The sequence below is a fragment of the Peromyscus maniculatus genome, chromosome 11, assembly GCF_049852395.1.
Source record: "Peromyscus maniculatus bairdii isolate BWxNUB_F1_BW_parent chromosome 11, HU_Pman_BW_mat_3.1, whole genome shotgun sequence".
NCBI classification, from domain to species: domain Eukaryota; kingdom Metazoa; phylum Chordata; class Mammalia; order Rodentia; family Cricetidae; genus Peromyscus; species Peromyscus maniculatus.
The window spans coordinates 75,910,058-76,039,437 of record NC_134862.1 but is presented as its reverse complement, the minus strand read 5'-3'; the positions used below and the strand labels follow the sequence as shown (position 1 = coordinate 76,039,437).

General features: G+C 46.8%; 1 protein-coding gene and 1 long non-coding RNA gene across 3 annotated transcripts; one reads left to right on the top strand and one right to left on the bottom strand.

Annotated features, from left to right (window-relative positions):
• Positions 1–12,260: 12,260 nt before the first annotated feature.
• On the bottom strand, positions 12,261–91,297 carry Fam78b (family with sequence similarity 78 member B). Its single transcript, XM_006983239.4, has 2 exons — positions 90,984–91,297; positions 12,261–13,013 (listed from the first exon to the last, which is right to left on the bottom strand). Exons 1-2 carry the CDS (start codon positions 91,244–91,246, stop codon positions 12,491–12,493), a joined length of 786 nt encoding a protein of 261 aa, XP_006983301.1. The 5' UTR covers positions 91,247–91,297; the 3' UTR covers positions 12,261–12,490.
• An 825-nt stretch (positions 91,298–92,122) lies between these two features.
• LOC121821341 (uncharacterized) lies at positions 92,123–121,877 on the top strand. Of its 2 annotated transcripts, XR_006062095.2 has the most exons (5): positions 92,123–101,402; positions 105,512–105,631; positions 116,586–116,666; positions 116,837–117,116; positions 121,461–121,877. It is a non-coding gene; the product is annotated as an uncharacterized LOC121821341 (long non-coding RNA). The 2 variants fall into 2 exon arrangements; XR_013043383.1 differs by lacking the exon at positions 92,123–101,402 and having other exon boundaries at positions 105,023–105,631.
• Positions 121,878–129,380: the final 7,503 nt, after the last annotated feature.

Below are 129,380 nucleotides of genomic sequence, written 5' to 3'. Positions count from 1 at the left end.
AACATCCAAAGACTGACAACTCAGAATTTCCTAATTAAAGTCATTTTTTAAGGCACTCTGCAGAGCCAGCTTTCATCTCTTCCTTTGTGGCATTATTCTTCAAACTGTAGCAGAATACCTGGCTTCTCTGTCTTCGGTGACACACATACATGCTCATGCTCTTAGCCTCCACTTCTGTCCTTGACAACACCAAAAACAACACGATTTTAAGGGAGGAAGAATACATTTGGGGGGAAGCAAGGAGAGAGCAAAGAGGACATGTACACATAAATTAACTGATAGGCCAGTAGCTGAAAAGAGGAGCAGAAAGGAAATGGAACAGGGTGGGGTAGACCAGATGGCTGGTGGCCGGTGAAAAAATAGGCTGCATTTCCCAATGAGGTTTAAATTAATTTAGCTGGTTCCTTTTTAATTTTTTTTTATTTTTAAAGATGGGGCCAATGCAAGGGAGGTATTTCAAAATTATGGGATGTGGATGTGGGTAAGTGTGCTTGCTCATGCTCATGTACTTATGAGCTGACTTCAGAGATACGTATGGGGGAGGGGAGGCTCTAAAAATGCCCTCCTGAGAAAAAAATAATCTCTCTTACTGGCCCACTTCTGCACCTGAAATTCCCAGCATTCAAGCTATTCCTTCAGATTAAGGCATCGTCTATAGCCCCAATTAAAAGGTAAATGTCACCTAAGAAGTGTAACACTCAACACTTTAGCACCCACTGACTGAACTGTTGCCTATCAGAGAGCAGGACCCTGAGAGATGGGACGTGGTGCAGGACAGTCTGATTAAATGGGGCAAGAAGGCATGGTGCTATGAATGCAGGAGAAGTCTACTTGCTCTGGGAATCTGCTTAGATGCTGGAGGGGGGTGGGTAGGAAAATGAACTCTTACTATGCTGGGGTACTGTATTGTGCATACAACATACACACTCTCTCTAACACATCCAGCAGTTCCTAGACATTACATCATTATGCAGGGAGCACTACTCTGGAGTTCACTTGGGCCCTAACGGAAAGGAGCACAGTGAGTCCACTGAGTGCAAGACAGCACAAGTTCTTGATCGTTTTCAGGTAAAGGTCTATACTGTAAAGTTGAAGTTCAGCATCTCCATAGATGCATGTTTAGATGAAGGCAGTACACACACACACACACACACACACACACACACACACACACACACCCCTTCACTTATATTCATTGTTTGAGATCTTGTTTGTCAACATGAGGGGTGAGAAGTCTCCTCTAGTCATCTGTGATCTGGATGCCAGAGTGGGGGTTGCTGTCAGGTCATTGGGTAAAGGACTGTTTGGGGGACAGTCCTTTCCTGTTATGGATGACCCTTTCCTGTTACCAGTGGGCCCTCAGGTAATTCACGTTGCGCTGCAGAAACAACAACCCTTGGGTTATAAAGACTGAAATGAGCTTTGCCTTAAAATTAGGATGCTGAGACGGGAATGGCCATGTAACCTTCAAACTCTTGGAGGGAGGCATGTGGGGGGGGGTGCAGATGGAGGGTGAACGTGGGCAAGGGACAAGCTTTTGCTTCTAGAGAGGCAAGTGCAGGCATCAGCTTCAGGAGTCACTCTTAGGACCGATCGCCTCTTTGGATCTGCTCAGGTTGATGGTGCCAATGGAGGAAGGTTTAGTGAGGAAAAGGGATTGGAGGAATGGGGATTCCAGAAGAAGCTTGTGAACCAAAGGAGGAAGGGATCTTGGAGGTGGATGGGGATGTAGAAGGTTTTTTTTTCCTTTTTTTTATCAACTGCATTTACAAGTTAGAATCATCTGGGTTACTAAAAAGACCTCCACTGCCAACCCTTTGGAGATTATGCTATGGATACACTGAGATGGAAACCAGGCATGTGGTTTCAAGCTCCTGACATTGATTCTAACGTGCATCTGGTGCCAAGCATTCTGCCCCAGAGCAGAATGAGAAGTCCAGTCTTAACAGTCGGGCTGGAGTCAGCTGGTCAGTCTTACACGAGTTTGTGAAGGTGTGGAAGAGAAAATGGTGCAAAAGCATGGGTTGGAAGACCCCAGGTTTCTGCCTGGGTACTGGGCCTGTGCTGATTTGTGTGGCTGGTAGCTTCTGATCCCATTTCTGGTTGAAAATCTGGCTGGGGTGGAAGTATTAGGGACTAGGGAGAAGAATTTCCCTCTTTTTTTTGTGGCTTCAAAGAGGAATCATTTACTGTGCTCTGTGGGGGCCAACAAGACAAATTTCGGGCTTATGATTGAAAGGTGGAAGTAGATTTTCTGATGTATAATAAATACAGATTCCATAAATAAATAAATAAATAAATAAATAAACAGACAAACAAATAAATAAATAATTGGTGAGTATGCCAATAAATAAAACAATCAATAAAACAACATATACACTTTTGCCCTGGTGGAGGAAGTTCTGCTCTCACTCCACTGATCCTGGTGATATAAATGCTGCTCTTGGTCATCTGAGGGCACCAAGCCTGTCCATGGTAGGGCAAACCGTTGTCTTCCAAAGACCTCAGAGAAACCTCAGGGGATGGTTGCCATTGGCTATCCACATAGAGAAGAGAGAGGAGAAGGGGAGATATATATTCTCCATTTCCCACCCGGAAGTGTGGGGTGAGGCAGGCTTGGGAGCCAGGGCTGGACCATGAGGGGGGTCTCTTCAGTCCAGGATGACCAGCCTTGTCCTTGGGAGGCTTCATGTGGAGGGAGGGGATGAGCTGGAGGTGTGGGTGAACTCAATCTTTCCACACACGGAAGGTGCTGCAGGCACAACGTTCGCTTCAACAAAGCTCCCCTGTGAGCCAACCAGCTGGCCTGGCTGGACACACGCGCGCATGCGCGGTGGTGCTAGGAGGTACATCACAGGATGGGAGGGTGGCGTGGAGACAGGCAAGATGGCACTCTTTTAAAATAGGAAATCAGCTGTCCAGGGCGTCAGCTCCTAGAGCCACCAGCCAGCGCTCATATCCTCCTCCTCAGTGTCTTGCCGTGCGGTTCTGCTTGCTGGGCTTGCTTTGTCCTACTAGGAGACCTGCATGTGGACACGGAAACACGCAAACAGTGTGCATTAAGACAGTGGCCACCGAAACACCGTTCCTTAAAAGCAGATGTTCACAATTCAAGCTTTGTAAGTAGATTTTCAAAGGGCTAATAGCTTAAATTTTGTGCAAAGGTTTGAGCATCTTGTACATTTCTTTACAAAGGAGGTTGGTAACTCTCATCTCTTTTTTTAAAAGATTAAAAACTAAAACAATATGAAGGGATTCCAAATCATTTGTGTTTGGTTCATTAGGAAAGCACAAAAGGATGCTACAGAAATGGGTGGAAATTCACACACTGCTCCTTAGTGTTCCTGGCACAGAGATTTGCAGGAATTGGACTTCCTGGAGGCTCTGATATAACCAGGATTTTTGTCATTGACCCATGCCAATATTGCCAAAGCATCCTTCTTTACTGTGTCTATATCATTCAACTTGAAGCTGTCAGTCAAATTTCCTTTAGGAAGAAAATACACAGCAGGATTTTTTTTTTGTGGGCACTTGTATATACTGCTTTATGTAACAGCTGAAGTCCTAAGGAAGTGGGTGAACCCAATTTTAAAAATAAAACAAAAAGCATTTTTGAATGCATGAAGGGAGTGATTCTGAGATAAAATTAAATGTTGTGAATCATTTTCTTTCCTGAATGTTTTGTTTGGTGTGTGTGTGTGTGTGTGTGTGTGTGTGTGTGTGTGTGTGTATACATGTACATGTGTGGGAGTGCATATGTTTATGTATGTGAGTATGTGTGTTGTATATGTGTGGATGCATGTGCATGTGTGTATGTGTATGCATGTTAAGTGTAGAGGCTGGAGGTCTATTTTGAGTGTCTTTCTCAGTAGTCCTACACCTTTTTTTTTCCTTTGGTTTTTCAAGACAGGGTTTATCCTTGTAACAGTCCTGGCTGTTCTGGATCTCGCTCTGTAGACCAGACTAGCCTTGAACTCACAGAGATCTGCCTGCCTCTGCCTCTTGGGTGCTGGGATTAAAGGTATGCACCACCATCGCCTGGCTTACATCTTATTTTTTTGAGACAGAATCTTTCTCTGAGCCTGGAGCTTACTAGTCTGACTAAACTAGTCAGCAAGCTAGTCAGTGATCTTCCTCTCTGCCATGCCCCTCCAACACTGGGGTGATAGATGCATGCTGTTATGTCTGGGTTTTAGGTGGGTGTTTGGGACCTGATATTAAGTCCTTATGCTTGTGCGGCAAGTGCAGTACCCAGTGGGCATCTCCCCAGCCACTCGTCTAGACTGTGTGCTGGACTTGCTTCCAGTATTGCTGTAGCAAAATGTCTTTATGGTTTCATATTAAGTAACATCAGTGCCTTTTCTGATTATATATATATATATATTACACACACACATACACACACACACACACACACACACACACACACACACACACACACACACACATGGCTTCAGTTTTAGGAGGAAAAATCCAAAACGTTTATGTAGATGGTTAAATAAACTTGTCTTGATGCTCTGAAATTAGAAAATAAACCCATTTCACATACAAGCAGGGACTTGGCCGATGATATGTTTTAGAAAACATCCCTCTGTCAACCCTGTTCACCAGAATAGCAGCCATACTCTTTGGCATCTGTAAATGCCAGTTCCCATTTCTGCAGGATTGTGATTAGTCAGAATGGGTCAGAGGTCCTGATTGTGTCAGGCTCTGCCAGCCCTTGATACCTGGCATGGCACAGAAGAACAAGTGTGGTGAGAGAGCAGAGGAAGCTGGGGACAAGGTCAGCATATGTGAACAGAGGCCTAGGCTGAACTCACAGTCTCCTTGATGTTCATTTCACAGAGCACATCACACAGATGCTCATGAACAAAAGTCACATCACTAAGAAGACTGTCTTATATTTTTGGTTGTGAGCCTAGCCTTTAACGGCTGAGCCATCTCTCTAGCCCCTAAGAAGACTGTCTTAATAATCATGTTCTATATTATTTATTGATATCAGTCCTTATATCATTAGTATATTAATTCTATTATATGTGTTATATAATAGCAATGCTTTAGACAACATAATTTTCATATAGAAAATATTTTCACTGTGTGGCTTACTTTTGTCTATTAGTTTTCCTAAGGCAAGACACAAGCAATCCAGAACTATCTATTAAGTGTGCTCTCATAAGCTTAAACACTTTATAGGGTGCATATGGCACTGAGAAGGGGGTTTCCTTTTTGTGTTACAGATAAATAAGTGAAGGTCAGTATGACATCAATACAAAATCAGGCCTCAGGAACTCAGTCCCCTGTATCAATGAATAACATGTTTGCTATAGAGAGAGTTGGGTAGAAATATCTACTTTACTAAAGGCAATAAGACAAGATCATTTTTTTCCTGTAGAAAGCTCATAATTAAACTGACTTTAAAGCTGTTTATTCTTTTGCACAAAATGTCCTGTTTCCCTTTTCATGAATGTACTCAGAGAAGGAATCCTTTGATTTTGTTAGTGGCTCTTGGGACTAGGAATTTTTTGACTGTTTAAGAAGATCCATGGAATTCTTTTTTATTTTATTTTCTTGAGACAGGGTTTGGTTTCTCTGTGTAGCTTTGAAGCCTGTCCTGGAACTCACTCTGTAGATCAGGAGGGCCTTGAGCTCAAGAGGTCCGCCTGCTTCTGGCCCCTGAGTGCTGGGATTAAAGGTGTGCACCACTACCACCTGGCAAGATCCATGGAATTCTTTAGGTGAGAAAGTCCTTAGTTTTCTGGTGTGTGTGCCTGTGTGCATGTACACTCATATATACAAGCATAAGGAGGTGGGTGTGGAAGTGTCTCTATCTCCATTCATCTGATATGCACATGCATAGCCTTTTTTCTCTAATTAATTAGAAGTAATAGCTTTCTAGAGTTTCTGGTATGTGAAGGAGTGAAGTGGGAAATAATTGAATTGGTTGTCTTGCTTCCAAAACCCGGTTTAATGAAATAGTTCTCAGCCTGAAGTGCACGTATTATCTTTCCTGCTATTTTTACAATTAACATTTCATTGGATCATGTCTGTGTGGAATGTTCTAATTGGTTTTTAGGGTGGGGGCAAAGGGGCTTTAGCAGATGGGGAGATAACTCAAGTGCTGGAGTGTGTACTGATGGGGCCACAGGGTATCTGTGCCTTTCTTTAAAACAGTGTGCTTGAGATGTCTTGTCCTGTCACTTTATCTACCCTTAGGGACTAGACAGGGGTCATACCAGTTCCTCTAAGGAGGTAGACTGGTTGATGCATCCATTGGGTAGAGAGATGACTCTTGAGACACTTTGCAAGGTCCTGGGCTACTTCACAATGTATGACCCAATGGGAAAACGAGTGCCTATGAACACTGTCCCACTGAGGGGAAGGATTCTGTTTTGCCCAGTAGGTAGGAGATACTTGTAGAAAGACTTGCTAGAAGAATGAGCATTTGGAGACCTCCTATGACACCTTCCCTGCTTTGCTCTTCTGTGTGGAGAGCAGAGAATTAGAGGTAGATGTGAATTGGGGCAGAGAGGAAGTGGGCCAGCCAGGCACCAAGGCAGACACCACGAAGGCTTGCTCTAACAGGGACATGCAAGTGCACGGGCCCACGAGTGAGCACCTTCTTAAATTCTAGATGTCCTAGTGCCTTGCTTAGCTCACCTTCACCCTGGGCCTGGCAACTAGCAAAACATCCTGCCCTCCTTTTTATCTCCTCCTTGCACCAGTAATGCTGGCCCTCAGCCAGCCCTCAGCTGGCCCCAGATTCAATGACACTACCATTTAAACATCTCACAGCATTGTCCGTATCCCTCACAATCCCGTGTGGCACCGGGCCCTGCTTGTGTCTTGGTTCTTTCTTCTGCACTGTGCAGTTGGTGACACATGTATCTTCCCTACCTGGGGATTTCTGAACCAGAACTCAGCTGTTTTAGAGATCAACCCACATTTTCTAGGTAAGCTGAAGACAAATGTGGGCCTGGAGGCCGAATAGGCTCCTTGCTTGGCCACGTATCCTGCTGCCTCGAGGCCTGGGTCCATATTTGTCTTGGAAAGAAGAGCTGGGTAGGTTCTCTCAAGGGAGCATCCTTCAGCCCAGCTGGGAGAAAGGAATGATTTGAGGCATGGGCCAGGGACTGAGGTGGCCTCAAAGAAAATTATGCAGCTGGTCCAAGAGAGACCATAGAGAAAGGGGTTACTATAGGCAGATGTAGAGAGAAGCCACAACCACTCATACTTTCACCACTGTGAGATAGCCTGGGGTTTGTTGTGTATGTATAGGATGAGGGGAAGTACCTCCACCATTGTGAGATAGCCTGGGGTTTGTTGGGTGTGTACAGGGAGAGGGGAAGTGCTTCCTCATTTTATCTGCTTTAAGATGACAGATCTTGCAAACTATAAGGTCTTAGCCAAAACTGTAGGGATAGACAGGCCAGTAGAGATCCACACAAAGATTTGAATATATATATATATATATATATATCCCCCTCTGTGTCTCCTACGTGAGCACAAAATGAGGAAAATGCAGCTGTTCTGGGATGCCTTTTGTGGCCATTTCAACCCAGCAAGTTGTGCTGGGATTTTCCATCTGGCCCTGTCCTGACGCGTAGCCACTTGTCCTCTCCTAAAGGCCTCTTGGAATTTTAGCTACCTACAGGATTGTGTGGCATTCTCCTGTTTTTCTTTTCTGCCTCTGCCTGGGTATAGGCCTCTCTCAGCCAAGTGGCTAATGCTGAAGAAAAGTGGAGAGATCCCCAACCTTCTCAGAGATCAGGCCTTACTTCATGGGGACTGAAAGAGGCTTTGGATTTCCTAGTTGGTGGATCCTGAAGGTCCACTAACCAGCTCCAGCCCAGTGTGTCTACTGATCCGACTATGTTTTATGTCAGGCAATGCTTAGTTGGGATATTCTGGAGTGTGTCAGAGATCATGCCAATGTCTACTAAGCTAGCGATTGGCTCTGTTATAGGAAAGCGTATGGTTGACCTGGGGATCCATGACACCACATCTCCCCACACCGTGTCTCTTCACGGGAATCTCTCTAGAAGTGCTTGGGAATAGTCAGATAACCTTGGCTGTCACTGAACTAACTGGCAGCTCTCTGGGAAGCCTTCCATAGGGAGATGTCCTACCAGGGAAATGGGGACCAGATGTACTCAAGATCTCAAAAGAAATTAATGGCAGTAAGACTCTGGGGTAAAAATATCTGTGTGCTTGCTCACTGAGCTTTTTCACTCAGCTCCTGTTCTATCTAAGGATCATTTGGGCTTAATTATAGAGTTCAGGCATTCATTGGGCTTTTTGATTAATTTTCTTTTCAGCCTGGAAAGTGTGTGAGTGTGGTAGGTCTTTGTCCGCGCGCGTGTGTGCATGCATGTATGTGTGCACGTGCGTGCGTTTCTATCTTTCTTTGCAACTCAGTTGGGAGCTGGCTCTAGCGATGTTTAATTGTGCCCTCTGCTCTTAACAAGAACGTTCCATGTGCCAAGAAGGCCTTGGAAAGCCATTGTTTCCACTGCCTCCGCCCCACGGGCTGCTCCTGCGCGTGCATTGAGGGACCGCGGGTGGCAGGGCAGTGCTCAGCTGGGACCTCAGCTGTAGGATGCTTGCTTCCTGCCTGTCTTTGTACTTGTGGTGTTTAAGGGATTCAGAGACCAGGGAAACAGCTTTCCTACTCCATTAATTACAAGTGACAGCCACCTCCCCCACACCACCATCCCTGACAGGCATTTTTCTGGGCCAACCTCCCTGGGGATTACAAGGCTCTTTGAGGAAGAAAACAGCTTTCATTCCCTCATTTTTAATGACTCCACTTGGTAGGTGGGGGGGACTATATGACTGTGTAGGTGACAGTGACCTGCCTTCTCCTTTCCTTTTTCTCCTTTGTGCTAAGGGGTAAACTAAGGGATAGCACCATGCAGAGGGAGAAAATGGGAGTTTGAGCCAAAAGACCCAGTTTGAATCCCGTCTCTTGTCATTTTTCCTGTCTGTGTGCCTGTGGGTACATCATTTAACCTCTTTGGTCTCCATCTGCTATTTGTAAAATGCGGACAATAACACCACCACCACCACCACCATCAAATGACACTTCTTAGAAGATGCACTGTGGACAAGAAAATGCAATGTGGAAACTTTTATAAAACCTTTAGAAATCAATGCTGCTTTATTTTACTATGCAGAGTTGTTTCTTAGGCCATGGGCCTTTGGCCTTTGAGGTATTCGTTGTGGGGAAGGGGGGAGGGAGAGAGATCCAAAATGATTCATTAGGAGGAAGGCAGAAAGGGGACCAGCCTGCAGCCTCCCATGTGTTGTGGACTACAGCAATGACCTGAGGATGTGGTAGGCATGTGGTAGAGAACAAAGATGAAGGGTTCAATATCAAAACAGCTGTCACAGAAAGCAATTTGGAATATTCATTTTTTGATATTATAATGAAAAGGGTTCTGGACCTAATTGTTTCTAATTTCTAGGCTAATTGATTTGAGGGTGAATGATTCTGGGACAATGACAGTGTTTCTGGCTGGAGACACGGGAAGACCCCAGGTCTCAGGTAATGTGCCTGTGTTGTAAGCTGAGGTCTGGGAGACTCAGGCCTGTGCTGATTAGGTTTGTGATCCTGAATAGATGACCTAATTTAAATGGGCCTCAATTTCCTTGGAGATCACAGACTAGAAGATCTCAAAGGTGACCTCATTTAAGGATTCAAGATCTGATGAAATGTTCTTTCAGATACAGGAGTTTAAAACTGTTGTGCCACTAAGAAACTATGAACCTATACAGAATCCAAATACAGTTTAGAGACCACCCAACTCACACCAAAGTCTCAGAATGAGCCCCTTTGAAACTGATGTTGTCTGGTGTCAGACCACCTACTCTCAAGGGAATGCAGGCTGATGGGGAGATGCACGTGACCCCAACAGAGAGGGTTGATTAATTCTCTTCTGTAAGAGAGCCATTTGCTTGGCAATATCCTGACTAAGCTAAAAGGCAATGATCCACAGATAGGGGGTCATATCCTTGTAAAACAATGATAACTTTGACATCATTGGCTATTGGGCAATTGCGTGTTCTGCCAGATTGACTTCAGAACCGAGAGAGAATTTACAGAAGTAACAAATGACAATGGTAATGCATATCTGCACAGTGCTTTTACCTTTTATAAGTCCTTTGCCATATATTTTTTTCTCAATTTTTATTACATCATTCCCCAGGAAACCGTCTGGGGGTAATTTATTTTAAAAATCTGAAGTGATTCTTTTTAAGGAGGAATAAGTCTAGGTAAGCATGCTGCACCTTGCTTTATAAGTCTAGACAGGTCTTTGAAAAGCTATATTTTATGTAAATATAATTGTGTGAGTCATATCTTAATGTGCTAGGGACATTTAAAGAGTGAAACCTGGCATAGGATTTTTAATATAAACTCTTTCTTATTCATCTGTTGTTATAATTTTAGATGTAAAAGAAAATCAGGTTTTCTTAAAGTGGGGCGGCAGCATGGCTTGGATTCAAGATCAGCATCCACTGCCCCATATCTCATAAAAGTGGCACCTAATTCAATGAGGTAGAGGTTGGGGCTTCTTATGTTAGCATGGAAAATAAGCAGCTTTACTGTTCAGCCTGTAGCTCTCCGAGGTCAGCTTTGCCATAAAAATGTAGGGAGGAATGAGAAACGGACAGAGAAATCCCAAAGTAACAGCTGAATCATTCCTAAATAGAGTCTTTGCAACTCACCGATGGGCATTCACGTGCTGTTATAAATTACTTGTCACCAACAACTAGTCTAGGAGAGAGAAGCTCATGGTTGGGATGCGAAGCTAGCGCTATATAATTCTGAGTAGCATCCTCTGGGACCAGAGCACCAAAGAAATGAGACTACAGTGCACTTTAAACAAAAGCAATGAACAAGCCCTCCTGATCCACAGTCTCTGTCCCCAAACTCTGGTAGGTTTGGAGTCAATGACAGGATCTGTATAATGTCTCTAGACTTAGGATCTCTTACCTCTGAAATTAGGGTTGCAGAATTGACTTATTCAATGTACAACACTGTGAGAATTCTGTAGTTTGTTCTCACGGGGAGTTTCTGAACTAAGAAGGCTCTGTCTCACAACCTGCACTATTGAGAATAACAAAGAAAGCTCTTTTTTGGGGGGTGGGGCCATGATTTAGGCTGAAAGGGTTGGAAATCTTACCACTGTAAATACTAGAAACTCTTTAGAAAGTTGTACACTGCTGGACTAAAGGAAATTTGGCTTCCCACCTTTACTGGCTGGATCTCAGCAACACAAGTTTGCTGAAGGAAAGTGCTCAGATTTTCACTAAAGAAGCACGAAACATTTCCTTCCTATAGCGGGACAAGCAGTTAAAGTTGAGTTTTTGTAAGTATAACTGAAGCTAACCTATGCGGACTTACAGTGTATGTACTATGTGTGTTTAAAGGCCATAGATAAATGTTCAGGCACTACTGGTGAGACTTGTTGTTATTATCTCTGAATACTGGCATGTGAGCATACATGTGCATGTACAGACATGTGCACATCCTGTGCCCAAACAACTCAGAGACTAAAACTTGAGGGTATTGTTCTCCTTTGTTGAGATGTTCCCCAAACCCTACATAAACGTGAGGCTATCCATCTTTGTAAATTGAGGGCTGGTGAGGAATCTGTAGCTGTAAACGAAGTCACAGATCGAGTCACTAAAAACTCAGGAGGGACGCAGTGCCATAGTTACTACAGAAAACAGGAACTACATATGCACCACTGTGACTAACAACACGTAGGATGAACCATCTCTTTGGACAGAGGTGAGTGGATGGAGGCAGCAGGTCTCCACTAGGGCGGCTGACATCAGCACTTTGGACAGCTCCCAGGGAGCGCTCACTTAAACAGTGCAAGGGGCACACACTACCATTTCAGTTTCTTAAGTGTTCCTCTCATTCGAGGGAATGTGTTGACAATCTGATCAACTGATATTTGATATTAATTTGTAGCAACTTCTTCTCCCCATCACCCAATCTTTCACCCAATTCCCCAACATCCTCCAGTCACACACAGGGGGCGCGCGCGGGGCGGGGGCTGTCTTACGAACACCTGGTGTGGATGTTTCCACTCGCGCTTCTAATTGGTTGGGAAGCAGCATCCGCCACAGGCACTGTTTAGTCTCATTTACATCCCCTGCATCTCACAGGAAAGAAATGGTCAATAGTTCAAATAAAAGAATCATCCCGGTCAGCTGCAAAATATGGCTACTTGCATGGGAATCACAGCAAGTCTGTCAAATCAGTGATTTCTTTATTCCTAAGAGGAAGGGGCTTTTTTCCTAGGGGTTATGGTTCTCCCACCCAAGGAGCAGCTGTACTCTTCACAAGTAGCTGCAGAGGCTGGCAAACCAAGAGGTCTGCTTTGGCTCAGAAACTCAGTTTGGCTCCTGCCCCCTCCCTGGCAACCCCACTGCGTGCCTCAGTGGCAACGTGTTCCACACACAGTTGGGCAGTCTGCTTCTATTTAGGAGGTATCACAACCAGCGGCGGCCCCCGCTTGGGCCTCCACATGAGGACCTGGGCATCGTTGGCATTGGGCTTCACTAGTGCGTTAGGGGGGATGGGTTCCATCCGGCTCAGAATCCGGGGCTGCTCCTGCTGAGTCCTGCCCACTAGCCGGGCTCGCTGACCCAACAGCTGAAGGGGGTCCACTTCAATGTCCACTCTCATCCTCCACTTGATGGTCTGCAGAATGATCTTCTCCTTCGTGGTGGCGTTCATGGCCACCAGCCAGGTGGTGAAACTCTGGTCCCTCTTGATTCTCGTGAGAAGCGGCACGTTGCTGTCGCTCACTGGCACCGCCCACGTCACGCTGGGGTAGAAGTTGTCATTCATGCTGACGGAGAACCTGGAGATCTTGTTGGTGGGGCCAACCAGGGTCACAGTCTCTGTGGTGTTCCCGTACCAGGGGTAGCTCACCCCATCCGAGTCACTGATGGCTTTCACTCTGCCTTCCCTCAAGTCAGGCAGTTCCCAGCTCGACCTGGCAAAGCAGAAGGGGTACACAAGAGGAGGCTGAATGAATTTTTTTTTTTTTAAATTGGACAGGTGCCTACCACTTACGAACACAGTCAGATTGGGAGAAGTAGGAAGTTGGGAGGGGGAATTTAGGTCAAAAAGTTCTATGCTGGGCTGTATCAGGATTAAATGAGAAGGAAAAAAAAAAACGATCAAAAGGAAGTAAAAACACAGGGCCAAAGCAAGTTAAATAAAAGCCTAGCTGATCTAATGGAAAACAACCCCAAAGAAATATCCATAAGACCACAAATAGCTGTCGACTCATCGGAACGATGGCGAGGAGCCGTTTAGAGGCAACCCATGACAGGATGCACCTTCCTGAGGAAGAATGTGTTTGAATAAGGTTTGGCCTCCGGAAGAGGTGATATGAAATTTAATGTATCTGAAAGGATGTAACAGGAAGAAAGGAAAGGAGGGGTAAGAGAGAGAGAGTTCAACATTATATTGAGTTCTTAGAAAAGCCACAGTAGGAGAATTTCTATTCAACACATCATCTTTAAATTCTACCATTAAACCAAAGCAGCATTCAGAAAAAAAAAAAAACAAAACCAAAACCAACCAACAAACAAACAGACCAAAGAAAAGCCGTGATGGAGTACTGGTCACTTTTCCACTAAAGCTAAAAGCTCTGTGGAAACTGTGCTGTAGGCTGGCTGGCTGGCACGCACGCACGTACGCACGCACGCACGCACGCACGCACGCTCCGTCACATGCTGCTCTCTCCTGGGCTTAGAGTCCTGGCTGGAATCCTCATTGCCTTATTTGTGACCTTGCCATTCTGAGCACCTTTCTACATTTCCCGTCCATCTCTCATCCTTGCCCAGAACAACAGAGAAGAACATGTGGCCATTCTTAGTCCATGAATCTCCTCCCAGGCAGAGGATGGTACCTATGATGACAGTCATAATAGTCATGACTGATAGTTATGGAGCACTTACCCCACCCCAACCACAGTGTTAAGTACTCTGTTATCACAGTTTATGTTCAAAAGATTCCACATTATAACTAGATTTTATTTCTATTTTTTTTCACACGGGAGGGTAGAGGCTTAAAAATGTTGGTATGTACCAAGTGTCCTACAGATTCTACAGGTTCTAAGAGGTTGGATGGTTTTACTCTGGAGTTAGTGATTTGGTCCACTGTATCATACTGCTTCCAAGTACCCACGGTAATGGAAGAAGCCAGAGGAAAGGGAATTTATGCTGTACAATGATCTAACTCATAGCCCTTAGCACAGCCATGGGGCATTTGACTGGACCCTAATAGGGGCATTCCACATATTTCCACCCATGGAACCAGGAATGATAGCAATGCTTGGTAATAATGCCTATAATTCAATAATCAAAGAATGGTAAATTTTCCATTTATTATCTAAGAGGGGGTGGCCTTGTTTGACATAAAGTTCTTTCCCCTTAGAGATGACAGAAGATCCTGCAGGGCTTATCCAAATGGTAGGAAAGGGAGTTCCATGCTCAAGCTGATACGGATAATATCTCAGCATTCCCTACTAGGGAACATGGAAACGACGAACTGCTGCTTCTGGCTACCCCCATGGTATTTTCCATGCCAGTCATCCCACCATCAGTGAAGGGAGGCCTGGACCGCCTGGGGAGGAGGGGAGCCCAACAGCTGCAAGAGGCTTTTCTCTTGTCTTCATGTCCTCGATGGCTGTTGAGAGTAATTGTAGTGTATTACGGCTGGCAGAAGCTAAGGACCAGAGACTGACCTGATGCAAAGTCAGAAAGTGCTCATCTCACACACAGGCTGGTGAGCTGTGTAAGCGGGGTTCCCAGATCATTCGTAGCTGCCATGTTTCCTTCCTTCCTTCCTTCCTTCCTTCCTTCCTTCCTTCCTTCCTTCCTTCCTTCCTTCCTTCCTTCCTTCCTTCCTTCCTCCCTCCCTCCCTCCCTCCCTCCCTCCCTCCCTCCCTCCCTTTCTTCTCTCCTTTTTGAGACAAGGTCTCTCTATATAGTCCCAAGTGGCTCGGAACTTGCTATGTAGACAAGATTGGCTTTGAACTCAGAGATCTGTGTGGTTTTTTTGCCTCCCAAGTGCTGGGATTAAAAGTGTTCACCACTATGCCTGGCACCTCTCTCTCTCTCTCTCTCTCTCTCTCTCTCTCTCTCTCTCTCTCTCTCTCTCTCTCTCTCCCTCCCTCTCTCTCTCTGCCACACACACAGAGATTATAATATAATTGCATTTTCATCTTTCCTCCCTCTAAATCCTCCCAAATATCTCTCCTGGCTCTCTTTGATATTCATGACCTCTTTTTAAAACCAACTGTTGCTACACACACATATATATATTCCTAAATACACACACATATACATATTGTATATATATGTGTGTATATATATGTATACATATAGCCACTTCTTACTGTACAGAAAGGAGTGTGTGTTGTTTGAGAGTAGTATAATTATGCATGAGTTAGCATGGTAGAGAATCAGTTGGCTAATTGGCTTGCTAGGCTCATGAAATGACAACATTGGAGTCACTGTGCCCCAACTAAGGGGCCAAGACAATGTCCATCACTGGACACTGTTTCCAAACCTCAGTTTTTATTTGGTTAGTGGCTAAGCACTCTGACACTTTCTGAGTGGCCAGAGGACAGGCATCCCCAGCAGTGTGAGATCAGGCTTGCTCCCCTGCCCTTCTCATGGCCAACTGTGCTGTGTCTGCAGTCTGGAGAATTCTGTTTCCTGTGTATGCACTCCTACTCCACTACAATGCTGACCTTTTCTGGACTGGGTATCTTGATGGTCAATCCAATCCCTCAGTCTATAGCTGAGTTACCATTCACATTTTGCCTTTATCTTCCAGCCCAGAGCCAAGGGCAAAGACTTGAGCCCATGCTTTAGAGGTCAGTCTGGTTGGAAGATAAAAAAAAAAACAACTTAGTTTGGTTCTAGGTTTTCTCACAAATGGAGAGGATATAATGAGAAGCCCAAGTGTACCTGTCTCAGAAAAGAAGGAAGAAATCTGTCTCATAGGATGCTGGGCAGTCTGGAATGCCTGACTGTCCTAAGCTTCTTAGGCACCACATCCCAGCAAGGACCTATCTGGCTGAGTGTAGTCTTAGGTTTGTGACCTTAGCAGGCTACACTTCTCATTGTGGCTTCTGTTTTAGAGGTGCTTGAGTTCTAAGTGGGATCTCTCCCATGGCCCCATGGAATAGCTATCTCTATTGACATCACGGAGGGGTGGCTCAATTTAGGAAATAAGCAAATTTATTATGACTAAAGTCTAGTGAAGGGGAGTAGCTTTCTGTCAGAACATTATTGTATTTTTATTTCTTCTATGAAAATTAAATATTTGTTCCCAGGCAGTGGCTCGAAAGAGCTTCGCCTATAAAATGCACAACTGGCAGAAGCTGAGACACTGGCTACGGTCCCTGGCGATGGTTTTCAGAGAGGTCTTTGCAAGGTTCTCAATGGCAGCCTGGAGTCCCTTGGCCATTAAGAAGACTTCTGTGACCAGGAGGCTGCAGGCACTTCAGGTTCCACATGGATCCAAAGAGAACTGCCCACTCTACCTTAGAGCTGAACCTTCCCGTCTCTGCTGCATCCAGCCTTTCCGGTCAGAAGTGAGGGCCATATTTGACTCTTCCCATCCTCACATAGATCACCATAGCCACCACAGAGCATCTTGTGACTTTTGCCCCACAAGTCCCGTGTGGATTTATTTTCTTTTCTCTATCCACCTCTCACTGCTTTCATTTAATCCAAGCCTTGAGCATCTCCTAAACGGTCTACTGTCGTGATCCACTAACGGGTCTCTGCATCCAGCGCTGAGGTCCCTCTACTTCATCTCGTAGGTTGCACAAGTTCTCAAACCTGTTTGCTCTGTATGTAAAATGCTTCTATGACTCCTCAAACCTGTTTGCTCTGTATGTAAAATGCTTCTATGACTCCTCAAACCTGTTTGCTCTGTATGTAAAATGCTTCTATGACTCTTTTACACGGAAATCACTGGGTCACTCATAGGATAAAACTTGAGTTCCTTCCCGGCGCAGACCTGGCTCACTGTGACCTGTCCCCTCTGACCCCCATGTGCTCTCCTTCACTCCTTAGCTCTTGTCACACCCTCTGCTCACACTGCCCTCCCTCCTAATAAAAGTCCACTCTATCTAACCACTCATCCTTTGAGAATCATCAGGAGCCACTCCCCCACAGGAAGATCAATATTTTCACCAACCCACGATTGTGTTCAGATCGACAGGTGCCAGATTGCATTTTAACTTTTAGATTTTATGGCTCTTTCTTCATGAGATGTCAATTTCCTTGGAATTGTGGCTTACTTTTGAATCAGTATGTAGTTCACAGCTGTCATATAGCTGAAACTTATTATTTCTTGGATGGATCCACATCCATGATTATATGAGTACCACAAACTGGATTCAGTCTGTTTTACACACACACACACACACACACACACACGCACACGCACACGCACACGCACACGCACACGCACACGCACACGCACACACAGACAATATGAAGTTAGGAGGAAGGATGGGGAGTGAGGGATGGGTCTGGGAGGAATTGGGTCCGGGGGCGGGGAGCAGAAAGGATGAATATAATCAAAACACATTGTATGCATCTCAAAGAATTAATAAAATATATTTTAAAACCTTAATATTTCTCAAAGGATTAAATATTGTATTTAAATCATTTTCATGCCTTTATGCATAGGGTTTTATAGAACTTGTGCACAACAGAATCTTTCATCACAGCTCTACACTTCATATATTTGCTCGCTTTTAAAAATCCTAACATCTATTATTCATCTAGGATCTATTATTAGGATAGCTGCACACCTTGCACTGAACATTATTTGTCTTCGGGGGGAGGCAAGCCACATTTAAAATGAGTGAATTAGTAAGCATGAATGTATTTCAGAGACTATTTTTGCCAGCACATAGCAAACATATGAAAATGAGTAGCATAAACTCCCAATGCTACTGGCTCCGGATGTGTGGAGATCCACAAAGGCAAGAGCTGGGGGGAAGCGTTGCAGATGAAGTGGGCTGTGGGAGCTAGAGACAAGCCTTCTCAGGGGGCGGTTTCATCACAGGCCAAAGTAACATTAAGCATGAGATGGCATGTCCAGGAAATAGGAGGGACGATTTGGGGACGTGGATGTATGAAAGTGGTTAGGGTGGTCTCAGCCTGATGGGTGAGAGGCAGTGGTTAGGGTGGTCTCAGCCTGATGAGTGAGAGGCAGTGGTTAGGGTGGTCTCAGCTTGACAGGTGAGGGGCAGTGGTTAGGGTGGTCTCAGCTTGACAGGTGAGGGGCAGTGGTTAGGGTGGTCTTAGCTTGATGGGTGTCTTGAATAATGGGCTTTGACATTCAGACTTGATCCTAGAGATGGAGGGACTTGCCCTGGAGGCTGCTGTGCCAGAAGAGTCAGGTTAAAAGGAGAATTTGCGTGTTGGAGGGAGAGATGGCAAGGATGAATAGGAGCATTTGCAATGCGGTAGGTAATAACTACTGATTATTTTTTTTAGTTGTTTTTGTTAGTTTGTTTTGAGACAGGGTCTCATGCAGTCCAGGCTAGATGAGAATGTGCTGTGTATGAGCTGAGGATAGCCCTAAACTGTGGGCCCTTCTGCTTCCACTCCTGTCCCAAGCGCTTGGATCACACATGCGTACCAGCATCACTGAGCCCGGCTCACAGAACCTTTAACGGGACCTTCACCTGGGCTGGCGGCTGAAGGTAAACAAGGGTCACATCAGAAAGCTACTACTCAGGTAGACTCTGAGCTCTGGGAGCCAATCACACAGTACAGACACAAGAAAGGATACAGGCAAAGTGTCGCTCCGAGGAGCGGAGCATGCCTATGTTTACAGTGTTCACGGAGGGAACACACTTGTGGTCTGTGTCTGACATCCTATCCTCGTCCTTGCGCTCACTCATAATGCGGTTTCAGGCTTTAAAGCTTCCGACTCCTCCGCGGAAGATTAAGACAGGGCCATGCTTGCTGTGTCCATTGCTCAGAGTACAGTTCCAGGGACCCGGTGTATCTGCGACACTCCTTGTTCCCTCCCTAGCTTACATCTCTTTCCCGGGGAGACAATCCTCTGCTGGTTTCGCCTCACCTTCCGACCGTTTAACTCTGGATGGCTCGATCTTTTGCTCTCTTTTCCTTTCTATCTCTTTACAGTTTCTTAAGATGTAGCTGACCTCAGGCAAATCATTCCGTCAGCCTCAGTCTCCTCATGTGTAAAATGGGAAGAAAAACAGCTCTGGGCATTCCCTTCATCTAAGAGTTATTGCAAAAATAAAACAAAGTGTTGGTGTATGAACAAACACTCGGTATGCCATTCTCTGCCAATATTAGTTATTATTTCACTCTTCGCTTTTTTCCACAACCTTTCTCTTCACTGTGATAAACAGTGTTTTCATTTTAAACCATCAGCCATTGACCCAAAGCTCACAGCTAATGCACCCGCCAATGGGCCTAATAATGAAAACATCGATTATTGCCACCTTCATGCTTTCTGCCTCTCTTTTAGAGGAAGTAAATCTCAACTCCACAGCTCATGCTAAACATCCCACTCGAACGAATAACTTTGAGTTAAGGTGCAGGTGCACTCTGACCTGGCCAGTGTCCCCAGTATGAACAAGGGGCTGGACAGAACAGCTTCTCTGGGAATGGCCACTCTACACTTCCTAATCCTGGGAAACCATTGAGGAGCTGGGGGCTGGGTGGCAGTGTCGGACAGGAAACTTGTTCCAAGTCATCCAGCTAGGGAGGGTCCGAACTGCCTGGTGAAACAGAATCTGAGTCTGTATCACCTGTTTCTCACAGTGCCTCCTTGGTGCAAAATGGCCCTGCACTCCTGAGAAATAAGAGCAGTAGTCATGGATGACATTGTCTGGTACACACTGCTATGGCCGTATTAGAATTAAAACATCGAGACATTCTGGTACAAGTACTAGCCAGTCTCCTCCTTCTCCTCACAGAACCTTCACCCCGGCAGGCCAGGTTTACCCAAGCCTCCTTCAAGGGCCAATGTTGGCAGAGCACAGAACCACCACTGTCCTGTTCTCCCTGTGGAGCTGATATCAGTTCTGAGGATGTCACCCCATCACAGCTGACTGTGACATCCTCACTACTGGTACTGTGCTGAGTCTTTGGTCTAACCGCTGCATGAGCCTGCTCTTTAAAGGGATACCAGCTGCTGAGGTAACTGTACTGAGCTTACATGGGCGAGGTGGGGGGTACGGGGAGGAAGGCCCAGGCCTTCACTCTTCATCTTCATTGGTAGAGCCTAAGGAATTGTCATTCTGTAGAAGAGAATGGCACCTACGCTGAGGATTCAAGCTTTCCTATGCCTAGTGCTGGAGAGAACGACTTCCTCCCGGAAGCCTCAGGCTCTCTATCACGTCAGGCTCTGTAGCACCTTTCCCTCCCAACTCCACCCTGACAGGATCTGGCCTGAGTCCTTGTCAGGTTGCTGAAGAAGAGGTGTGGAGCTGGTAAGGGCTTGGCTCAGGGCTGTGGCAGAGGGGGCTGTGGTGGTGGTGGTGGCCACGGCGGCGGCGGCGGCCCAGGCCAAGGCCCTGTGTGCTGCCTGATGAGTCACAAAGCCACTCCACTCAGCTTCTCAGCCACCAATCCCCAGCCCTGGCCCTGGCCCATGTCCCAGTTCTCGGATGGTTTGCACCATGATTGCAGAGTAAGTTTTAAAATTAGGATTTTCCTCATCCTGCATTGTTTATGTCAGACTTGGAGAAGCCTGTAAACACACACCAGCCACCCACCTCCTGTTCTGCCTTCTTCCTTTCTGACCACATCCGCTCCTCTCTGGCACACAGGCAGACATTTTTCCCCCTTCTACTGCAGAAAAGAAAATTTCCCATGTTTTCCAAGATTCCGCAGTCCTGGCAGGGGCCTCATGTTTAAGTGGAGGCTTCTCTCATTTGCCACCCTCATGCTTGGTTATATTGAGTTTCTCTAACGCCATGACACCTCGGGATGTGCTTATCCTTCAGCATGTGGAGGTCATCTATCCCACCTGGGACTCAGCAGCCTCTGCTGGCTTCTCTATTTGACAGCCCTGCGATCTCAGGTCCGTGGCCAGTTTTCTGGGTCACGTCTGAGGATGGTCTGCCTCTCACTCCAGCACCTTTTCCACCCATTGGCTGCACAAGCTGGCAGCCTTGCACACAGAAGGGTGCTTAGTCATGCCTGCAGGGCAAGTCTGCAGACCCCTCCTGTGTCTCTTACAAGGATCGTGCCCACAGGCCACATAACAAGCCCTTTTGGTCCCTTAACACCACAAAGCCTAGTGGCAGGCAGGGAGCAGTTTTTCCCCAATCCTCAAGGAACTCAGAGTCCATGGGATGATGATGATGATCCAGATGCTCTTTCAAAGAAGTAAAGTACTGTTCATGCACAGGTGCTGTGTGGACCAAGAGGAAGCAGTGGTTGGTGGTTAAAGGTACTTTACAAGTGGGTACTAATATGTATATTGCTCTTTTCAAACCAATGTTGACTAACTGGCCTGAGAGTCCTTGAAGGGAACTTTCTTCCCCTTATGCAGATGGGATTGGAGTGTTTCACTTTCATCCAGAGGAGGTGAAAGGACGGGAAACAGCCACACTTTATTTATTGTTCAGTGGGGATGCTGAAATAGAGAAATGACCCAGTCACGAAACACCACCAAGAAAGCACGTTTCCAAATTCTTTTCCCAAGGTTTTGTTGAGTACCGACATTTGTTCCAACATTATGTTCGACTTTGTGAGTGACACAGAAGGCGGAGAAAACACACACACACACACACACACACACACACACACACACACACACACCCCACAAACACTTCACAGAGGAAAGGTTACTATCCTAAAACTACCTGCTCGGAGGTTTTTGTTCATTTCCTTCTGAGAGACTCTTGAGTTCAGACTTCTTGGCAAGCTCTTTCACTCCCAATTGTCTTATACGTCCCACCAAGGGGGCAGAACACACACCTGAACAGACAAGTCTTGGGCTGGCACCTCTGGACTTTGACTCAAGACTTTGGTCTTGGTGCTGAGAGAGTTCGGTTCTGAGGACCACAGAGGGGAGAAGTTGCAGCTTCAAATAAACAGACATGCAGTGTCTGTTTCCAAGAGATAAGCCATTCATCTCATGAAACAAGAGTCCACAGAACTGGCCCTCCTGGGCTCTAGGGCTTCTGGGGCTCAGGGGTGCCTCCCTGGGCCCAGGTGTCTAGTCACTGTCCTCTCCAGGCTTCGGGTTCCTTCTGAGTTTCCTGGACTGTCTAGAGCTGAGAAAATGCTGTGGATCTGAACTCTGAGGGATTTCTCCAAGTGCCAGGTGGTGGATGGAGTTCTCACTCCTGCCTGCCCACTTCCTGCATCCATCCCCAAAGCCAAGGTTCTCCTAGAGTCCCTGCCGTAATCTAGGATAGCTCCTAACTGTGACACTCAACCTCTTTAAATCTCTCCCTCTCCCCACCTCTCTCTCTCTCTCTCTCTCTCTCTCTCTCTCTCTCTCTCTCTCTCTCAGTCCCTTGTCACCAACTGGAAGGAGATGTGGCTCATTTATTTGCTTTTACAGCATCCAAGTGGGATGCCTAGTATGAAATCTTCCAGGGGATCCTTAGAAGTGGACATGGTGGGGTCTCCCCATTTACTCCACTGTAGTTCCCTTACACAGTCTGGGCCTGCAATCTCGTTGCCAGCTTCAGCACGGAGCATCTGCTGTATAACTATTTATAAAGATATGGCTAGATTTTTTGTGGTTAAATGCTATGGTGCCAGTCATCTGTTGGTGACAATGAACAGTAAGAATGGTTAGATGAGGAGCCCAGCAGCCTTTGTGTGAAGGAGAACCACTCTGTCAAGCCTTGACATCTGGACCTAAACTTGTGTTAGCTTTAAAAGCTGAGGTCAGAACAGACTTCTTCAGATTAGTTGGACCAGCAGCCCTTGTGATTTTTCCCATCTGATTAAGGAGAACAAATCTTCAAGGCCAAGAACATATTGATGGAGACATGGTTGTCAAATCTCCAGGATGCAAAGGGAGTCATTAGATGTTTATCCACTGGATGAACACAGCACATCAGTTTCCTGGGCCAGGTGGTAGCAGGGAACAGAGGTACCACCAGGACAGTATTTCACCCTCGCCTGCTTCAAAGCGAGTCATTAGATGTTTATCCACCGAAAGAACACAGCAGAACAGTTTCCTGGGCCAGGTGGTAGCAGGGAACAGAGGCACCACCAGGACAGTGTTTCACCCTCTCCTGCTCCAGTGGCTACCGGAGCATCAGTGGTCCAGGGAGAAGTGACCATGACCAGGACACGTTCACTGTCACCATGTTTAACCCCGCTCCTCTGATCCTAGCTATGGCAGGCTCATGGATCCCCTAGCTGCTCCACAACATGGGGAAGGGAGGTGATGACCCCTGAACTCTTGCCAATCCCCCTGTGGAAAGGACAAGAGGGGCCAGGCTGCACCAAGAGACATTTGTTTCTGGGGCAAACAGAACGGGGAAAAGATGGTCCAAAAGGCTGGTGGGCCAGAATAGAGCCTGACAAACCCTAGCTCTGGGTCCCCAAGCCAAGGGTGGCCCTGAGGAGGGATAAGATCTGAGGACCTGGGGGGTTGAACTGTCCAGACTGAGGCTTCTTGGCCTCAGTGGTCTAGCAGACTTCCAAAGTCTGGAAGCCAAGAAATGAAATCAAAGTCAGAGAGCTATATAGCTGGGGTGACTAAGTTGAGATGATCAGGGCAGACAGAGGGCGGGACCCTCAACAGTCAGGCGTTATGATATTGTCACTACTGATACTTTCAGAAGGCTCCTGTGTGCCAAGCATCCTACCCAACGGTCCACACAGCAACCTTACAGCAGGCACCTTGTTTTGTTGTCTTTCACAAGGTAGCTGAAGCTCAGGAAAATCGCTCAATCATGTCACAAAGCAAGGAGGTTGCAGAGCTGGGAGGGACCCGGCACTGACTCCACAGTGCACACTCTTCAGTCAGTATCAAAGGCTGCACAGGCCTGGGTCCCCTAACCTCATCCTCTCCCCACCATCCCCAAAGCACTGGTTCTCTTCAGAGGTAACAAAATTGAGAGCTGAGGCATGTTCCCCGGGGAGGCCAGGGTGCCAGAGGAGCAGGGCTCAGCCAGTGCTCCTGGGAGCATTGACTTGTTTCCCTGGTACCAAAGGTGGGAAGATGGCCAAAGGGCACCCAGGAGGGAAGGAAGGGTGTGGGGAGGGGCCAGGTTCATGGATGCGAAACAGAGGAGGGAGGGAGAGAGGCAGGCAGGGGAAACCAGGAGGATGGAGGCGGGGGTGGTCTAGCGGCAGAGATTTCAAAAGCAGGCTTTATTGTTTTCATTAACTTTCCACGCAGGGTTCTCAGCAGGCAGCATTTCACCGCCTGCTGGGCAGGGCCCCAGATGTGAGGGGTTAGCAGCTGCAGCTCAGCCTGGGCAGGAACTACTAGGGTGCTCACAGCTGTGCGTGCCCATGATGACAGGACTGTGGAAAGATCCTCCCGGCACACAGAGCGGGTACCTGTCTACAGTGGGCAGAGGAGGGGGACGCACTGGCATCCATGCAGGGACAGAGGCATTCACAAGGCAAGCTCTAAACTGTGAGGGGGCAAGAGAGGCTGCAGGCTTTCTCGGGGTGCTTAACTGGCACCACATGGTAGCATTTTAGACGGGAGGCCCGGCAGCCTCCTGCACTGTGGATGCGAACGGTTCACCTACTTGCTTTCCATTAATCCACAGCGACACCCTATGTGGCTACTCTAGCACCATTCCCATTTTGCAGAGGAGGAAACTGGACCTTAGAGAGCGTGCATGACGTCCGGGATGACAGCCGGAGTGGAGTTACTCGGAGTATCCTCATTCATGCAACTGCAAAGCCCCCAGGGAGGGCAAGGAACATCCCCTTCAGCCCCACCATCCTTCACCCACTGCACCGTGGTGGGTGCTTAACGTGGTGCTCCCCAGTGCTGGTGGAGGAGGAGGCACCGCTAGCCTTGTCCTGCAAAGGCTGTAGCTAGGAGGGAGGGGCGTCAAGTAACTTCGGTCCACTGGCTCAGCTGTGCCGGGGGCTGAGACTTAAGATCCGCGAGGGAGACTCCCACATGACCGACTCAGCTTTCAGTTTGTACAAGTCGCGTTTTTGATCTGCGTCCTCCCATCCGCTGTGCTTGTGGATCGACGGGCTCACCCCCTTAACAAGCCATTATTTAAGCCCTGTGTGTCTAAGGCAGTGTGTGGGGAGGGACACAAAGGTGACTGTGACCTGAGTCCTGGCAGGCACAGGTCCTATAGCGGTGACCACGGAGGATGGATGGAGGAATGAGTGCTAGGAAGGCCGGCGGAGGTTCTGGGGTGCCAGCAGAGTAGTCTTCCTCCCTGGGCAGCCGTTCAGAAGCAGGCATCTCTTAGTAAGAGCCAGCCTGCGGGTTCTGGGAGTCCCTTCTGCTCAGGCTGTTGTTCCTCTCCTTCAAAGGCTCAGGGGCGCTGGCTTTTGTCCTTGGAGGGTTCCTCTCTGCTCTGGTGATTCTGATGCCAGCGTGAAAGCCAGCAGGGGAGACAGCATGCAACACAGGCCTCAGGAACCTCACACTCTTTAGATGTTCAATTGAAATCAGGAAGCTCCTTCAGTGTGTGTGTGTGTGTGTGTGTGTGTGTGTGTGTGTGTGTGTGTGTGTGTGTGTGCCTTCAAGCTGCTGAGGTAATTTGAGGAACACCATCACACCTGCAAGGTGCTTTTCTCTACTTGGGTCTTCCCTGGGGACTGCGTGCAGAGCCTGCTGGGTGGGGCAGACATAACGCTGGCCTCGGAATCAGTTTTGGGTCTGTGTTCTGGCCTGTTACTCAGCTGTACAACTTCATCGCCGAGGCCCTACCAGGCTTCAGTGTCCTAAGCTGAAACACAAGATACTGCTGTCCTCTTCCAGGGCACCCTGCGACACATCTGAGTATTAGATTATGCTTATAATTCTCGGGCTTTATCAAGCAGTGTCCAGCTGTGGACAGACCATTCCCACCGCTTGATTCTTTTTTATGGGCTTTCTGATTTCCCACCTTCCTGATTCTGGAGGGCTGTGCGCTTTATTCCACAGCACCTGGTTCCCCTAGGGTGGGAGACAGAGGGCCTGACAAGGGGCTCATCTGAATTGGGGTTGTGCTGGGCAGGTGGCCTTCCTGGTGTACACCCCCTGAAAGATTTCTGCTTGTCCCTAGAGCACAACACAAACCCTTGACTTGTTCCTCAGAGACCTGCACAATCTAGTTTCTGACTTCGTCCCATCCCACACTCTTCCATGCTCCCAGCACTCAGCTGCCATTACAGTTCTTACACACGTCAGTCTCTGCCCCAGGGCCTTAGCGTGTGCTCTGGGAGAAAGCACCCTTTCCCCGCCACTTAACTGGTTCACTGTGCGTAATCTACGGGTAAGCGTGAATTGCAGCGTTTCAGAATCGCTTCCTGTGGGACACCTTCCTTGATCCACCCACCTCTGTCTTCCCACACTGAACTAAATTGGGTCTCTTTTAGAACTCCATATTTTCCTGATTCATGCACCTTAATGCCGTTTTGAGCTACATAGTATGGTATAAATAGACCCATTTACAGCTCAGTGTCCACTTCTTCTGGGGGAAGTGTGGCAGAGACCAGTGGGGCAGTAGGGGTGAGAGGGAAGAAGGGCCTTGGGGGCAGCAGGAGCTCGGAGGGAATGAGAGAGCAGGTACAGCAAGAAGCCGAGGGTAGGCTGTGTGCATGTGAGACTTGGGAGGTGCAGCCCTGAAGGCCGCTGTGCTGCGAGGTTCCCAGAAGACAGCAGGTGCGGCGCTCTAAGCGATAGCGAAGTGCGGGGCGTCCAGCATTCCCTGGGAACTCAGAAACAGGCAGGAAGTAGGAGAGGGCTCCACGGAGGGGTCTGACACCACCTGCACGGGATGGATGGTCCCACACTGCAGTTGTCCGAGAGGACTGGAACCTCTGCAGTGTCCCTTGGACTCAGGAGGAGGGAGCTCTCTGGGGGAGACAGGACCGTGCTCACGGAGCAGAGTATAGGGGTGCAGGGTCAACAGCCTGCTTTCCTTCGTGGTTGGTTGGCAGCCCTTGGCTAGACTCCTGGGAGTCCACTTGTACTGTCTAGGAGCCGCACCAAGACCTGGCCTGGCTCTCCTGGCAGCAATTACAAGTTTGAACAGCAGAGGCAGAGGAGGACAGAAAGCCAAACCGGAAGCCGGTCACTGCTGACTGCAGAAGCAGCTGTTTAAAAATGAAAGAGTTCATACCCAGGTTAGTTACGTAAAGCCCCTCTCATCCTTCCCAGAGACCATGTGGATCCCACGTCCACTCTAGGATCATGAATTCTGGTGCGGGTGGAAAGATGCCAATACAAAAGGTGGAAAATAGAGAACCCTCCAACACATGCACTACTTTTTAGGTCTCCTGTACACACAACCAGAAGTCAGGGCTCTGTATTCTCCAGGCCAAGGCCGTCAAGGCCATCGGCTTTTCGCACTGACAGATGAGCCTGCAACTCTGAGCCTGCACCTGCTACACCTCTGGACAGGCAGAACAATGCTGCACCCCTGCAAACAGTCCCTTCTTCAGCACAGGCACAGGCTGAAAGGTGCAAGCCAGCGGGGCCATAGGTGTCATGAAGCCAGCACTCCAATGCCACTACAGTAAGAGTCATTTAAAACCAAAAGGTTGACAAGCCCTTCTCTGGCTACACCCAACTCTACTGGAGAGAATACAGCCCCAGTCAAAATGAGTAATACAGAAAAGCGCTTCAGAGGGAGGGGGTCATCTGACACTAGCTCACTGATTCTTGATTACTTATAACGGGCTTGACATCTCGTGTGTGTGAGGGACACCAAGACTCATGTGGCAGCCTCCCTGTTCTGAGGGAGAACCTCCTATATCTCAAGAGCAAAGACTTACGGAAAACACATAAGCACAATATGGTGACATTTTATTTGTACTGAAATGTGATTTTATTTGTATGTTAATAAATAAAGTTGCCTGGGGGTCAGAGCTAATAGCAAGCCATAGCAGAGCTGGGTGTTCGTGGCGCACACCTTTAATCCCAGCACTTGGTAGGCAGAGCTGTGTGGTCAAGGATACAGCCAGCATTGGAGACACACGCCTTTAATCTCAATACCAACCACAGAAGACCTGGAGGTCTGTACAGACAGGCAGTGACAAGGTGGTCATGTGGTTGGGTTTACAACCAATGAGAAGGCAGAACAGAAAGTCTATATAAAGACAAACACACAGGAAGTAGGTCTCTCTTGGCTGAAGAGGCTAGCTACAGCAGATGGGTAAGGCTCTTAGCTCTGATCTCTTGGCTTTCTTCTTTGCATTGGTTCTGTGTTTCTTATTTAAATAAGACGGTTGGTTACATCTACAGCATAAGGTGGGCTATTTGGGGACAGGAGGTATCAGGGTGGGTCAGCAGCAAGAGGGCCCGGGCAGCTGGAAGGCAGACTATTGGTGACAGTCAGTATGGACCAAGGGCTCACTCTGGACAGGCACTGTCCGTACATCTTCAAACAGGCTACTCATGAGGAACTTTCACAGTGGCCCTACAACGTCTGTGTTGCCATTACACCTGTTTATAGGGGAGTGAGGGATGAGGTCTGGGGAGGTAAAGGAACCAGGCTCGGACAACAGAGAATCTGAATACAGGCCGACGGACTCCTGAGCAAACCTTGAATATAGAATGAGCAGAAGACGCAAGAGCAACACAGTGTCTCAGATCTGGCGTGGGCAGAGAGAGCAAAAGAACTTTCTGTATTAACTGAACGTAAAGTTGGCCCGAGAAGGAAAGAAGAAAAGGCAGAGTGGGAAATGGTGGCCATGACAACGCCTCAGGCTGTCTGGCTGGGTGGTCCAGAAGGTGCAACCTAAGCATAAATTGTTTGGGGTCCCACTATCCTTCCTGCTATGGAGATGCTTCTCTAAGCATCTTGGTAACTGAATCAATGAGAAAGGAACTCAAACCAGACATTCACCTGTACATTTCATAAAACAGTCCCCATTTTCACAACAGGCCCGCACAGTAGCCTTGATGTTCTTAATCTAATAGAAGACGAAACCAAAGCTCAGAAAGGTTCAACAGGTCATAAGTGATGGAAAAAGGCTTGCACATGTATGTGTCTCTGTCCTGGTGTGCTTTTCACTGGCCTCTCTTGATTTTCACTGAGTAAGGCCCCAGAGAACCTGGAAACTGTGGTCTGAATGCGGAGCCATCACTATTTTCTGCGGAACAAAAAGCGTGGGTACCTTTCATGTTTGAAGTCTGTCTTCTAAAGAATTTTCTGGAACTTGGCTCACAAGGAGATCGGTCCAAACTGTCTGTAATACACTTGGTAAATATGAGCCAGACATAATTAGCTAATGAACAGTCATCAATGTTAACTGTCTGAGCCAATCTAGGCAAGCATTGATGCGGAGAATGAAAACCTATGGAAAAGTGTCCCATGGAGAGTGAGCCACCCTGGCCTGGCCAGTGTGCAGCCCGAACCCACAGTCCCAGTTGCCTTTTTTCATCCAAGGGCTTCTTCAAAGGTGCCTGGGCCAGGGCTTTCAGCATCCTGCTCCCACAGCTAAGTCCTTCCTTGCCTTTTCTGTCCTAGAGACACTTTACTTTAGGTCCATTTTGCCTCTCTGTCTACTCTCTAGTTATGGCTTCTTTAAATCTGTTCCTGGCATCTAGAATACAGACTCCGATCCTTGGTTACTCTGCATGCCTGAGATGCAAGCCCTCTGTGCCTACCTGCAACTCCCGTCCTGACCCTTGGGGCTCAAGGGTATGGGCTCTTCCCCCTTCTCAGAGTGAATTCTGCAGTGCGCCACAACTTTTAGTTCCAACCATTTCAAACATACTCTCTTAAATTTGGTGACATCTGAGCAGCTACTATTATTCTGGATTGATATAAGAGGTTTTAAGAAATGTTACTTGTGGTGGTATTGTGTTCCCCAAAATATTGTGTACTCTAATAAATTTATCTGGAGTCAGAGAACAGACAGCCACTAGATACAAAGGCTAGGAAATGGTGGCACTCACACCTTTAATCCTAGCATTCCAGAGATAGAAATCCCTCTGGATCTCTGTGAGTTCAAGGCCACATTGGAAATAGCCAAGCATGGTGACACACGCTTTAATCCCAGAAAGCCAGCCTTTAATCCCAGGGAGTGGTGGTAGAAAGCAAAAAGATATATAAGGCGTGAGGACCAGCAACTAGAAGATTTTGGCTGATTAAGCATTCAGGCTTTTGAGCAGTAGTTCAGCTGAGAGCCATTGGGATGAGGACTCAGAGGCCTCCAGTCTGAGGAGACAAGACCAGCTGAGGATCCGGCAAGGTGAGATAGCTGTGGCTTGTTCTGTCTCTCTGATCTACCAGCATGGACCCCAATAACTCGCCTCGGGTTTGATTTTATTAATATGAACTTTGAAGATTCCTGCTACAGTTACTCTAATACACATTTTAAAGTGTTATTATTTATTTATGTGTATGTATGCGTGTTTGTGAATGTGCCCATGGAGGTCAGAGAGGCACTGGCTCCCTGAAGCTGGAGTTCCAGGCAGTGTATGCTGTCTGGTATGGGTGCTGAGAATCGAAACCAGGCCTTCTAGAAGAACAGTATGTGCTCTTAAGCACTGAGCAGTTTTGTTAGCCGATAATATATATTTCTGATGAATGAAGAACTAAGTAGCTTGTTTCACCCTTTTAACAATTTTCATCATCCTGTGTTACGGACAAGAACCTTGGATCTTGGAGATACTGTAACTTGCCACTAAGTGGCCAAGTTGGATTACACTTGTTCTGAGTCCCAAATCTATGTTCTTTCAAGCGTGCTTGTAAACGCAGTAACAGTAACGGGTTATGCGAAGGAACAATTCAATATACACAAACAAGGAACAGTGGGAAGAGCAACGTTTTAAGTAATGTGTAAATAAGCACCCATTCATTTCTCCTGTTTTATATTTTTCCTAATTTATATTAATTCTTTGAGAATGTCATGCAATGTATTTTGATGATTTTCATTCCTTCCCCCAACTCCTCCCAGATCCACCTCCTTCCTTACTCAACTTTGTGTCTTTTTCTCTTTTAATCCATCAAGCATAATTTGTGATTATTACAAACTCTCGAATGTGTGGCCTTTACTGGCACATGGTTGACCTACCAGGGGCCACACTGTTACAGTATTATAGTTAGAGGCTGGGATAGGGCGTGGCTCAGTGGTATAGTACTTGCCTAGCATGTCTGAGGTCCTAGGTTTGATTCTCAGCATATGCAGACACACACACACACACACACACACACACACACACACACACACACACACAATTTAAAAAAGAATGAAATCTCCCTCCTCTCTCTTTCCATGAAGTGGGGCATGTCCGTTTGTGAGAACTGCCCAGAACAGGCATTAGGCAAATGGGTAGGATGACAGGGACAAGTGGTGCCTTAACTATGGGCATAAACTGTGGTTGGGAACGGCAGGGGGGAAATGTGATGGCCTTAAATTCTCATTTCCAAACATCTGTTTCACATGCCTTCTCTTCCCGTTGCCTGAAAAAATTCACAGGGGCAGGTCGCCTCTTTGTTTCCCTTACTTCCTTCACTTCTGAGCATCTTCAGAGGCAGAAAGAGCCCTAATGCGTTGGGCCCTCTATGGCCCCTGGCTCACGGGCCCCCATTTGAAGGCTTTCTATAACCTCTAGAATCCTTCTATCCCTTCTCACATGGAAAGGCTCTGAGAGATGAACCTGTGCTAAACTGACAGAGGACAAATCCACTAAAAAGTGTGTCAAAGCAATTCTCGGCAGGATAAAAGATCAGGAGCGGCTTCTCAGGGACCTGTGAATGGCAGACCAGCAGTCACATGGGAAGCGCTCTTTATTATATTTTTAAAGAGGGTGACAAAATTAGCAGGTGTAGACTGGGCACTGGAGGAAAGGCAAGTATGTATGTATGTATTTACTTATTTTTTTTTAAAGGGAAGATTTGAGTTGTTTCTTAATATTCCCTGACAGGTGGGGAGGATCCAGGACAGGGCTGCCATGAAGGGAGTATGGGGAGGACCTGGAGAGGGCACCGGTGTGTGGTGTTGGGTTCCTATTTCATGGAGCCAGAGGGGAGCAGGAAGTGGGACAGAGGGGCTTATCTCAACATTAAGAGCCCAGTGCAATCCCAGAGAGAAGCCATCTGGCTGGGCCTGTGCTTAGGATGCCCGAGCTCACAGGCCTGAAGAAAATGGTGTCCAGTGAGGGGCAGTGACAGGGTGGTAGGGAGGATGACAATCATGTGGACCCTAACAGAGAGGGGAGTTGCAGTCCAGAGAAAAAAGATACAAGCAGGTGACCATCACTCTGCATGGGGACAGGCACGCAGGTTGTGCCCTGTACTCCGTACAGAGATAGGCTCGATGCTATGGTATGATTCTGTGCGCATGTCAGGCTGTGTGCATGCCATGCTGGGCCCTGCACCCTGGCAGAGTGTCACAGCAGGCAGTTTTCAGTCAAGGTGGATCCAGAACTGCCCTTGGCCATGCTACATTGTGTTGAAATCAGTGTACGAGTTCAAGCTGTCGTGTTTTGTCAGCGCGGATTTTTCTCAAGACTTAGTGCAGGAGTCTACTGTAGATGTGGGGGGTGGAGTGTGCCTGAATTTTTCCAGAGTGAATATTTTGACCTTGCATTAATGCCCCTGTGAATCAGAATGGTCACCTATTCTGGAGGGAACTCTGAGAAGAGCAGGAGTTGGGGAGAGGGGGGCAGTGAGGCTGAGCCATGCCCTTCCCGGCATTACAGCAGCAGTATCAGTTTCTGAGGTCAACAGCTCCATTTAATGCTAGAGGAGGGAGCATCTTACATACACACCGCCCCTCACTTCCATCCCGAGAACAGCCCTTCTGCACAGTGTAACTGATCAGATTTACTTCACGTGCAGACCGCTCCTAACTTACAGAGTTTCAACCTAGGATGTTTTGATTTGATGATGGTACAAAAGTGATCAGCATTCATTGGAGACTAAACTTGGAATTCTATTCTTCCTGGGCTAGCAATAAACAGATGGTGCTCTCACAATGCAAGGCTGGGCAGTGGCAGTGAGCAACCTCAGGGGTAAACGCCTGACCATCTATGGTGTACCATGCTGCTGAGCTGTGGTGCTCAGTAGGTTAGATGTTTATAGTGTTTTTTTAGGAAACTTATGATAAGCTTAGAATACCTTTACCAGAGGGCTGAGAAGATGGCTCATTTGGTAGCTTGCCATTGGACCTGAATTTGGACCCCCAGCGCCCAAGTAAGAGCTGGCATGGTGCATGCACCTTAGTGTAATGTAACCTTAGTGACATTCTTGCTGGATCAGCAAGCTTTGGATTTGTTGAGAGATTTTGTCTCAAAAAATAAAGTGGAGGGTGTAAGCCTCTTGAGCCACACAAGTGGCCAGGTCCTTCCCCCAGGACCTCTGACCTGCCAGGTCCCACCCACAGAACACTTTAATGCCCCTAACTGCTGGACTCTGCCCCCCCACCCTACAGAGTAAAAAGGCCAGTCTCTGGACATGAAATCCCACCAATCTCCACCCTGAAGAGTTCCAATATCAGCCCCGTATCCTGTCCAGTTTGCTGCTGTTTCTCTCCTGAGCAGAGGCAGCCACCCTCCTGTTTTTCCCCTCCCAATAAATCTCTTGGGTGAGGTTTGTTGTGTGGTGTGACTCTGTGGTATTCCCTGGCTCCCGGCTGCCAGGATACCTTTCCATCCATGCTAAAACGCTTACAGAGGGCAGGCAATATGGCGCAGTCGATAAAAGTGTGTACCATGCAAGCTGATGACCTGAGTTTGACCTCTGGAACCCATGGTAAAATTGTCCTCTGACTTACACATGCACATCACTGCACATGTGTGTCTTCACATGTGTACAAGCACATACACACACACACAGAGACAGGCTGACACATGCACATTAATAAACAAACAAACAAACAAACATACAAGGTGGAGATGATTGAAGGAAGACGCCTTATATCAATCTCTGGTCTCCATGAGCACCTACATGCAGGTGCGCGCGCGCACGCGCACACACACACACACACACACACACACACACACACACACACACACTCAGAACATTAAGCAGACCCATAAATTGAGGCGCATCAATAAAACAAACAAGTTCAGGGTGCCGAAGGGACTTGTCCAAGGTAACTAAACCAACAGGTGGCTGAGCAGGCAGGCCTCTGTGACATTCAGGACACTCCTGCTTCATGTTTAGACACTGTTAACTCTGTGCTCTTATGCTGTCCTAGACAGCCCTTCAGGAGCAAATCTCGACCCAAAGCACGCGGAGACTCAGGAGGCCCATTTGGGGACTGTGAGCTCCCTCCATTCACAAAGGGACCTCCGTTCCCGAAGTTTCCCTTCCTCCTAGTGGGGAGAGCTTTACACATCAGCCTCCCCCACTATCCCAGTGGTGACGGGCCAGAGCAGCCCTGACAAGGGCAGGGAGGGGAAGCATGTCAGTTCCGGGAGGACTTGGACTGTTGAAGAGTACCCGGGTACTCAGCTAAAACAAGGGGACCAGGAGCGGTCAGGGCAGGACAGACTGCAGGACACACAGACTGGTGGAGCAGGCCTGGTGCTCACCAGAGGCTCAGGTATATGTGGGGCAAAGGTATTCTTCAGAGCTGGCCAATTCTGGGGCTTGGGCTGTCCAAAGCTTCCAAGGGAGGGGAATGAAGGCATCAGCACCATTTTCTCCTCCCCCTCCTCCCCCTCCTCCTCCTCCCCTTCCTCTTTTTTTTTTTTTTTTTCAAGACAGAGTTTCTCTGTGTAGTTTTGGAACCTGTCCTGTATCTTGCTCTGTAGACCAGGCTGGCCTCGAACTCACAGAGATCCACCTGGCTCTGCCTCCCGAGTGCTGGGATTAAAGGTGTGCACCACCGCCGCCCGGCCCATCAGCAAGCACCATTTTCAATAGGCTCATGTAGCTGGCCTTTCCACCAGACTCTCAGGCACTGTCCTGGGGGAGAATGTTCACTCTTTTGCCTTGGTCCCACTTCTATGAACTCACAGGGTCCCCTGGTCCCCTCTTCTCAGTAATGCCTACATGGGGGGCAGTTGAAAAGGGACAGGAACCTGTCTAAGTGACAGATCTAGCCAGTGAGGTACAAGCCCTCTGGGCCTGGAGCAGATGAGCACACCATTCAGGGATGACACTCCCCTGGGAGAGAGGAGCAAGGTGCCGGCTTCTGAGGACTTGCCACGGACTAAATGCAGAGGTAATCAGACACTAAAGGCAGGAAGCTGCAGGCAGAAGTTACTCCCCGCCGGAAATGGCAACACCTAAAAATATTGAGCTGTGGTTCCCCCAGGAATGCTCAGCAGCCCACATTCAATCTAGAATGGCTTGGGGATTATGGGTTAGAGTAAATAAAGAAGATCATCTAAGCAACATAACTATAGGTTTTTAGCTTAAAATGACATCTGGTACCAACATATTGTCTGTCTCTGAGAAACTCGAACTGCCAGCCATCCCAGGAGTCTCTGCTGCTCTCAGCAAATTATCCATCCTGAGTTGCTCCAGCTGGTGGGAAGAACACACGCTGGAATTTCAGTTTTCTTGGAGTCCCTGTTGTGACCTGGGAGATACTGCTGGGGACAGGCTGGTCACTGGTCAGCAGGCAGTTTGGCCACTCTCCCGGGGTGGAGCAGTGAACTTGGTCTGTACACATGATGGTGGTCAGCTCACACCTGGCCAGCCATGCCTCCACCAGCTTTCCAAGACAACAGCCTTAGATGCACACTCTCTCTGTGGTTGGCTGGTGGGCTTTTCTTCAAGGAGGGAAACTCGTTCCCTGACAGATGTAATGTACAGTAACCCACTGGTATGATACAGGGTGAATTGCTTAACATGTCATGCCTCTGTTTCCTCATCGGTAAAGCCAAGGATAGCTTCAACTGCCTAAAAGAGTAGAAGAGACTGCTCCACCATTCTTGTTTTCCATTCCTAAGCCTGTGACCTGTCCTCACCTCACCCTGCATACCCTACCTGTGGCAGGCAGGTCACTCAACCCCACCCTTTCCCTCTGACCTTTGATTCAGAAGCCCAGCTGGTTTCCAGGGGAGCCAGCCTGGAGCCCTAGGATCCAGAGGAGACAAGCAACTGTCTTCAAAGGAAAAAGAACCTGAGTTTATTACTGTCCCTGACCTCGTTATCCCCTGAGTATCATGAAATCCAGACTTCAGATCCTCGCTCTGCACAGCTGGCCATCTTTGAAGAGCCAGGCAGTAAGAGATGACAACTGATTTCTTCTGACAATTCGAAATTTATTCATTACCCGGTGCCACTGAGAGGGATGAGCAATCACTGGCTTTTCCTTTCATGCAATGCTGCCCAAGGCCCACCCAGTAGCTAACTTCACTGTCTCTTTATTGATTACCCAACACAGAAGCATCAACTACACCCCATGTGCATAATCACTGGTGGCTAGATGGCCACACCGACTAGTTGCTGTGGAACTTGAAACAGAGCCACATGGGAAAAACTGACCATCTCTAGCTTTGGAGAGAAGAGTGTGTGGCCCCAACTATTAGACTCTGGTCCTGTCACCTCATCTGGCAGAGCTCAGAGAAGCCGAGCACATCTGGAACTCTGAGGCAGAGTGTCCAAGAAGCCAGAGTGGTCTTAGGGCAGGTTATGAATTAAGTCCTAAGTGTGAGCTAATCCTGATGCTATATCCAGCTTTGGAAGGTCCTATGTCTTAAACATCTGCATAGGAGTTAGAGAAACCTCAAAAGTTCCCATCAATAAGTATGAACAGCCGGGCGGTGGTGGCGCACGCCTTTAATCCCAGCACTTGGGAGGCAGAGCCAGGTGGATCTCTGTGAGTTCAAGGCCAGCCTGGGCTACCAAGTGAGTTCCAGGAGAGGTGCAAAGCTACACAGAGAAACCCTGTCTCAAAAAACCAAAAAAACAAACAAACAAAAAAAGGTATGAACAAAGATGCAGGAGCTGTGATAAATGAAATAACAGTATGAATTACCATCATGCGTGTGCATGTGCGCATGCATATATATGCATTTGTAAGGGGGCTAGAGGCTGATGTTGTGTATCTTTTACCCTCTCTCTACACCTTATCTTTTTGATTCAGGGTCTATCATTGAACCCAGAGTGCATCTATGGGCTAGACCAGTCTGGCAGTGAGCTCTGAGATCTGCTTGTCTCTGCCTCCTCTGAGGGCTAGGGTCAGCTTTCACATGGGTGCTGGGGATCTGAACTCAGGTCCTTGTGCTTGTGGGGCAGGCACTTGATGAAACTAAGCTGTCTCTCCAGTCCCTCAATCATCAGTTTTAAGAAACAAATTCCTAGGTAGAAAGTGTGAGACTTCTGTGGGAAGGAGACAAGTAGAGGAACCACTGTATACCAGGGTCTCTTGACCATCCTAGAAAGACTGGCCCAGACCCGGGCCTGTTGTCTGTCTCTCCTGGGTGAAGCAGTTACGAGCTCCAGGTGGCTGGACTCTGGCGGGAATGATACCCTCTGTTTCCTTTATCAAAGAGTCCTTGGGAGTTTGAAAGAACTCTCTCTGAGTCAGTAGCAGGGGTAGAAAGGGTCGTGCTAAGTTGGAGGTCCTATTTACTCTGTGCACCCCAACAAGTGGGTTTCTGCTTTCTGAGCTTGGGTATCTGTCTAAGAGGCTTAATACACATGATCTCACCAAGTGTGGAGTGAAACCTAGAAATCTCAGAAGTGTTCAGATCTCCTCGGGGCAGAGGTGGAATTGCTGTCCACCACGTATGTGAATAAGGTGGACTACTGTGGTTCGTGGGCAGTGTCTCAGCCTGGCTAGTGATCTGCTGTAGAAATGCAATAAGTCTCTTGATCTTTTTATAAGTAACAAGGAGTATGACTTGTTTGGCCACCTCGAGTGGAAGAAAAGTCAAACTTCCAAGGTCAAAGAACATGTCTTATAACAGAAGACGTTTGACTGGAATGTTTTCCGCAGAAGGCTTTGAGGGTGTCTGGTGAATACAGGGCATCAGAGCTCACTGCACAGTTCCTGGCACATAAAATTCACTCAGTAAATGTCCAATATTATCTAATTTCCTATAACATTTAAATTATACTGAGCCAGGGCTCCTGGCTGCTCTAAGGCTGCTTCATAACCTGTAGCTCTCCATGCTTTATTACTTCCTGGCTAAATTTCTATCCAGGTCATGGTGATTTTGCCTAAGAGAATATAAATTAAGTGCAATAAGTTGAATAAGTTGCACGATCCAGGCTCTCAAAGACTTTATTAACATCAGGAGACATTACTCAGGCTGTGGTCTCCCAGGCTATAATTCTGCAGTTTCATCTTGAGGCAGGTAGGACTCTCTGGCATGGCTGCCTCTGTCTATATTCTTAGGATGTAGCTCTCTGGTGCTCCTGAATTTCTCTTTCAGCTCATTCATCCCTATCTTTTAAATAGACTTACTAGAGATTAGCGTGTTAGCCACTTATTACATTTCTATTATAACTGTGCTCACAAGCCTGGTCTCTGGACAGATGGACCCCAAACAGCCTGTGGGTGAGTCTGCAGCAGGGTCTTGCGAGCCCAGCCTATCCCTTTTCTTCTGAACTCCATGTCACCCCATTTATGAAGCTGTCTGATGAAGGCTTTGGAGTGAACAGTCTATAGTAACCGAGGAGAGAAACCTGGGAGCCCAAGAAGGTGCCTACCCTCAGACCATGCTTTCCAGCGTGTTGAGACCCAGCTCCGGCTCTCATGGTCTTGCCATCCATGAAGCTGTGACTGCCTGGACTCTGCTGAGAGCAAAGACAGCATATGCTAACTTCCCACGCCCGCCACTCCCTTCTCCACTATTTAAGGAGTGGTGCTGTCACTGAAAGAGGCAGGCGTTGCCTAAACTCCTGTCCTCAGAGTGCATGGGGTCAGGACTGCTAGGCCCCGGACCACCCAGGATTCTGTGAGCATTTCCTACATGCCTGCCATGTGCTAAGCACTCTATAGAACAATCACCTCATTTCACCTTATCAACACTTGCGGGAGGTGTATGGCTAGGTTGCCGGCATTTTATAGATGTGGAAACTGAGGCCAACAGGGATTATGTAATTTACATAGGCATATCACTAATAAGTGCCACAGCTGGGATCCAAACCATCAGATTCTTACGTCTTGAATCTCGGGGAAGCCACTTTAAGTACATTGTTAAATTGGCTAGGTTAGAGACATGAGCGATTTTAAACAACCACTTTCCAATGAAATAAATGAAAATACAGAAATTCCTTAGCAAGCCAGATCAGTTGTGTCTCCTCTGACGGTCATTCAGCCGAATGATGGTCAGTGTTCCCTAGGCGCTAGGCATTCTCTTTTGGGAGGTGGAGGGATAGGGAAGGGGAGTGGTCAGTAGATGGGTAAGCAGACCCTCACCAAGGTCTCTAAACCACATGGGCTGCCCTTGGCCAGGGCTCGCCTTAAGCAGGTCCTTCATTTGGAGCCCTTCCTGTAAGCAGGGGATTGCTTCCTCCAGACTTCCAGACTCCCGGGAGACAGTGTGGTACAGAGCAGAGACATGCTCAATGGGGAGACAAGGCTGGGTTGAAATCCTTTCTCTCTCTCTGACTTGCAGCTTCCAGGTTACTGCTCCAGTTTTCCTAGGTGTTAAGACAGGGCTCACAGCCACTTCACAGAGTTATAAAGATTAAATGTGTGATGAGAGATCACTGAAGCTTTATAAACCTCAGTAATGAAGTCCATAACTAAATGTATTTTCATGAGGGTGTGGATAACAATTAGGATTCCAAGCATACTTGATGGCTGGAAGAGGAATTTAATAAATGATCTTCCCATTAGGTGGATGTGTATGCAGCATCAGAAACCCAAGAGTTCTGTTGCTCATCCAGTTGGCTGGAGGGACTAGGGGAGGACTTGTCTGCCCTGGCTCTCTCGAGCTGCCAGTCTCTGCACTGAGCAGCCCAGCAGCCAATGACTTGGTGCCGCTGTTCAGTGCAACCTGCCTGTGGATGGACATGGCTCTGAAAACAGAAGGCCTTCCCTTGCTCTATAAGGAGCTACAGGCAGGGCCTGGTGGCTTCTGTGCCTGCTCTAGCTCTCAGTGGGGCTACTGGAGACACCACTGTTGTGATATTTATCAAAACAGTTCACTGGAATTGCTCATCCTCTTTGCTTCTGGGTGCCTCGTGATCTCCAGCCAGAACCCCAAGTATCCCTCAGGCTCCAGGTGTTGGGCTATTTGTGTTGCCGTTTGTCTGCATTTGGGAGGGAGATGCTGTTTCTATTATAAGGCAGACATGGCTCAGGCCAGAACTGTGTTTCTCTCTAGCTAGAGGCACTCAGCCAAGGAAAGAAGAGTCTGCGCTCTCTGTAAAGAAGGAACATCTCAGGAGTAAATTTCCATGGGCATATTGGCCAGGTCAGAGTTTCAAATGAAACGACTCCCAACAACGAAGTTGAAAGGATTCAGGAGCCACCTGCTCTCTTTGGGAGTCCCTTCAGGAAAGGGTCTCCTTCCCCAGGCCAGTGCTCATCCATGCCACCTTGCACTGTACTCTCTCTCTCTCCATCAGAGCTGTCCCCCAGAAAGTCTACTTCCTTGGCCGAAATGCCTTCTCTCGGCTTATAGGAAAACAGCAGCTAGGCTCAAGAGCCTGAGCACTCTCTTCAGGTTTTAACGACTCTCTGTGAAGAGGAATGCTGGAATGGAAAAGTCCAAGATGTCTCCCAGCTTCAACCTCTGGGACTTTACAGCCCTTTGCCACTGTTGGCAGTGCCCTGGTATCTACCCTTGACCATGCCTCTTGACCATATCCCTTGTCTTCGGCCTTGACCTTTGCTCTTCTATGCTCTTTCTTTTTTCCTGTCTGGTTTGGGAACCTTGTGACTCCCTGGGTAAGGCTTGTGTCTCACTTTGCATTTTGCATCTTGTGGCGCATGTAGTTTGCAGTCGGTGCTCAGTAAATACGACAGCAGATTAATAGGCTTCCAAATAGCACATTCTCCTTCCTTCATTTAGAGGATCAGCCATTACAGTCTTGGCATCCCCATATCACAGTCCCTCATCAGCACAAGCTGCTGTTTCTCTGATAGGCTAATAACAGTAAGTATCCATTTACTCCCATCTGAGAAACGCTACTCCAAGGGCCTCCGTTTCATTCCAGTCTTAATGGTATTTATTTTTTTTTCTATGGATGCATTCTTGTATTAGCATAGATTTTTTAGCCAAGAAGCAGCTAGTTGTTTTATTCATGCAGAAATGGCTGAACTGTGGGCATACAGTGGGATACACCGGAGTTCTGACTGGCCTGGGAAGAGTGGATTTCAAATACCTAAGGTGTATTAAATATTTCAGTTCTCCACTCTGGACAAGTGGAGGCCCAGAAAGTAGCTTCTGGGTGTCTGGAAAGGGTACATAAGATGGGTCATTTGGGGTCTGATAGACAGAGTCTATCTGCAGCTAGAACAAGCAGACAGCGCTACAATACTGTTCCCCCTACAATCTCAGCAAAGAGTAAGCCTAGCACAAGGCAATGGGGGGCCTTGGACAGGTGTGTGTGTGCTGGACGTGTGTGTGTGTGTGTGTGTGTGTGTGTGTGTGTGTGTGTGTGTGTGTGCAGCGGCTGGGTGGCATATCTGTGTCTCAAAATGAGAAGCTCACAGCAATAAATACACATAGTTGAGACTTGTTGAGGAGCTTCTAGCAGGACGAGAGCCTGGGGCTTTATGACCTCTAAGGGTATTGGTGCTCTAACATTCTAGAAAATTCAACATGAAGAAAGCAGTGAATCACAGGGTCAATAAAAGAATCGACAATCCTGAGTTTAAATACCTTTTTTTAAAAAATGACTTCACAAGATAAAATTCATTACTTTAAGAAAGAATCTTAGGGTTATGTAATCCAGGGGTTGGCAAAGCATGACCTGCTGTCGATTTTTATGAATAAAGTTATATTGGTGCACAGCCCTGGCCACTCACTTAGCTACATTGGACTGTTTTTATGTTTCAGTGGCAGGAACTGGGTAGTTTTGACAGAAATCATACCGGTCCTGAAGCTTAAAACACAGTAGTATCTGGCTCTTGCGAGAAAATGCTTTCCCCCTTTTCATCTCATCTAACTCCCTGATTTTGTAGGCAAGAAAACTACCACTGACAGAGTTCAATGAATCAGTTCAGGGGAGCGAGCTGGTGACTGAGTCAGGATGAGAATCAGGGCACCGTCGATTGGGGTGCCTGTGACTCTGCATCAGCTCCCAGTAGGTATCTCCTTCCTGGATGCTTCGTTGATTAACATCTCCCCACATCGTGTTCACGGTGACTTTACAGACACGGAGGCGGAGAGGCAGAGGTGAGCTGACAGGCCCGGGGTCACCACTACACTTGTCTGCCTGTCCCAGGGCAGTCCCCAGCCTTGAGAACCGTTCTGTATGTACAGGCCAAGGAACGGAGGCGAGGCGGGGAAGGCAGAGAGGCTTCTGAGAGCTCCGCAGACAAGAACTCCTTTGGCTCCTCCAGGCCCTCTCAACATTAGCATTCACCTTCTGTTAGCCAACAAAAGGACACATTTACAACTGTCTGAAGCTCAACTCGAGAACCCTTTCCACGCTTCCCAGGGAAATTACCCCAAGCAGTCCTAATGGGTTAAAATGACTTGAACACACCTCAGTGTCTTCAGCTCCGCCAGCAGTATCCGCCACAAACAGCACAACACACAAGACCCTGATATTTACCTTCCTCTGAAATAAGACTCCAAAGGAGGTGACGTGAAGGGAGAAAATGAGCCGTCCTTGCCCACAACTCTATCTAAAGGAACACATGGCCAACCTGAGGCTTCTGCCTTCTGAGTGGGAGATTTCCCAGAGTGGCAAGAGTCAATCAGCCCTCCAGAACAATCTACATTTGTCCCGGTCAGCGTACACCGAAAGCCAACCCCCTCCCTTAACCCTTCTCCCAGCTGCCCCCAGGAGGCCTTTCACCCTCCTCTACAGTCGCACATCTTTTCATCGTGAGCACTCTCCTCCCCTTCCCAAGCATCTTTCTTAGACAGAGAGGAATGAATATTCACAAGTGCATTAACAGTCTGAACATATGTGGCTGAGAGAATATTAAGGCATGTCAGACGTGGTCAACACGAGACTCCCCGGAGCCTTAACAAAGCAATACACTGTCCAGAACGTGCCTGCACTATCCCGGGCCAAAGAGCTCTTGCCCGGCTCAGACATGAGCTTTAATTTCAAGGGTGACATTTTGCAGGCACAGAGAAAAGCTGAGGCTGATGGAGAAGATGAGTTCACCAAGGTAGCCCTGCTGGGGGCTCAGCTAGCGAATCTCTTGTTGCCTATTCCTCGGGGCTCAGCCTTCCCCTCCTACAGATTAGCTCCTCTCAGCAGAAAGACGATGGGGACCAACGTGGAGTGTCAGGACCCCACTGGGTGTGGCACTGAGGACAGAAGACAAACAGGGTCCTCGTGTTTACGTTTACTGGAAGTCTGTGCCCGATGCTGTATCTGGAGCTTTGTATATGCTGTTTCTGTACGTCCCCACAGAGCCACAACGTGAGCTCCGCCGTCCTCATTTCATGTGTGTAGCACCCACACATCCAAGTCAAGCAGCTGCCACAGAGGCACGGATGGTGGAACGGGGCATGCCCGCCATCCTATGGCACCACCTCCACGTTCTGGAGATGTTCTTTCTCCAGGGTTGCAGGACAACTGTGCCTCTTGCCCAGTCAGGAGGGTGCCCAGCAGCCCCAGGAAGAGCAGGCATTGAGGGGTAGATGCATTCAGTGTGCGGTACAGCATGCTGAACTGGACCACATGGAAACGGAGGGGCATTTGGAGAGCCGTGGCGGAAGAGTGGAACAGGAAAACACCCCTGACTTGCCTGGAGATACACTTGTTTATGTTGGGGGTGAATTGATCATGGCTGTGATATGGCCAGCGGTAGTGAAGGCCGTGTTCATTTGGGACATGAAGAGGCTCCTTGTGTGACCAGGAGTGAGGGGGGAGGGTGAAAATGGGAGACCTAAGAGCTGTCTTGGTGAGCAGGAGTGGGCGATGCCGCCTGATCTTGAACTCAGACTCAGTGACCCAAGGAGAATGGATGGACACCCAGCCCTATCTGCAAACACTGTTTCCAACCCTTCCCTCCCCGTCTACCTGAGCAAAGTGAGCAGGACGAGGAAGCGAGCGCACCTATCTGTGTGGTAATAGGGCCACTTCCAGGAGCTAGACTTTCTGATCTCATGTTTCACCAACAGAAGGCTCAGACCCCTGAAGCTCGCAGGATCACTGACAAGAATAAAAACAAACACACCTATCCTATGACTATATATTTAAAACTTACCAACAGCCTACAAGTTGCTAAGTTTGTGATAGTCCCCTACCTCCACATCTATCTTTGTTTCTGACCGGCATTGAGAGACAGCCTCCCGGGTCTACAAGGAACTACACAGCAATGAACATGTGGCTACCATCATCCTCAAGGAGCCACATACTGACCACGGAACACAAAAGTCCACAGGATCAGACACCGTCCACACTCTGACCTCCTGACACTGTTGGGCCTTCGAGGGTTCACAAGGCAGTAGAGTCCATTCTCAGAAAACAACTCAGAAACTCTAAGCTGTGTAAGTGGGAGATTGCAGGGTCCTATCTGCCACCGAAAAACGATCTAGAACAATAGTTTGGGGGCCTTTAGAACTTCAAACCCCACGAAAGGAGTCAAATAAGAGGGCTGCAGTGGAGCTATTTGAAAACATGGGACCAGGAAAAGAAGAAGATTGGCAATAACCTTTGCCAACATCCATCATACATTGTGTATTAAAGATGCTTATAACTGACAGTTGCCCTAAGCAAGTTACATGTGTTAAGTCACCCAACTAGAGTGGATGCCAAGGAAAATGCCACCCACCTGATATTTACACACGTGTGTTAACTTCATAAAACTCTGTAAGGTATTACGTGTTTTCCAGATGAGGAGCTTAAGAAAGACTCCGTGGGTAAGTAACTTGCCCAGAATTCTTTAGTGATGGAGCTAGGTCCTCCCTCCTGTTCACACACTACACTCCCTCTACATGGGGTATAACTCATCTTTAGGGCACACCGTTTCTATCGCAGCCTCTCAGAGCTCAGGCCTGAAGACATCTCCCAGCCAGACTGCCCGCTGTATAGTTGTGGCCTACATTTGTGAAGGTCCAGAACCTCTCTTTGCCTGAGTCCCACACTGACTCCTTTGCTGAATCATGAGTGAATTTCCTGGCTCCGAGCAGCGGATCTGCTGATGCATCACTCTGGGAAGCTGTAGGTAAGTGCTCAGTCAGGACAAAGCATGGGGTCCCCAAGGGAGCACACTGGTGGCTGGGCACCACAGCTGATAGTCAGAAGGTTGTTCAGTACAGGGCACCGGACAGTCTGAAGCAAGAGAGAAACTTCAGAGGAGCAGGGCTTCTAGCAGCTGGTGATGGAAGCTGCCCTTGTGTTGGGGAGAAGTATTAGCCAAAGAAACAAATGCCCCTGAGGTAGGTCCTCCTGGAAGGCTCACAAGGGTGATGCCCAAAACCAGGGTGGATGCCAAGGAAAATGCCACCCACTTGATATTTACACACATCTATAAGGCTTACCATCCAATAGTAACCAAGCCAACTCACATCTTAGACTTGAACAGACTTCAGAATGGGGACTGGCTGCGACCTATTCATTCAAAAACGGTTGCCCTACAGATGAAAGAGGGTCTATGCTGTGTGTTGTTCTCGGTTTGGATTCAAATCCTCATCCACTCCCTTAGCAGGTATGTGGTGCTATGGTCTGCTCTCCCTGAACCCTGGCTTTCTTACATGTAAATGGGACACAAAAGTGTCTTACACAATTACTACAAGAATGGAAAGAAACACATCTCTGCTGTATAAAACATGCATCTGCCACTTTCTCCCTCTTAGGCCATTTCTAACTTCCGCATCTCCCTCCTGAGGCTCTGCCAAGGGTTATCTTTAAGAATCTGTGGAGAGGGCTGTTTACAGCTGTAGGTGACCCTGTTTTGGATGGGGCAAGCATGACCAGCCTGTAGAAGGCAGGCATGAAAATGCAGGGGAGGGCCCATTCTGGGCTGGGAACTCTCTCAGGAAGGTAGAACTAGACAAATAAGTCTAAGAGAAGTCTTTCAGCGGAGGAGATATCAAAGCAGTAAGGGCTGGACCCCGACTCCGCAAGGTGACAGTGAGGTGTGACAGGAAGGTGAGGACCACAAGGAGAGCACAGACCTTGACTGCCTCTGCCGACTGCCTGCTTCTGGGACTTGACCTCTCACATGCCTGGCCCACCTGCAGGGAGTCTTCAGCTCCACAGATGGAAGCACAGCTGCCCGTAAACCTTAGCTTGGGTTACCTCACCGCGTCTCAAGCGCCTTCGTGACATTTCCCAGAATACCTCCTTTCTCTGTTTCTTTCTATATTCTTTTCTCTCCTGGACAATGGACAATGGCTCCTACCCAGTGTCCCCATCCCCAACCTCTCTGTCTCCTAGTCCTGCTTCACCTTGCTGTCAGGGTGACAGCGCTAAAATGTACAGCTGACCCCAACTTAACCCCTCCATAGCTCCTCAGTACATAAAGGATGAGATCCACAGTCCTTAGTCTACTAGTTAGGCCTTGTTAATCCACAGAGGATGAGATCCACAGTCCTTAGTCTACTAGTTAGGCCTTTTCATCCATAGGGGATGAGATCTATAGTCCTTAGTCTACTAGTTAGGCCTTGTTAATCCACAGAGGATGAGATCCACAGTCCTTAGTCTACTAGTTAGGCCTTGTTAATCCACAGAGGATGAGATCCACAGTCCTTAGTCTACTAGTTAGGCCTTGTTAATCCACAGAGGATGAGATCCACAGTCCTTAGTGTACTAGTTAGGCCTTTTTAATCCGCAGAGGATAAGATCCACAGTCCTTAGTCTACTAGTTAGGCCTTTTTAATCCACAGAGGATAAGATCCACAGTCCTTAGTCTACTAGTTAGGCCTTTTCATCCATAGGGGATGAGATCTACAGTCCTTAGTCTACTAGTTAGGCCTTTTTAATCTGCAGAGGATGAGATCCACAGTCCTTAGTCTACTAGTTAGGCCTTTTTAATCCACAGAGGATGAGATCCACAGTCCTTAGTCTACTAGCTGGGCCTTTCCATCCACAGATTGAAGAAACTTTCATTTGAAAAAAGGTTTGTTGGCAGGATACTGGGAACTTTTATAGCACAGAAGGAAGAGACACAGGGACTTTCCTGGAAGGGATAATCACAGAGCTTTTGGGAGCTCAAGGGCCAGGCCTAGGACAGGGCAAAGGCTTCCCATGGCCCCAATCCCACCACGAGGGGCAAGCTGCGTTCTGATACCATTCTGGCAGAAACCCCAGGGAACGTCATGCTGGCCAGCTCAAGTCATATGTTTTCCTTTTCATATTGTGGACAATACAGTGGAAGAATGAGATTAGTTGGTACCTGGGTTCCAAGGCTGATCCTAGTCCAGAGTCGGGTAGGGGAGTGGGATCAGGGTTAAAGAGGTTAAGAGGTGCTGAGATGATAAAGACAAAGCTTGACACAATCTGACCTTGAGACTTCTCCGCCACCCACTAAGTGCTCCCTACCCTAACTGTGATACCGCAGCCCTGTCAGGGCCTGCGTAGTAATTCACCTCTTTCTGCCCATTATGGTTTCTAGCATATTTTCTGCATATTCTTTGCTTGGATATGGTAGTCATCCTGAGATTCAGTTCATTGTCCTCTTCCAAGAGCCCTTCCTAGGCTCCTAGACTAGATCAAGTATCTTTTTGGGGAGCTCCCAGTACATGTGTGTGCCTTTATTGTAGTTGCTCCAGGATAACAATGAACAATAACAAGGAACAATGAATAATAATAACAATGGGAATGAGAATGATGGTAAAAGCAAACACATGGCCCACTTACTATAGGCCAAGCCACGCTCTGGGCACTTGACGCACTTTCATTAAAGTTCACGTATTCCCACAACAGTAGGTGCTCTCATTAGCCCCACTTTCTGCAGCTAGTGAACTGAGGTCAGGCGGCCCACATAACTTTCCTGAGACCACAAAGCTAACAGCAGAGCCACCGTGGCTCTGAGTCTGTGCTCTGTAGAACTACCTCAGCAGGCCCCAGTCTATCCATTTGGCCTATGAGGAAGGGCCTATGATGGCCAGCCTCATACTTCTTGGTGCTAACTGAGGGACTCACACCACACTGACGGAACGAAACAGAACCTTCCCTGGGCAGTAGCAGGAGGAAGAGGCCACTTGAGCTCATGGGAATTAGATTTTTTTAAGGGGCTGTTGGAGAAATGGGTCAGAGAGGTCCAGCCCCAAACTGGCTGTCCTGGCAGACTTGGTATAAGGAGGGGACATAAGACATCAAGTAAGCCATCCAGAGCCCTCCACCCTTCCAGGTCACCTCTGTGAAGTAAGTGTCCCTTTGTAACACAGCCACACCTCTCCCCATGCTAACCTACATTCAGGTCCTTAAAGCAAAGGTCATGGAGCCTCCCGTGGCAGCATGAAAATGAAGTTTCTTCAGGGAGCTGTCACCACTAAAGCTTCTGTGTGCACGGGCTGGGATGCCGCTCACTGGAACCCTGGTTTCCCTTGACTCAGTTTCACCTTCCTTCAGTTGCTAGGCCTGTTGGTCAGCAGGTCAGCAGGTCAGCTCTGCCACGTTGCCCTTCTGCAATAAGCTTCTAAATGCTAACTTGGTTACACACGGAGACTCGCTCTAATACTCCGCCTCAATGTCACCCCTCCATGGCCTCTGCACCAGCTTCTGCCTCCAGCTTCCTGCCCAAGCTTCCTCCCCTGATAGACTATGATTTGGCAGTGTAAGCAAAGGAAGCCCTTTCCTCCCCAAGTTGCTTTTGGTCATGGTGTTTCCTCACACCAGTAGAAACCCTAATTAACAGTGTCCACGCGTACATATCTGGGGAGCATTCTAGGCAAAATGCTAGGGGTAGGAAGACTTCCTGGGGTGCTTAGGGGGAAGGACAGGGGTCAGGTGAGGCCAGGAAGGAGTGGAGATAGGGGAGACAAGGATAAGGTGTGATTTGGGGCCATATCATGTAGGGTGTGAAATGTACCATTGTTCTATTACATGGGGCACAATGTAAGCGCCATTGTTAGCCTCATATTACAGATGAGGTTACCTGTCTCATTCAAGGGGACATGACCTACACATATCAGAGCAGGAAGTGAACCTATGTGGCCTAAGTCCAGGCTCCTGTTTTTATCCTAATACATGCCTCCTAAGATACGGCAAGCCAAGGAGTGATGACTGTCTCTATCAAGGAAGTGAAGCTGCATAGGACATGAGACTCAGAAAGTTTTGAGCTGGATGGAATCTCAGAGATCTAATTCTGGTGTGATGGAAGAAAGACTTCAAGGCTGAAGCCCGGTCTTCCTTCATCTTGTTGGCATGTGGCGTAGTTTTTGGATGCCAGTACTCTTACTTTGCAAAAAAGACAATTATTCCAACCTTGTAGAGCTAGGAAGATGAAATTAAATGATCAGTGTGCAGGGCTCTGGAAGTGCTGACAGTTGCTCTTTCACTTCCTATCTCCTTCCCTGGCTTTTCCCAGCTGTGGAGTCTGTCCATCACCAAGTATCCAGACAGAGGCAGGATATACCCGGCTGGTCTCCGCTCCAGTCACCACCTCCAATGGGGTGCCTGGTCCTGGGGACAGGACCTGAGGTTAGGGAGAATGCTCCCAAGACCGACTTCCTCCCCAGGCACTCAGAATTTGATACTCCATGTCACATCCCTCTAGGCTTGAGACTCCATGGTCTCCCTCTCACCAGGTGAAACTTAACTGCAGATGCTTACAACGCTGTCTGAAGAATTAGAGACACATGTTAGATGCTCCACAAATTGTCAGTCGGTAGAATTGGAATTGGTTGCCACCAAAAAAAAAAAATGTACAGCCAGTTTGATCAGATGTTGGTAAGGATAACTTTGATATGGAAGAGAAAGACATGTTTAGTTCACAGGACTGTGTGACCACTCTTTGAGGTTGAGGATAGAAAATAAACTCACCAAGATTAGAAAGTACACAGAACACTGCTGGGTAGAACTGAAGGCCGGGGAAGTCCTCAGACCAGACCTCATCTGTGACTGCCCTGCTCTCAGGTGGTAAATGGATCCACACAGACTTTTGGTTCACAACAAGGATCACTGTAGAAACTACTAGTATCAGGTAAGGAACTATGGTACTTGATAAAAGCAACCCATGAATCTGTCCTTAGGAGTCCAGACTTAATTGTAAACCCTGGGAAATTCCTAAGAAATCAAATCTGAGAATTCAGGCACTGGAAGCTAACTGTACAGAAACAAGTTTCCACCCGAATCAGGCCTGCTAACCACGGGAGCTGACCTCTGCTTCTTTGCCTTTCACTGCCTTAAAGGTCTATCAAATTTATTTCTTGTGTGTGTGTGTGTGTGTGTGTGTGTGTGTGTGTGTGTGCACCACAGTCCACACATGGATGCAGGTCAGAGGACAATCTGTGGGTGTTAGTTCCCTCCTTCACCACGTGGGGCCTGGGGACTGAACTTAGGTAGACAGGCTTGCTGGCAAGTAAGTGCCTTTACTGGCTGGGCCATCTGACTAACTCTGCCTCTCCTTTTATTCTTCTTTTATTTACCTATTATTTCATTCATTTTTTTCCATTCATCAATTTCATGCACTTAGTTCATTCCTCCTGGGTTTACGTCTCACTCCATGCAGTCCCTAATATCAGTGGGGCAGGGCAGAGGCAGCCTTCCGAAAGAGATGGAAAGAGACAGAAAGAGACAGAAAACACAGGAGGAGGCAGTGGTGAGCAGGGACAGCCTCAGTCTGGTCATATCTGTCACCTTCCCCCTTCATGAAGCAGGGAGTTATTACCTGGATCAGGTCTCACTGTCACAGGATGGGCTGGTGTTGGTGAAGACGCCCACACAGCTGTGGAAAACTGCCACAGAGAAGCCATGCTTTGAATATGAGCCGGAGTAGAGATTTCACACCTGGATCTCACTGCCACATTCACAGCTGGAGTGGGGGTGGGGTGGGGCAGGTCCTTGGGCTTCTCCTCTCTCTGTCCCATTGGGAGTGAACGTGGTATGGGGTCTGTAAATAAACATGGCGAGGGAGGGTGGCTTTCCTCCCTGGGGCAGAGCCAGCGGTGCAGAGTGTCCCTTGGGGAGCTGGCAGATAAATACTGGAGAGTGAATATGTCTATAAGGTGGACGAGGGAGGGGTCATCACTATGATTGTCCCTCCTTCTGTGTGTTTAAGGAGCTCAGCGCTGTAATCGCATGGAGTGTCGGGATGAAATAATAAAGACCGGGGGAGGTAAGGCAAGGTTCCTTGGAACAATAATGGATGAAAGTCAAGTCACCTACTGAGAAGACAGAATGGAAATGTGACCAAGGAGTCCCCGGGAAGAATGGGAGCCTTTTGCCAGAACACAGTCATGGGATCTGCCTCATGCTCTCCAAAGTCCAGGCCGTGACTTGCCATCTGGCTGTGTGAACAGAGAGGCAAGCCCAGCTGCAGGAATTCCGTGCCTGGAGCCCCTGCTGGGGACACACTCCCGTGGACACTGACTGGAGCATCCTGATGTGCTGCTAGAACATTAGGGAATGTTCTTGGGACATGCGCCATGCACAGTTCTGTCCTTGCCGTCAATATTCAGTGAAACCTGAACTTTGATTCCCTGTACTCAAAGAGAGAACAGGGGAAGGATCCAGATGAGCTGTTTTCCACTTAAAAACAAAACCAGACCCAGAACGATACTTTTTGAGGTCCTGTAACTAGTCCCCCCAAGGGAAAAAAAAATCTCTGAGAAAAACCCTCATGCTTTCTCACAGGAAGGACAGGCGACCTTTCAGACATGGGTGTGGAAAAGTCCAGAAACCTCCCTGTTTAATGCTCCCTGGCTCTTGTCCACTGCTTGAAGTTACTGACTCCTGGCTCTTCTCGTCCATTGTTCTATTAATGGAAACCCCTTTCTCGGGAACTCCGATCAGCAATCTCTGCCGCCTCTCCTTTCTCGGCCCTTCTCCAACCCTGATGATTCTCTCACGCTCTCCCCTCTCTTAGCTCATCTTCACGCTCCCTGTCTAACCCGGTGCCCGTTATGTTGTAACCGGCTTCTCCTCATCCCTACTCCCTCAGCTCCTCCTAGCTAGCAGACAGAGTCCTGATCACGCCACTTCACAGCTCAGAAACAACCATAAGCACACCATCCAAACCTGGCACTGGAGCATTCGTGAACTGGCCACAGGGTCTACCCTCCTGCTGCCCTCTCCTTGAATTCCCTGTGCTCTCTACCATCAGTCTCTACTGTCCACCTCTACCAGCTAAAACATCCACCCCAAACATCACCTTCCTCTACGGAGTCTTTCCTCTCTGCTGCCTGAGCACTTACTTTGGGTCTTACATCTGTGCTCTTTATATTCTAGTCACTTCCGTTTAAATAGTCCTCCCATAAGAACGCATCAGCCAGGAAACCAGGCTCCATTACTTTGTGACTCTCCACACAGTGGCTTTTAAATACATGAAAAGGGAGAAGCTTCCTTGAACTGCATAACACAGAGGCTCATCAAGTTACCTTCGAGACCAGGGAAGGATGTGGTGTGAAAAACACTCTCTTCCTGCCTTTACATCAGTGCAGACAAATAGGAGACCACGAAGATGCAGGAGGAGGAGGGGGGGGGGGAGAGGAGGAGGGGGGAGGAGGAGGGAGAGGAGGAGGAAAACTACCAGGCTGTATTTCCTCATGCTGAGAATGAATGTATCTCAACAAACCTATGAGTTAGGACAGTCCCTCGGGCAGCTTTGGCAAAGTCTGGAGATACTTGCTCTGTTCTACCTGGAAGGTGCTACTTACATTTACGGGGAGAGGTCAGAGATGGCATTTATGGGGGGAGGTCAGAGACGCTGCTGACCATCTGACGAGGCCCAGGACAGTGGACACAGAAAAAATAAATTTACCAAGTCAAAATGTCAATAATGGTACCAGCAGGAAACCTTGAATTACTGTAAAATAGGCATCAACTTCACTCCAGGTGGAGAAACTGAGGCACAACTGCACATCTTTCCCAGGAGGGAGAACTAGGTCTACTCCTCAGTCTTTCATTCTCCGAGTGTCTTTCCTCCTAGATCATGCGTCCACCTGCATAATCAGCTGTTGCCGCAGGAACCGAGAAGTGTCACACCTGCTAAAGGATGCTGTCACTGCTCAGCTTGGTAGATGGCAAAGGGACCACAGGTCTCAGGGTACAGGCAGAGTAACATGGCCTACTAGCTCCTCCCCTAGGTGCCTGTTATAGCTCCTTCAAACTGAACAGGACAGTGGGGGCGGCCATACTAGAAGGCCAGGCACAGCTAAGCCTCATTCCTGTGAGCCAGATAAAGCTGCCCCAGGGTTGAAGCAACTATACAGGTCCGTGTGGAGGAGAGACCAGGGAAAGGAAAATGACCCCAAAGAATGGGTAAGTGAGCCTCCAGCTCAAGTGACTTTGCCGGGAGGGCTGGGAGGAGAAGGAAGAGGTTCAGGGTCATAGTACCTTTTAGTATCTGAGGGCAGCCATGGGGGTCTGTGGAAGGCGCCCTGAGGGGCTCTGGTGGGCACGACTTGGATTCATGCTGCACTCGAATTGGATAAGAATGAGGAGAACTGTCTAAAATGGCACAAAGCTCCAGATCACGGGGTTCAGGGTGATCTGGATGACTTCTAAGGGTCACGAAAGAAGGTTCTAATCGGAAACTTCCAAGATCTCATTATATTTTGGAAAGCAAAAAGGAGGTTATTCTGTGTGCTAATTGCAGGGCTTGAGCTGAAACCACAACAGTGAGCCTCAGCAGGGTGTCTGATGTTACTTGGAACACCCTGTCCCCAAAATGGGTGGGAACTCTGCAAAATGCAGGGGACCAGGGTGCAGTGAAAGAAATCCCCAGGTGGGAAGACTTCTGCTTTCATTGGAGGCAGGAAGACAGGAAAGGTGTAAAACCAAAGCAGTTTTTCCCACTTAAAAAAACTTGTCAGGCCAGGAGGATCTTTGTGAGTTCGAGGCCAGCCTGCTCTATACAGAGCGAGATCCAGGACAGGCACCAAAACTACATGGAGAAACCCTGTCTAGAAAAACCAAAACAACAATAACAACAACAAAAAAAAAACAAAAAAAAAAACAAAAATAACAACACCCCCCCCCCACCACCTTGTCAGAAGCCAGGTATGGTGGCACACACCTTTAATTACAGGACTCCAGAGGCAGAGGCAGGCAGAGCTCTGTGAATTTGGGAACAGCTTGGTCTTCAGAGCAAGGTCCAAGCCAGCCAGGGATGCAAGGGAGACTCTGCCTCACCAAACAAACAAACAAACAAACCCCCCGCCCCAACTTGTCAGGAAATGTCTCTAGAGCAAGAACAGGCTACAAGGACTGAGTGAGCATATGCCAGCCATCATCAGGAAACATGATTATCACAAAAGGAATATGACAGGTTTGGTGGTGGTACCCTGTCGTGGCTACCATGTAACAAGCCATTCACGTAAACAGCTTAAGGAAACTTGGTTCTGTATTTGTTACTCAGAGGTCATTCTAAATGTACCCATGCCCCCGACACTCACAGTATAAAGATCAGGCTGTACTGAGCTTGGCTAACACTGATTGCCTGAATTCAAAATCCGGTGGTGCAATTGAACACGACTCCACTGGGAACATCACTTAACTTTTTCTGCAGTGTTCTACTTTACTTCCGGCATCTGCTGGGGATCAAGTGAGGTGCTTGTGGAGAACATAAAATAGAGAGCGCACACAGCACATGTGTGCAGCAAATGGGTAGTGCAGGCCAGCCACCAGAGCACAGGGCTTCCCATACATTATCCTTCTTGACGGAGATTTCCTCCATCCCCCGGACTGATTACTCTCTACCTAACCGTCACTCTCTCACACCAGATCATCCCACCAAATTAGGAGAAGACTCTCACGTTTGGATGAAGTCCCAAGGTTCTAAAGCCACTCTCCTCCGGTTGCTTTCTATGAAGGAAGCACCATAAAAAAAAAAAAATCCCAAACACCCATTATGTGATCCAATCAGGTCCACTTAGTTCTGCACTACTCTGGATTATTTTTAAATAATTTGCAGTTATACTACCAGTTCAACACAAAGAAGGAACTGCTTCATGGTATGAGATAACGCTCCAAGATGATGAGAGGTAAAGGTAGTTCGTAAGGCTGCCACTGTCTTAGTTACGCTTTCTGGGGCATGGGAGCAATCTCTCAGGTCATGGGAATCTGTTGAGAACTGGAGATCCCACTGAAAAAGGGAGGAGTGGGTTGGTTATTGAACTGGCGGTGTTTTTTTTTTGGGGGGGGGGTCACAGCTGACTTAGTGGGGACAGTGGAGTGGCTCCTTTTCTTTTTGAGAGCAAGCTTTCCACTAGAGGCTGGACCTGTTTCTTCTCTAGGCTTCTTGGGTGGGTCCGAGGGCTGAGCATAGCCCAGCTGTGGGTCCCCATCTGCAGCTGCATGGCCGTGCCCGAGACTCCTTATAAGCACCGTTTTGCACTTCCCCTAGAGCTGGTTAGCAGGGCCCGAAGCACAGAGGATGCTTTAGGTTAAGTACAGGCTTTAGTTGTTAGGTTGTTAACACTTTCTGAGATGAACCTCAGGGGGAATTCTTTAAAAGAACCTGCAATTTGCACACTCCACCAGCAGGCGGCTGCAAGACAAACCAAGTGGCAAGAATGTTTCACATAAAGATCTTCCCCAGATCCCACAAACATGTAACGATTCCCAGGGATTAATTAAAAGACAGGCAACTTTTGAAGAGCCATCTTGAAAAAAAAAAGTCGAACCTAGACATAACATGAAACACTGCATCTGACTTTCAGGGGTTAGGATGAATTATACCTGACTAAAGCTGACTTAATTAGAACGTGTCCCTGCATGGCTATGGGATGTGGGCTGTGACCCTCCCATGCTTTTTCCTTCAGCTATGCTGTGCCTCTTGGTGACAATCCTTTCATCTCAGGGGTCCCTGAATGAGTGCATGTAACATTGACTGACTGAGTCAGACATTAGTCACTAATGGGACCTTGGACAGCATTGAATCTACCCCTCCCCCCCCCCTTTTAAAAAGTAAAATAAAGTGGCAGGAAGGGTGTAATGATTAGTGACACCCAGATGGGGAATGAGTACTAATCAGGCAACTAGTTAATACAGAGACAGAAAGTGAGCTTGAGTTTCCTGTCTTGTGGTTAGGCTGACCATTCGAAAACATTCTTCAGAAGAAGTGGCCATTTAAAAGATCAGCACACTGAGGGGAGAGAGGGACGGCAAGAGTCAGTGGGTAAAGCGTCTGAACAGGCTTGAAAACACTGGAACATGACCATCTTGAAGTAGTTCAGTAGGCCAGGCAGCAGTCACTGTCTCCCACTCTGTCCCCGAGGGCAGCATCATGCTGGTCCTGGGAGAATCCTGGTGACTTACCTACAATGTTAACTTTAAAAATTTAGGAAATGTCCCGAGTCTCCTTTAATAACCCAGGTTATAGCTGTCACCCGTGACTTTCTCTGAAAGTTCATTCCTGGGATCTATTTATAACTCCAGCCCATACTGTTTCTTAGAGTAACGATTTTCACACATTGACTACCTGCGGCGTAAAGTACTACTTCCTTCTATTTGGCCTTAAAAGTATCGAGCTCTCTGGCTTTGCGCAGCAGGGCAGGATGAGAAGCCATTAACATCCTTCACCTGAAGAATTATTTTTAAAGAAGCTAATTAAGCCGACAATGAAAACAGGCATAATACTATGCAAACACATTAATTAGGCCAATTTTGAGGTTCCAACAAGTGTCCTGAAAAAGTTCAGTCCATTTACACTGTCTAACTTTCCCCAGCTGGCTTCCAGCTGGAACCTACTTCAGTAAGAATTTTCTTTAGACACCTGTATGGGCCTGGTTTATCTCTGAACCAGAAGAAAAACACTGACACTGGGTGACATTGGGTGGGACAGGGATCCAAAGGATATAGCTAAACTATACCAGCAGGGACTCCTGAAAATGTAAATATTTTGTTTTCAAAGTTCAGCACTCAGAACAACTCCACTTTGGTCCTTATTGGGTAGAGCTAACCAACTCCAGTATCTAAAAAGGGCAGCTGGAATGCTAGAAGCCACTCTCCCGAGGGAAGGCCTACTGTGTTGTGAGACCCCCTTCTCATCAAGATTTGTTTCTCTCATGGAGGAATAAGTCTCGGGTGTTGGTCTGCTCAGCCCAATAGCAAGGGGCATGTTGGGTGAGGATGTTCTCTTTATCGATGCAAAGACAGAACAGTCAGAAGGCATTCCTTAAGTATTAGTTTGCAGCCAGGGGAGGAAAGGGATGGAAGAGGATCCAAGCCAGAGAGAATTCCTAATGGAACAGTTTCCACCGTGGTCTGGTTCGGATTCCTTGCCTCACCCAACACAGATGCAGGAACAGGGGTGTGAAACTCTGCACTGTGACTTTGCCAAGCAAAGAAGGGAAGCCAGGCCCTAGATGAGCCTTCTCCCCACCCAACAGATATGTTCCGTGTGTGTGTGTGTGTGTGTGTGTGTGTGTGTGTGTGTGTGTGTGTGTGTGTGAGAGAGAGAGAGAGAGAGAGAGAGAGAGAGACAGAGAGAGACAGAGACAGAGAGAGAGAGAGAGAGAGACAGAGAGAGAGACAGAGAGAGAGAGCGCAAAGGTTGACATCCAAGTATTTTAGAATTGGTACAGAGAAAGCCTATTATCCAAGGTCGGTTTTTGATATATTAAGAGATCTAGTCTTCCAAGACCAATGAAATCCCAAGAGGTCCCTGCATTCTCAAGATGGAGTGGAAAGGGTGTAGGAATGCGGCAAGCCTCTTTTTAAACAGCTTTTTCAAAGGAGCCCTGTCACTCACCAGTACTCTAGGTGTGCTAAGTACAGTGTCTTAACCAGAGCTTGCCAGTAATTTGCTTGTCTACGGGACCAGCTGGGAACTAACCCAGGACACTGGAGATGTAACAGCAAAGGCTGTAAGAATTCTGATGCATGCAGGGTGTCGGAAACTTAATAAGAGTTCAATCTTTTAGCAATGCCTGAATTCACAGCATGGCTTTTCCCAAGGAGCGCCAAGTGCTTTAAAGATGACACGTTAATCTTCACAGAGCCTGGTAATGGAAAGCCTGAGCCTGCAGGGACGGGGTGAGGGCTGGGGAAGCTGACTTCTTGCTGTGTGCTGGCTTCTTTGAGCAGAGCAGTGATGTGGGGGAGCGGGACAGCTATCTCCTGACGCCCCATCTCTCTGTCCTCTCAGCTGCTCCTGTCCCTGCCAACTCCCAGTCTTAAGAGTTAATAAGAATCGGACCCTTGCTCTTCTCCCCTTTTAAGCAGCATCACTTTGTCAATAAGCAAAGCAAAGAATAAAGAAGCCCAAGAGCAGGTGAGCAAGTGAAGGGGAGCAAGAGGATCCGCCCAAAGAAAGATGATGAACAGCACACAACCTGGTCTGCCCAGTGCTCCATACTTTAGGCACCTGCTCGGCCCCAGAGCAGCAGGAGATCTGTATCCAGAGGTTCGGCGAGGTTCATAAGTTCCTGTGTGTTAGCGCCGAGCCTGGCACAGAATGGGAACGCAGGCAGGTCTGCCAAGGGAATGGCCATCACTGCACTTTACAGTTTAGAAAAGCACTCCTCCACTGTAACTGGGTGCTTTCCCCAACTGTATCCACTTAAACAGGAGGAAACTAAGTTTATAATGGCCAGAAAAGGGGCCTGTCCTGAGTCCTTCTCACTCCCTGGCTGTTTATTATTTTTTTTTCTACTGATCTATAGGAAAGGAGCATTCCAGAAGGACCTGGAGGGAGTGTGAGTCTGAAAAGGAAGAAACTAGTTGTCTAAGACAAGAATGTTAGCCTGGAAAAGGATGTGGGCAGCTAACTAGATGTGGACTCCATGTGATAGCCGATGTCCAGCAAGGACTGCCGGATCCTGCAAGGTACGCACTGAAAACCCCGGGATGTATCGGACTCAGTGGGACAGTGTGTGGAGACTGATTATCTATGTCTGACCCAGACAAGGAAAGAACAAGTGATTCCATCGATGTCACCCATTTGACACACTTCCCTTTTCTAGTCCAACCTATTTTAAAGACAGCAGACTCAAGCATGGATTCAAAATGGCACAGGCTGTGTATTCGGGGAGCTGAGCTTTGAATCCACAACTCTGGAAAAGTCAGCACTTTCCCATTATGTTATGGTATCCTGGGCCAAAAACCAGTTACTAGTTATAGTTGTGGGTAGAGGAGTTATTTGTGACTGGGTTCTGTTACCTGCACAGTAGAGAGTAATTCCACTTTACCTATATCACATGGAATAGCTGAAAATCAAATGAAATGTCAGAGTTCCCGAAATGGCCTCCCAGCCCATGCCCATGCTGCTGTACCATGACGTTATCAGGAGATGGAAACATCATAAACACAGCAGCTGCACAAGATGCAGGGCGTTCCAGGATGTTCCGGGGCAGTCCAGGATGCCAGGCATCTAGGGCGCTAGACTAGCCTCAGTTGTATCTGCTGCAAGCCTACTGGCTTCTACCCTACATTCCTGGGTCTAGGAGGCCCGGAGGAAACCAAGGCTAACAGCACAAACAAATCCTCCTTTCCCCAAGGCATCTGGTTCTGCGTAGCTTCGGGTCAAAGGGTGCGATAGGAGGTGAACACTTCCAGCTGGGGAGGACTTCTGAATTCTTGTGTCCGGCTCCTCCCTGCTCCCAGACTGAATGTCCCAGACCTGCTTAGGGAGGATGAATCCACAACTGGAACCAGGGACACTGGATCTAGATTCCCATCTCCTCAAAGAAGAGGCTGATGGAAGCAGGGCATCCTACTGCAGAGGAGGAGGGCTCCAGGATTCCTAGGTCTCTGGCTGCTGGCTCTCCCTTGTCCTGTCTCCCATTCTGTCCCCGTCCTTATTCTCTTTGTCAGGAGCCCCAGTTGCCTGCCTGTTATCATCTCTTTCTCATCCTTTCAGCTCATTTCTGTTCGTTCTTCAACCAAACTGTCCAACTCCTGCAGTCTCTTTCTTCAGCCTTAGACTCACAATGACTTAAAATAAAAGCAATCTCCACAAGCCAGGCATGGGAGCACAAAGCCTTTAATCCCCAAAGAGACAGATGGATCTCTGAGAGTTCCGGGCCAGCCTTATCTACATAGAGAGTACACACACTCTCTCTACTACAGTGGATTATTTATTTACTATTTATTTTTTTTTGTGAGACAGGGTTTCTTTGTGTAGCCTTGGCTGTCCTGGCACTTGCTCTGAAGACCAGGCTGGCCCGGAACTCACAGAGATCCACCTGCCTCTGCCTCTCAAGTGCTGGGATTAAAGGTGTGCACCACCACTGCCCCATCAATTAATGATTTTTTAAAAGATTAGTTCTTGACACTTTTCACAACCACATTCACCTTGATGAGATGCTTCCCAGAATGGAGATCATGATTTGAGCAGGGAATGTTACAGCTTGAGATATCATTCATCTAACTAGTCTTACAACTCATGGGCTTATAGGACTGAAAGAAACTAACAGGGTTGTTTGATCTAACCAGCCATTAGAAATGGGTCATAAGTACTAGAAATGTCTTGGAACAGTGTTATGGTTTGTATAGGAACCATCCCCTTCCCCCCAAGATTTGTGTAGCGAAGGCTTGACTCATGATTTAATAGTTGCACAGGTGGGGGCTGGAGGGGTGGCTGGAGAAAGTACTAAACTCATCAGTAAGAGCTGAGTTCACGGCTAAAGGAAAGGAAGTCGATCACTGGAGCTATGCCTTTGAAGGGTATATATTTTGCTTGCTCTCTCTGTCTGTTTCTTTGCCTCTGTCTCTCTATCTCTGTTTCTCTCTCCTTCCTGGATGCCATCAAGTAATCAGCCTTCTCCATTCCAAACTCCTTCCACCACGATGTTCTATCTTGCCTCAAGACCCAAGCAACGGAGCCGGCCAACTGTGGATGGAAACTTCTCAAACCATGAGCCCAAATTAGATGATCAATCTCTTAAATGATGCTCCCAGGCATTTTACACACCAAGAGAAAGCTAATACAGAAAGCTGTTATCAGGAGTGGGGTGGTGGCTGTGATATTATTACTTGATGATATGGTCCGGAAACTGTTGGTACTGGCTTGTAGGAGACATTTGGAAAGGTTTGGAGAAGGTGGCTAAAAAATGTCAAAATGCCATGAAATAGAACTTAATGGTCTATTCTGATGGCACTCTGATCAACATTCTGATAAGAATATAAAGAGTAAAAGCCATGCTCATAAGGTTTCAGAAAGAAATATGGACTTTGCTGGAAATTAGACGAGAGGCCATTTGTTTCACAGTCTGAAAGACACTTATCTGCATCTTGCTTGTGTCATCTGATGTTGCAGGATACAGAATTTAAAGATGATGGACTAGCCCAGCAGAGGAAATTTCAAGACACCGAAGCATTTAGGCCATGGCATGGGTATTGTGCGCTGCTTTCAGCCAGATTTACAATGAGAACTGAAAGCAAAATCAGAGCACAGAAATTTGAAAAGCTTACAGTTCGGCCAGAGGAGAAATACCAGTAATGCTGGTGCTGAGGAAATAGTCCCATTGGGAGGAAGCTCCATACTGGGTGCCAGGACACTCGGCAGGACCCCCCCCCTCCCCCCCCCCGCCCCAGAGCATCTCAGCAACTGCTGAGCCCGGTGCTGACTCCAGGGAGTACAAGTACAAACTCTTTAGAAAGATTTTGTGAGACAAGTGCTTCCGTACTTCCCTTAGACAGCATTGCTTAAAAGGATGCTACTCTAGGATTCTTCTCACCATGTCACCATTCCGGCACTTGTAGGCTCCTATAGCTATGGTCCAAGCAGGCCCAGATTCTGCATAAACTGGAAGTAGACCCCAATGCTGTTCCCCTGAAGCTAGTTTGGCAGAATGCAAGACTTACAGCATAATGGAGGTTCTCACCCAAATTTCAAACTACGGCAACACGCAGCATGATTAGAGTCCCTGATGCAGCTCCTGAGTAGGCAATGCATAATAAAATATGAGTGAAGCTGATGCTGCAGTGAAGACCCCAGGAAGTCAAGAGAGGCCAGGAACACAGTGTGTCTATTGAGAAAAGCCATGGGAAGCAAGTGGAGCCAGCCCAAAGGGAATGGCCATCTGGGCTGCAGCCAGCAAGGGCATATGGGTGTTCAAGACCTTTGCAGCTTATATCACAACTATATGTGGAAGATGGAACTACAGGCTTTATTGTTTGCTCCGTGTGGTCTAGTCTTGCTTTGGCCTCACTTCCCCTTACTGTTTCTCATTCTTCCCTTTTGGAATAGAAACATTTACTCTGTATCTACTGGGTCTATCTGTGGTGGTTTGAAGGAGAATGGCCCCCATTGGCTCATATATTTGAATGCTTGGTCCACAGTTGGTGGAATTGTTTAGAAAGGATGAAGAGGTGTGGTCTTGTTGGAAGAGGTGTGCCACGAGTGGCAAGCTTGGAGGTTTCAAATGCTCATGCCATTTCTAGTTAGTTCTCTTCCTGCCTTGTGGTTGCTGTCTTAACAGGTGAGCTCTCAGTTACTGCTCCAGCACCATGCTTGCCTGCCTCCTGTCATGATCCCCACCATGATGGTCATGAACTCATCCTTTGAAACTGAAAGCCCAACAAACCATTTCTTCCCTAAGTTGTGTTGGTCATGGTGTCTTAGAACAGCAATAGAAAAGTTTCAGGTTCAAAGGTAATAGTCACCATGAATGTCTAAGAAGTCTTTGACTTTTGAGCAATGCTGGACCTGTTACACCTTTGGGGACCCTTGGATATAGAATAAATGCATTTTTCTTTAGGAGATTTCATGAATCTTTGGGGGCCAAGAGCAGATGGTATAGTTTGGATATAAAGTAGTCCCCTGAACTAAGTAATTGAGGGCTTGGTTTTTGATGCAGCAATGTTCAGAGATGGGACTTGAAGAGGTGATTAGATCACAAAAGCACTGATCTCATCATGGTATTAATCTGTTGATGAGTTCCAAGCTGGATTGGCTATTATTTTATAGGGTCTAGGTGGAGAAAGCAGGCCGCTGGTGGCATGCTTTTGAGGGGTGTGTTTTCCCCCAGATTCATTTTCTTTTTCCTTTTACTGCTTCCTAGCTGCCATGAGGTGAGCAGCCTCTTCCAGCTAAAGCTCTCACTGCCATGATATTCCACCTTGCCTCAGACCCACAGCAATGAAACCAGCTGATCTTGGACCAAGCTTGAGACACCACAAGTCAAAACAAAAATTGATGAATCAAAGTAGATTTTTCTCAGGTTACATTGACAGAAGATTGAGTAATGAGCTCACAGGAAGCTCACACTGAGGGTCTGAGAAGCTCCTTTCCACTGGGCTCATTCATTTTCGGATAATCTCTTTTCATTAAAATGCAAATTCCTCAAAGGTAAAGATTGTTGGTGGTTTTCCTCATAACTGCCTTGCTATTGCCCAGAATAGTGCATGACATATGGCATCCACTCAAAAAATATTTGTTGAATGAATTAATAATTGGTCTTGTATATAGTCCTTGGGGCCTTTCAAAAAATCTAATCCTTTTCATCTTCTACATGACAGTCCCTGAAATAATTTGAGACAGCTGTCATGCTCTCCAAGTCATCTCCTTCCCTGACAAAATATTTATGGTTCCCTGAAAATTATGTGAAGAAAATCCTGACCCTCTCTGTCTTATTGGAACTTCAAAATCACAGAGCATCAGGGGACACTGGGAATTTTTCTCTCTCACTAACACTCTCATTGTGAAGAGAAGAAAATGGAGGTGCATCTGATACAATAGCTATATTTGAAGGTGAAGCCTGGGCTGTCTGTTCAGGAAAAGATGGGGCAATATAACTAGAAGAAAGAGCTGTGATAAGCTCCATGATGCAGAAACTTTGTAGGAAAAACAAATCTTAGATCAATGTATTTACAATCTTTTTGATGCTGTTCATGAGAGTAGCAGACTTCTTTAATAGAGCTCAAACCAAACCACTAGAGATTTAGACGCAGTCAGGCATGCGTGTGTGTGTGTGTGTGTGTGTGTGTGTGTGTGTGTGTGTGTGTGTGTGTAAGATAGAGACAGAGAGACAGACACAGAGACACACACACACACACACACACACACAAAGAGAGAGACAGAGACAGAGACAGAGAGAGAGTGCATCTAGGCCCCTGCGCATGCTTAGTACCCCGTGCATGCTTAGCACATGCCCTGCCACTGAGTTACACTCCTAGCTCAACACTGGATTCATTATTCATACAACAGACACAAAGAGCATGTACTATGAACCACACTGGACTTTCAGAATGTCACGTTGAAAAACAAAAGTCTCTGCAATTTGGTACTTACATTCCACAATCCTACAAACTGACCATAATGGTATGATGGTGCCTGAAGGTGACAGAGGGGAAGTGCCTACATCAAACATGCTTCCTGGCAGAGGCAGCAGCATTTGAAGATTTGACTTTTGCCTAGGTTAGTGTCCCGGCTAGGTTTATGTCAACTTGACGCAAGCTAGAGTCATCTGAAAGGAGGGACCCTCAATTGAGAAAAGGCCTTCATAAGACTCAACTGTAAGGCATTTCTTAAATTAGTGATTGATGGGGTAGAGCATGGCTCATGGCAGATGGTGTCATGCCTGGGCTGATGGTCCTGGGTGCTATAAGCAAGCAGGCTGATCGAAGCTTTCAGAAGCAAGCCCAGAAGCAGCCCTCCTCCATGCATCAGTTCCTGCCTCTAGGTTCCTGTCCTGTTTGAGTTCCTGTCCTGACTTCCTTCAGTGATGGACTACAATGTGGAAGTGTAAGCCAAATAAACCCTTTCCTCCTCAGCTTGCTTTTGATCATGGTGTTTCGCTGTAGCAACAGATTCTCTAACTAGTAGAGTTAGGTTTGTGAATTGCTTTTATTTGCATGTATCTGGTGTGCAGCTGGCAGAGGAGGCTGCAGGCTGGCCTTAACCAGACTGGTGGATCCAAGAGGTTCCTAGGGTCACCACCAGCCAGCTCTGTGCTGCCTCAAAAGTAGCAAAGTATGGTCTTTCCGAAGGGCTTTATGAGGGCCTTCGCTGTTACATCTTCATGAACTATCAAGTTGGGCTGCTCTGTTCTGGGGGTGGAGGAAGGAGGATGGTCTCTTTTGGATATGAGTATTTACCATTGCCAGGGGCCCCGTGGGGGTGGGATATGCTGAAGGTCATGCAGGAAGAGCAGGGAGTTAGAAAACGGGGTTCTGCAGATGTCTTTGGAAGACTGCTTTAAGTAAATAGGAAATAGTTTAGAGCGCACAGACTTCTAACACATTCTGGCGGGCCTGGACTCTTCTAAGTTATAAGAAAGCCTTTCTAGTGGCAGTGTGGACATTCCGGGAGCGGAAGCAGGACTCTCTCTCCCTGCAAGCCCTCCAACGGGCAGGTTGCATGCCGATTCTTTCCCACAGCCTGATCCACTGTCAACCTATGGCTCTTCCGTATCACCACTGCTGGAGAAAGAACGCTTACTCGCTCAGAAAGGGCCACCTCCAGCAAGACAGCCACTTGGGTGGATGTAGACTGAACAGGGAAGGTGAACATGCAAATCAAACTGCAGACATCATTAGTGGCTAGAAACGGTGATTATAAATCTCTGAAGCCAGACGGCAGCTGTGAGCGCTCAGGGCTTTCAAGGAAAGCAGCATTTAGAGCCACTAATAAATCTGAAACTTGTCTTCTTAACTAAGCCAGAAGACAGACAGAGGAGCCACCATCTACACAAGGGAGGCACGATGGGACTGATCTGCTGGGGACCTTTGTCTTTGTCCCCTTAGCTGATGTCAAGGCATGCATCAGTATCTTTAAGTGCAAGTGATGGGATAAGGACTAATTAAAGTATGTGCAGGGTCTCTCAGAAAATGTTTAATGATAGAACACAACAAAAGAGCAGCATGGGGGCATGGATGTTATCTACCCCAACCACTGGGCTTCTGCTTGTCTGTACTACAGAGAGGAAAGATCTTGGAGTCTCCACAATGGCTTCTAATACCACCAATGTATCCATTTTGTTTTTCAAATTCAGAGACCATGGCTCAGAGGAACCAAGCGGTTTGCTCACAGCTCACAGGCAACTAATAGGTTCCCTGTGACTACTATCTGCTCTTCAGAAAACAAACCCTCTGTAAGCAAAAATGAATTAGAGGAACATTAAATTTCTACAAAATACGTGCCCTTTCAATAGTCAGGAATGGTCCCCTGACACAAAGGGCCGTTGAGGAGGTGAACACGCACAAAGGAGGTCCCTGCAGGATCCCACCAGGATGGCCCAGTAGGGGGAAGAGGCCGAGCTAGGAACTGAGGACACCCGTCTGTAAGGGACACAGGTCTGATGATCTCTTGCAGCAGACACAGTCAACGTGCAATTGTGCCACAGAGAGACACACCATGGGACAAATGGTGATGCTGAGTACTCTGGTGGTCTGGGGACAGGAACATCACAGGAGTTCTACTCCACTTCTGGAGCAGGACACTCCTCCCTGTGTGTTCTAGTCACACAGGCCATCCAACCACAGAAAGAAGACTCTTCTTCCCTGCGTGCATCTCCACTATTGGATATCCTTCATCTAAGGGAGACTTGGTTAATACCACTCTCAATTATTTACTTTGTGCTGGGAGCCGAGCTCAGAGCAGGTACTTAACAAGCATCTTTCTAATTTGTCAATGTAGGGTCTTTAGTCATACTTTACATGGCAGAAAAGTTCCAGCGTGGAAGTGTTATGGTGGTATATATCAAGGGCATGTGGACAGTACAGGACAGCTACCTCTGACTGTTCTGGCTACGACCCGGATGCACAATTCGTGACAGCTTCCATTGTCGTCTGAGCACATCTGATGGGCACAGCTGCCCATGCCAGGTCCACCCAGCTCTGGAGGAGGGCTAGCGCTCTGGGGATGGTGGGAGGGAGGGGGAGAGGCAGGTGAGCAGGGGCTGGTTGGCTGTGAAAAGTTGCACTGTTCCCTGCATGTCCCAGCAGGGCAGGCCAACAGTGACAGGTCCTGAGTCTCCTTGCCCTTAGCACATCTCTTTAAAAGGTCAAACTGGCTTTGAGGATGACCAGCTCTACGCTGACCTGTGTCGTGTCATATGGAAGAGCGACACTGCCCTGTGTGTGTGCATATCCATGTAGGGCACCGAGGGGCACTGTGAAATGAATGGAAACGTAAGTAGGTGGAGACTAGACTTCCCTTAAGGGAAGTTCCAGTATTCTGAACAACGTGGATCTATTGGAGGGTGTGGCCCCTGTCTGGAAGAAGCGAGCTAGCCTTACGATCTACTGAGTATGGCAATCCTGGGCAGATGGGGGAGAGAGGGCTTAATTGAGGAAATGATCGTGTTTGTGGCTCACACCAGGCTCCAGAATCCAACTTGGATAGCAGCACACATTTTCTCAGCACAGGAGACCTTCTAGAATAGCTGTAGTTCGGTTTATGGCACAATAGTATACGAGGGTACAGAGTTCAGAAACTCCAAGTGTAGGCTTTGGAGACATCATCAGATTTAAGCTGCAGCTCTGAAAAGCTAAGAAGTCTTAGGCAAATCATTTAATGTGTGTGTGTGTGTGTGTGTGTGTGTGTGTGTGTGTGTGTGTGCGCGCACGCACATGCTGGCCCTGTGCCTAAAACAGCCCACAGAGCATTCCTGCAGTCCCTATCCAAACCTCCCAATGGATGTGGTAGGGAGGGCTGTGAATTCTGGAGAGGGAGCAGTGTTCTGAGGAGCTGAAGCACAGATGGGCCACAGCCTGCCCCTGCACCTTCAATAAACATGCAAAGGGTGCAGTTTCATTAAGAGGTAATGATGAGGCAGTACAAACAGCTGACAAATGGCACGGAAGAAATCCTCGGCTCAAATAGAAGGTTCCGGAAATCAGGTTTTTCAAGGAATGGAAGAAGAGATGGCACATGCCCTCAAACTCAAGATTGCCTGACAGCCCATCAAGTTGAGAGAGAGAGAGAGAGAGAGAGAGAGAGAGAGAGAGAGAGAGAGAGAGATTTTTTTTTTTTTTTTTTTTTTTTTTTTTTACAGATCTGGGCTCAGCTGTTTGAATGGAAGCAAGCTGTGTGTAAGGGAGGGGTCTATGAGTGGTCTAATTCTCCTTATGAATGATCTTGATGTGGGTGTCACAGAAATGAAATCAACAGATGGCAATAAATTTGTAGGAAGTGAAAGCGATTTAAATCCAGAGTCACAGGAACCCTTCAACTGCTTCTAGGCAAGGGAGGCACACAAGCATGAAATATTTCCGAGAGGATTAGCCCAAGCCTGATCTGCCTCCCTCCAAAGGTGAGAGGCAGGGATGGGGAGGAGGTGGCTGGCTGTCCTCCTGATGGAGCAGGAAGAATCAGAGAGTGATAGGGTGGGCGGGGAGCCGAGAAGAGAGAGGTCTCCATTCATCTTAAACTGCTTTGCTCCTGATAGACAGGGAGTGGGTGGCTGTTTGTCTTTGAAATCCTAGCTATTTTCTTCAGGAAAGAGGTGTAAACTAACTTCCTTCAGGGCACATCTTCAGTTGCAGACAGGCACATCAAAGGTACACAGTGCAAAGGAGAGGCCCGCCATTCCTTCCCACAAGACGCCTTTCTCTCTTGGTCCTGGTACTGACCCAGAGCCTTCTGTGAGCTCATTCATCCTCCCATAAAAAGGCAACCCGTCTTCTTGCTCTTGTTCATGAAGAAGTTTGGGGTCTCTTTGAAACCCCAGGAGTGGAGTGGAGTGTGGGAGAACTAGACTTAACTTCATTTTGAAGGCACACCCCTGCCCCCATACCCACTTCTTTGCATCTTAAACCATAATGGTTAATTTTAACTGTCGGCTGGTTGGGTATTAGAATGACTATGGAAATAAACCTCGGGGCATTCTGTGAGGGAGTATATAGGTGGGGTTAACTGAGGTGGGAAGACCTACCCTAAATGTGGGCGGTGCTATCCAGGGCTGGGGGCCTGGATTGAAGAAAAGGAGAGTGAGAGCTGATCAGCATTCAGCACTTTCTGTTTGTTGGTTGGGTTTTTTTGTTTTTTTGTTTTTTTTTTTTGTATCTACTTGACACATGCTAGAGACGTCTGAAGAGGGAACGTCAACTGAGAAAATGCCCCCAGCAAACCGGCCTGCCGGCAAGCCTGTGGGGCATTTTCTTGATTAGTGATTGATGGGGGAGGGCGCAGTTCACTGTGGGTGATGCTATCCTTGAGCAGGTGCCAATGAGCAAGCCACCAGGAGCAAGTCAGCAAGCAGCATCCTTCCATAGTTTCTGCTTCAGTCCCTTCCTCCAGGTTCCTACTTTTCAGGTTCCTACTTTTGAGCTCCTGCCTTAGCCTCCCTCAGGGACCTGGGACACAAAACCAAATTGCCTTTGGCCGAGTTGCCTTTGGCCGTGGCCTTTATCACGGAAATGGAGAGAAAACTAAGAACCTCTGCTTCCTGACGGTAGATGCCATGTGAGCAGCTGCCTCAAGCTCCTGCTCCGTGATCTCCCAACTAGGACAGACTGTTCCTCAAATGGTGAGCCCAGGTAAACCTTCCTTCCTGGAGTTGATTTTCTCAGGTATTCTGTTACCAACAACAAAGGTAACCGAAACACCGACGATGCCAGAGAGAACAGACAGGGCTGGGGAAACGCTCTAACCGGAAGCGCCCTCTCTCGTCACCACTGCTAAGGCTAGTCCTAGGATGCCGAAGCCGCACTGCTCTCTGACACACACAGATTCAGGAAGCCAAGAGGCACGAGTCACCATTCTCTGCATCAGACTCCTTCCACTTCCGTCAAATCTACTCCAAAATCACCTATACAGTATGGAGGGCCCCACATACAACATAGACCCCGGGTGGGGATTTTACGTTGAGAAAGCTTTGTTATCTCACGCCACTGTCCAATCCAGCCTCCCAGAGTGTGCCTGGCATCTCCATCCAAGTATTCTGCAAGCTGACACCTAGGCTTTCAACAGGGAAGAAGGCTTCTCAGTAGACACCAGGAACACAGGCCTGCAGGGTCGAGACGTTCACTTGCCTCTGGGTTGCAGGGAGGAGGCGAAGACATGAGTCAGATATTTCTCCAAAGTCCTTTCTAGCTGCTTTATGACCCGAAGGTTAGGCCATGACGACGACGACGACGACGACGATGCATTTTCTTAGCCAAAGTCAGCAAAATGTCCAGTCTTGGAACTTGTACAGATTCAGAGACAAGCTCAAGTCAGACACATTCTTGGCATCCAGCAGAGTCCATTCAAGCTTTCCAAAGGAAAGGTGACTAATGCTTTTTTTCTTGTTGGCTGCCTATTAAGCTGGTATTCAAATTCAGAACTTGAAGGCTAGTGGGATGATAATGTAGACAAGCAGTGGGCAGTGAGTCAGGGACACTTTTTTAGTCTTTTGTCTGCTCCCTCTGGTCTTGGACAAATGATAAAACTTCTCAGAGCCCCAGTTTCTTGAGGAGCAATAGTGATGATACCTTCTCTGCCCTCCTCAGACAGCCACTGGGAGCAGCAAAGAGAAGGTGGTAGATAAAAGCACGCTATGCATATAGGATCTAGATGAAGGATGAATATCGGCACAGCTTGGCTGGTTGAGTATCTTTACCGGCGATAATTCAGGGGCTTTGGGACTTCAGAGTTCACTGCGACCCCCATTTTTTTTTTTTTTTGCAAAGGCTTTTGACTCCAAGGATTAATTTCAGCTCTTCATTCAAGGCTTTATGGTACTCGAGGACACCAAGCACTACATTTATCCACGTGTGAGTTTAAATTTCCATGCTTAGAATAGTGGTTAATATAAATCTTAAAGATATTTGATAAAATAATGAATAAAGACCAGCTGATGGTCTACTCAGGACTACTTAGGATGATAAGGTTGTCTGGAAATGAAGAGGGATAGAAAGTACATTGTTTTTATTTACTGGTGTTAGAAGATCCAGTAACCAGCAACCATGCTCGGAGGGCAGGGGTGCTGCAGCCTATAAAGTTTCCAAGATGGCTTAACTTCCTTTGTCAGAGAACACACAATGGGCCAGGGTGTACATAAGCCAATGCTCAAATTCAATATCCAGAAGGCATCACAACAGTAAATCCTAGGAGTCCTATCAGTCAGCTTCTTGGCCAGTGGCTCTCAACCTTCCTAATGCTGTTATCTTTTCATGCAGTTCCTCATGTTGTGGTGACCCCCAACTATTGTGGAATATTTGTGTACACTGTAAAGATGTGTCTCTGCCAAAGGCACCTTCTGATTAGATTAATAAAAGAGCTGAATGGCCAATACGTAGGCAGGAGAGGGTAGGTGGGATTTCCGGAGAGAGAAAGGAAGGGGAGGAGGAATCTAGGTGCATGGATGTCATCAGCAGACTCAGAGCAAGTCGGATGTGCTGTACTGAGGAAAAGTAAACACCACGTGACAAAATGTGGATGAACAGAAGGTTAATTTGAGCTATAAGAGCTAGTTGGGGACAAACCTAAGCTAAAGGCTAAACTTTCATAATTAATAAGAAGTCTCCCTGTCATTATTTGGGGGGCTGGCGATCCAAAGATAGTCCAACCATAAAATTATTTTCCTTGCTACTTCATAACTGTACTTTTGCTACTGTTGTGAATCGTAATGTAAACATCTGATATGCAGGCTATCTGATATGTGATTCCTGTGAAAGGGTTGTTCAGCCCTCAAAGGGGTCACGACCCACAGGTTGAGAACCACTGCTCTTGGCAAAGGAAGCAGCGACTTGCTGAGCATCTGCATGGGGTTCACTCTGAGCCACAAGGAGTTATCCAAAACCATCTTCATCATTGGCTTCAGATCTCTCATCTCGCTCTCTACTCGGTACTCAGGCTCAGCTTACCACTTTTGTCTTTTTTATGGCTTATAATTTCTTGTAGGTCTTGGTCCCATGGTCCCTACACCACCCAGACCACACATAAAAGCTATCCGGGTTCCCAGAATCCTGAGATTTTAGTTGATTCTTGCCTGGCTGGAGTTCAGGAGAGACCAGGTCTAAGAGATGATAAAAAAAAAAAAAGAGCCTCATGTCTGGAAAGATGCTCAGCAGGGAAGGATGCTTAGCTCAGTACAAGCTGCTCTGGACACAGAGAAACCTGCTGGACACTGGGCTAGGAAAGGCTGTACCTGCACCATGATAGTCTTAGGCTGTCAATGGTAAGAAATGGACTCTCTTATTGGCATGCTGTGGTTTGCCATGCCAGGATAATAACTTCTATGTGGGATTGGTGAGCAAGATGGATGGTAAAGTCCTTCCAGGGCTGTGGATGATTTAGGCTTGAACTTCCGAACCAAAGGAAAACCCACAGGAATACTGCCAGGAACTGGCAAGATTCCACCTGCAGAAGGCTGGGTGCAAAGGCAATATGTGGTGTGTCAAGGTCTTCATGGGTCTCTTGGATTGTCTCACTCAGAGTGGATGTGCTCAGTACTAAGTACTTGGGTACACACATAGGTAATTTCAAACCAGCCAGAGGATTCATAGCATGGAAATTTACCCAACACACAGTTTCTGGGATATAACATATAATCAATAATTATTTGTCTGTCTATTCCTTTTCAGGGGAGGGTGTGGGAGATGATGTACTAGAGTATGGACAACTTATCAATGACTGCAGCCCTCGGTGTCCATCTTTTCCTTAAAAAGTTTAACCAAACATTGCATCTTCAATGTTCTGATACTGTTTGACGCACTTTATAAGTGTAAACTCATTTAATCTTGCCAACAAGTTCATGAAGTAGGACCATCACTGCTCATTCTTTTAGATGGGGAAGCAGAAGCAGAGATGTTAGTACGTGGTGGTGGTTGTGGTGGGGGGGAGGGTAGCATTCAAACCTACTTACTGAGATTCCTTGGTCCATGCTGTCTATATGAAAGTTGGGGGTAATAAATTCTTGGCTGTTGGTGTCTGGATCTCATGCTCTCTCGACTGAGCCACACCCTTTTGTTAAGTTGACCTTTAACGTCGACAGCATTGGCTACTCAGCACTATGTTCTACCTATCAGGAAACCTCCAAGGGACACATGGGATACTATGAGGGGCCCAGATAGCTGAAAACTTAAGGAACTCAATGTCTGGGTGTATTGTGGAGCTTCTGGCTTGTAGATGAGTCCTGAATACATTTTGTACAGTTTCAATTTGGAAAGAGTATTTGTAATGGTTTTGTTTGAAATGTTCCAACTATTTGCTGTTTACAGTGTTTTCAAATCTTACTTACAATTTGATATTTACTTTTTTTTTTTTTTAAAGATAAACACCCATATGCTTGGTGATCCGGTGTTCATTTAGAATTCTTTGCACTACGAGCTTGGATAGATTACACGCTCTTTCAAAGGCCTCCATTTCTTTGCATATGGAATAGAGGTAATATGAATCTGAATGAGCTTTGAATGAGTTCAAGTTTGTGTAAACAGCATCTCACACTCTTCCTCCTCCTCCTTCTGAATTTTGCTTGTTACTAGGTATCAATGACAGATACTTGGCAGCTTGGATTTTTTTTTTTTTTTTTAATGGAGACTAAATGGGAGGAGACAACCCATTCTGGATCTTTGAACCAAGAGGCACAGGTGAATTAAAAAGCCTGTGATTCTTTCTCCCCACTACAATTAATTGTCTATTAGGCTGGGCCATTCCTATAGACTGTCATTCCATGATAGAGTGGATTTCTAAGAGAAATGGTAAACATTCATAGAAATGAGATTCACTGAATTAAAACATTTAGAAACACAGACTTTTAAAAGAAGCTCTGTCATTTGAAGATCTCCGAGTTACTTTGAGTGACCTTGGTAGTTCCCCTTCTTTTTAATCTGCTTCCTTACCTAGGCACTAAGATCTCTGGTCTTTTAGCTTCTGAAGTGCATCCCCCCCACCCCCATCCCCACTAGTTATTTAAGGGAACAATCAGTGTGGAATCGGACCGGGAGTGTCAGCACTTCCTAACTGTGCAAACTGGTCTGTTAAGTTCTGCTTGCTGAACCCTGGCTTGCCCACTTGTTGTATGGGGAAGGATAATTCCATATCCAACCTCTAACAGTGGGTAGGGGCTCCACACAACCAACACACACTGGCATCTCTAGAGTCCCGGTTACAGCCTGGCCTAGCTTGGTTCTTTGCCTCTTTGTTCATTTGTTTATGAGAGTGTGAGTTCATAGGACTCCAACAAACCTGAGATCTTGGCCTTCCAGAATAACCCAGCACAGGAGCCCTGTGCTCTGCTCCCCCGCCCCATCTAGAGTCAGACCATCAAGGGCCAGGCTGACTTTGGGCGTGTGTGCCTCCTCAGGGGTCTCTGGTTGCGTCTTCCAAATGGCAGGCACTTTGCCTCTTGGTACTATTTTCTATCCCCCCCCACCCCCCCTCCCCTCTTCTGCTGGTCTTTCTCAGAGCCATCTGGAAGAGAAGGAAGCAGACAAGCTCCTGCCTGCCAGAAGCCAAATGCCAGTGCAAAATGAGCCCTTGGGGCAAGGCCAGAGAACAGGTGCGGTAAAACTTGGAGCCAGCTGCTTGTGTCTCTGACGCTCCGGGGAGACACTGAGGATTGCTGGCTTCAGGAGAGCCTGGGGGCATCTTAGGAATGCAGGTTCTTTTCTAGAAGAATCTTCTGGTTTGTCATGGTGGTCTGGGCAGCTGGGTGACAAAGACCACTGTCCCTCATCGGAGTCCTTTGTAATACTTCAGAAAAACTAGATCTGCCGAGGCCTCAGTATGCCTCTGGTGGCTGTGTCAGGTGCACAGTGGGGTAATTTGCTGGGCTGCCTTGACCTTGGCCTCAGTCAGATGTCTCTTGGTACCTTGGCTCACATCTCAATTCCGAATACAGAATGCTGAGAAACAATACTTCTTTTCAGAGTGCCGCCAAACACAAATTTATTCAAACAATATTCACCCAATCCAGAAAGAGTCATCACTAAACCCGACTTCTGTCTACAACTGGGTAATGAAAGATCTAGTAAGCAAATCATAACAAGCTAAACATCTTGGAAAATCTCCCCATTAAGAATTCCTTCTTAATGCATGGCTAAATTTGCAGAGTGAATTCCGCAGAGTAAAAAATGAAGCAAAAACTGAAAACTCAAGACATAAGACCCGGCCTAAAAAAAAAAAAAAAGTAAAGCTAAAAGGTAAAAAAACAGAAAGAGGAGTCATGAACACTTTAGAATAGGGAGACACTTCTGGTGTCTGGTGACCTCAATAGCTGGCAGTCCAAGAAGACAGAATCATTTAGAACACAGAAAACACCTCTGCGGCATTTTCAAGATGGAATCATCTAGAACACAGAACATCTGTGTAACATTTTCAACAAGTTGGATCTTATACAGCTTCTTTTAAAACATCCACAGAAACAAATCAGCACCACGTGGAAGGTTGAGGGTGTAACCCAGAGGCAAGACTGATCTAGTTTGGAACCTGCAGGCCAGGGAGCTCCGTCTGCTCTGTGTTGGGCCATGTGGGTCAGCTTCAGAGAAACAGAACACTCAAGGCAGGAAGCCCTCAAGTTTTAAAAGCCCTAGAGTTTCAATGCTACCCTGTAAGCTGGTCTGTGCTCTTAACTCCAGATACATCTGGCTCTTGAATTGTCCCTATGGATACAAAATGAATGTTTGACCCATGACTTTTCGTCCGGTCATTCTACCTCAGTTTATTGGTAATAGTTATACGAGAATATCGCCCAGTGTCTCTGTTTATGGAAGAAGACAGAAAAACACTCCAGGAAACTTTTTCCTTTGTGGAAATTGTGATTCCGGGATGCATATGATTCTGGGTGCTAATGTAAGTGACCCACTCCTTCAGGAAGTACCAGGTGCTGAAGGTAGAATCTCTCAGCATCCACATAAGGAAGTTTTCCTCTCAAGGTATAGACCTAGACACAGTTGCATTCAGATCTGAGAACACAGCTGCTCTTGTCTAACCAGCAGTGTGTCTACTTACGGGGATACTTGACCAATGAGCACTTGAGAGTTGACTTAGAAAAATGCAGACTAAGTGGAAAAGAAACCATCTTGGGCTCTGGGTGTTCAAAAAACAATCCCCAATACGGCTGTTCTCTAGTGACCTTACCTCAAGTGCTAGATTCACTCAACTATCCAACCATTTGGCTAAAGAGAATTTTCTGCTTCATGCAAAAGTAACTATGCACAGACCCCAAGGTTGAAGGTCAACAGGAAGAGTTTTCAAGAAAACTTTCCCATGGAAACAGACACTGTTTCTCCCCCTCCATTCAAGCCTGCGGGTCTGGCAGTTACTGTGGGAGAGCACCCTGCCAGCACCGAGTCCACACCACAACCGCTTTGAGACGGCCTTCCTTCAGGTCCAACTCTCAGTCTAACTAGGCCTTAGTTCAATCTCTCAAAGTTCATGGACAAGGCCACAGACAACCGAAAGGAATAGATCTCTGGACATTCAGGATTTTAAAAGAGGCTGTCACAGAGACACAAGAGAATGCCAGAAGCCCGGTCACTGGCCAGCTCACTAGGTCCCCTGGCTGTAGCTGGGCCACTTTAGTGTTCTGGCTTCTGTCCTCCCTTCCCTCTCAAGGAGTTTAAAAAAGATTTATTCACTTTTATTTTATGTGTATGAGTGTTTTGCCTGCCTACGTTTATGTATGTGCACCATGTACATGCCTTGTGTCCTTGGGGGCCAGCTGAGAGTGCCGGAGCCCCTGGAACTGGAGTTACACACGGTTGTGAGCTGTGGTGTGGGTGAAGGGAACCAAATCTGGGTCCTTGGTAAGAGTAGCAAGTGCTCTTAGCTGCTGGTCCATCTCTCCAGCCCTTAGGGGCCTTTAAAAGAGTGTACATCTCAGGCATCTGGTTGTTTCTTCAGGGCTCTTTGCTGTAGAGGAGGCCAAGGCAGATGGCTGCTCTTAGGGTTAGGGATGGCCCCATCTACAAACCTTGCTTGTGGCTTTCCAGTTTCCCATCTAGACAGGTAGGACGAGGCAAGGCAAAAGGGTAAGAGTTTGTGAGGCCGATCAGGAAGTAACAAGGCCCACTGGAACATTCCTGGGTGCTAGCTACCTGCATTTGTTTCCCTCTTTATATCTTAAGAGCCTGCTTTTGACATCCAGCGCTTTCTGATGATCACCAAGAAGGGGAAGCAAGCCATGTTCTTCGCCTTCTTTCCTACCTCTCTCTTCGCCAGGGGTTTGTGTAAAGCACCTGGTTCTTGACGCCTGACTTAATCCCCTGCTCGTCTCTGCACTCTCCTTGGTTTCCAAACCCTTCCTACTCTGAGTCCTCAGCACCATGATCCAATCTGTGGGGTTCAGAGCTGTAGTTTCACAGGTACATTTCTTTCAAGATCGTTCAGGAGTGGGTTCCTGCAAGGGAACGTAGAGGACTCAGGAGTTCACGGGCTCCCAGCAGGGTGGGAGAGCCTGCTTTTGGGTGTGCAGTGTTGCTCCGGCTGTGGCCCCCTCTGCATTTGTCTCTTAACCTCGGGTGGGTGAGCCCCAGGGAGGGACCCAGTTAAAAGTCAGAGGATTCAGGAGACCCATCCAGTGAGGCCTCACAGTCTGACAAGGTGACAGGCCCAAAGCAAACAATAGGTAGGAACTAGACAGCCGGAAGTTGGGACAGACACAAAGACAGATCAAGCAGCTCTTGCCAATAACAAGCAGGAGCCTGGCAGCAAATACTAACAATTCACAGGCTAACCAGATGTCGGGGGCTCTTGGAGTTACAGGACTTGCTAGAACCACGTCCCGCAGGTGGTGATAATAGGGGCCCAAGTTGCTCAGGAGAGCTGAGGCTGCCTCCTCCTCCAGGGAAGGCAGGAACTAGGTCTGAGTGCACGCTTTGAGAGTGGAGGTAAGGCCAGAATAGGGTCGAGTAAGGGAGGCTGATCACCTGACGTTGCCCTGGATTTCTAGAGTCCTCCCGAGATGTGGCCTGGAAAGGTGCGGATGACAGTTCTGGAGTTGTGACATGCTGCTGGGAGGTCTACAGTCCTTCCCTGAAGGAATTCCTCTGGACTCATCTTAGGTCCGTCCCCAAAGACCAAAGCACAACAGTGTGGCCTGGACCAGTTCTCCACTGTTCCTTCTCGGTCCACTTCCATTAGAGTAAGCAGACACAGCATTAGTAGGTCCCTATGCTAAAACCCCTTAACACTAAAAGAAAACGTTAAAAAAAAATGAATGAAACCCAACTAAAATCCACAAGAGAGACAGAGTCCCCAGGCTGCTAGGATACCCCTGTCAGACCCCCCCCCCATCTGTTCTGCTCTCCAGGGCCTCCCAGCCGAGCCCTGCTGTCAGGGGAGGGCCCTTGGCCCCCTCACAATCTGTCATCTTTGACACCACTTGGATCTTGTTTCTCTCGGAGCTGCCAGGGGACATGAGGATACCGTGCCTGTCGGCGGGCATGGAGCCAGGAAGACCATGCTTGCCATCAGCACCTGGGCTGGATGGGGTAGGTATGGGAAGGCTGGAGAACAGGGCTTCGGAGTTGCTGGGCATCTGAATAGCTGAATCCCAGTTTCTCCATACGTCCAGTCTCTCTCGGCTGCCAGGGCCTCATATTTCCTGCCATCTGTGATGGGTGTCTCTGGGGAGACCCTCTCCTTTCTAGCTTGCTAATCACTGTGTACAGACACTGGCAGTAGGCCGGTCTCTGCTCCTGGCAGTTGTGCAGACATCCCTTGGGCCGATCCGAGTTTCTTTTTGTGCTGCCAAGGGACTTGACTCGTCCTGTGCTCTGTCTGCTTCCTCTCTGATACAGGTGGTCGCTTCTGCCAGCTGACCTGGACTCTCAACAAACAAGGCTGTGTGTGTGTGTATGTGTGTGTGTGTGTGTGTAACTAGAAGGTAAGAACCCTGTTTACTGATTTTCAAACTAAAAGACTAGGAATGTGTCCATCCTTGACCCACAGAGTAAGGCAGTGGAGCAGGCCCAGGGATGGGAAACATTAGAAATGGCATCAGACAGTCCTGGTTCTACCGCTCACTCATGCTCACACTCTCACCCTGCTTGTCTTCCGGCTTCAGTGCACAGGCCTGTACATTGTGCTTCTGGGCTGTATAATTTACGATGCTGTCTAACCCCTGGCCAGGCAAAGAGGCTGATGTTGAACCACCGCTGGCACGTTTTTTAGCTATTTCGCTGTCTGTCAGTTTAAACCTTGTTGTGAACAAGAGCTGACTGGGGACAGTGACTGGTGAGGGAGCCGGAAGGGCAAAGAGTACCGACTCAGGTGTTGACATGCTTTCTGGGTCTCTTCCTAAGACCTCGGTCTCATTAGCACCCGATCCTGACCAGTTGAATGAACTCGGCAGCTGGGAGGTGAGACCACTAGCATATCCAGTTTGGTTTAAACCTTTTGTTTCCCAGGTTTCCTCCACAAGGCCAAAAGCAAGCAATCAGACAGTGTCCAAAACATCCACTGTTTATTCATTCGTTCATTCACCCATTTTTTCCATTCATCCATCCATCCATCCATCCATCCATCCATCCATCCATCCATCCATCCATCCATCCGTTTATTCAACTCTTCTAAGGCAGCTTATCACAGTCATTAGAATTAATTTTATCTGTTCCTAAACCTGCCTTTTTTTGAGACAGGGTTTCTCTTTATAGCTTTGGTGCCTATTCTGGCCTTGAACTCACAGAGATCCGCCTGGCTGGAATTAAGCCTAAATCTGCCTTTTTCACTACTTAGTTGCCTAAAGCTAGACATGCCACCCAAACCTCTTTATTCCTATTTCATCATTTTACTCCAAGGAAGACAACGGTGGTACCTACTTCACAGGCGATGCACATAAAGCACCTGGCACTGTTTAAACCTTCAACAAACAGCTTTGTAATCATTAAGCTGGATAAGTTGGTTATGGTTGCTCAGGGATACATGCTAAGTAGATACCTGTCAGTCACTCCAAGTGTACAGGTGTCCACATAAAAGACTGGCTCCCTGGTTCCAGAGGCCCAAAAGACATCTTCAGCAGGAGCTTTGCGTTTAGTTGGGTGGCACAAATCTCTGACCTTCTCTAAACGTGACGATGGTTCATGAAAATGCAGAAGAGTTGAGTCATTTTAAATGATCAGTTCTTGAGTTGATTTTCCTAGCTCAGGTGTGGAGGCTGCCATTTTGGAATGGAGGCTCATGGTATGTCTCTCATGGTAAAAAACAAAAACCACCACCACCAACAACAACAAAAATGAGTGATTCTGATCCTGTTCCCGATTCGCTGGAAGCCTCCCCCTTCTTACATATTCCAGTTCCTGACAGCCCCCGCCCTCCCCCACCCATGGCAGAGGGCAAGACCTAATTTACCAGTTTCTGGTGGTTCTCAGCTGTGCCAAAGCCTGTCCCCTGCACCACTCACTCCCTGGCAGCCCTGGCTTGTCTGCCCCTTCAGGATGCTGCTGTGGCTGCTGACGGAGGAGGTCGATTTACTGTTTCCCATTAGCCAGACCTCTGACGGCCTCTGAGTGCTGGGGCCTGACACAGCCTCGCCAGCCAGCTGGGAAAGGTCAGGCCCCAGGAGTTCAAGGCAGTGGAGGCCCCAGAGAGGACCGCCACAGCCACCCCACTCATGGGCCATCAGACCGTCAGACAGCCTTATTTACTGTGTGTTTGTCTGACAGCCGGGGATTTCTCGTGGCGTTTGTTGAACACGCTTAGATGTCCCGGTTTTCCGCTCTCTGGTTTTCAGAGGCTACAAATGATGTCTCTAAACATGCTCAGAACAAGTGATACACATGCACACAGCTCTGAGGGCAGTGTCTCCCAAGCCCAACCCCTGGGTACTTGTGGGAGGACACTGGGGAAGGGAGTGGGGGGTCACACACCTGGCTGATTCCACCGGCATTTGCCAAGATGACACCGAACACATTACCGAATCTCTTTGAGCTTCTACCTTCTCATCTAAAACAGGGAATAACTATTGTCCTATAATCTGTGTCATGATTATAGTAAGATTAATTATGAGACATCCCCTTACAGGGAGACGGAATTGTGCAAAGGGGCTTGGGAAGAATGAAGAGTATTAAAAATAGTTTGGGATAAAAATGATTTCAAATGCTGGTTTCTGTCTTCTCTAAAATGGAAAACCTGTGACCTTCCAGGCTATGAAAGGCAGGGCTCTGTCCCTAACTCCTTACAGGAGGTACACTGCAGCGTCTTAAATACATGTGATACTGTGACCAAGGGCGGGTTCCAGGTAGGGCAGGTGGCCCCCTTGAGGATGTGACTAAGCTTCGGTGATAAGGTTCAGGAATTCAAAGCAGGGTCCTGCATGCTGCCTGGAGCACAGCTGTGAAGGTGACTTTTTGGTGGAACAGAGGTATCTTCCTCACGTCCCTCTCGACGTGAGTGAAAAACATGGCCTTTGAGGTACACAATGAGCCTTTCGCCTCTCCTCTAGGTCTGGGGGGTACCGTTCGGCTGTGCTCATGTCAGGAATCCCCTCAAAGGTCTAAGTGATTTTCTGCCAAGGGAGGACACAGGGCCACAGTTCCTTAAGGCATATCTGGAGTCACTGACTAGTAATACTAACCGATAAGCTCTATAAAAAGCAACCTGTACACAGCACACCACAGTTTGGAATGCCTTTTCACAGTTTTCATTTCAGTCAATTTCTAACTCTAGACATGACTGCTCATTGATGTACAAGCAGACTAGACGCTGAATTTTGAGGACCCTGCCAAAGGTCTCAGGGCTGGTACTAGAACCCAGAATCTGACTCGAACTCTGTGCTGGAGAGCCCGCAGCTAGATCTTAAACCCGCACGGTGAATTGTTCCAATTGGTATGTCTCCCAGAACGTAATTAGAAGCAGGGTCCACCCACTAGCACTGGTCTGCTGGGCCTTATTGAAAGGAATAGCCCAAGGATTGCCGGAGCCAGAAACACGGCTGAATGTCTCAGGGTAGAGTCACCAGAAAACAATCCAGCCCTGCCCTCGAGTCATCCACAGGCAGGACCACGGGGAGTTGCAGAAGTGTCGGCCCAGAGCTAAACCCTGCAGCCAGGCCACTCCGAGGAGACTGGGAGCTGGAGATGGTGCCTCTGTTCCCAGAAAATGAGCTCTGGCGTGGATGGCGCTCAGTCCCTACATTCTTTGCTCCCACCCTCCTAGGAAGATGCAGTTCTTATGCTAATCACAACTTTCTCTCTGGGAGGGGGTGAGTGTGAGATGGAGACTGAAAGATTTGCTTCCATGCTCTCTGAACTCAATTCCACAGCATCAAGGAAATGCACAAACCATCCAGGAAATGCACAAATCAGTAAAACAAAAACAAAACTAAATAATAAGACTAAGTTCATTATTTTTATTTAGCAGAGCAAGTCTGGAGAACCTCCTTCTCCAGACTTGGAAGGCAAAGTGGTCCATTAGAGATAGACTGGCCAGGGAACACAGGCTTGCTTTCTGGCTGGGCCTGCGGCTGGCTCTGAGGCCTCCGGCAGGTTGCTGAACCTCCCTTGTACTAGGAGACCCTCCTTTTCAGGGTAAGGTTCCCATGAGGCTACGTATGAAGGACACTCAGCAGTGTGGCACATACACAGGCCTCCAACACGTAGAACATGTGTTACTCTGTGATCCTTCCCTTCTCGAGCAAAACTACCCAGATTCTCCAGGCATTCCTCCATGTGGACAATTCTCCCCACCCGTCATCGCTTGCTTTGTACTGAAATCCATCACAACTATGGAACCAGTCAGTCCTTAAACATCACATTGATTTGAACCTGCAAGAACGAGAGGCAATGTACCCCACGTCACCTCTGTGGGTACTTACTTCACATTGTGGGTATCTCTGCTGCAGCCAGGCTCCAGCCCTCCCTCCCGGAGACTCTCGGCTCTTTGTGAGCTCTTCCCCTCTCTAAGTATCCGCCTGGATAATCTTCTGCTTGTTTGCTCTTGTTTGTTCTCAAAGGGATGTATAATAACCAGCTTCTAAACTGTAGCCACTTCCTGCTTAGTGTGAACGTAACAGAAACAGTGGCCTCTGTCATGCCTGGCAACTTTTCCTAATGCAACATTGTAGACAAGAGAAGGAGGCCGAAAGATGGAACCTGATGCCTCCTCGGACCTGCCCCAAAAGACATCATGTACTCCTGCTGCCCAGTGGAAGGTCACTTATATCCTGCAGTCCGGTGCCCTCAAATTACCCTCTCCCTGCTTCCTCCTCTCCCACCGTGCCCATGCGGCCACAGTCTGGCACCCAGGCACAAAGCACATCTTGTCTCCTTCCTTCTACCTTTCCCCTGATCATGTGTATACTCTCTATCCCTTTGGGAGTTGCGCTTTATCTCCAGGGAGCTTAATGCTTTGCTGATAAAACCAGTTAATCCTCTGCTGCTCCTCTTTTGCAGAGATGGAGGAGATTAGAGGAAAAGGCCCAGGCCATCTCCCCTTCAAGGGCACTCAGGACATGCAGCAGGGAATTGGATCTTGGTTTCCACCTGATGCTCTAGACTAGGGTCCCCAGGGTTTCAGGAGCCTCCCGATGAGACTGTAACGGGAGGGGATCATGGGTAATGGTCCGGCAGCATGGCGACTCACTAGAGAGGCTCCTCTGACAAATGGCTGATCTTGTTTGAAGAGCAACATGCAGAAAGAAGGTCCGCCTATCTAAACCACCCTGTGCACACAGCAGCATATATCCTGTAACAAAAGAGCAAGCACTCCTGAGGCGGACAGGACTCAACCAGGCATGACCGTTATGTCAACATTCCACAAATCCCGGGATTTACAGAATCACAGGTTCAGGTGGGACAATGGACCCAGGGTTTCCACACCATGCTTCCTTGGGTGGGCACGGAGTGAGTGCCACTGTTTAGCAGGTAGGTGACATGAGAGGGAGACCTTCAGAATTTGATGAACAGGGCACAGGAGGGAGATGGGAGGAGGGGAAAGAGACACGCCACACACTGAGAAGCAAACCTTCCAGTGAGGTAGTGTGGCAGAACAAAAATGGACACCAAAGCCCCGGGCAGTCAGGCTGTGTGTTAGTGCCAAGCACTCCCTGGGGTGTTAGGAGTTTTGTGGGTTAGGCTGAGGGTTCACATGAAAAGCGAATTTTGAAGGGACACTGGTGGTTTAAAGTGATTAAAAAAAAAAATGGCTCATGTATTTAACGATATCCCATCTTTTCTATGGTCCAGGCAGTTCTCATAGAGGACACAGCAGATACACTATCTACTTTCACAATACATGTAGCAAGCTGAGGGGACCACGGCACACCCCCTAGCTGTGAGTTTAGGAAAATGAAAGAGCAGAACTGGAGAACCTCTTTGAAATGGCCAAGTCAACGATGGCTTCTGAGGGGCAGGTGAGATTTGAATGAGAAACAGGAATTAGGTGAGATTTGAATGAGAAACAGGAATTAGGTAGACCAGGGTAGGCAGGAGGAGCATTTGTGGTGATACTGTGTTCCCCAAAATATTGTGCACCCTAATAAACTTATCTGGGGTCAGAGAACAGAACAGTCACTAGATATAGAGGCCAGAAAATGGTGGCACACATGCCTTTAATCCTAGCATTCCAGAGGCAGAGATCTGCCTGGATCTCTGTGAGTGCCACACTGGAAACATGCCACACTGGAAACAGCCAGGCATGGCGACATGAGCCTTTAATCCTAGGAAGTAATGGCAGGAGGCAGAAAGGTATTTAAGGCATGAGGACGAGGAACTATAGGCTGGTTAAGCTTTTAGGCTTTTGAGCAACAAACAGTTCAGCTGAGATCCACTGGAATGTGGACACAGAAGCTTGCCAGCCTGGGGCGAAGCTCTGAGCTGGGTAGAGCCAGTTCTGCTGAAGACATGGAGATGGCTGACGTGGCTTAAGGACAGAAATCCAGAGTGGGAAGTGGTTTACACACTGCATACCCACTGTCCTGAGAAGTCACTAAAAAGTTGAGGCAGGAGAGTGAAAACACCCGTGATTATAATGTATCACTCTGCCCGCCATGTGGGAGGAGACTAGGTGGGGGGTGGGGGGGGAATGACAGCAGCAAGTCCAGACAGCACAAGATGGCAGCCACCCATACACACAGAGAAATGACTGCCTGCATCACAGATCTGGAGAGCGGAGCCAGTATGTCTGATGGTAGACTGGACGTGTGGAGGAATACCTGAAGTGACATGGAAATGATTTAGCTTGTGTAACTCAGGGAGTGGAGCTATTCTTAAGACAATTAAGAACTGTGGACACAGAAATTTGGTGAAGGCTTCAGTGGAGATTAAACATTTATAAGTGAAGCTGGGTGTGGTACATACAGCCCTGTAATCTCAGTGTGCAGGAGGTCAAAGCAGAAGGATGGCCATGAATTCCAGGCCAGCCTGGGCCTCTCAGTGAGCGCCAGACCATGTAGGGCTACATGGTACAGTAGTTCTCAAAAGACTAAACAACAGCAACATCAAAAGAGATAAACAGAAAACAATTTTCAGTGTGGAAACCTTAAGCCTGAGATGCCTTTCCAATAGTCAAGCAGAACTGCACACAGACACACGTACCTGACTGCATACCAGAGAGAGCGCATCTGCTGTTATTGGGATGGATGGAATTACCCAGAGAAAGCACAGAATGAGGAGAGAAAATATGTACTTTCAATAACATAGAGTAAGATCTATAAGGTAATACAGAGACCAGAACAGCTGCAAAGAGTATGGAAGCTAAAACATGGGAGTAGTTAACGATGACAGAAAGCTGTCAGTCACATGGAAAGGTGAGTGTCTTTCAAAAGCAAGTCTACTGGAGTTGGCAATATGGAAATTACAAACCCCAAATGAGGATGTTTCTCAATGGGCAGAGGGCAGCTGGGATGGGGGTAAACAGGTCTCAGAGGTGGGAGGCTACTCAAAAGCTCGCCAAAGCTAGGAGCGAGATATGACCGCCTCCATTTCACCCAAGCCAGAGCTCTCTCCAGATTGGCAGGTCTGAGCTGATCATGGAAGACTCCCTTTACAGCCCTAGAAGACAATGTAGGCAAAAGGCTCTCCAGCCACAGCCTTTCCCCTGATCTCAGCTCCACCTCATCCACTTCTGGCAAAAGAGCACCATTCTTGTTCATACCTCACCCAGGAAACCTCCTGGGTGTTGTGCTGAGCATTTGGGGGCTGTTCTGCCTCTGCTGGACCCAAGAGACTCCTAACACCCTCGGGTGATAAAGAGTTGACCTTCACTTTTCTGCTGTGGATATCGTTCTGTACAAATAAAACACTGATTGGCCAGTGGCCAGGCAGGAAGTAGGCGGGACAAGGAGAGAGGAGAATTCTGGGAAGTGGAAGGCTGAGTCAGGGAGACACTGCCAGCCGCCACCATGACAAGCAGCATGTGAAGATGCCAGTAAGCCACGAGCCCCATGGCAAGGCATAGACTTATGGAAATGGATTAATATAAGATATAAGAACAGTTAGCAAGAAGCCTGCCACGGGCATACAGTCTGTAAGCAATATAAGTTTCTGTGTTTACTTGGTTAGGTCTGAGCAGCTGTGGGACTGGCGGGTGAGAGAGATTTGTCCTGACTGCGGGCCAGGCAGGACCAGAAAAACTCTAGCTACACTTTTCCTTTTCTAGATGTTGTGTGAGGCCTCCCAATAGGCCCCCACTACCCATCAGACTTCAGCTACTGTTCTCTGTGCACACTCTGCCTATTCCTTGCACTTTAGAATACTTCCTTTTCCCCTCCCCCTACACCTCCTGTTTTTCTCTTTTGGATTGGTCCCCTCCCCTTGCCTTGGTGGATGTTCCGCAGTTGTAGAGACCAACCAGAAACACTGTACCTTCAGAAAACCCTTCCTGGTTCTTCTTCCCAAGGCCTTTCTCTTACTTGCTGCCCAGTACTGGTTTTGCTGATGTGAGGAAGCAAGGAGATGACTACAAACCCCATTGTTTTCTTTGTGGTACTTGCATATCAGGACACTTGCTAAGTGTGTGTTCACCGCAGCCTGACTGGGAAACCAGTGGCTCTTCCTGATGGAGAAGGAAGACCTTGAACATTCTGCTGAAGACCGAATTGAGCAGATTCACCACACTCAAGTTGGAAATAAGGAAGTGGGGCTGGAGAGATGGCTCAGTGGTTAAGAGCACTGGCTGCCCTTCCAGAGGACCTGGGTTCAGTTTCCAGCACTCACATGGTCGCTCACAACTGTCTGTAACTCAAGTTCTAGTGGATCCCACTCCCTCACAAAGACATGCAGGTCAAACGCCAATGTATATCAAAATAAAAAAGAAAGACAGACAGAAAGAAGGAAGGAAGGAAGGAAGGAAGGAAGGAAGGAAGGAAGGAAGGAAGGGAGGGATGCAGGTAGTTCCCAACCTGGCTCCTCCTAGTCACTTGAGGAAATACTAAGTCACTTGAGTTCAAGTTTCAGTTACAACATTATGGCCATCAAATGATTTAAAATGTTCCTTAAGAAGCCTCCCCTTTAAAATGGAAATGAAATCCACTTTGGGATGCCATCTCACTCCACTCAGAATGGCTATGGTCAAGGAAAAAAATGACAATAAACGCTGGCAAGGACGCGGGAGTAAAAGGAACCCTTATTCAGTATTGGTGGGGTGTACACCTAGGATATCCATTATGGGAATCAGTGGGCACTGTTTAAAAAGAATTAAAATAGAACTACCATACAAACTACCATACCACATGGTACCATGCCACACTACAGAACGACCACACCAATCCTAGGCATATACCCAAAGGATTCTATAGCCAACTACAGAGATATCTGCCTATCCACATTTGCTGCTGTATTATTCACAACAAGAAGGAAATGGAACTAGCCCAGAAGTCCATCAATAGAAGAATGGAGAATGAGAACATGGCACATATACCCAGTGGAATTTTACTTAACCATTAAGAGAAATAAAATTATGAAATCTGCAAGAAAATAGATGGATCCACAAAGTATCATATTAAAGTAAGGTGACCTGGACTCAGAAATACAACAAAACAAAAAAAACCAAACAATCCCCTTCCCAACAACAACCCCCGCCCCCCATTCTCATGTTCTCGAGGTAGGAGGCCACAAGAGAGGAACAAGAACTATTGAGAAAGAGGGGAAAGGTCAAAAGGTCAGATGTAACAGGGAAGTAGAAAGGAGGCTACAGGGGTCAAAGGGCACAGGAAGGGAAGGGGACTAAGGGTGTGTGTGTGTGTGTGTGTGTGTGTGTGTGTGTGTGTGTGTGTGAAGAGAAACAACAGCAAAAACTTTGAAAAATGCCATAATGAAACCTAACCTAATTTTTTGTATGCTAATAAAAAAAGCCTATGCCCTCCCTCCCTTGAGGAAGTACAACATTTAAACCACAAAGGCACGCTCTCTTTCAGTCCTGATTTCTTGCTGTTTTAGTTGTGGATCTAGTATTGCACCATTCTTTCCAAAATATCGAAAAGGCACCCTTCTAGCCCAAACCTCACTGCACCTTGCTTCTGAGACAGAACACTGTACGGGAGTGAAAATCCAGCCTGCAGCGTCTGCCACTCACAGTACTGGCTAAAGCAGACATGACGACAACCAACCCACAGACGACAGTGACTCCCGTGCCATATGAATTCCCATTAAAAAGTTTACATTGGCAAAGTTCGCAGGGCACAAATACTCTGTAGAAACTGGCTCAGTAAAATCTAGGCTCCAAAGTGGCCCTCAACACACAGCAATTATTACAACCACAACTTTGGATACAGATCTATAATAATGCAATTTGTGATTTCTTGGAGGCTGTTTTTGCTTCCCTGCACCAACAACACTGAAACCAGCAATCTTAAAATATTGAAAGTATAAGTTAAATGAAAACAAACAAAATCTTTTCCAAACCTCAAAGGCAAGAATTCAGTAGGGTATGTCAAGGGACTATATTGTAAGGAATTCATGGCTGTGCAAATTGGTTCCAAGGTAGACACACCCTCCCCTACATACAAGGAAGTTTCGCTATCATATCTGTTTATAGCTCAAGTTGACTTCTTTGGCAGAATATATTTTATGGAAGGAATTGGCATACACACACACACACACACACACACACACACACACACACACACACTTTGTATTTACTGATTTACAGGGGACTTGAGGCCACAGAGGGCTCTCCTGTGTAGTCTTGGGAAATATGGGGCTGCTCCTGTCCAGTGCCTCCAGGCTTCCTTTACTAGGGGATTCAGGCTTTGTGACTGCCCCAGCAAGGTTACTCCCCTCCCCGGTCCCCAATCAGGGTGAGGGCAGGGGCATGAGAAGGATGCCCTTCCCTAGCCAGGCTTTCTCTTCCTTGGCTGAAAAAAAAAAATGAATTTCAAAAAGCCCCAAACAAAACAAACAGTTCTAACACACATGTGTAAAGATATAGTCACTCTTTTCAGGTTGCGTCCTTTTAGATGGCATGATTCACCCAAAATAATATGTCACCCATTTCTCTCATTTCCAGAAAGGCAAGAACACAGTGTGCTCAGGCACAGTGAAAAGCGGGGTTCACATTTCTTCACCACCAACCAGCCTTCTCTACTGAGCTTTTATGCTTAAAGAGCAAAGTGCAAACTCTGGGAGGAAAAAGAAACAAAACGATCTGTCAAAATTCCTTTTAGCACCTATGACTAGTGTTAACTTCCATGCTCCGAGAGTGCAAGAAAAAGCCCCAAAACTGCTGCTAAAAAGATGATTTGACCTTTTAAAATGAGAACTCCTCCATCCCATATCCATTTTAAATAGGTAAATCTTGGGAGCGCCACAATTTTAGACTGAGAAATGAAATGAGGTTGAATTTCCAGAAGAGGGGTTTCCCTAAAGGCTACAAGCTGGTTAGGATGTTCTAGATCAACACTGTAATAGTAGGTAGAATGTAGGCCCCAAATCTCCTAGCCATATATAGTCGCCACGCGCACGGAATCTAGTTCTGAAAAGGGACAGGAGGGCAGATGAAAATTTAGTAAGTAACAAAGTCCAGAACGCCACCTCCCAAAGCCTGCGGTTCCAGGGCAGGATGTCCGCCCCTGGTGGCGGCAGAGCCCTGGTGTGATCTAGGTGCACCGCGCCTGCCAAACCCTTAGCGCGCACCAACGGGGCGCTGCTGAAGGAAGTTGGAGAGCTCCCAGCCAGCTGACTGGCTTCGGCGGTGGGCGCCTGGGAATCCCTTCCAGCGCCGCAATTAGGAAAGTTTTGAAAAGTAAAGACCCCAGACAGTTGAAGGGACTCATCCTTTCCTTAAGCTTAAGAAACATCACGAGCCGCACCAGCCGGCTGCTAAGCACAAGGCCACCAGTTCCGCCCGGCCCGGGAGCATCCTGTGTGCCTTTCAGCTTCCCACCACCCCAGAACTGGTCCTGGGGGCGCATCGCCAGAGAGGCGCTCTGCCCGGCTGGAGGTTCCAGACGGAGATGCTGCTCTGCTCGCTGGCCTGGGGGGCGATGGCAGAACCTCTGGCTCCCGCTCGGATGCCCTGTACCTCCTCTCCCAAGCCGGCTTGGTTTTCTCCAAAGGACGCACGACACAGACCATGCGCCCCCAGTACTCCACTCCTCTCCCCAAACTCTTCCCGGGGAGACCCACAAACACAGTCTGCGCCCCAAAACTCCCATGACACTCGCCAACCACCCCATCTTTGCCTCTCGAGCCCTCCCAGTCGCGTTCTTCCTGCCCCTCACTATTCTCCTAGCCTTTCTGAGGAAGTCAGAAGCAAAGCACGAGAAAATGCCTTCGCCAGGAGCCTCCCGTCACCCGCCCTGTCACTGAAACAAAAGCGCAGGGAGGAGGGAGGTGGGTGGGGAGGCGGGAGGAAGGTTCGGAGAGAGATGGGGACAACGGTAAGAGGGGCTGGGGAGGGGGCCGGAATGGAGAGCGGAGAGAGGGGCCAGGACCCCGTTCCCGCGCCGCGTGGCGTGGCCGGTCGCTTACATGCCCAGGTCGCTGTAGGTGTTGAAGAACTCCATCTGGTTGCACGCCTGGATCCAGCCCACCACCCAGGTCTCGTGGCGGGGGATGGGGGGCATGACCACGCGGGCCGAGGCTTTGAAGTAAGGGGTCTTGTAGCGCAGGACGATGGGCGAGGTCTCCTCGATGCGCGTGGGGCACTGGTCGATGGTGGCGCACACATCGTACACCACGATGTTCTCGCGCCGGATCCGCGCCTTGCAGGTGATGCTTTGGATACAGCCCATCCTGCCGCCCGGCGCCGGCGCGGCGCGGCGTGGGGCAGCGCGGGGGCCCGGCGCGGGCAGCCGCGGGCGCCCGTCACGCCGGCATGGCGACGCGCCGCTCGCTCCCGGTCCAGCTCAGCTAGCGCCTAAGAGCGAGGAGCCGCCGCCGCGGGGCATCCTCCGGGGAAGCCCCCTCCCCTTTCCGCGCGCTGGGTCGCGGCTGCCCCGACGCCCGCCCACGCCCGCCTCCTCGCTCTAGCAAGGGCGCGCGGAGCGTGCGCTCCTAGGAGGCGGCGGGCGCTCTCACCGGCTCCCGCGCCCCGGCGGAGGGCAGGGAGGGGAGCGGCGCTGCGAGGAGTGCTGCCCACCCCGGGCCGGAGCCCCCCGCCCTTCGCCGGAGAGGAGGCGGCGGTGGCGGCGGCGGCATGGAGCTGCGGGAGGGTGGCGGCGGCGGCGGCAGCGGCAGCGCCCGGGCTGTCTGTTTCCGCGGCGGCAGCAGCAGCAGCCGCCGCCGCCGCCGCCGCTGCATGAACCTCTGCACCGCGGCTGCCCCCCGCGTGCAGCGCACCCAGCGGCGGGCGAGCGGGCGGCCCGAGCGGCAGGCGGAGGCAGGCGGCGGCGGCGGAGACCGCGCTCCCTCCCGCCCCTCCCCGGAGTCGGACAGCGCCCACACTCCTGCACCCGGCCTCGGGGGCGTGGGGGGCGCCAGGGGGTCGTAGCCCTGGCTGGAGAGCCCAGCAGGCTAGGGCTGCGGGGGACGTGCTCCGCGGAAGAGACTGGCTGTACGCCATGAGTTTGTCCCTCTTCGGCTGCCGTCCGGGTGGGGGGGGGGGGTTGGTTGTGTAGTGTGCAAGGGTGGGGGTGTTTAAAGGGCCGCTAGCTCCCGGGCGGGGCCCAGCACGTGGGGTTGGGCGGGGCCGGGACCCCGATAGGTGGCGCCCCGCAAGTGGTAGTGGGGTGCAGACACGGGACCCTGTGTGTTGGGTGTGGCCGAGGGGGCCCGGCGCTGTTCGGAGACCGGTGGGAACCACAGCCGGGTTAGGGATTCCTGGAGGAGAGCACGTTTGAGGCAGCCGAGGGGCTGGGGAACCAGGTTTCTATTGAGATTTCTCGCTCTGTGTGATATAGTTTGTTAGAGTTGGGCGTGACCTCCTCTGGTATCCTATCCGGAGGAAGGCTGAAGCGTGGGCTCCAGCAGTGACACTAAATGGATTTCCCTCTTTCCCCGGCCCGCCTTTCCCTCTAGTTACTGGAGTCTTTCTTTGCACCACTGTATTGAGAGTGGGTACCTGAGAAATCCCGCTGGAGGCTGACACCGAATCACCAAAATGCCGGTGTTAGTCGGAGCACGGGCTCGGCTTACTCAGTGACCTGCTTTCATCCAACCCCTCCGCAACCCCCGCAACGTACTCTTTCATCAGAACAACACACACCGGGGGACTGAAGCTCCTTGGGAAACACTGCCTTTTCAATGTCTCGCATCCTGAGACAGGTTTTGCTTAGCAGGACCATTTAGCTAGATCAGAAGGCTTAGCTGCGTTCCCAGGGTTACCTACGGCCTGTTGTGTACAAGGGGGGTTGTTCAGGACCTTACGGAACCGGGGAGGATTCAAGAGTAACTACTCGATCATACAAAGTCAAAACGCCAATTTGTAGTAAACTATCCAGGCCACGGACAGCTGGGGATCTCTGGGGTCCTCTCTTGTCTTTGCTTCTCTGGAAGTTGCACAGTGGCCAGCACATGGTAACTTCCTAACAGTTGTGTCAGAGTGAATGATGGACGAGCATGCCGCTGGTCTCCAGTTCTGATGGGAACTGCCACCGCAGATGCGCTGCACGTTTCATTCCGTGTATACCTGCCATGTGTGTTATTGTGATCTCAGGTGTCAAAGAGGAAGAATGTTAGCAGATACATTTATTATTTTAAACTGTGCATCTTCTCACATCTTTCAGAGCCAGGAGCTTCTTTTAGCTCCCCCCCCCCGCCCCACCCCCCTCATGATCACTGAGCATTTCCTGGATCTGGTACTCAAGTGCACTCCTCTAACAGGCCACAGGAGCCTGCTGGGGTTAGTATTTAGTTAGGACAGATGTGATGAGTAATTTAAAAATTGCTGGAGATCTAAAGGCAGCCTTCGCCCTTGCTTTAGCTTTCCTGACACTTGGGTTCGCTTTATAGTGAACAAAAAAGCAATTTTTCTTCTTTTGATGACATGGCTCATTTTATGATGTAGCTGCAGACCTCAATCCCTGGTCCTTTTATGCAGCAAACACTTCCTGGTGGCTTGGCAGGAGCCAAGTATTGTGCTAGGAACTAGAGATTCAGAGTAGAACAAAAAAAAAGCACATGGTTCCCTTGAGAAGGCAAATCTGGTACCAAGTTGTTACAGTCAATTGTGACGCTGCTCTAATAGGAACATATACCCAGCTGCTTTAATAGGAACATATACCCAGTGCCATGGGAGGCCAGAGAGGAGAGCCACTGGGATTTATAGATGGCTCTACCGAAACAATGACAATAGAATTAGATCCCGAAGGACTGATGGGGGCTAGCCAAGAAGAGATTAGTGTAAGGGTGAGAAAGAGACGAGTGTGTCAAAAGGCATAGAGATGTGACGGAACTTGGGCACACGCGGGAAAAACAGCTGGTAGTCCACGTGTTTCTCAGTGTTTATGTGCGGACCATGGGCTTCCAATCTCTGTCCCCAAACCAGTTGTGGATACAGAAGTTGAACTTCAGGGGAGGCTGATGAAAGCAAGTTTCACAATTTGAGGGGGAGAAATGACTCTGTATCAATGTGGAGATTAGAAATAGGCAAGATTTCAAGGTCCGTGGTGACAGATGATTTGGCCTTGAGTCAGGGTAGAGCAATGTGGCTCCGGAGGCCTGGCTGCATCTGAGAGTCCTTAGGAGGTAAATTTGATTTACTCAGTGATTGATTGGTGTCAGAAGAAGGTCTGGGACGCCTGTTGGGTTTTCCAGCTTTGACAATCAAACACGTGACCAGAAGACAAAAGAAGGAGTGTGTTGGAGTTGTGAGTCAAATCATGTTGAGTTGGAGGTGCTCGAGAAGAGCCTCTTTGGGGGAGGGGCCCAGAGTTTGAGTTCCGGTGGTTATTATCTTCTAGGAAATAGACGGAAAAGAAAACGTACAGCTGGAGAATCCGGTTATCTTTCTCATTTGAATAATTTGTCAGTCTGCGGTTGTGTGGACAAATATCTCCATTGTCTTCTGGTAGTACGAGCCAAGCTATCATAAATGGGAAGAACTTGTTAGCTGTCTTCAACTTGTAGAAAAATTGTGTAAGGGAGAATATTATTTTGTTTTCAAAACTTAAAATAAGACTTTGTTGTATCTAGTAGAGTGTCAATAAAATATATTATCTACAGACTTTGATCCATGACTCTCTTGAAGCATTCACCCATGACCTTGGTGAGTCTCCAGAATCATGAATGTCATCATGACATACAATTTCAACCATAAAATACAGTAAGCTGTAGCCATAAAGTGTAAGGAGTCCTTTCAGACTCTTAATGGTTCCATAAATATGGGATTATGATATTTTCTAAAGGTATTTAAATAAAATCTGCCATTTCAAATAAACTTATATCATTACATTGTATCGTTACCTTATCAATTGCACCATTACTTGAGTCTGCAAGAAAAAAAAAGACGAATCAGTATGAGACTTACCGTGTAAATGTCAATAGGAGAGTAGAGCTAATCTGTATGGGGACACAAATGCCAGGTGTTGAATGTGGTCCACACACTGGATATATGGCTGGCAGGGACTCTCTAGCCTCCTGGAAAGCTCATTCAAATTTACATCTCAGCAAATTACTTCATGATGTGGCCCTTTCAGGTCATTTGTTGGGGACTGTTAGCCTTCCCAGCTGCTGGCTGTCAAATGCCAGCGCACCTGTGTGTGTGGTGCAGATGACGTGCTTACAAGTTCAACAGCGTCTCTGTGAGGCTCTTCCGTTTCTCTTTCCCCCTTTTTCTGGTGTTGGGGATCTACCCTAGACTGCCGAATTCTAGGCAAGTGCCCTCCTTGCTCCTGCACTACATCTCGGCCCTCTTGGGTTTCTCCTTCCATCTGTTCACATGAGACCCCCTTACCTCTTGCAGCACCACACACCTGCCTTTGCTAGCTGCCTTCATGCTGTTCACAGTGTTTGCTCACACTAATCTCCTGAAGTAGGCAGCTTCCTCTTCAGGAGAACGTGCCATCATACTCTGCCACTCGTTCAGTGTCTAGAATTCAATAAGCATTTACAAACTAAATCTGTTCCTGGAAATATGATGAAACCTCATTCCCCATCCCTCCCCTACAAGCCCTGCAAGCTGTCCTATTACCTACAGTAAGGATGCATTTGGATCCTGATTCTTTCTCGTCCCACTGGGTTTTCAGCATGCTTGCCTGATGTTAATCGATGTCCTTTATCTTTGAGCACTGTACATTATCTGAAGGATTATAAGCTCTGGGTACCAAGAACTGGAAAAACTCCAATGACAAGACCTTGACAACAATACTTCCTTATGCACAACTTCATTGTAGCGTATTTTCGGGGTGCGGCACACAAATGCTCCTTTGTAGTCCAAGCTTTTGATGTTCCTGGGTCGGACAGAGGTCCTCAGTTCCCTAGCTGGGGCCCTCCAGCGTGCTCTGAGGGATTCCAGCTTGGGTTCCTCAGCTGTGGTGACCCTGTGCTCTGACTTCCCAAGAGGGAGATCTCTGACTTGACTTTTCCTGTTGATTGAGTCATTACTCATGGTCAAGCATGCCTTTTAGAAATTATGGGTCACAGAGGCCTATCTTCTCGTTGACCTTAGCAAGGATTTCCAGAAACTGAAGAACAGACTACCAAACATTGAGCCTCTGAAACTATTAAAAATGGAGATGGATTCCGATCTGGCTGAGATGGCCTGAAGACAGTCGAGAGGCTAGATGAAGCATACAGAAGGAGAGTCACAGTTCCATTTTGGTTTATTACTTTGTGGGATGTGACTTTAGGGCCAGAGTGACCAGATTTTCTTCTAGGCGGGGTAAGCTCAGCATGGATTGTCCCACAACCATAGACTCGGGCTTTTGCTAAGTCTCTTAGCCTGAGATACAGGGCTGCTCAAATATTCTGACAGCTCTGTGTTCTGCTAGGCTCTGGAAAGCTCATGGGATCTCCCTGTGCTATCAAAGGTCCTGTTTCTGACACACTTAAAACCCTTTTCTTGGTTCTTATCAGTACAGCAACATTATTTTCTTCCTCCAAGCCCAGGATCTTACTTCCTGTTGACAGCGATATTATTTCCTTCCTCCAAGCCCAGGATCCCACCCCCTGATGATTTCTCTCAGCTTCTGGACTGTTTCCTAAGGGATTCATTCTCCTGGAGTCCCTCAGGACTTTCACCCACAATATTGGATTTGACTGTTATTGTCATGGGTGTCTTCTGTACTTGTCCCTCCTGCCAGACATTTCTTCTCAATTCAAGGCAAGTGTTCCAATCTACCCGTTAGATGTTTCTTTGAGCATCCTGACATCCCTGCTGCATCAATGAATTGATACTCTCTTCCAGCCAGCCAGTGTCTCCTTTGACAGCTGTTTCTGGCTAGAGTTCCCAGTGTTTCCTCAGTATCAAAACTCTAAACCAACCTAGATTCTTCCTTCTCCTTACCCCCACTAGTTTCTAGCACACCGACTTCTGTCAGGGACACAAACAAGACACAGGTTGATTGGAATCCCATCACAGGGCTTTGAGGACCCACTCTGCCTTTCTAGCCTTCTGCTTCTTTGCTTTCCACCCACCCTAGCCGTCAACTCAAGTAGATGACCCACCTTTCCTGCAAGAGCCCTTTGGTCCATTTTGGCTAGGTCCTGTCCTTTGACTGTATGTTCCGATCCTACCCCGTGAAGATTGCTGGACTGAATATGTTGGGCAATGTGAGGTGCAGACAAGTGGAGAACCCCCAATCCTTGCCTGTAGGAATGTCAAGAGTGATCAGGTCACCACAGAGAGGAGGCCTCCCCACAAGAGCTCCTCCGTTTTTTGGTTTCATTTCCAAACTTGAAGGGGTAACCTCTAAACTGGTTATACAGATGTGGCCCCGGTGGGATTACCACTTGCAAGCAGACTCAGGTTTGTAGACCACCTCAGTAGGAGGCAGACATCTTCTTGAACGTCCCTCTGGCTCTTCACATTCCCCACGCTCACCATTCTACTCTTCTTCCTGCACCGTGAGGTTTTTCGGCCAAACACTGGCTAACTGTGGACAAATATGCATCGCCATGATTGCTCTTTATAGATCAGGTGGTGAGATTTAGCTTTAGGATTTTCCAGCTCAGTGCTCAGTGAGGACACCTCTGTATGTGAGGAGATAGAAGGCCACCCACTCCCCTGAGACTTAGCCATGGCCAGGGCAACCTCAGTTTCAGGCTGAACCTGACCTAGATCATCACAGACCCAGTGTTCATTTGAGTCTCTGGTCCTGGCCACAGTCTCCATCTCTACCTCTCACCCTTACATCTAGGAGCGGGCTTCTAATCCACTTAGTTGGTTTTCCCACATTTCTCTTACTCCAGTGGCCACAAGCCATTATGTGTGTGTGAAAGTGTACATTGGTTCATACATACACATGAGTGTGCAGGTGCGTGTATGTATGTACATGTGGATGCCAGAGGTCTATTTGAGATGTCTTCCTCAATTTGTGTCTGCCTTATTTTTGAGACAGGATCTCTCACTGAATGTGGAACTCACTGGTGTGCCTAGACCAGCTGGATAGTGAACTTCAGAGATCTGCCTCTGTCTCTATAGTGCTGAGATTAGTGATATGTGCGGATATGCCCAGCTTTTCCCATGGGTGCCAGGGATCTGAAGGAAAGGGCTTCATGATTGTACACTTTACGTGCTCAGGCACTTTACCAGCTGGGCCATCTCCAGCCCCCCTAAACTATTGTTTATACTGTAACTTACAAGGATCTTTAACAAAATTCAATAAGATTACACCATTTATTTTGAAAAAAAATCTACAAATACATTTCAATGATTTTGTACTGCTTTGGGGACCTCAGAGAGCCATGGCTATGATGAGATCCTTCATGATGTGGCTCCTGGCTGCCTTTCTGCCTCACCAGGCACCATCTTCTGTCTTATCTATTCCATCTGGACATTTTCCTTCTTCCATGTCATTGACTGAGTCAAGCTGCTTCCTTCCTCGAGGCCTTTATGAAGGCTCCTTTTCCTGATGGATCGTTCTTCTTTCTTGTTCTTTCCAATCTCTGACTTCCAGCCTCTGCCCTTCACTTAAAGCTCAATACACAAGTGCCACGCCCATTTCAATTTCCCAGACCCAGCTGGGAATCACTACTGTGAGCTCCTGAAGTTCCCATGCCTCTTCCTCATCTCAGCATCCTATGAGTAGTAAATTTGTTTGATTATTTAGTTATTGTCTTTCTTGCAAGGTTATGAGCTCTGTGATGATAGGAACTACTCTTGCTTCTCTGGCCTTCAAAGCAATGATGGGCACATGGTAGCCATTCATGACTATTCCTTAAGCAACCGAATGAGTTGAGACCTTGCTTTGGCAATCCACTTGGCATCCCACACCTTCTAGAGATGTGACCCCCATCTCACTTTTGACATTCTTCCCACCATCAGGACGGATAAAAGATCTCTGCGTTTCCCCTTGATCACAGGACCCTTCTCCATACCCTCAGACTTGGCAAACACTGCCCCTTTGTTTTCATTTGTGGGTCCCAGGTCCCACACTCCTGGGCTGCCCTACCCAAACTGTGCTGAGGACCAGTGTCTGACACTGTAAGGTGGTCTGTAGGAACTCTTGGCCTTGTTTAGGTAGACAATGCAGCACTGTCCGAGGTGGCTCACACCTGTAATCCCAGCTCTTGGGACTACAGCACAAGAGGATTGCCGCCAGTGTGAGGCCAGTGTGAGGCTATATCATCAGACTCTGTCAGAAAGTAAAATCCAACCTGGACCTCAGTCTAAGCTAAGTAAATACAATACAAAGTCAGCAATCTTTGTGAACCTTTACCATTGATGTATGCAATTACATTTTATTATTGCTTCAAACTATTGTTTTAAGAACAGAAAGAAAATCCAAATCACATTATAATAAAGAAAATGAGCAGTACAGAAAAAAAAAAATAATACAGAAGGGAAAGAGAAAGCCCGAGACTCTCTTTAAATTAAGTATTGTATTTACTGGAATAGAAACTAATTTTGTCGGAATCAGTTCAATAAGTATCATCCACAGCGGAGGCAAAATAACATTAGTGTTCACACTTCCTGGGGAAAGTGAGGACAGCGCTCAGGATCCTGTCCTCTCACGAGGCACACTGGGAGCGGGTCACACTTTGCAATTCTGTTTCACAGACCTCCCGTGGAGCCCGATGGAGAAATCCATGCTGTTTCCCTAAAATGTTCGAAACACAATTGATTGTATCTTAAAATAGGACCACAGCCCAGCACTGGAAACAGTCATGGAAAAATGGTGTCTCAGAGGCTTTGTGTCTCTCAGTTAACAAAGAATCAACAGTGACAGGAACTCTTTGGAAGCCTCAGTTTCTCTGTTTGCATTCATAGTTAAAAATAGCTATCTTCGTGGCTGGATTTCCCCTACTCTTGTCATGGGAAATGGCTTGAAAGCTGCTTGGTAACCCACAGAGGGTCCCAGCTCCTCCAGAGGTGGTGTCCTTTCTCACCCACAACACACCCTCATGACAGTTATTGCAAAGAATTTCAGACCTAGTTCTGTTTTAGTTTCTCTAAGCTGCTACGAAGTGTCCCCAGGGAATTGACCCATACTCTCTGTTAGTCAGCTCTCTGTACCATAGTGGATGCAATGGACGGGTACTCTTTCTGTTAGTCAGTTCTCTGGTACTGTAGCAAATACCCAGGGTCATCAATTTACAAAAAAAGAGGTTTGCTTTGAATCAGAATTGGTTAGTTTGTTGTGCTTTTGATTTGTGGCAAAGCAGCATGTCATAGCAGGAATGTATCTTGGAGCAAAATCAGAGACTCAAGATTTTGCCCTTTGAAGGGATAATTAAGATCCAAATATAGCTTCTCCCAAAATGAATAGGGAAGCCCAGGAAGTCCTTGCAAGGAAGTCCTGAGGCTCAGTTTGAAGAGGTTTGTTTACACACACACACACACACACACAGGAGCTACTCTGTTTCTCCAAATTTGAACCCATCTTTCTTACACTAAGAAGAGTTTCCCCCATCTTTATCTTCCTCCTGCCCTCTAGCTTAAAGAATAAGATTGAGTTCATGTCTGAATCGATTTCAATTCTAGGATAAAGATGTAGGAACAATTATGACTGACAGTGGAGTTCAAGTGTTGAGAAGTGACATGAAGACAGATTCAGGGAAGAACGGAGAATTGAAGTTCCCTAACAGCGACAGGAATCCTGCAAAGGGGAATGGGTTTTCTGAGGGGTGCTTGAACCAACCCAATTCATTCTCAAGGAGAAGGGAGACACACAGAATTGGGGGAGTACAATGCACAGCACAAAAGCAGAATTCTTCCTGAGCACTTCCTCCTGGAGTAAGGACCTTCATCACCACTGGCAACTGCCTGGGGAGAATTTCTTTATGTGGTGTCTTTATATGGACACATGCGGAAGGCTTTAGAAGTGCCACATATCACTGTTTTAAGGGGCTTAATGCACTGTCTGCTGTGCCCCCAGACTTTGGCGCAAGTGCTTGTCAACCTGATCCATCTGAAATCACCCAAAACACAAGCTGCTGGGAACTCTGGAGAGAAATTTTTTTAACTAGGTTATCTGAAGCAGGAAGGCCACCCTGAAGGTGGGAGGTACCTTCTACTACCTTTCTAAATAGAAAGACATGCATGAATGAAGGAAGCTTTGCTCTTGGCCTTCTGTTTTCTGTCTACAGACCCTCACCCTCACTGGCAAATTCACCTGTCCCGTTACTGTGGAACTGTTTCACTAATACTAGAACCCTTTTTTTTTTTTTGGTGGCGGTGGCAGGGGGAGGGAGCTGCTAAAATAAACTGAAGCCCAGCAACTCTCCAGGAACCTTCCAGGCCTTTCGTGCCAGATTAGGACTGAAGCACCCAGCTTCACGGACTGAGCAGATGATTACTGGTCTTTCTAGCCTGAGACAGCCATTGTTGGACTACGAAGACCATATCTTGTAAGTCAATCTAATCAATTCCTCATATATATTTTATATTGCATCACTTCTTTCTCTTAGGAAACCCTGACTAATACAGGATTTCTGATTTGCACTATAATATACAAAAGTGTTCCTTTGTTCTTCATGGTTGTCGGGGACCAGGGAAGCATCTTTCTGAAGATGCTGTAGTACTGGTCTGAAAAAAAGTAAATCTGAGAAATTTGGCAGAAGTCTAAAGAAATTCAGCAATTTGATGGCTGTAGGGAAGAAATTAAAATATGACATCAAACAAATGCATAAAAAAGAATAATCAATGAAAGGAAATTCAGATCAATTTCTAGACGACAAAGAGTGATAGAGCCTGAATAACAAAGCCTGAAGACAGTTCTCAAGGTAAGAAATAGAATCAAAAAAAGGAAGAAGACTTCTCTTCACAGGGACATGGGAACAGTGGAGCAGGTGGGTAAAGGTAAAAAGAAAGAAGCAGAAATGTTAGAGAAGAAAGGATGGATGAGGGAAAGTGGTACAATAAGATACACATCGAACAAGAACAGAGGAACCACTCAAGAGCATTTAGACAGGATCCATGAGTCCCTACCATCACTGAGGTGGAACACGTGATAGACCTAGGGGGCTGTGTCTTGAGATGGATTGTGGCTGGGATGTGAAGCATGAGAGGCTCTGTGGGCTGTTGGCCCGTTCAGTTCATTCAAACACTCATTTTCATTTTTTTTTTAAAATTAGCATTCAAGGCAGAGATTAAAGAAGGTAGCCTGCTTGCCTGGAAGTAAGAGCCAAGCTCAGAAAGTCTAGGGACCAAAGGGTTAACTGGGGTTGTTACGGGCTGAGTAGACTTGCAGCAATTCAATTGTGGCAAAAGTCATGCAGAGGCCAGAGAACAGAAATAGAGATGGAACGCACAGAGCCCAAGGCAAGCGCAAAAGCCTTTTTCATTTCTGCTCTCTATAGGTAGGGGTGGGCTGCAGCACGTGCCAGAAGGAGTGACAGGGTGGGGGACCAGCGAATGAGCCGGCTGGAGATGGGTCCAGCTGCTCTGCTTTATCCCACACCAGACTCTTAGGCATCTATTTCTTCCTTCCAGGACCTCCATTTTCTCACCAGGGAAATAGGCTTAACCACATCCTCCCTAGTGTCTCAGATAGGCTGGCCTATTATAAATACTTTGACATGGTGAGCCTGTGAACCCATGCACATTATGGGGTGTATTTTGATTGGAAAGGTGATACCTTTGTTTTTGGAACCCTTCTAGTCTCCACAGAGGACTGTTTATTTCTTTGGAATTAGTCCTCTCTGTGCCCCAGAACATTGGATTTTATCTCTAGTAAGTAGCAACTATTGAATAGATAAAAAATCAATAGATATGTATGACAAGTCTACCATATGCCAGGCACTGTGCTAGGCATTTACTCTCAAAGATGCCTTGAATAACACTTTCATCTTGTTGGAGTTCATAGTCTAGAAAGGAAGAAATAATTGGTAGAGAGTGATGTCTTGGTATAGAAATCCTAATAGAGTGTGGTAGAAAGATGGGGGCGGGGGAGGACGAACAGAACCCCAGGGCACATCTGCTCCAGGATCAGTAAAAGATGGTCCCTAAGAGAGGGTGAGAGAAGACTGTTTGCTGTGGCAGAGCCTTAGCTTGTCAAGGCACGTGGGGGCACTTTGCAAGTTAGGAAACAGAGAGAGAGAGAGAGCTACTGTGGGTGAAGCCTGAGTTAAGGACAGAATGGGGAAAGATAAGGATGACACATGATGTGTTGTTAGATGTCAAAACCATTAGAGGAATTTGGGACATGGGAAAGCACTGGGGTTTGAACACATTATAGCTTTCCTGGGATGAACTGCACTTAGTCACGATGCCTTGTCCCCTTTCTATATTGTTAGAGTGGGCTTGCTAATTTGGTAATGGTTTTGTGGGTTTCTTTACTGTAATGTTATGGTCTGTTCGGGGTATTCAGATAGTGCCCGCCCTGTGGAATAAGTTGGAAATGTCCTTCCCAGGTATTAGTTTTTTTATGCGATTGCTTGGAACAGATTAACACAAATTTAGTGGCTTCAAGCAATGAAAACATGGTAGATGTGCTGTTGTGTGTCTATAATCTAGCACTGGGGAGGCTAAGCAAGGAGGACAGCTAGTTCTGGGCCAGCCTGGGCTATTTTCTGAGTTCAGTCCGGACTATAGTGAGCTTGAGTTCTGACTGGAATTGGTGAGACATTGCCTCAAAAATTCAAACCCCAAACCACCAGCACCAGCATCAGAACCAACACCATCACCATCACCAGCACCAACACCTCCAGGCCCACCTTCAGCCTCCAGCACCAGCCCCAGAACCACCAGCACCACCAGCACCACCAGTACCAGTACCAGCATCCACACCACCAACACCAGTACCAGAACCACCAGTGCCACCACCAGAACCACCAGCACCAGCACCTACAGCACCACCACTTTCTGAAACAGTAAAAACTAAAAATGTGTTATCTCGAGGTTCTTTTACTGAGTGAAATGGTGTTAGTGGGGCAGAGGTCCTTCTAGAGGCTCTAGGAAGAATTCATCTCCTCATTTCCTCCAGCTTCTAAAGGCAGCCTCAGTTCTTCCACTTCTGGTCTAGCCCTCCATCTTCCTAGTCATGAGAGGCAGTGGCATGGTTCTCTCAGTATTTCACGCCTTCTCCTCTCCACTTCCCTCCTTCAGTTAGGTAGACCCCGTCATCTGGTCCAGCTGGCTAACACAGGACATGAGCAAACTTCCTATTCCCACGCAAGGAAACACATCCATAACTTCCAGGGATCACACCATGGGCATCCAGAAGAGACCATTATTTTGCCGCTATAGTAATTTTCAATTTTTGAAAGGGTTTGTATTGTATAGAACCGGCAGCATTAGCCAGTGAAGTTACTGGGCCTGGAGTTTTCTTTCTGGGAAGTTTTGTTTCAACTGTGATTTCTTCAGTAGCTATAAGATTGAAAAAAAACTTTAATTTGAGACAGGGTCTTGTTAAATTGTCCAAGCCATCCTCGAATTTGCTATCCTTCTTCCTCAGCCTCCTGATTAGCTAGAATTATATGTATGCACTGTCATACTCAGCTGTATTTTAAAAACGCATCCATGCCTTTCTTTCCCAGGCTCATGATTGCTCTTACCTATTTTTACCAGGTGGGGGGGTATAATTATCATAGGAGTATCATGGTGCTAGTTTAATAATTTTACCATCCACACCATTTTCAGCTCTGTCTGTTGATGGATGTTCCCTTGTGGACCATCTTTTTCAGTTTGAATGTCTGATAACTTTTCACTGGATGTTGAACACGTTGCACTTCAGGCTCTTGGGTGGGTGCTGAAGCTTTGTGCTTCTTTAAATGTTTCTGTGCTATGTTCTAAGTAACAGTTACGGATCAAATAGTGTGATTCTTTTTTTTTTTTTTTTTTTTTTTTTTGAGACAAGGTTTCTCTGTGTAGCTTTGGAGCCTGTCCTGGAACTCACTCTGTAGCCCAGGCTGGCCTCGAACTCACAGATATCCACCTGGCTCTGGCTCTGCCTCCGCCTCCCGAGTGCTGGTATTAAAGGCAGGCGCTACCGCCATCACCCAGCTAGTGTGATTTTTTTTTTTTTTGAGGCTTACTTTTGAATTTGGTTGAGACCAGTCAACATTTTACATAGAGCCAATTTGGCAATGTTCTCTTAAATAGCGTTCCTTACACTCCATGCTCAGTAGGGTTCTCTGCTCTAACTGTTTGGAATATAGATGAGTCCCAGCCCTGGGGGAGCTTCAGGAATTTTTTACCCTGCTTGGGCCTTTCTCCCGCCTCAGGTAGTTTTCTCACACATAAGTGCTAACAGCACAGGTGGTCTTCTGTATCCTTCGGTTCCATGTCCGTAGATTGATTCATCCTCGTATGGAGCATATTCTTAAAAAGCTGTGTTTATGTTAAATTTTGTCATGACCTTTATGCTCCCTTCTTATTACTCCCTGAACAATTCAACATAACAAGGATTCACACAGCATTTGCACTGTAGTATGTATAAGTAGCCTATTAATGAGTTAAGTGTATCAGAACATGTGTGAACTATGCTGTTTTACACAGTGGACTTCAATATCCTTAGATGTTGGTGTTTGTGGGATTTCCTGGAACCAATTTACTGTGGAGATCATGGAGCAACTGTATTCAGTCACCTATACAAGAGAAGTCCTTTGTCGATCTCCACAGATCTCTCACTGAGCAGGTAAGTTCTGTTAGTCAACTATCCCTTATAACACAAAAACTTGAGATAAACAACTTATGATGAGGGAGGGTTCACTTTCACTCAGTGGTTCAGAGGTTTAGTCCATGGTCTTTGGTTCCATTGCTTTTGGGCCTGGAGCAAGGCAGACCGTCATGGGGTCGGGGGAGTGTTATTGAGTAAAGCCACTCTGCTCACGGTGGCCAGGAAGTGGAGAGAAAAGGATCAAGAGTTTGAGTGAGACCTCAGCGTCTCCTTGGTAAATACAGGCCTTGGAGGAACATTCTAGACACAAACTCTACCGCCTGTTCTCTCTGATAGTTGGCTCAGTGAAATCTAGCTGCTTTGGGCTTCCTAAACACACAGTTCCGTATCTTCAGTTCAGGTAAATCCCTTAACCTGGGAAATCTCCTTTTCTGTTGTAAGTCCAGCAAACTTTCCAGCCCTGGATCTGAGACATATTTAGTGACCACTTATTTTGTTCTTCTTGTTCTTTTTTAATTGTATGATGCCTGAAACATTTTTTCAACAAACTGTTTAGTTTTGTTGTTTCATGAGGGTGGGGTTTTGGGTCATCCTTAGTCCACTTTGTTGGAAGTAGAAGCTGATATAAAGCATCTTAAGGTGAGATTACTAAAATGCCTCATTTAAAAATACCTCAGATTCAAAAGAACAATGCCGAGGCTGTAAGGAATGAACCTATGCAGGCCTGGAGTAGGTCGGGAACACTGAAGTACCTTTAACGTGCCTAAACTCTGCATGGTCTGCTCCGCCTGCCGCATGTCAGAAGTGCACACTGGGCCTGCTGAAAGCTGCCGGAGAGCTGGACAGGGGAGTTTTAGCGACACCAGGAGCTGCAACACTGATCTCACCCAGAGTTGTAGGGAAGCAAGTGCTCATGGGGCCCTGACCATGGTGTGTCTGCCTGGTGTCTGTGAGGACCGCTTCTGCCCAGGTTTCCAGGGCAACAGGCCTGAGTCCAGGAGGCCCCTTTGCACCTAAACATTAACTCATGACTGAGACTGGAAGCCATTTTGCCAGGGCTCATGTATGCCTCTTAGGATGATGCTTAATTCTGTAGCGAGATGGCTTTCTTTCCTCGGGATAACTCGGATCTTTCTGGCATGGAGAGACTCTGGAGATGGGGGATAGGGGCCAGGAAGCTCCCTGTGCTGCACAGAGACTGAAAGTCCAGTGGGCTCAGTGTCCCTGGTGACTGCCCTCAGGGGAAAAGGATGGAAATGGTTATCAGGAAGTGAAGCTCTCCCCGGCCTGGGATCCTTATTTTAAGAGTCTGGCCAAGCCGGGCGGTGGTGGCGGCGCACGCCTTTAATCCCAGCACTCGGGAGGCAGAGCCAGGCGGATCTCTGTGAGTTCGAGGCCAGCCTGGACTACCAAGTGAGCTCCAGGAAAGGCGCAAAGCTATGCAGAGAAACCCTGTCTCGAAAAAACCAAAAAAAAAAAAAAAGTCTGGCCAAATGGCCCGAAAGATCTTAACCTGTTTCTCCTTGGACCTCCTGTCATCTCCTTTGTGGTCTCATTTTACCGAGGCAGCCTGTAGTAGCTAACTGGAAGATGTAGCAAGGCTGGCCCTGCTGCACCTGCCAGGCAAGCTCTCACATCCCTGAGTGACCATGAAGGTCTTTGTGTCATGGCAAACTGTAATTGCTTCTATAACAATGACAGATTGTCACAGTGATGACAGACTCCAGGTGCCATCTCTGTGAACATGACATGGAATGATATGGGCACAGATGTATCCAATACTTCTGCTCAATTGACTTTGATGGCAAATATAGGTCAGGACACACAATAGGCATGCAGTCAGTACTCACTGAATGCATAAGCAGAGAGTTTCATAATTGCCATGGCCTGGGAGAGGACTGCATTCACAGAGGCTGATGTTCGTGTACCAACAACATACCATACAAAATTGAAAATGCTTCACGTGCCACAGTGAGTTTTCCAATCTGGGGAGAATCACCCTACAAAGAACAAAGTTGTGAAGTTGTCAATTATCCCAGCTCCCAAGTTATAGGAACAAGGGGTTTCTTAGTCCTAGCTTTGTCTTTCACAGTGGCCCTCTGAAGCAATGTTTGTTTTTCTGTTTATGGCGTGTTTTCTGCACTCATGAATCTCACCTCCCCAAGGAAAAAGTCAGATACTTGCATTTTACCTTCTGGACATATCCATAAATTCAAGTTCTACCAATTACATGCATTGATGGGAGAGTTTTGTGGGAACAAAAATGAGGAGGAAATAAGGACCAGAGACCATTTTCTGGTCAATCAGCATGACTTCTGAGCAACGGAGGCAGAATTTTAGGCTTCCAGAACTCAGCATCAGTGGTCTGGTGTGGTCCAAGAGTCATCCCCTGGCCTTCTGGGTGATTTTATGAGCCAATTATATATTTCAATAATTTGTTTTTCTTCCCTGACTACAGTAGCCAGAACATTCTGCCCTGCAGAACTGAGAACCTGACAGATACAGCTTTGAACAATTAGTTAAGGGCTAATGCTTCCTGTGGCTATTGGCTGCAAATCGAACTCATTTCTACTCTGACGGAAAGTGAGATTTCTGAGGAATAGCTAGGTCAGAATGAGCAAGCAGGTCCCAAACCTGCTGGTGGGAGTGAGTGGGACTCTGACTCCTAAGAATCTCCTTTGCAGTGTCTGAACTCTGGTCTCTGGAAATCTGTCCCGTTAGCTTGTTCCTTGGTCCATGTCACCTCTCTCTCCTCCCCACCTAAGGACACGTGTTGCTGAGGCCAGAGATGTGTGATCTCCTAAGACCTTTTTTGGTCTTATCTCACAGTCAGCAACTTGCAGAATTTTACTCACCACTATTGTGTGAATCGTTTGCCTCTTCTCCTTCCCCACAGTTGCTGTCCTGGCGTTATAGTTCTCTCTCTGGTTCAGTTCCCTGCCCTCAGCCCCAACAGATTTTGGGCCATTTCCCAGGTTCCAAATTTCATCATGTCCTTTCCTTATTTGAATAAGAATGGTCCATGTGTTTGAATACTTGGCCCCAGTATACTTGAATATTTGGTCCCCTGTTGTTGAAACTGTTTGGGAAGGATTAGGAGGTGTGGTCTTGTTGGAGGAGGTGTATCCCTGAGGGTGGGCTGTGAGGTTTCAAAAGGCCATACCATTACCAGTTAGCTCTCTCTCTCTCTCTCTCTCTCTCTCTCTCTCTCTCTCTCTCTACCTCTACCTCTACCTCTCCCTCCCTCCCTCCCTCCCTCCCTGGTGCTTGTGGATGATCAGGGTGTGCCATGTCTGCCTGCCTACTGCTGTGTTCCCCACCATGATGGTCATGGATTCACTCTCTGAAACTGTAAGCCTCAGTAAACTCTTTCTTCTACAAGTTGCTTTGGTTGTGGTGTCTTAGAACAGCAACAGAAAAGTAACTAAGACACCCCTCTAGGATGAAATCAATCCACAGCAAGTGAATGCCCAAGTTGCATTGTGGTCTTGACACCATGAATGTTTCCAACCAAATTCCCACTCGCTCCTCATTTCCTGTGTCCTGCCTGCCACCCACCAGCCTCCAAACACCAGGATCGCATCACTGCCTCATGGAATGTACAACCGTCTCATCTTGAAAGGTCCTGTGTGACATCATGCATTTGACACACACCTACTCATTCTTCAAGATTTTGTGAGAATGCCTCCAGCTCTGGGGAAATGCGTTTCCATTTCCAGCCAAGTGTGGCACTTCTCATTGTGTTTCCAATGTGCCTTTCTATACTACTGCACCCCCATGTTGCCGTGGTTGTCATTTACACACGTGTCTTCTTAGTGGAGGTAGAGCATGTGTGAGAGAGAGCAAGCATCCCCTTCCCCTTTGTATCCCTAGGACTAAGAGCAGTGCCTGACACTTGGGCTCTCTACAGGTGTTTATGAAATTAAGTAATCTGCAACAGAAACAACAGCAAGAGACAACCATGAAAACATTAGTAACTTTCATTCCCCTAATGGTAGCTGTTATTAAAGATTTATTACTTACAGAGATGTTTGTCTGCATGTGTCTGTGTGTACCACATGCATGCCTGGCACCCAAGGAAGCCAGAAGAGGGCATCAGATCCCTTAGAAGTGGCATTTTTTATTAGCTGACATTTTTATTAGCTGTCATGTATGTGTTGAGAACTGAACCCAGGCAAGTGTTCTTAACCCTGGATCCACTTCTGTTGCCCCTAGAAACAGTTACTAAAGTCACACTATTATCCATAGCTGTCCGTTCTCTCATGGGCCACCAGAAGGAAATCTTCCTACACCGGCAGTTAGAGGCAGACCCAGAGAGGGAAAGGAAGCACCTGCTGCTTTACACACTCCTAACTTCCTGGACTAGCAATTTACACAGAGCTCACTAATAGTTAGGGAGTCGCTAATAGCTCAATGTTGGCATCTAAGAAAACGATGCTTTGCCTCTTTTCCTGCACAAGCAATGATTTTTAAGTTGAGGATGTTCAAACTGGCTGGAAATGGAGAGAGGCATTTCAGACAGCACATGTATTTAAAAGGTACCGCTCCTTGTGGGCAGCCTTCATTTCTATCATTAACTAGGATGGCAACCCCTGCCAGCCAAAGCAGAGACACAGAGCTGAAGGCAGGCCTACTTTCATGCACGCACACCAATTTCTTATAGGAAAGGAAATTATGCTTGGAAAGCAAACAAATTTAGAAGGAAGCAGGTAATCATTCACATTGCAAAAAAAAAAAAAATACCCTTCGCTGTACAAAAGGAGCTCCCACAGGGCACTTTTAAATGGGAAATGCCTTGGGAGCGCTTAAAATACCATTGAGTTTATAAGGAATCGATTAAGAACTAATTCTTGGAGAAACCAATCTATTGCACAATGGGGGCACCTTCCTGTCTTTGCTTTGTTCTCAACTTTTTTGTTGTTGTTAAGAACGTCTACAGAGTAATAACGTGCAAAAAAAAAAAAAAAAAAAAAAAAGTGCGTAGTTAGGGTCAGGAGATTGGGGTTTGAACTGGTTTTTGGCCTGCCGGCTGAGCCCAGGCAAACATCATCCTGTGTTCATAGATGGAACTGGGGCCAGCAATCTTAAGAGTAAGAAGCAGAAATTGGAATGAGTGTGCAGTGGCCCATAACACAGGTGATTATTCACACACATACTCATTTTCTAGGACTGCCATAACAAATGGCCACAGGTTGAATGGCTTAAGCTTCAGAAATGCTTCATCTTACACATCCTCTGTTGTGTGACCTTATTCCTGTAGAGAGGTAAACAAACATCTGCTCACTCCAGGCAGGGAATCAAGGATAGACCAAAGTAAGGATGCCACCTTACTTTAATTAACTCCAAATCCCGTTATTTCAAGAGGCAGAAAGCCAAGACTGGTGATGAATGCCATGTCCTAGTAAAGTTCTCCCAGTGTAGCCTGGCTGTTTAGAAAACTGACCCAAAGACACCTTACACACATGTTTTCACCAGTATTTCCAGTACTAGAAAATAATCTGGGGAAATCCCTGCCTTGGAAAGCTTTTGTTACACAACAAGCTGCCCCCCAAATCAAATAGCTTACAACAAAGCAACCCCACATAAATACCACCACCCCCTCGAAAAATCCATATTTTAGTGAACAAGTTTGAGACTACAGTGTCTGCTGGGCTTAGCTGGACCAAGTACAACTTGGTGTTGTAGCGATCCAATGGGTTTTATTGGGATTATCAAAAAATGGGGGTGAGGGGTTACTTAGAAGAGCAAAAATTCCTCAGACAGCTACATAACCAAAAGTCCACTTCAGCATATGTGCACAGTTAATAAATACCGGAAACCTAGAATGCACGCATAATCTGCAGGCTGCTCAACAGGTAGGAGACAGTCTCTTTCAGGAACCTCGGGTTATCCGAGCTCCTCCAGGTCGCCTGGCTGGTCTCTCTCCTTCCAGGTGGCCTGGCTGATCTCTCTCCTTCCAGGTAGCCTGGCTGGTCTGACCCTCTTTTAGGCAGGTCAGCTTTTCTGAGAGCCTTGTAGGCAGTTGAGTTTGTTTGGGATGGTCTCTCAGAAGTTCTTACTGCTTATATATGCCTGGTGAGGTAGGGGCCTAACAATCTGGTCAGTTCCAGGGGTTTCCTGAAGCCTGTGATCTGTTTACTTCCTCAGCTTAATGAGCTTCCCTCCAAGATGGAGGGCTCTGTCTCAGGAAATTGCTACACACCCTCTTTGCCATGCAGAGGAGTACAAGGAGGCCGGGTGCTCTGTAGACAAAATTCTAAACAGTCTTAGTAAATAAGAAACACAGAGCCAAATACAGAGGAAATAGCCAAAGAGATCAGAGCAATAGCCATGACTAGCTTTAGCTTACTACCAGCAGCAGCTTCCCCAGAGAGAGCTTCTTCCTGTCTAACCTGTGCTTTTATTGATTTCCTGTTCTGCCTTCTTATTGGCTCTGAGCCCAGCCACATGACTTCCTTGTCACTGCCTGTCTATATAGACCTCCAGGTCTCTATGGTTGGTACTGGGCTTAAAGGCTCCTGTTACCACATTTGGCTGTGTCCTTGACCACACAGAGACTCTGCCTGCCATGTGATCGGATTAAGGGTGTGGGCTACCACCGCCTGACTCTGCTTATGGCTTGCTTTGACCTCTGATCTCCAGGCAACTTTATTTATTAACATATAAATAAAATCACATTTCAGCACAAATAAAATATCACCATAGTGCTCTGTAGAGCACAGTTCATTTTTTGCAGGAAGATTTCTCACATCCTATGGAAACATGCTTCAGTCTGATGGAGTCAGTGCTCTGCCTCTGAGCGCCCTGCCAAAGCAGTCATGAGAGCAATGAACTGATCACTTTTTTCCAAGTGTGGTTTCTAATACACTCGAAAAGCTAACTGGTGTTCTGAAGATTTGGTACTGGAGGTCTAGCTGGACTAGGTTTAAAGGTCACAGGCTAGAAGAAACTACTTGGGGGACATAACTGTTTGCACGTTGGTCCCTACACAGTGATCCTGGGATACTGCAGCAGATTGGTTGCAGTAATGGCCCCGTTTGTTCTCACCTCCCCATACCCATGCATTTGATAATGGCCTCCCACACTTTTTCTTGGTATAGCCATTGAACCTGCTTTAACCAAGTAACTTGAAAACGTGTGCTCTTACTGGGCTCACTGCCTCTACCATGGCTACCACGCTGTCAAGCTCAGCCAGTCTGCTGGAGAAAGAGACACCATGCTGACGTCATCACCCGACGCATGCATGGCTGCTGACCCTGAGCTGCTCACAGACATCTGGGTGAGCCCAGCTGATGTTAGCAGAGCATGGCTTAGGGAGGCAGAACGGCCCAGCTAAGCCCAGCAGACACTGTAGTCTCAAACTTGTTCACTAAAATATGGATTTTTCAAGGGGGTGGTGGTATTTATGTGGGGTTGCTTCGTTGTAAGCTACTTGATTTGGGGGTGCAGCTTGTTGTGTAAGAAAAGCTTTCCAAGGCAGGGATTTCCCCAGATTATTTTCTAGTACTGGAAATACTGGTAAAAACATGTGTGTAAGGTGTTTTTGGGTCAGTTTTATAAACAGCCAGGCTACATTGGGAGAACTTTACTAGGACGTGGCATTCATCACCAGTCTTGGCTTTCTGCCTCTTGAAATAATGGGATTTGGAGTTAATTAAAAGTACCAGTGATAATATAGAATATAAAACCCACAGTGTCTTCTCACAATAAAGATGTATTTCTCTCCCATGTTCTAGTCTGTGTACTTTTTTTTTTTTTTTTTTTTTTTTTTTTTTTTTTTTTTTTTTTTTTTTTTTTTTTACCTCACACATCTGTGGTCAGCTGCAAAGAGGGCCGAGGGCTGACTAAACTTAGCTGGCTCAGCTGAGATGGCTCATTTCAATTCTGCGTGGTGATTCATCTTTCAGAAAATAAGTTTGAACTTGATCATGCTTACATATAACCATGAAGAGCTCCAGGGATTGTGATGGTTAACTTTAGGTTGTCAACTTGATTGGATCACAGGATGTCCAGGTATCTCACTAAATATCATTTCTGTGAGAGTGTGTCTTGAAGAGACCAGCAAAACAAATTTGGTGTGCTAAGGAAGAAGTTCACCCTCCCCACTATGGGAGGGTCTCATCTAACCCACTGAGGGCTTGAGTAGAGGAAAAGTATGGAGAAATGGAAGATTCTCTGGCTTTCCATCTGAAGGCTTGGGCATGAGCATCAGTCTTTTGCCCCTGGTTCATTGGCTCTCAGGCCTTTTTACCTCCAGCTTTGCTGGATCCCAGTTTACAGACAGAAGCAGATCTTAAGACTCCTCAGTTTTTGTAACTCAGTGAGCCAAGATCGCATAACCAATCTGCTCATATGTGTATAAATGTTTCCAGTTTATGGATGTGTGCATTTACCTATACGTAAAGTTAAGTGTGTGTATATCCATCCTATTCCATGTCTCTGTGGAACCCTAGTACATGGGCAGAGGCTCCTTCCTCTAAGTCTTCCAGTGCATCCTCTGTGTTCATCCTGCAAACACAGAAAGAAAACATGCAGGGATAATCTGGTGGGACTGTTCCGGGCACCAGTTGAGGGTGGCATTAATCACTTTCTCTTCATTCCATCGGTGACAGGTAGTCTAGATGCAGCAGAGTTAAGATCATGATCTAGCAGTATGTCAAAGGCAAAGAGAGAGGAACGGATGGATACTGGGGGGGGGACCCGGCAGTCCGGGCGACTGTGCATTCATTCAGTCAACACTTGGGTGACTTGCTCGGCTTCTCCAAGCTTGTTTAGCTTGCTGACAAAGCAGGAGAGATGGAAGCACTGTGGATGAATTGCTGTGAGAACTGAGTGAGATTCCTCCTGCAGCATGCCTCCTGTGAGACCAGAGAAGTGGTAAAGATGCCAGTTCTTCTTTTGATGGTTGTATGAAAAAGTGAGGCTGCCCGGGGGAGGTGGTGGTAAGGAAGGTTGGTCATCTGTGACTAAGAGAACTCCCGGGGGAGGTGATGGTAAGGAAGGTTGGTCATCTGTGACTAAGAGAACTCCCTCTGGTCTGTCTCTTCGTTCTGACATGTAGCCATTTCCTCTGGGGAAACTGAGGCATCTCAGTGCCATCTCCAGTCTGTCTCCTCTTTCTGACATGCAGCCATTTCCTCTGGGGAAACTGAGGCATCTCAGTGCCATCTCCAGTCTGTCTCTTCATTCTGACATGCAGCCATTTCCTCTGGGGAAACTGAGGCATCTCAGTGCCATCTCCAGTCTGTCTCTTCATTCTGACATGTAGCCATTTCCTCTGGGGAAACTGAGGCATCTCAGTGCCATCTCCAGTCTGTCTCTTCATTCTGACATGCAGCCATTTCCTCTGGGGAAACTGAGGCATCTCGGTGCCATGTCACTATGCCCCTGCATTTGAGTTTGTATCTGGCACAGCAAGGTTGGTGGGATGGTTCACCATGGGTATAGATAATAATTGGATATATTTCTGAAGAGAACTTTAAAGAAGATTTTCAATTTTTTATTTATTTGCAGCTTTTCATAGTAAAATTTATTGAAGAAGAAAAAAATTAAAAAGAAAGTGAAACCAGCTGAAAATTGGTATATTTAACAATTATTGTTATGTGCCACAATAGTTATAAAATGGTACTTCCTAAAAGAAAATATTTTGTTACTTGAAGACCAAACAATTACTAAGGGGATATAATGGTATAATATAAACTATAGTTGGCCCCTAAAAGAAGAGGTATCGACTATATATTTTGGTTTTGAAAGTACAATAAAATAGTTAAACTGTGAAGCCAGCCAGGTGTCCAGCAATAGAAAGATGGACAAGGAAAATGTATTATACATACACAATGGGATTTTTCTCATAATTCATAAAGAACTAAGCTATTGTGCTGGTGGGAAAAATGGATACAACTGTAGATAATCACATTAAGTAATTTAAGCCAGTCTTAGAAAGGAATATACCAAGCGGGGAACATCGAGGAAGAAGGGTGGAAAGAGTGTAAGAGCTAGTGGGCCAGAACATCTGCTGTGAAGACAGTGTCTTCTGTCTAGGACAGGGAAGCTGGGCTTGTAGGACCTCAAATAGATGCTCATCTAACTAAGACTGGCTCCACTGGGCCAGTTGCCATGCCAACATCGATGTGGGAAATCTCACAAGGCCCTATGCCTAGATGAAGAGCTACAATCTCAGTGGCTGTGGAGAGAGGGAGACTCAGTCTTGTCCAGGGATGAGGCCCGATAGGTTATTTAGTCCCAAGTGGTCAGCCCTAATCACATATACCTACGAGCAAACACACACACACACACACACACACACACACACACACACACACACACACACACATTTGTAACAATAGTTAAAGAGGAAGAGCCCATGAATTTGAGATGGAGTGAGGGGGACACAGGAAGAGTTGGAGGGAGGAGAAAGATGGATGGGCAGAAATGATGTGACAACACTCATGTATGAAATTCTCAAAAAATTAAAAACGTGAAATGTTAGAAGTATTTTAAAAACAAAAAAGAAAGGTAAATATTGTATGTCTCATTTGTGGTTCCCAGATTTTGTATAAATACACAAATCCCACCCTACACACACACACACACACACACACACACACATACACACACACATACACACACACACACATGATATGGTAGTAGAAGTAAAATTGTCTGGGGAGACAAAGGAAACCAACGGGAGGTGGGGGGCTGAGAGAAGGGAGGGTGGAGGGCACAAGAGACAATATACAGAGCACAATATGCACAAGCAAGCAATCTGGAGCGAACAAAAGAAATGATAAAAATACATTAAAGAGGCATCTGGCTTTCAGATTCATTTGAGCCTGATTTACAAATTCTGTTTTATTGTTTTAAACTTTTAGGCATAAAACAATGGGTCACTGGGCATGACAGGACTGAAACCACCCAAGCACGGCTTCATCGTCACAGTATTGTTCATTTTCAATTTCTGGCTTAAATACAGGCATGTCTGGACCCACGAGTGATGAAAGACAGCAGTTTCTTCAAAGGGCTTGAAGGATGCTGAGATGTTACCAAGCTATTGGTAAGGCACCCAGTTCATTTCCATATACAGTGTCTGTTTGAAGCGTAAGTAATGGAATTCTATTACTTTGCTTGGTGGGTAGGTGATAATGAATCTCCTTTGGGTGTCAGATCAGGCTTGGTGCTTTGTGCTCTGTTCTGGTAGCACTTCCTTTCTCCTGTGCTTCTTAGGTTGTCTAGAAGTAGGATGACATCCTCAGGAAGAAGTCTGATGAGGCGGCTCACTGGAATCCCAAGCCTCGGGTCCAGACCTTTATCATATCTTGGAACATGAAGTCAGTTGGAAGGCGGGGGAAAAGCAATGTCCAATTCAAAGGGGACACACACATGGCTGCACATGGAGGCATCCTGGATTCCTGCCTTCCTGGATTACCTATCTGCTTCCCAGATGCTTTTATGCTGCCAACAGCCCACACAAAAGCCATGTTAAATTATCCTCTGATCCAAACGAGTAAGTGTAATTTTGGGTGGATCTTCCATCCATTACTGCATTTCTAGCTGCTTCACAGTCTTACGTTTTTATGTTAATGGCACCATTTTTCTCCCAATCTCATTATTTTTCACATTTTACATTTCACCCAGCTCTTTCCTTTTATGTCCACCTTGGGCTAGACTCAGATTGGGTTCCATTCCACTCTCCACAGCCCATATCTATGTTCTTGTCCAATGGACACCTGAGTCATCACTTTAGCATGTCACTGGTCACTGGTGCAGAGGCTTCCTAGGGCTGTGGCATCAAGGCCACCGTGAGGATGCTAGAATCAATAGTGTGGAGATGCCTAGTTTTCAACTAAAACGTTTTTGTTTTGTTTTGTTTTTCGTCTAAGGTTAAGCCTGACTCCCCAGGGTGAAACATATAAGTGGATGTAAAGGAGCTCCATTTTTCTTTCATGCCAATGCAGGGGCTCAATAAATATTCCTTGAATTGAAAACAGACCTTTGGATAGTATTGACAGTTGCACTGAGAGATGCACATCAATGAGGATTGTTGGAGCAGCTGGAGGTATTGTTTCCAGAGACCTCTTGGGAAGCGAAGTTGGAATACTTGCTTTAACAGCACAGTAAAGAATTTCAAAATGACTCAATTGCTGCAATTAATTAAGAGGCATTTTTAATGTAGATTTAAGCTCAGTATTGGGAGGGCTTAGGAAGAAAATAATAATATGAGTCCTAGAGTGCGCACAAGCTTTTCAGTAGTTGCATTTAAATAACACACACAAACACACTCACAGCACAGGTTTACAAGATGATGAGATTAAAAAAGGCCAAATAGGAAAAAGGTCAAATGAATTTTTATTATCCATAGTCCATAAGGAGGTTGAGACATGTTTTGACTACAAACGTGGTTTATAATTTGTTTGTGAGCTTCTCCCGATTCTTACCCAGAACAGATGAGAGGTTTCTTTTTCATATCGTGTTCTCACAAGTTTCCTTGTGTTTCTAAACTGGCTCAGTTGTATGAAAACATAACAACCTCCTTTAAGCATCATATTTTGCCCATAATCACCCACTGATTCATCTCTTTTGGTTACCAGTAGCTGTGTTAGTAAATTGTCCTAACATTCAAAGGCTAAAACCAAATATTGTATTGCTCTTGTACGGTTATGGTCGACCCCTTTGACAGAGATATACCGGTCTCTCTGGAGCTCTCTTGGGTAGGGGTACTGAGTGGAGTCTTACCTGGGATCTTAGATCTGCTGGGCCTCTTTTGCTCCTCATATCAGTCTCAAGACCTTTCCCTTTCTGCATGGACTCCTCATGTCATCCCGAAGGGTGGTCTCTCAACTGTGACAGCCAGACGTCTTACACTGAGGCTCAACATCTGAAAAAGTGAATAATATGGAGGCTTTCAACTGTACACTCCTCCCGATAGCCAGTGGAGTGTCAGTTCCTCCAGATTCTGCCATGTCATGGCATCAGGCCCCAGGGGATGTGGGAGAGGAATCTGCAAAAAGTGATGGATGTGGGGGACGTATCCTGTTGAAGCCACCTTCATGATTCATGCCTTCTCTGATGAAAAATTCCCTCACTTACGCAAACCTCATTCTATGTGAAATGAGCCAAAAGTCCAGGGTCACAACACTATATGGTTGAGGATCAAGAAAGAGAACAATCCATTTGTCCTCCATTCTCCACCACAGAGTAGGGGAAAGGTCAGAAAACTACAATATTCCCTGTTCTAAAGGAGAAGGAAGGGATTATTACAGCAGTTCTGAAATCCAGGCTGCCATAGTCCCTGATTTCTTCCACTTAAGTCAAGGGACATTCCGTGTTCAGACCTCTCTTTTTTCTGGCATTATTCCTCTCAGCTCTTGGTTTCAACCTCTGGCCTTTGGGTCTTGTCTCTGAGTCATTCTTCCTGTGTCTAAAGAATGGTACGTGCTAGCAAGTACATGACTCTAAGCCTCCTTCTTGCTCCACAGGAAGAGGGAGGGCAAACCTCAATTAACCATCTCTCCTCAGAGTCATATTCTTTTGTAGCTGCCTCAGGCATTGAGTCACAGGTTGCCTCTGTGATCTGCTTTAGCCAGTGGAATATTCCAGAAGTCTCAGCGCTAGTTCAAAAGCTTGAGAAGATCCAAAGCTTCTGATTTTGTGCTTTGGAATACCTAACCCCAGGTGAGATATTTCTCCACCTCGCTGGACTGACTCCTTGGAGAGTGCACACAGGGGATGGTGGTGGTGGCTGAAAAATTGTGAGGAGAGAAAGTCACCATAGCCCCCCTGGTATCTAGATAACTTACCACCAACTGATATATGCTGGTCATCACATGAGAGAAGGAAGAATCCCCAGAGAACTTTTTTTTTTTTTGAAGTTTGGTAAAGATTTTATTTGTTTATTTTTTGGTCATAGACAAGGTTTATTTACTCATATTACATCAGTGAAACATACACAAGTATACAATAAATAAATAGAAAGCAATTATAAAGAGTCTAAGAGTTTATTAAGAAAGTATCTGAGCCCAAAGCTAATGATTATGTTCAAAAGAAGGCAAGATTGTCTTTATTTTTGTCAATACATTTCTAAATACTTGGTAGCTTTGTAGACATAAAATTATTTATTTAATTTTAACTGTGTGTGTGCACACATGTGCATACATGTGATTGTATGTATGTTGTGTTTATGAACATGAGTGCAGGTGGCTGTAGAGTCCAGAAGGCATCAGGGACTGTAGTAGGCAGTTGTGAACTGTCTGATGTGTGTGCTCAGAACCAAACTCAGGTCCTCTGCAAGAACAATATGTATGTTCTTAACTGCTAAGCCATCTCTCAGTCTTTAGACTTTTGTATTTTAATCAGTTTTGTTACTTGAAATTGATTTCACAGTTTGCTTTGACTGACCATTCTATATTTTTCCTGAGTTTTTTTTTTTGCTTTTTAGAACGTTATTTCAATGTAACTATATGCATAAGAAATACACTCATATTGGTTAATAGAATGCAATTATGTTTAACTTATCCTACACAATCTTGACCAGAAACTTGGTACATGGTTTAAATTTTCAAAAAAAGAAAAACAAAAACTGCAATCTGGTTTATTTCTATCTATTACAACTGTATAAAAGATCCTCCATCAACGCTGCTGATAGCAGCAGAACCGTGAGAAATATACCTTTGGTTTGCCTCAGAAAAGGAACACATATTGCACTGTAAAGTTTATAAAATTGGCGCAAAACATTGTGGTAATGTTACAATACCAGTTTTAAGAGTTCAGTAACTAATGGGGAGCCGATGGGATACATGCAGAACTGTAAAAGCGATCTCACTTAGCCAGCTGTACGCATAGACTGTAAATCTACATTCAGATAATTTCTGAACTAAGACTATCAGCTCAGTTTATCTGTTGAGGTCAAAGAACTTCTTATAGGACACAGTCAACACATAGAATTATGACAGAAGAAAGTAGCTGTTGTTTGAGACTATTAATCTGAGATGCTTTGTTCTATACCAATGAATGATCAAGATCTGTGCATACATTCATTCAAAGTTACTGTACCTGGTGCTGTTAGGCCCAGGTGGATGCAAAATTCAATATAGATCCTCAACTTCATCCTGTTGATATACGCTAGAGAGAAATCTGGGCAAATAGAATTGTTTTAATTTTATATTTTAAAGACAAAGGTTTCTGCACAGAATGCCTTTTTGATGACTCTTTTTGTGAAAGGAATAATCACTCTGAGATTTGTTGTATGTTTCATTTCTTTCAAGTTAGGGGTTTAGAGTAGTGAAGCACACCTGAGCCTTTGCAAATACAATTCAATTTAACAAATATTTTCTGAGTGCTTACTATGTGCTGCTTCTATGTATTTTTTCAAATCTGTCTCCTCAAGTGAGATTGGATTGAAAATCAGGTGCTGCTTTCCATCTGACATCTATTAGCTTGCCTGGGCATTATTGTCTGAGTTACTCAGGGATCCTGTTTTTTGCCTATTAGCATATATTCTTGTACTCTTATGCCTCCCCTGGCTGTTTTCTTAATGCTTCAGGAGGAATTACATTCAGTTGTTCAGTTTCTAAATGACCTAATTAGCAGTACTTTTCCTACTCTTTCTTTATAAAAATCCCCTGTCACCAATTGGACTCCCTCCTCATCAGCCTTCTCTTCTCTCTGAGTCTTACTCAACATTCTGCTAATGAGTTCCTGCTCTATTGTTGGTCCTCCATGGATTGCTGCCGGGACGTTTAGAAGTCTCTTCGCCTTAATTATAGGGGAAGGGTGTCTCTTCTTGTCCTTCCCTGCTAGGCTCTGCTCGCCCTGAAGCGCCAGTCACTTACCTTTCGCCTTGTTTGCTCAGAGACAGGGGCTGTAAAGCAGGAAGTCACCCTGGAGACCACACGGTTCCACAGAAGGACAAACTTTGGACTAGAAAACCAAGAGACTTGTTCAAAGAGTGACAACCAGGACCAGACCCACATCTCCAAAGTAAGAAGTCTTGACTTCATGACTTCGATGGGTGCACTCCAGAACTGCAGCATACTAATACGACTGGTCAACTGGAGATGAACAGATTGATTAATTAATTGATTAAGCTCTGTTCTTAATCTTGAGATTAAAAGGTGGAGGAAAATATGAGAAAAAAGGGAAAAATCTAGTGGATTCAGAAACTGTACTGTGCATAGCAAGAAGTCATATATTTAGGCTTTAGAATTGTGGTCAATGCCCTCATGCTTCTTATTAATTTATGCAATAAACATTTGTTTAACACCAGCTGTATATGTATACAAGTATGCACCTTCACACTGTGTCGTGTCCTTACAAATGTCTTTATTATCCATTCAGTTACAAGTTTCATGCTTGTGGCAACATATCATAGATTGTTTTGGAGGGGAAATGGTGGTGTCATTTTTAAATAGGAACTTATCCTCCCCATTGGCCTCATAGCCCCAATTCTTAGACTCATCAGAACATACTCCACAGTAGAAGTTCTCAGACTCAAATGCATTTGGGAGCCATGCAGTTAGTACAGGAAAATAAATGAGGCTGAGTGTTACACAGATGAAATGCCAGGTCTATGACTGCCTGGAGACCACACATCTCCTTTAAAGAAGTAGTTGCTAACTCATGTTAGGTGACTGTTGCTATGTAGGAATTCCAAGGCCATTATTTCCAGAACTTCTGAATTTTTAAGAAATGGTCTATATCTCTATTTAACTTCTCAAAATGTTGGTAATGACTTAGAAGACTTAAAACTACTGCATGGCCCACATAAAGATATTTACTAGATTCACCCTTGGGTAAGTAGTTTATCCACTACTTGGCAAATATCCCTTTCCCATCATTATTTGGCATTTTCCCTTCCCCATCACTACTTGGTATATATCCATCCCTTCCCCAAGTTCAGAGATGCTCTCATCTCCTAGTAATTCTGCAAGTGAATGACATCAGGGCCATGTCATTCAACAAACAACACTCAATTATTCACCTCATCAGTCTCTACCTTAATGTCTGAGAAAGATCAAAGTTCTTCCTTATGGTCCAAAGCTGCCTTTGAAAAGAGTTGGTTTGTGTTATTTAAAATAATGTATGAATTGGGGCTGGAGATATGGATTAATGGTCAAGAGCACTATCTGCATTTGGAGGACCCAGGTTCGATTCTCAGCACCTACATGGCAGCTAACAACTGTTTGTATCTCCAGTTCCAGGGGATCTGATGCCCTGTTCTAGCCTATGCAGGCACTGCACATATGTGGCACACAGACATATATTCAGGCAAAACACCCAAACACACAATATTTTAAAAATAATCTCAAAAAATGTATTGATTATCCTACATTCTGTCAATGTATTGATTATCCTACATTCTGTCACATGCATGCAATTTCAGCCTCCAGGAGGCTTAGGAAGGTTAGGAAGGAGGATCTAGACTTTGAATCCAGCCTGGGCTGCATAGACACTGTATCAAAACCAAACAGGTAATAATAAAACAAAGGATTTTTCACCACCAACAAAATTATCTGTTCTAGAAATGAATTATTCTAGAAATTGAAATTTAGTATTGGCTTTGCCGTCTGGTGAGTGTGCTACATACTTGTTCTTGCCTGGGTCATGCTAATGAACAGAAACATTTTATCTTGAATCATAGTCATATTTTAGAAACCTAATAAGAAGAGTCTGATGTCTGCTCAAACTGTGAAGTTCAAGGTTGTCAGTTGTCTCCTACACTTCGAGTCTAATTTCATGGTCCTATTGCTTGTCTTACTTCATTTCTTTAATTGTCAAATATTTACAGAGTGCATTCTAGGTGTCAGACAGGCTTGAAACACTAAATACCCAACAGTGAATAACACAGAGCTGGTCTTTTCTTCCACAGGACCCACTTTCTGTTTGGGGCTAGAGAGGCAATAGCTTAGTAAAGAAATGAATAAACTACTTGGTTTCAAATGCTGATAACATGACGAACAGAGTAAAATATAGAAATAACCATTGAGGGAAGGCTTTTCTGCAAAGTCATGGGGTGGAGACCTGCATGGTGAGAAGTGGACAGCAATTCAAAAAGATCTGGGCAGAGGGCTGTAATCAGAGGAAAAGCCTGGGGCCAAAGCCTTGAGACAGGAATGGATGTGACGTGTTCCTGGGCCAGAGAGCAAACCCGTTTGAGTGGAATGTCTCACCTGCCTTCTTTCCAGCATTCCACAGTGTTTGCAACTCTAGTACTGACTTGCTTTCCCAATCTTTGCGCCTCTAAACCTGGGGGGGTGCGGCTTGCTCTCTCCAAGGTGCTGAAAACGACAGTCCCTTCTAGGACAGCTTCCAGAGCTTCATGGGTTACTTCAGTGCTGTGTTCACGTGGGCACAGCAGCTTACAATGTCTTGGAAAGTGTGATAGGCATAGAGGGAGAAAATTCACTGCATTTGTAGTTTTCTCTTTCCTGGAACTCAGGGATGTTTGGCAGTAGTAATCAGAAAGAAAATTAGCTGAACCTAAGTGGCCAAGGTTATCATTGGTACCTGATAGCCTATTCAATGGCTATTCAACATACATGAGAATGAATATAAGTGTTCAGGGTGATGATTCCAAAACATCGGGCTAGAATAACTGGGCAGGTGGTACCAGTCACTGAAATTCAGGAAACCAGAGAAGTGGGTGGCATTTGGGTGCCGAGAAGGGTAAGTGGGGACCCAGTGGAAAAAGGGTTAAGAAGTTCTTGTATCCAAAAATGAGTTCTACCAGGAAAATTCCTCTTGGTGCTGTCTGAGATTGGAATTCCAAATAAGAGTTCCTGATTAGGCTGGGCGTGGTGGCGCACGCCTTTAATCCCAGCACTCGGGAGGCAGAGCCAGGCGGATCTCTGTGAGTTCGAGGCCAGCCTGGGCTACCAAGTGAGCTCCAGGAAAGGCGCAAAGCTACACAGGGAAACCCTGTCTCGAAAAAACCAAAAAAAAAAAAAAAAAGAGTTCCTGATTAGACACTATTACTGTGAGAAGATGGGCCTAAATTGTGTTAGGCTTTTCTAGAGGAACAGAACTAATAGAATGAATATATATGGCATTTATCAGAGTGGCTTCCAGGCTGTGGTCCAGCTAGTCCAACCATCACTGTATACCAACAGAAAGTCCAAGAATCTAGTAGTTGTTTGGGCCTCAAGGTTGGATGTCTCAGTTGGTTTTCAGTATATGCCAGAATCCTGAAGGAAGTAGTCTCTGATACCTATAAAGGAATGGACTTGCCAGTGAGAGCAAGGGCAAGCAGGCAAGAGAGCTAGCCTCCTTCTTCAGTGTCCTTTAAATGCTGCCAGCTGAAGGTGTGGTCCAGATTACAGGGAATCTTCCCACTTCAAATGATTTAATTAAGAAACATTCCTCACAGGTGCCCCTAGCCACTTGGGTTCCAGTTAATTCCAGATGTAGTCAAGTTGACAACCAAGAATAACCATCATATAAATGGTATTGGCTACTATCGTTCTTCCACACCAGATAAAAGGATTTTAATGCTTGGTTTAGAAACTTACCTGTGCTAACAGGATTACTTCTTAAAGTCAGAAGGCTCCAAAATGTATTAAAGGTAAGTGTTTGAAAAGGTAAAAACTGAAGAAATTCCCTGAGGCATGCAGATCAGTATTATCCAATTAAGTGGATTTTGTGAGCATATCTGGGTGTTTTGAAGATTGGAGCACAGGTGTTGGACACAACCATCATTATATACCAGATAATGCTTATCAATCACTAAACAAAACTTACTGGGCACTTACCATGTGCCAGATATTGTTCTGGGAAACAGTGATGCTAAGATAAAGGAGACTTAGCTCTTTCTATAGTTTTGCTTTAAACTAGTGTGTGTTTTCCTAACCGACAGACATTTAAAAAACTGTCTGTTAATGTTTTATGAGTGTGTGTGTGTGTGTGTGTGTGTGTGTGTGTGTGTGTGTGTGTTCTATCAGCAAATCACAGACTCATCAGAAAGTCCTAGGATTTGTCAAAGGATAAAGATACAAGCATCTTACTTACTTTTCTGTTGCTGTGACAACACACCCTAATGAAAGCAACTCAAGGAAATAAGGGTTTTACTTCGACAGACAGTTCACAGTGAGGCCCATCCTGAAGGGGAAATCAGGGCAACAACTTGAAGCAGCTGGTCACATTACACCCCTAGCCATGAAGAAGAGAATGACAAATGTGTGTGCTCCTCTCCCATTCTCCTTCTTGTAGAGACCAAGATCGCATCCAAGGGAATGGTATTGCCTACTTTTAGGGTGGGTCTTCCACACCCATTTACCCAATGAAGATAACCTTTCCCAAGCAAGCCACAGACTATGAAGTTGACAAGCACTACTAACTCTCACAAGTTAAAGGTGAAAATTGCAAACACTTTTATTCTGGAACCAGGAAACCATGTAACATGTAAAATGAAATGAGTGTTCAGATGGGACAGAACATGGTTTAAAGAAAGTAAAACAGAACGAAATGCAGCTTAGTTATTTCAAAGTCATTTTCCATGTAATGAGAGGACAGAGAGACATGGAAAATAGGGAAGTAATGGTAGTTTATATTGGATTATTTCAAGCCACCTTTTTTGGGGGCATAAAGATTAAGAAACAAGGGACTTCATTCTCATATCAACTAAAATTGCCCTGCATGGGAAATTTGACTGTTATATCTATAATCTCAATTTCAGCCTGGTGCCTCAAAACTTTAGCATTAGCGACTCCATTTTTATTTCCAGTCTGGCCTAAAACAATGGCCTGAAATTTCTATTTAACAGATTTGAAGAGGCTCACTGTAGGTCACTTTGAAGAGGCAAGTTTAGCAGCGGCCACAAGCTGCTTTATATTGTTAAGAATTTGTTCCAGTTGAAACAGTTTTCTCGGTTATTACTTATGAATCCTGTCACTGGGATCTCTGATAAAGCAGCTCCAGGGCCCATGTTCTGGCATTTTGATGGAATGGCTTTATTTTCTCCTCTCTGGGCACCAGGTGCCACTTGCTAAAAACAGCAGAGGATTGAATCTCTCTTGAAGGCTCCTAGAAACCCTGCAGAAAATGTTACCAAAGCTGGCCTTGGCTCTCCCTTCCATAATTTGTGTGTGTGTGTGTGTGTGTGTGAGAGAGAGAGAGAGAGAGAGAGAGAGAAAGAGAGAGAGAGAGAGAGAGAGAGAGAGAGAGAGAGAGAGAGAGAGAGAACCCAGGAGTCAGTTCTTTCCTCCCACCATGAAATCCAAGTATCAAACTCAAGTTGTCAGGCTTATGCAACACACGTTCTGTCCATGGAGCCATCTCGCTCACCTAAGTTGTGATGCTTTCATACATTGCTAAGTAGTGATATTAAATCAGGCTTACTCTGCATTCCTATGAGATAGTAGAATCTCGTGGTTAAGGCTCAGATCTGTTCCTTGTTAATTCTATGGTTTTGGACAAGTTAATCTCTTTGAGTCTGTTTCTTTAGTTATGAGAAAGATACAACAACACTACCTATTGTACACAATTTCTGGAGGGGCAAATAGCTTAACTCACAGTAAAGTGCTTCCCTGGCGTTTCTCATATGGATAGCATGTTCCTGATCAAGTGTTGGCTTCCTTGGTCCTGCGATGTCCATGTTCGCTTTGCAGCTCTTTTCAATCTTGTTTGTTATGGCACCTGACCCCACTGAAAACTATACTTAGCAAATAGAGAGAGAGCATGGACTCAAGTATAGAAGCAATTGAAGGGCCTGGATTTTTACAAAAAAGGTTTTGTGGTGGGAGTTTATGGGGTGTGTGTGGGGGGGGCAGGGTGCATATACACATGCATGTGCCAGCACATGGCCGCATGTGAGCATGCATACATACACACATGTGGAGGTCAGAGGATAGCTTGTAAGAGTTGGCTCTCTCCTGGATTTATGACTGATACTCTGAGCCCTTGACTAATGAATGGCTTTGGATGGACTCTTTGTTGAGGGCTGTAGTAGTGATGCCACTAAACAGATGAACAAGTGGAAGTCCCCATTCATACTCACAACCCCACAGAAACCCTCAAGTCTCCTCCACCTTTAAAACCAACAATGAGATAGCCAACCAATCATTTCAATAAACTTTTTCTGTTTTGGGTCATAGTCAAATTTCTTAAGAGTTGTTCACACAGCCAGATGTGATGATACATGTCTTTAACTCCAGTACTTCACACAGCCGGACGTGATGGCATATGCCTTTAACCCCAGTACTTGGCAGACAGAGGCAGTCAGATCTCTGTGAATTTGAGGTCAACCTGGTCCACATAGAGCATTCCAGTATAGCCAGGGCTACACAGTAAGACCATCTCTCAAAATAGTTAATTTTTTTTCGAGACAGGGTTTCTCTGTGTAGTTTTGTTGCCTGTCCTGGATCTCATTCTGTAGACCAGGCTGGCCTTGAACTTACAGAGATTTGCTTGGCTCTGCCTTCCGAGTGCTGGGATTAAAGGCATGTGCTACTGCCACCTGGTTGTTTAGTTAATTTTTAATACATTCCCATGTATGTTTACTTAATAAAACAGAAATAATCTTAAAATAACTTTAAGATTAAAGTTACCCATTTGCTAAAAAAAATGGAGACCTTTTGGACATCTTCCTTATTGGCCATAGAGAAAAGAAGACAAATGACCTTCATGGATAATGAATAATTCTTTGAAGTTTGAGTCCAGACAGAATGATGCTTGATTCTAAAATCAAAATCGCCATTCAAAGAAGTTTTACTCTGCTGAAAACATCCTATATTCAGATACAAAATGTGAATTATTCAAGTAATCAAGGAAACTAGGTCTACTAAAATATCTTGCTGTGACACCAGGAACCAAAAAGTGAAGTCTGATGACAGGAAAACGATGCGTGCATAAAGCAATCTGTTGCTTTGTTCTCTTGTGAAGTGGTGGCGACGTGTACACCTGCGGCCACCTCTACCCAAAGGGTCCTGATACAATTCAGACCTTTGTCTAACCCTTGCACCCTCGCCCAATCAACACGCATTTGTCCTGTGTTATGTATCCCCCAAACTGCCTTTGTTTAGGAGCTTCTACAAAGACCCAAGAAAAATGCTGAAGGCAGTCCTTTATATTCCAACAGACGTGTTCGTGGTACAGTCCCAGGGACACAGGCAATGTTTTTGGTAAGGGGAACATTTTTCTTTAGATGCTTCCCCTCTCCCACTGGAGTTGTACTACCTTATGGTGGGATTTGGAGTGAAGTTGCTCCCCTGAACTGAGATGGAGCATGGAGGTTTATCACCCGCAGAGGATGCCAAGATCACTAAATGGGGCTGCTGTACAATAGGTCCCACAGCAGCAGCAGCAGTAGAGCAGATGAAGACTTGTTAGGGAATCAGGGAGTTTGGTTTCCCCCGGGGTTTTTGACTCAGGGCAAGCCTCTTCCTTGTTACTGTCAATAGTAAACTGATTAGATTAGATTTCTCCCTCCCTCCTTCTTCCTTCCTTCCTTCCTTCCTTCCTTCCTTCCTTCCTTCCTTCCTTCCTTCCTTCCTTCCTTCCTTCCTTTCTCCCTCCCTTCCTTCCTCCCTTCTCTCCCCTACTTCTTCCCATCACTCTTTTTCTTTTCCTTCCTTCCTTCCTTCCTTCCTTCCTTCCTTCCTTCCTTCCTTCCTTCCTTCCTTCCTTCCTTTCTTTCTTTCTTTCTTTCTTTCTTTCTTTCTCTCTTTCTTTCTTCATACTTTCCTTCTGTGCTACAGATCAGACCTAAAGTCTATTACATGTTGTGCAGGTACCCTTCTACACTGAGCTGCACCCTCCCCAGCCTAGACTAGATGATGTC

Coding starts and splice junctions, on each gene's coding strand:
- Fam78b (XM_006983239.4), bottom strand. CDS start 91,246: ATGGGCTGTATCCAAAGCATCACCTGCAAGGCGCGGATCCGGCGCGAG. Junction 13,014..90,983: donor ACCTACAGCGACCTGGGCAT/GTAAGCGACCGG, acceptor CTGCTTTGCCAG/GTCGAGCTGGGAACTGCCTG.